The 144,179-nt window shown below is 39.5% G+C and overlaps 1 protein-coding gene across 7 annotated transcripts; it reads right to left on the reverse strand.

Annotated features, from left to right (window-relative positions):
* Positions 1 to 12,733: 12,733 nt before the first annotated feature.
* IGF1 (insulin like growth factor 1) lies at positions 12,734 to 89,984 on the reverse strand. 7 transcript variants are annotated; one of them, XM_053226668.1, is made up of 5 exons: positions 88,568 to 89,515; positions 84,855 to 85,011; positions 34,742 to 34,923; positions 33,185 to 33,236; positions 12,734 to 19,344 (listed from the first exon to the last, which is right to left on the reverse strand). In XM_053226668.1, the coding sequence occupies exons 1-5, from the start codon at positions 88,667 to 88,669 to the stop codon at positions 19,319 to 19,321; spliced, it is 519 nt and encodes a 172-aa protein (XP_053082643.1). In that variant the 5' UTR covers positions 88,670 to 89,515; the 3' UTR covers positions 12,734 to 19,318. The 7 variants fall into 7 exon arrangements, with proteins under 7 accessions (XP_053082643.1, XP_026926785.1, XP_053082644.1 ...); XM_027070984.2 differs by lacking the exons at positions 33,185 to 33,236; positions 88,568 to 89,515 and adding an exon at positions 89,632 to 89,974; XM_053226669.1 differs by lacking the exon at positions 33,185 to 33,236 and having other exon boundaries at positions 88,568 to 89,146.
* Between the last annotated feature and the right edge of the window lie 54,195 nt (positions 89,985 to 144,179).

The raw sequence follows: 144,179 nt of genomic DNA on the forward strand, positions 1-144,179 counted from the left end.
GAAAACTGACGTTGATAAAAGAAATCGAAGAAGACACAAATATATGAAAAGATATTCCATGCTCATGGATTGGAAAAATTAATAGTTAAAATGTCCATATTATCCAAAGCAACCTACAGATTCAATGCAATCCTTATCAAAATTCCAATGACTTTTTTCACAGAAATATAACAAACATAAAATTTGTATGGAACCACAAAAGATCCCAAAAGACAAAGCAATCTTTATAAACAACAAAGCTGGAGGCATCACACTTTCTAATTTCAGACTATATTACAAAACTATAGTAATCAAAACAGTGTGGTGTTGGCATAAAAACAGACATATTTATCAATAGAACAGAACAGAAAGCCCAGAAATAAACGGATACATATATGGTCAATTAATTTATGACAAAGGAAGCAAAAATATTCAATGGGGAAAGGAAAATCCCTTCAATGAACAGTGTTGGAAAAACTAAACAGCCACATGCAAAGCATGAAACTATATCACTATCTTAAATCACACATAAAAATTAATTCAAAATGGATTAACAATTTCAGTGTAAGACATGAAACCATAAAACTACAAGAAAACATAGGAGATAAATTCCTTGACATCAGTCTTAGAGATAATTTTTTGTATTTGACTCCCAAGGCATGGGCAACAAAAGCAAAAAATAAACAAATGGGAGCACACCAAACTATAAAGCTTCTGCACAGTGAAGGAAATCATCAACAAAATCAAAAGGCAGCTACTGAATGGAAGAAGGTATTTGCAAATCATATGTCCAATAAGGGGCTAATATCCAAAATATATAAAGAGCTTATACAATTCAATAACAAAACAAACCAACAATATGATTAAGAAATAGGCAGAGGATTGATTAGACAGACACATGAAAAGATGCTCAACATCACTAATCATCAGAGAATTCCAATCAAAACCACAATGAGATATCACCTCAGACCTGTTAGAATGGCTATTATCAAAAAGAAAAAAATAACAAGTGTTGGCAATGGTGTGGAGAAAAGGAAACCCTTGTGCACTGTTGGTGGCAATGTAAATTGGTACAGCCACTATGGAAAATAGTATGAAATTCCCTCAAAAAAATTAAAAATTGAAATATTGTATGATTCAGCAATTCCATTCTGGGGTATTTATCTTAAAAAAAGGAAAACACTAATTTGAAAATATATATTCACTCCTACATTCATTGCAGCGTTATTTAGAATAGACAAGATATGGAGCCAACCTAAGTGCCCCTGGATGAATGAATGGATAAAGAAGATGTAATGTATATATAATGGAATACTGTTCAGTCACACAAAAGAATGAAATCCTGCCATTTGTGACAGCATGGATGGACCTTGAGGGTATTATGTTAAGTGAAATATGCAAGACAGAGGAAGAGAAATACTGTATGATTTCACTTATATGTGGAATCTAAAAAAGAAAACACATGAACAAACAAAACTCATAGATACAGTGAACTCATTGGTGATTACCAGAGACGAGGGGGTTAGGGAGTATGCAAAATGGATAAAGGGGATCTATAACCAAGTATACAAAAGGTACACACTTCAGTTATAAAATAAATAAGTCATGGGGATTTCATGTACAGCAGGGTTACTATAGTCAATAGTATTATATATTGCAAAGGTGCTGAAAGTGTATATTTTAAAAATCCTCATCACAAGAAAAACATTTTTGGTAACTTTACATAATGACAGATGGTAACTAGACTTATTGTGGTGATGATTTTGCAATGTATATAAATATTGAATTAATATGTTGCACACCTCAAGCTAATATGTTATATGTCAATTACACTTCAATTTTAAAAATGGACACTTTAGAGTTCCAGTGTCTGAGAATGCTGAACCAATTCCGGTAGAGCTTGAGGATTCTTATATGCAGCTGGCTTTTGCCCCACTGATGTGCAGGCCTAGAGTAATATCAGTAGTTATAGAACAGGAGGACATACTGGAGAAGCACCAGGAAGGCAGAATGCGAGGGCTTGATGGCTAAGGTGGCTACAGGAATGAAGGAAAGAAGGATCAAAGATAACTCACTTATACCTATTGTTTCTCAGTTCATTCACAAAAACAAAAAGAATACTGCTCATTTAATTAACGGAGAAGCTTTCAGAACAGTTTTTTTTTTTCTTTCAGAACAGCATTAACGAAGGAGCACCGAACAGTATTCTTCAAATGATTCTTTGATTTCAGAAAATAAATCCCTGATAGATTGCACACTTTTTGCTTAACTGTATGTTTACTGAAAGTTGAATGAAAGGAAAGCTTAATGCTATACATTTTCTCTGGTATATTTAACCTACAGTCACAAATGATTATATTGGCATATATTCTCAACTTCAAATAGACATTCTCTGCTAATACATTTCTTTACTAAGGTTGTCCTCCTACCTGCCACAAAAAATGTATTTTATACCTTTTGCTCCCACCTCAAACTTTGACCTCCTCCACTCTCCACATTGCCCTCACTTTTTTTTCATTATATGTGTTTCAGTTGTACAGCATTATAATTCAACCTCTGTTTACACTACAAAGTGATAACCCCAAGTCTAGTTATCACCCATCACCCTGCAGTTGGCCCCCTTTGCCCCTTTGCCCACCCCCAACCCCTTTCCCTCTGACAAGCACTGGTCTGTTCTGTGTATGTATGAGTTTTGTTTGCTTACATGTTTGGTTTTGGTTTTGGTTTTAGATTCCATACCATATGAGTGAAGTCATATGGTATTTTTCTTCTTGTGACTTAACTCATTTAGCATAATACTCTTAAGTTCCATCCATGTTGTTGTAAATGGAAAGATTTCATTCTTTTTATGGTTACCTTGAATCCTCCTACTTCACAGGGAATGTAGACATCATCAGACATGCACAACCCATTTCTTTTGCTACCGGATTTATAAACCTACCTGCAGTCACACTGCTTTCTTCCCTTTTGCTACCCTTCAGGAAGTATCCCTTCTCTTATCAAATAACTTTTTTTTTCCTGCAGGGGTCTGGATCTTATCCCTTCTAATCTTTTCAAGGAGTTTGTTCTTCAAGTTGTTCCTTTTCTCTATTTTACTCTTTGATCTTCACCTTTTTTACTGGGTCATTTCTCTTAACATACATACCTTCTCTAGTATCTTCCATTAAAAATAACTCTGGGGCCCACATTCCCATTGTGTCTCTGACACCTTCTTGATCAAAAGTTCTCTATATCTTTTTCTTCATTTCCTGACCTCTCATTAATTCTTTATTTTTGCCTTAATGTGTTGCTCTCTCTTGTCCAAAAATTAGTCAAGAAAAGCCACCAATATCTGCTATGATGCAAAAGTAGCCTGCTAAACATTTTATCACCTTTCAATGTAGTGGAACACTGATAGTCTCCTTGTAACATTTTGTTGACCTCACTCAGTGCACCTCAGTGTTCTGGCTCTCTTTCTATATTTGTGACTGAAGCTTCTCAGAACCCCCTTCCTTTACCCAAACTGAGTAATGTAGTTCTTTGGGGTTTAGTCCTGGGCCCTCCACTCTTCTCCATACTCTCTCCTTAGGTGTTCTTATCCATTTTCTTTTTCTAAATTGTCTTCCTTTTTTCCTCCCTCCTTCCCCCACCTCTCTTCCTATCTCCTTTTTTCCTATCTATCTATCTATCTATCTATCTAACATCTGTCTCCATAGAAAATGCACTATTTTGTTTTCTATTGCATATATTATAGGCTACTTTAGATATAATTATAAATCTTAAAAATTTTTTAATGTTTATTTTTGGGAGAGAGAGAGAGAGAGAGAGAGAGCGCAAGGGAGGGGCTGAGAGAGAGGGAGACACAGAATCCTAAGCAGGCTCCAGGCTTCGGGGTGTCAGCACAGAGCCTGAAGTGGGGCTTGAACTCATGAACCACGAGATCATGACCTGAGCTGAAGTCAGATGCTTAACTGACTCAGCCATCCAGGTGCCCCTTGATATCATTCTAAATCTTTCTTTGGACACCTAATCATATAGTTTATAGAGATATACCCCATTTTTCAAAACAACATGGTAGTGTTCATTACTATGAATATATTCACAATTATTTAATCATTGCCCCCCACCCCGGTCAACATTGATATTATTTACAGGTTTTTACTTTAATAAATAGTGGTGCATCAGATATCCTTGTGCTTTTCCCCATGCATACACTTGTGAGGACTTCTCTAGGGTAGTAAGTAGAATTGATAGAGGATATGGGCATTTTAAATTTTACTAATTACTGCCCACTCACCCTCCAATGAACTAGAATATACATCCACAAGTAGAATATGAGAATATGTTTTTCCACACTCTTGTCAATACTTGATATCACTAAACCTTAGAACTTTTACCAATATTATGAGTAAAAAAATTCCATTTCACTGTGGCTTAGATTTTAATTTTTCTCACTATAAATGGGAGTGAGCACTCTTTTTCATATGACCATCAGCCATTTGTATGTTCACTTCCACAAGTTCTCTGTTCATATCTTTGCCCAATTTTATACTGGGTTATTTTTATTTTTATGTTGATTTATAGGAATTATGTGTAGATTCTGGGCAGTTTCTTCTGTTATGTATGTTCACGCTACTTAATATTCCTAAGCTCACTTTAGTCAATAGGTAATCATGAATACCTAATAGAGTTATTTTAAGGATTAATTGAGATAAGATATTTAAAGCCCTTCATCCAATACCTGGCACATAGAATTCCTCAAGAAATGGTTGCTGCTGCTATTGTTTATATTTTAATTGTTTTTATTTTATGTTTATAATAAATAATATAATATTATTGTTTATATATCTTATTATTATATTTTATTATTGTTTATTATATTTTTTCATCACAAAATCCTACCACATTTTCCTCAGGCCCCAGCTCAAGTTTTCATTCATTTATTCATACATCTCATGAATCTTTATTGAGGACCTTATATGTATCAGAAACTGTTGTAGGTGCTGGAGATACATCACTGAGGTCAACCAACAGTAAGCAAGCCAATACATAAGCATATGTATAATATAGAGCCAGTGGGAAATGCTATGGGGCAGGGTAAGGGGATCAAAAGGCCAAGACAGGGTATGCTATTTTAGATCGAGGCCAGGGATGGCATCTTTTCTTTTTCAGTGAAAACTGTGTGAAGTAGGAAGATCCATGGGAATACCTGGGAGAAAGAGAAAGTACTTTGTTCATGTATTTGTTTATTTCCCATCTCACTCTTACTGTAATATATGACTATACTATAACTATTACTATCATATAATGTTTTTTTCATGACTATATTCCCAGAATGGTACCTCTCACACATTAGAACTCAATGAATTCCTATGAGATGAAAGCCAAATCCCTGCCTTCAGAGAATCTACAATATGGTTGATGGACAAGTGTTACATAGAGGAAAAACAAACTAATGATGGATTAGTAGAGAATTAGATTCCTAATGAATGTATTGCTAATGAGGGGTTCAGGAGTTTAAAAGAGTGAAAAATCCAGGAAAATCCTGGCTTGAAATAGGCTAGAGAGACAGAATTTTAACATGGGCCACATGTTAAATGATGGCTAGCCTTTGGATATTTGGAAAAGAAGGGGGACACTTTCCAGGTAGGGTGAATGGTTTATGCAAAGGTGGGATACATGTCAAAAGTTTAGGTGTAGTAGATATTGGGAAAATTTAAGATCTCAGATTGGACATTTGAGACATCAGTATGTAGTCACTGAGGTTTTTGAGAAGATATGCTAACTAGGATTTTTTTTTTTCAACGTTTATTTTTGGGACAGAGAGAGACAGAGCATGAACGGGCGAGGGGCAGAGAGAGGGAGACACAGAATCCGAAACAGGCTCCAGGCTCTGAGCCATCAGCCCAGAGCCGACGCGGGGCTCGAGCTCACGGACCGCGAGATTGTGACCTGGCTGAAGTCGGACGCTTAACCGACTGCGCCACCCAGGCGCCCCTATGCTAACTAGGATTTTTAGAATTTTATATAAAATAGATTGGAGATGGGAGAGCTTATAGGCAGTCATTGCAACTGTTCAGAAGGCAGTAGGTGTTGCACTATGGTGATGTCTTTGGTGATAGACAGAAAGAGAGATATGAAAGATGTTTGAATAAAGATCTCAGGGGGATTTTGTTTTGGACTAAATATGCATTGGATGGTCAAATGTGTTGCTAAGGACAACTCCAAGGTTCTTAACGTGGTTGACTGAGTGATGGTGCCATAGAAAAAAGTTCCAAATGGTAAATTCCTTTCAGGGGTAGGGGCTGAGAGAGGAAAGTGGGTAGAAGTCAAAGTGATCGAAGATATCCAAGTGGAAATTTCCAGTAAGACTTCAGATGACTAAGGGATTTAGAGAATGTAGTCTCTTTCCAAATATTTTTTTTCTTTTTGCCTATATAGAAAGTGTTTACTTTATGTGTTTCCCTGTGGCTCTGTTGATTACATTCTTATGTGTGGTTTGAAGCTCCTCTGCTTCAAACCTGTATTTGTTTTGGGTATGGTTGGAGTAGGGTGCTAATGAGCCCAAGGTCATGGGTTTGATCCCCAGAAGGGCCAGTTAGTTTCATGGAGAGGAAAACTGTGTTCTGTGGTTCACAGACTTCACCCCTAATCCTGTCTACTTGTCTCTAAACTATGTAGCATTGGTCCCAAGGCAGGGGACATGAGAAAGTATGAGTGATTATGTGCAATCCATTAAAACTACTGGAAGAGTGGCTTCACGTGGGTTTATCTGGGTTGCTTCTTCAGGAAATTTTGTTTGCCTTTCTTCAGAGATCATATTTTCAGAGACAACGTCATGACCAAATGCACATGGAACAGTATTGTTTATGGCCACCCACATCTGTTTTACCACATTTATTTACTTCTCAGGTAAAAGGCAGTATGATGATCCAAGAATGTGTTGTTCAGTGCAAGTGTCTTCTTGGAAGTATTTGAATATTATCAGTCTGACTTTGGGAATTGGCTTACTAATATTGTACAAATAAACCCTGGAGAACATGAATGTGCCCAAAAGACTCTCTAAGCAAACCTTTTACTGACATATTTTCCTTATCTTATCAGGCTGCTCTAGCTTGCTGCATACTCTTACTGGGAAATACAAGTCTACACTCAGAATTCTTGCGAAATGATCATACGTGGATGCAGCATAGAATGTGCTGTGTTTAAAAGAGTGACGGTGTTCATAGAACAACCTTTGGACAAACCCACAGAAGGCATCTTCTACATAAGTACAGAGTTGCCAAGATTTGCTGGGATAGCATCTGAAGTCTGTTTTTGTGGATACTGCATTTTCAAAAATCAATCCTAGAGGTTCTCAAATTGCTTTTCCAGTTGACTGATATACCCCTGGGTCCTGCAAGAGCAACCCAAAGAAGATTTGGAATAATGTTACACACATATTGAAAGATTCAAACTAAATCCTCAGTTTAAGAAGCACTTGAAAATAGGTTCACTTTTCTTTCAGGGACTCTTGTGTTTGCCACATCAGGGATATTTCTATTTGACATTATGGAAAATTTGAAAGGCTGAGTGGTAAGAGACTAGACCATCAAATATTATTTAACAGGTTGCCAAAAATTACAGTGATGACTTAGAAGAATACGGCATGGAACAAATATGACTAAAAGTAAAAGGTAGAATAACTGAAGTTATATGCTGATGAATTCAGGAAAACTGATTAAAAAGTTATTGGTATTTAGGTTGTGCATAATGAAACACAAGGGACTTATTTGCATTGTTTTCTTGAACTTATAGTAAAACAGTAGTTATTTTGATATTATATAGGGACAGCCTGAAAATACCATATAAGCTCTTAAAAATCATTATATGGAAAGTTTGTACCTCTGATGGCTGGGCTGGGCCAGGATAGATAAAAAGAAAGGATCAGTGACACAGCAAGAAAATGCTGGGCTCACATTTGTGATGCAAGGATTTTTAGATTCAAACAGTTCTTTTCACTTGATTTTGCTGTCAGAATCAAATTAAGGAAAAAAGTGGTCACTTGGTCAGTGTCAGAAAAGTTGAGGCCTTGAACCAGAGCATACAGAGGAAAGGGTGTGACAAGCCAATGGAGAGAGTTCTACCTTGGGTATCTTAGGTCTTTAATTACCTGTCTCATGACTAATAAGACAATGGAAGTAGAGATAATGAAGGAAATCGTACAAAAGTTAGGAATCACACTAAACAAGAGCTGATGAGCAGACCAATGCAGAACTGTGCCAGTGTTTTAATCTAGCCATAGAGAAATTGAAAAGATGAAAAGAAAAAATTAATACAAAGTGATGAGTTTCCATAAAGGTTAATTTATTAAATTTAAGAAACTTCTCTTTATTCTGATATTATATCCATGATATTTAAATGCATTCCCTTGTAATTACAGAAAGATTCTTTTTAAATGTCCTTACTGCAGTCAAATATATTTTTCTACCTTATGTCAATTTATACGTTTATTTTTGGAAATTGCACTATTTTGAGAAATTTAGAAGTTTAGGGACTTGCATGATAATGTTCAATCCTCAAATACTAATATTAGGTAGACTATTATTATTATTATTATTATTAATTTTTACAAAAGAGGAAACCGAGACTCACAGAAGTTGTTTTAATTTGTCCAAAGCAGCCAACTAGAAATGTCAGAACCACAACACAAACCCACATCTGCCTGATTTCGGTGCTCATGCTTCTTACCACCATGTTATCCCTGTGGGTATGAGTTAGGGTCCAGTGAGGGGAGCAGAAACCATTCTAGGTATTGTAAACAGAGGGTATTTAATACAGGTGATGGAAGAAATGAGTATCCAAATAAGAAAGGGGAGTCAACCCAGAGATCAACATCAGGAAGTCACTACCATCGTTGCAGACAGGAGGTGGTGTTCCCATCTAAGAAAAACCATCTGGGTGGGTCTAGGTCCCCTCTGGGCACAGGGTGCTACTCAGGGTGGGAGCTGGAACCATGGAGTACTTGCCATCAGTGCCAAAGATGCTACTTGAAACAGAGAGAGAAAATGGGGAAAACACCCCGGCTTCTTCCTTCCTCCTGCCTTGCTTCTTTTGTCACAGTGCCTCTTATTAGGCAAACCTAGTCAGCAACCAGGGAACACAGGGACAGGGAAATGTTCCTTGTGAAATAGCGAATGAAGGGAATGTTGGGAAATGGGTATGAGTGCAAACAGATAAACATTCTAGTGTAAAATATGTACCTTTTACTGTGGCTGTGAGGTCTAGAGATACCAGGAGAAACTTTTCAATATTCACAGTGTAAGAGAATTTATTTGGCACAGGAAGGGGATGGGAATGTTTCCATTCCCAAATGACATTTAAAGCAGAGAGAGGCAAAAGAAATAAGAAGAGTATTTTGGTCTTGGGGTAACCCTGCCTTTGGGTATTTTAGGTTCTACGAGGGTGACTGAAGTAGAAGTTCTGGGCCAAATAAAGTGGCAGAGCACAACCCTGGGTATGGTTTCTGCTTCTGATACTGTTGTCTCCTTCCTTCTTTACAGGAACAATTACTTTCTCCTCACTCTCTCTCAGAGATTTGAGGTTGGGAAGGACAGTCCCATAGTTGTGGGGTGGAATGATAGATTCAACCATAGTACTTATATAGAGACTTGCCATGAATAGAGATGATGACCACCCCACACCCCACTCCCCATTTCCATTTGGAGAGAGACTGTTACTACTGTTCCCTGAAAAAGAGGTTGAGAGCTAAGTAGGAGCCACCGAGTTAAATAAACAAAGTAGAGCTAGGAAATTATAGGACAGTTACTCCATTTTTAACTTTCCTGGTAGTAGTCATTAAAAAGAGAAACCTCCTTTCTAGGCCACATTTCCTACCTTGCTTGAAATCCAAGGTCGAATTTTACTTCGGATGTGCTGCTGCAATTGTCTCAAATCCAATTTACATCTGTTTCTGTTTTTACTGATTGCTTTATTCTTTTCAAAATCATCTCATCCCATCACAGGGTGAAGGAAAGAACATTCAGAAACCAGATGTTATATTAACCATAACCATTATCCTTTATTGGATCCCAGAGAGATTTAATCTCTATCCATAAACAGGTGAGGAAGACACCAGCTTTCAGCTCAGCATTTATACTTTAAAGATGCCTCACTGAGAAGAGGGCAAACCCAGGGAGGATCCTAATTGGTATGTTTAGCCCAGTGGTTTAGTTCTGTCAAACCCAAAGCTCCCCTTTATGGAACAAATATTTTATGATATATCTTTTAATGCCCCAAAGAGAAATTCATAGATAATGCTGACATATACAACTTCAACAAAAAACAAAATGTTGCCTGAACCATAATATAAAGGAGAACTAAAATGAAAATAGTTTATAATAGAATAACATGCATTACAAGATAGAAATGCTCAGGAACAAGTCTATTAGAACACATAATGAAGTGGTCAGATGTTTACACTTATGTGGAGAATCATGAATGTGACAGCTGCAAGCAGACTGATCCGCTCAGAGAATGGAGAGATTCAAATAGCACAATTAGCATTGTCATCAATGATGTTTTTTTTTTTTTTCTAAAATAGTGGCAACACTGGGTAAAGTTCCAAATGAAATAAAGTACCACCTTCCTCTTAATTTACATGGTAATTACATTCCTGGAAAAAATCAGCTTATATTAAAGTTATGCAAAAATACTTTGAGCTTATGAATAAATTGGAGTTACAGTCTAGGCTTACGTGATTACAAATAGGTTTGTCATCTATGTGAAATGTCTGGAGTCCTAACCCCTGTCCAGCTAAATGCCAATAATGCCTTCCTCAATCATCATGACTGACAACCCCAAATGTCCTTACATGTTTCCAAAATGCCATTTGGGGCTAGCATTATACCCACTGGGAGTGGTATAATTAAGGCCCTTTTGAAGGGCAGGGATATAAGAACATGTGTCTCATGAAACTCACCCCTTGAATCCACATTTGTCTACGAAGCCCCAATTCAACCATGTCCCTGGAGACCACACTGGCTGTGATAAGCTGTCAAGAGAACAATAGGCATATTGTTGCCAAAGTTCTTGGCGAGATTCTTCATCATCAGCTTCTAGTTTTACTTATGTGGGAATGGTTCATTTCTGGACTGTATAAGGACCCAAGTCATACCTCCTCATTGAGGAATCCCGAGATTGGCTTACCATGGGATGTTACAATCACTATATGAAGGACTATCAGGAAGTGACACTGCAGTGTGAATGAGCAGAGAAATGGCGACAGGTAGGGTTGAAGGCCCAGTTAGATACGTTGGTTATTGAGCAAAAATGCTTACTTATGTTCAGAATATAATATTGATAAATTATCACTCAAAGGTGCAATTAACTATATTTTTTCCTATAGCATGTAAAACCAAACTTTAACAAGAATGTATCTGTCAGTATATGGAACTGACCTTGGGTCTGGATTGAGGCATGAATGGCAAAATAGTAAAAACTCAGGTTTTGATGTCCTCAGTTCCAGATTTAAGCCCACCCTGTGACCTTCAGTAAGTTAAATAATGTCTTCAAGTTTCCATTTCTTCATCTGTAAAATAGGGTTCATAACAGTGCCTGACTCAGAATTTTTATAAGGACTAATGAGATAATAGAGGTAAACCACTTGGCATAGTGACTGACCCATAGTAAGTGCTCAGCAAATATTAATATTATTAATCAACAATATTACCACTGTTACAGATCTTACAGGAAAGCAAAAATGTCATTTTAAAAAAGCAGCTGCAATTTTGCTCAGACGACCTTGAAGGAAGACAAAATTCCTCTTAGGGACAGAATTGCTCTTTTGTTTAGGAAAAATCACCTTTGGGGCATATTCAGTAATAAAAAGTGAGCAGGCCCTCCTCCCACTCCCACCAGGGGTGAAGCTGTGATGGGGAAGATTGCTCTGCATGAGAATGAAATAGAACGTCCTTGAAAGTTCTTTCTAAGGGAGAGTTTGAAGGATTGGATAGGAAGTAATTCCAGGCAGAGTTTGCTGAGGAGAGGAAGGGGTCTTACTAAAATGACAAGAGACACTTGAGCAGCCAGAGATTCCTTAATGGATTTTAGTGACAGTGATGTTTGACATTGGCAGCAGATTTCTGCCCCATGCTTAATTGCCTCCCACTTCATCATCCCCAGAGCCTTCAGTGAAAGGCGGTACCCACATTAGCCTAGTGTGAAGGAAGGGAGAAAAGTATTGTCTGGGGGGAAGGTGGAGAGAAACAATGCGGTTAGAAGCTCATGGCCACTGGAAGCAAGATGCTGAGCACAAATAGGACAAGGAGGCCTGGAAAATGTCAGTGTCAAAGGAGAGCCGCAGAAACTCTGAGGGAGTCACAGAGTAACGGTGAGCTGCACGTGGGAAAATAATAAACTGGTATTGCTAGGAGTTTCTTAAAATAAGTACGAGACTCCTGAGCCTTTTAGACATTTATGTAACTTTCCAAATAGTTCATGGGAGGTTTAAGAAAAGGCAAATAGAATGAAATGCTTTCATATAACAAGAGGGAAATTACTGATCTTTCCACTTTGTGCTTCCACAAATACTGCTATGAGTTTGATATTCAGTAAAGAGTTAGAAAAATTTATTGAAATAAAAACCCAATGCTGAGAGACCACATTCTCATGGAACCACACAATATTGGGAGTGTATTGAATGCTACTTGTAGGTGTGTCCTACATGATAGAAAATCTTTTCCCAGACCATTTGTGTCATGGATTATAACTCACTGTTGGGTTACAGTGAGTGGGGTCAGTTACTTAAACCTGCTTTATTGTTAATGCATATATTGTACAATTCATACATCTTTTACATAGTTTGTACAAGTTCTTTGAAACATTTATTGTTAAATATAATCTGTAAATTCTATAAGATATCTCCATCCTGGTATATGATTAGTTTTATTTTTCTGGGTAAATTTTTTTGTTTATTTGTTGCAGTGATTTAATTAATAAAAATGCTACATAACAATAGAATTCTTAAGGAATGACACATTACACCAACATTGTCCAAAAGAACTAATTAATCAAACATGATTCATTTTAATGTAATTACTAAAGAAAGATATATCATTTTATTATGACGCTCTAGCCATACATTTTTCCAAATATGGTTACTTAACAGTAAATGTAAGGTAACGATTCAGTTAGTTACAGTTTTAGAAGTCATTAGGATTGATATCCTCTGCCATAAGTGAATAATGATTTCAAATGCAATCAGAATTAATTTAATAAAAAATGCCTTTGAACTAAGACAGATATAATGAATGACCAATCATTATTTTCTTGTTCCAAAGTAGCAGGGAAAAATTCAGTGTCTGTAAGTGTCTTTATCACACCTGGTTTGTAGGTGTGAAAAAACAAACAAACATATGAATCAAAACACATGATATAATCCCAGTTCTCATAGTTCATTAACTCTCTTAGTAACAAGAGATCTGACATGGTACTTGGGGCCTTTATGTAAACTGCATACAAGCTGCATGGTGTTTGAAAGTTTTTAATATTTTGAATAGACATTTTAATGATACACAGACACAGATAAGAGATGTGAGTAGACAGTTTGAGGTTGCAGACTCCCTCCTGCAGTGTGTTTAGCAGCAGGTACAAGATAAATATCCAAACAAAATCAGATTAAGAGATTCACAGAAGTGACTTTGCACTGGGTAGGTAAAGGGGGCCAGTGGGTGGCTTGGAAGGGATTTTGAGTTTTGTTTTTATTTTTCCTACTTTTACATCAGTGTAGTTTGGGTAAAAGAAAATTAATATAATGTTTACTTTTAGGCTACAGTAGGCCTGGGCAATTAAAAAAAAGGGCAGATTCTAAGTCTTATGAAAGATCATTTTGAAGGTGACAGGTGATTCAGCAAGGACTAAGTAGGAGAAACTATCTCCATCTTAAATCACATTTCAATTGGGCAGTAACATTTGGACTTTTGTGTTCTCCATTTTCAAATGAAAAAAAATTTTTTTTCCCTTCAAAGACCTTATTAATGACAGCTGAAGAATGGGGAGAAAGAAGGACCATGTTTAAGATCAATGTGTAACCATAAATTAAGAGGGAACATGAGGAGTATTTATTTTTAAAGAGGTCCCTTTAATTCCAGGGTTTCAGCCTGGTCACCCCTTTATAAAATTTTGAGGGAGATAGTAAATGAATGACTGGGAGGAATAGAAACAGTTTCAAAAACTCCCTGGGCCTCTGTCTTATCTATGAGAGGTTTCCCCAAAAAAGTATTGTTCCAGATAGGACTTGGTTATTTCAGTTGGTATCTTTATCCTGTACCATATGCACTTAAAGCTTCAGACAGTCTTCTCATATCCTTTTTTTTTAAATAGAAATCACACACACACAAAATACCTATGTATCAGTTTCTAATACCTAATAGGAAAGTCTTTTAGAATATTAAAATAGCAATAAGCAAATATGTACTATAAGATTAAACACTAGCATTGAAAACAAACAAACCAAAAACAAAGAATCAACTAAATTTTCTTCTTGTTTTTGCCCCCTCATATTCTGAACTTCATGATCATTGCAGGCAAGGGGCATAAAGAATTCTTGTATTAAAAAATCAGATTTATCTTTTGAAAATATTGTTGGGAAAGCACAGGTGATTTGAGTGGGAATGCTCCTTCTTATGAAAAGAGCCAAACAGGATCTGTCTCTAATAAATTAGTATACTCTTTTAAGATTAAAAATAGCAAAAACATTTTAAATAGTCTGATTATAGTTTCAACAAGTCAAACATACACTTCTATCTAGCCTATAGTTTTAAAGAGTCTATGTGGGTTTAACTTATCATCCCTCATTCCAATATAAAAAAAGAAAAGAAGAACCAAGTCATTTTTGAACATTAAGATATTCATAAAGACTGTATAAAGTAAAAAACAAAACAAAACAAAAAACCCCAAAACAAAAAAATCTTCACAGATTGTTAGCCATCTCTTTCAACGATTTCTCATAAATTCTTCTCTTTCCTTATCAGTAGATAACCCCCATCTCATGAGGAAATACTTTCCAACACTTCCCAATGAGATCAGTGATTGCTTTTTATGAGAGCTACTGCTCTTTGAGATGTTTAGATGAAGGGAGAGTATCTTCTATAAACCAGTAAATGCCAAAGAATGACTTAAGGGGGATATGGCAGAAGCTATTTTTAGCAGATTTAATCTATGCATTTTTTTCCTCTTTGTTTTTATTTTCTCCACTTGCTGAATATCCGTTTTTAGAGCAGAGAGCACAAAAATCAATAAGTAACTTTATCATCTTTTGTTCTGCCAGTTGCCTGTAAGGTCCTCCCCGCCCTCTATTTATACTCTATGCTCTTGATTAAGGTATTTAGATTGGATAATATATTGCTAATTTTTCTGAGTTTGAGAGCCAGCAGAATAATGGAGGTTTCTAACTAAGAAAAATGCCATCTTCTGCCTCCACACCCCCAAACTCACAATTTGGTGAACAGTACGCTACTTGTGAGTGATAAAAAGTTGAAAGGAGGTGGTGACTAGATCTAATGCTATTTTATTAAGCCATCTATCTATAGAATTGTTGTTTTCATACTTTAAAAAAATATGTCTATGCTTTCTTTTTTTCTTTTTTTTCTCTTTTTTTTTTTTTTTTTTTTTAGTCAAGTACTTTCTTAAAGAAACAATAGCACCACATTGGCATAGCTGGCCAAACAATAAATGGGAAAGCAAAATGTGCTACATCTTCCATTCAAGCAGTCTCCCAAGTGCATAAACTAGTAACAGAAACCCTGGAGCCACAGTGCATGAGATGGTTTCATCTACATAAACATTGACATTCCAAGGAGGGGATGGATTCTCAAGGGAGGCCAGGCTTTTTTTTTTTTTTTTTTCAATAAGATTTTCCAAGGAAGTGATTTCTTCTGAGTATTCCATTGGACTCTTAGGATGAGCGTGTGTGTGTGTGTGTGTGTGTGTATACATACATGCACATGCATGTGTGTATGGAGGAGTGGGTATTGCAAATTTTTCTCTTATCTCTAGAAGAGTAGATTCTGATGTAAAGATACATTAACTTTTTCAGTGGAGCCTCCTCATCTTAAAGTCTTCAAAAGATACTGTTCTATTATTTGGGGAATTGGGAACAGAGATTTGATGTAGGTAATTCAGTATTGTCAGTTAAACTAGAACTAAGTCTGTTATTACCAGTATTGACAGCTTTTTCATAAACATTTTGAAATTGCCTCATTTGAGAAATCAAAAGTAAAGCTTATAAAAGTTTTGACTTGTGAAATTTCAGGTGCTCCTTTCTATCAATCCTGTATCATTCTGCTGTAGAGTATGGCATCAACTGACTTTTGAAGTTTTACATTGATTTGTCGTCTAGTTTTATTTCATTTTAAAATAAGATAGTTGAGTTAGTATAGTTAGTTAATTTTTAATTCATTGATTTATGATATAAAGGAGAGGATTATATGTTGGAAAAATTAAGAAAGACAATATGACTTTGCACATTTAAGCTTTCCTCACTGGGATATTTTTGGCTGTGAATAGAATTATTAAGTGAATCAAATAAGTCATAGACACTCTTAGAATTACCATATTCAACTGTGTCTGGAAACTCATAGGTCTGCAGAGGATTACAGGTAAAGTTTTGCTGGGAAACAGTAATTTTAGAAGGTATACATAAAGAACATGAAATAAAAACCAGAAGTGCCATTTTGGGAAGAGGGGTCAAGCACCTAATTCCATAGAACACATCTGTCTGGAAAATAGATGAAGGGCAAAAATGAGTTACAGTTTCTTTTACATTTGTCTGTAGTGATCAGAACATTGCTCAGCATGACAGAGGTGCTCAATTCAAATAATGCTGAGGGTCTGAGGGTTTAAACACTTTTTGGCTGAGCAGGGGTACCTGCTCTATAGGCCTTCTTTTGGGTATGTTTGAAGATCCAGGAAGTCAGACTTTTTCTGGTCTCTCAACCCTGAGGTGAACCAGTGGGATGAAAACTAAAGATGTTATTTTTGTTTTCTATGTACACTTTCTAAGAATAAAAGGGATACAATTTGCATGAAGTAATCAAGCCTGGTTGCTTTTCACCAAAAAGTTTGAAGGCAGATAAAAAGATCTAAATGATGGATGATTCATTGTTCTAATAAGAAAATCTTGATAAGTAGATGGGAAACATTTTCTAGGCCACCATGGGCCTGTCCTCTCTGTTGGATTTTCTTGATATCAATTTTCAGTTGAATGGATAAGATGCACCCACAGCGGGTCAGGGGTCACTTCTGTAAGCAGACATGAAGGAAAATTTCTAGTTTTGAAGGAAAATTTTGCCTCTCAACTAGCAACTCTAGTCAAGTATATTTTAACATAAATTAAAAAAATATATATGTATAAGTAAATACAGCTAAGGAGAAGCACAAATTTATTAAAGTAATTTTGTGATTTTTAAAAATTAGATATTATTTAAATATTTGAAATCTTAAATATTTGAAACCATTTTTTTTAGATTGCCCAAAGAGAAAGAATAACTATATTGTTCAAAATGAATAAAGTATCATTTATAATATCGCAAAAAGTATTACCACATTACTAGTAACTGCCCGGAAGAGTCAGATGGAGTAGTTGCTGTTTCACTGGTGGAAATCTTTTTTTTTCCCTTTTCCTTTCTCTCTTTTCACTTTGTATTCATAAATCCAAATGCAGAATTCAGATCAAATGTAAATCAGACATTTCTAAGTTATTTTGAAAAGTGTTTTAAAGGAGATGGAGCTGTTAGCTTTTAACAACCAGATAGTTGGATAGTTCATTGGATAGCTTCATTGACAAGAATGAGCATGTCAGGAGCATTTGGCTAATCAATTGTCTAGCTATATTGCGGATGGGCTGTTTATAGAATTCCTGGCATCCCAGCAACTCAAGGGCTCTGACCGTGTGCCCTCATAGCAACCCAGGAGAAAATCTGGAGCTTTATCTTTTTAATCCTCATACCACCCCTGTGAGGTAGGTAGATGGCATATTGCCCCCATTTTGTAGATGAGGAAACTGAGGCACAGAGAGGTGAAGTGACTTGCCCAAAGTCACACAGCGGTGAGTCCAAGACAGAGTCGGCAGATGTTTGTTTCTTCAGTGAGAAATAGAAACCAGGACATTGAATTCCTAGCCTTCTGCGTTTTCCACTCCTCTCTAGACTCACCAATCAAATTTGCATCAGCGGACTTTGTGTCTTAAGTTTCTCTTGGAAGGCATAATTGCAGGAATTTTGCCTTCTTTCCCAAATGGATGGATTTTTAGTACCCTTCCCCTTTGTGTCATTTTTGGCTCCAGGCTTCTTTTGTTTTGCTTTCACCTTTTACCGTTTTGGCCAGACTCTTTCATATAACAAACTACAAAATAGCACCATTGTACTAAAAAACAGAGTTTTACATACTGTTTGTGATATATCTTGTATTCTTGATATGCTAAATTTACATAGTGCTCTATATGGAAAAAATAAAAAGAGAGAAATTACTAATCAGGTTGCACACTAACTCATCATTTGAAAGAAGTGTTGAGAGTTTGAGACTTTCTATGCTTAAAACATATGCCTAAAAATGATTGGCCTCAAAACTGCAACTACTTGCATTTTTTTAGCAAGATGTGGAAAAATAAAGCTTTGTGTCTAAAATAAATGCATCCAACTTATATTTGGTACAAATGCCACAGATGGAATCTTTTGGGTTAAAATCTTTTGGGTGTGCTACTTGACTGCTTGTTACTGCTCTTGAGAAGGCCAAATTTGGCAAATATAAAGATGATGAGGTGGGAGAGGGGGTGAAGATAGACAAACAAGATTATCAGACACTGTAAAACAAACGGCCTGTGTTGTGTAGAAAGAAGTGCAAATAAAAAAAAATTAATAAACCACTTAGACAAGGCTGCTGAATGAATGGCTCCAGCAGCCAAGACTCAGAGACAAATTTAGTGCAACTGGATCTATACAACGCCCATGCATTTGTGGCTCTTGAGAGGCAGGGACTAAGAAATATATATATATATATATATATATATATATATATTTCTTTTTTTCTCTATAGAACATTATTGTTAAAGGATCAACAGCAATCTACCAACTCCAGGACCATTTTTGCAAGGTGCAAAGCTTTTAACAATCACTCTTAAAGACAATGTTGGAATGTTTACTTGCGTATTTCATTGGGGGGAAATGCCCATCTTTTGAAATGTCATCAAACTTATTTTTTGGTAGGTCTTCTGGTGTTTATCAGGTAACTCATACAGAGCAAAGGATCCTGCCGGTGGCATGTCATTCTTCACAATTCAGGATGGTCTTCCTACATTCTGTAGTTCTTGTTTCCCGCACTCCCTCTACTTGCGTTCTTCAAATGTACTTCCTAAAAATAAAGGAGAAAAAGTGACATTAACCTGAAGTTTTATGTACCCTACCCATCTATTTGTAACATGGGGTCTCAACCTTTCCTATTTTATGCCTCATCAGTCAATCTCATAGAGAGCTTGGGTCTGTTTTTTTTTTTCCTAAGACAGAAGTGGATAAGCCTTTAGTTTTTAGTTTAGTCGAAACTCACTCAGGCTACTTTTATGTCCCTTGGTGTCATGAGGACCACAAATTGCTTTATGAACACACAGAAATATGTTTCTATTCAACTGCTGCCATCACAGATTCGTTGACAGGTAGGAGATTCTGAAAAATTGAGAATTCTGGCCTGTGGCATCTTTCCCCGGTGAAAGAAAAATAAAAAAAAAAAATTAAAAAGGAACACATTCTGGGGTCATCCTCTATTGTTTTATTGCATTTTGTTCTATTTTAATTATTGTAAAAAGGAGACATTTCTTTTTCATTTTTATTTTTTTCTTCTTTGGACAGAGGGAAAGTTTTAGAAGTAGAAGATTGGGAGGTTTTATAATTGATTTAGAATCTATCAAATCACAGACATACTGAGCTGGGTTCAAATCTTGGCTCTTCCATGTTTAGTTATGTGTGAACTTGTGCAAATGGCAGTCTTTTGTGTCTCAGTTTCATCTATAAACTGGCATAATAATAGTTCCTACCTGTAGGATTAAGAATTAAAGAATTAGGGGGGTGGGAGGGAGGGGAGGGTGGGTGATGGGCATTGAGGAGGGCACCTGTTGGGATGAGCACTGGGTATTGTATGGAAACCAATTTGACAATAAATTTCATATTAAAAAAAGAATTAAAGAATTAGTATTAGTGTATAAGTAGACTTCTAATAGTTCTGGCACATGGTAAGCACCATGTAAGTATCAGCTATTATTATTATTATTATTATTATTATTATTATTATTTACTCATTATTATTATTTTTTCATCTTTATTGGAAAGTCACCTTCCTGGACTAAAAACCCTGGTTCCTTGCTTTGGTGCTACCATTCACTTATTAGCAAACAATGCTGTTATCCAAGGAATATTGAGTTTTGCTTAAAATAGAAGCCCTAGAGAGACGTGTTTGTCTGTTCACTGTTATATCCGTATGTCCAAAACATGCTTGGAATATTGCAGTTGCTCAATAAATAGCTAGAGAATTAATTAAATGGATGACCATAATGGACCCTGTAATAATGTGAAGAACGAAGTCATTATGCTTTTCTTATGGTTATTATTTTATCCATGAATATATTTAAATAGCAAAGTTTATTTAGACAAATCAGATGTGAATTAAATCCAGGAAGAAATGGCATTTGCATGCATAAACATAAGGTGCTTCTCCTCTTGGTTTCACCTCTAGCCAGGAGGACCTTAGAGGAGAACATAATGAATAGTTATTGGTACAAAGTGAGGTCAAGAATCCGCAGTATCCCTTTTCCCCAGAACATGCTTTCATCATGACCCAAAACAAGAGTGCTTATTATGATGTCTGGAATCTCCAAATTCTTCCTCCTGGCTAAGGTAACGACCTCTCAATCCAATCATTCTTAGGAACTTAGAGGTCATTGTAAGGACCTTGGAGATTGCTCAGACTTGAGACCTGCAGAGTGTGAGAAGCTGGAACAAAATTAACTACAGTCTCTGGAAATAATATCTATTGGCTAAGGCCCATAGAGATTGGTAATTTTTCTTACACATATTTTCCAGCTCTACCTGGAACATTAGAGTTATCACCAAGTCCTTCAAAAAAACTAGTTAGCACTTTGTAAGTTGGTGGTCAATATCCTGTACTGACTGAATAGAAGGAAGATAGCGTCATTGTATAAATATGTTTATTAAAATAACTAGCTCAGTGGCCATCGAAAAAAGCTTGTGGGAGGAAGTTTGGCATTTGTACAGGATAGCTTGAAATGCCATCTGTTTAAAATCCTGGCACTTTCCCCCAAATATCATACAACTTTACCAAGTCCATTTAATGTTCATATGTTGCTGTACAAAACATCTACTGTTAAGCTACCAGTAAGTTTGTATTTCTAATCTTACATGTTATTCTGCTTGCTTAGGAATTCTCCCGACAAATGGAAGAAAGACAAATGGGGCTACAGAGTAGGAGCACTACTGTCCCAAACTCCTTGAAACATTTCTGTTCAATACTCAGTGGACCCTGCTGATGGTACGTGGCTCCCAAAATGGCGATTATTAAGGATACCACTTCTCTACCAAACTGCTAGCCAAATAACAGGTCTAGAAATATACTAATTTGAGTTTGCCTTTTTTTCTGTTTAACAGGCATACCAGCTTGGAAAAGAAGGTTTTTAAGAATCTGGATAATGCCCACATAGGAAAATGCTCAAGAATGAAATAGTAACACATTAAAAGAAAGCCAAAGGAGGTGCTTAATCTCCAATCTTTCTCTCAAACCAAATTAATCCCAGATTTACAGAATAAAAAAATTCAGGTATCTTCTATATTTCCCTCTTCAGATTCATGAAGGCCACAGCAAAAAGGATTGAGTTTAGATTGGTCAATCATATAGATCTTATCCTTTTCCCCAACAGAGAGATTCTTTCTCTTTTCTCTCAAAGTGGAGGTGTAAAGTGTCAGTCTGAAAACAGGGATACTCTGGCCCATTTCTTCTGGGTCTGTTTCGGCATTGCAGCAAAACCATGAGCAGAAACTCACTTGAGTAGAGCAGACATTGCTCCAAGTAGCATGGTTCCCATGCACAAACGCGTAAGGTGGAGGCCATTCAAAACCAGCTGGGATGTTGTCTGGTTTGCATTTGGCTCTCTTCCCAGGTTCTCACATGTGACTTCTTTGTTGCAGACAATGATGGTGACAAAACAAAAGCACTCAGGGATTTGGTCTCAGTCGCATCTGTTGCTTTGCTCATTGTCATAATTTAATTATGCTGGCCACCCTTGACAATGGGCAGCAAGTGGAGGCATGTTAGAAGCAGCCGGAGCTGGCACCCACTTTCAATGCACTTCTTGAGGGTTATGAAACTGTCCCACATTCAGCCAAGCAAAAACTTTTCACTTCAACAGCTTGTCCAAGACAAACAAACCAGCTGAAACTGTTTCTAGTATGCAACTAGACAGATTTTTGAAAGGAAAACAGTAGTGAGTAAATACTGTTTCCTATTGACACCAGGGAAGGTAAGATTATTTAAAAAAAAAAAAAGTTGGTCCTCTAGCTCACTCAGGTTGGTTGAGGAAATTTATCACTCTGAAGGAAACCAACTCATCAGGGAATATGTTTCAAGGTCCTAATATGTGACATTCTAACACATTATGTACCATGCACAGATATTTAGGAAGCAGAAAAATGCCCTGAAATGTTGCATGACATTCACATTCTCCCATTGTCTCTTGGCTCTTATCCTAGCTCCTAACTTTATAAAGGAAAACAATCCACAAACTTTTTGATTAAAAAGATCACTGAGAGCTAATAACAATGGCAGTAACAGTAACCTTGATTAACATTTGCAGACACATTATACTTTACACAGTGATCTCTAGTAAGGTGATATTATTTGCTTCAATCCATTTATAATCTGAGGCTTGCTAACATTTGGTGACTTGCTTGAGGTCACATAAGAACAAATTGATAGACCTAGGACTAATAAGAAAACAATTTATTATTTAAATAAGATAATTTTATCACTTAGGGGCTGGGCACTATATTATGTATGTTAATTGCATATATTTTTCTTAATTCTTCTAGTTCTCTTGGGGATGGACACTATGTCTTGCCCATTTTACCTTGAAGGAATCTGTGTCTTAGAAAACTTGCCTAATTTTTTATAAGGAAGATGTGACCATGGTTGGGATTTGTACCAGTTCCCTCTGATTCTGGAGCTCATCAGTTAGCCACTCTACCATATTGCTTCCCCAAAAGATAAAACAATATTGGGTGTTTCAAAATCCAAATCTCTTTCCAATGACAATAAATGACAATGTTATGAGCTTCCCATGATCCCAGATGGTGGTAGATTCTTGTTTAAAGGGTAAGGCAAGACTCTAAACTCAGGGGTAGGGTGCCCTCCCTGACCACAAGTGTGAGTTGGGCCCCATGTCTATTATTATTGATAGAAATCTAGTAGCATAATATTCAATTAGTAAGAGTGAACCCTGTGGATATTATAAGCCCTTTTTTTGCTGCCTATCTTTATGAGATTTTGCCTGAGAAACAGTATCTAAAAGAAGGATGATAATAGTCTCTTTAAATTTCAGAAAGGAAGTTGTGATGTTTTCAATAGACTGTTTCCATCTCAACTACTCCAAACAAGTATTGTATGACATAAAGTCTAAGAAAAGCCTGGCGCCCTATAAAAAAATGCTGGGAAGTTATTGTCCAGCATGGAATATCAGCAGCTATTGTATAGCATAAAGTCATAATTCATCATTGACCTTCTGTTAAAAAGGGCAAAATGAGGAAAAAAGATCATATAATTGGAAAGATCACCCACATATCAGCTCTTTACCTGTTGAAAAAAACATGTTATAGCTATTTTGCTGGTTTGGCCTGGAGACACATGAAATTGTGGAGAGTGGTTTAAATATTTCAGTATCAACTTTGATTTCTCTTTACTTCAGGGAATCACAAGTTCAAATTCCATGAGAGTTGGGTCAGCCTTTCATCTCTGGGAGCCAAGAGAGTAAGTGTCATGCAATCTACTCAGCGCTTTGGGGTGTGACTTTTAAAACCAAAGGACACAGGTGCACATTCTGAGAGGCTGGTAGGATGGTTGCCTCTCTAGCAAAGTGAAAGGTATATAGACTGGACACAATGTCAGTCTGTTCAGACTCTTATTTTTTTTGGAAGTTACCTCCTCCTACTTTTTCTGTGGTTATGATGGTAATGGCCATTTTTCCAATATTACCCTCTTCCTCTAGCCATGGGGAATGGCCCAGAGCTGGCACCTCACCCAATGCCAAGACTGAGTTTGGTGGGGATAGAAGGTCACCCATTCCTGAGAAACACGAGATTCCTTTGTTGGCAAACTTTCGGTTCAAGGACTCCCTAGTGACTTTTCTGAACTTTTCCTTAGCCTGTATGGCAGTATAGGACACTTTCACCCAATGTTCTCTCTCCCTCCCCTTCTCCTTCACTTGGGGTCAGACTTGTATTGTGTTCTGAGGGCTTGCCCAGGCTTCCTCATTCCTCCCCTATTTCCTTTCACACTGGTATTTTTCCTAATGAAATCCTACTCTTTTAGCCTAGTCTCATCTTGGTTTCCCCAAAGACCTAGGCTTACATACCTGGTATAGATCCCATCTCCCCACGTAGGAATTAAGGGACCTTTGACAATCACTATATTGCTCTCTCCTTCTCAGTTTCCTCTTCTGTAAAACGAAAGAGTGGGGTAAGGGCACCCACCTCATAATGTTGTTATGAGTGCATGTGTTTACCCTTACACATTTACCTGGCATAGTTGTGTGCGCGAAAGCCTACTATTTCAAGGGCCCTTGATTTTGATCTATTCTGTGAACTCATTTATTAGCAACATCAGTCTGCTCAGGCTTCTTTGCTATCGGAGTTTACTCTGCCTCTATCTTTGTTGGAGTATTGATGTGCTACAGAGTAATGTATGTGTTTGTTTCCCCACTGAAAAGTAAGCTCCTTGAGCACAAGTAGCATGTCTCCTTCATCTCTCTCCCCTCCCCATAGACATGGTGCTTTGAGCAAACATAGCAAACCAGGAAATTCTTGCTAAATTGTTTAAATTTTTCTGAAGAAGTAGCACAATAGAGTTCAGGCCAATAGCAACCCTTGCATGGCGTCCTACTTTTACTGTCCTCTTCACAAGGACAAACAGCACAGAGCACCTCCTGTCTTGCAACTCACAATTAGTAGGTTGTGGTACAAGAAATATCAATGGAAAAATGCAGAAAAGAGAGGGTGGTACATGGTTAACACAATGGAGTCCATTTTGAGTATAGATTCTGGTCTGGCCACTTGTTAGAGCAAGACTTTGGCAAGACTTTTAGCCTTACTCAGCCCAGGTTTTTACATCTATACAATGGGGATAATTTTAGTATTTACCCTACAGGCTAATGGTGAAGATTTACTGAAATAATTCACTATAAACCTTACCACAGGGCTTGTGCTTAATAAATACTAGGTGTTCTCACTGCCCACCCCCCATTTTTATAGTTATTGTTGTCAAAGAGCATCCCATGGCAGGGTGCTGTCCTTTCCCTGGCTGGAGAAAGGGAATCTACTTATTGGGTGCTCAGAGCTCTCTTGAGTGCTGGGATAGCAGATGTATACCTCTTTTTTTTTTAGTGACTGGTGCATCCCTAGGAATCCCCGGGATTTAGGGAATTTATATTTGTCCCATAATTATTCACAGATTATCCTGATTTAGCAACTTTCTTACTCTTCAAAAGATACCACCTGACTCCATTTAAATATTTCTGTCTGTGATGTAAGAAATCACTACCAAAATTGTTTAAAAGCCTGGGAAAGAAATAAAAGGAAAAAAAGGCACTGAAGGGTATTTTCCCTCATTGGCAAGAGGTATTTACGTTGCCTTTAATAGTCTTGAAGGATGTTGTAAAACACTTCAGGGTTCAGTCTGCTTAGACTGTTTATTTTATGGGCAGCTTGTTTAGTTAGCTGTTTGTGTTTGTGTTACATTTTTAAATTAAAAAAAAAAAAGATTAAGCACACTATCTTTCCCAGAAGGAGTTGATTTTGGAATTGCTGAAAGGTTCAAATGTTGTGGTATTTTAAAAAGTGAAACACCAGGTTCTAGCAATTTCACTGATATGTGCTAAAGATTCAGCACATTTTTACCTAAAAACTGGATTTGATTATTTTTTTCTCTCAAGCCTCTAAAATGCCATTGTTTCATCTGACATACAACTTATGCAGGGGTACTTACAGTGGTGTATGCAGTGATTTATGTTACAATGTTCTGAGGCCCAGGGTTGTACCTTTCAGTGTCATTTCAACACCATAGTGAAGAGTTCACAGAATCGGTAGGAAAGGGTGTTGTCCTCCTCCACTCATTCTTTGTGTGTGTGACACATCTGGGCAGAACACTCAAATGTTGTGTTCTAAATTTTCCTCCTCACTGAGTTGAGAGAAATTTTGGAAGTTTGGAAGGCTTGTCTGAACTTTTAGGATGAACAAAATAACACTATGACAAGTTAAAGTGATTTGCATCTGTTTGAGGTTGATGGGAGCCTTTCAGCATATAAAAGTAAACACACATGGTGCCAGACGGAGCTTTTCCAGGACAAAAACATGGCACAAGAACAATTCATGAGTGTATAGTTTTTAGAAATCAGAATTGCTTCATTGTGCCATCATCACTTTTACCTCCATCCTAATATTCGTTTGAAGAAGGAAGCATGTCATTATTTACAGAAGGACAAGCCAGAGCATCCACTAGTGGCCTAAGTCAACCAATACTGACAAAGTAACAGTATGATGCTATATATTTATTGATTCATTTATACTTTTCTTATTTTCTAGTCCTGCAATGCCTCATGAAACTACTCAAGCATGCCACACTCACACCATGACATGAATATTGCATACCCTCCAAGTCTACAACAGTCCAACTGATTGGAAATTCTTGTCCAACCCTCAACCTGCCATGGTCTTGAACCTAATCATTCGAAATTTTTGTTTTGCCATAACTGTGATCTGTGGCTAAGAAAAGAGCACATCATGTTTTCACAGATGGCAGAGATGGTTGGTCTTTGATTGCTTGACCTCCTGGAGCTGGCCAGACAGAAAGCCCCATGCAAGCATTTATATATTTTACACAGAATTATATTAAAACTTTTGACATATGAATCCCATCTTGGAAGCCTGGGCCACTTGGTCAGTTTGGGTTTGATGTAAAATCTCTTGGTCCCTCATTGGGAACTTAGGTATTATTTTACCAGACAGAGGAGTTGCCATCATGTGCAGCCTTTCATAGGTCTTACTCTTAACATCCTACCTTCTTATAGGAATTCTGATCCTACCAGTTAGAGGAGCCAAGGAGGATGGTAGAAACGATTGCCACCTTCTTTCCAGACTGACAGTGACACATGCCTACTCAAATAAATGTATGTTGCTTTATTTGATCCAATGGGAACAAATGTGTATGCCCAAGTGAATTGAGGAGGTTAGACGTTTATGGTTACAGAAGGGGAACATGGTAGAAAAAGGCAGTTAATAGTTTTTGCCAATACCCCCAATCTCTAATAGAAATAGGGGAAGAGAATGCTGGAACGAAGACAGGCTGGATGCAATGACTTTTGTGCTAAGTCAAGAATTAGACCTGAAAATTTCTATAGTTGCAAATTGGTTCTGTATGAAAGTTTCTGTTTTCTGATTTATAGAGTCACTCTCTTTCTCTATAGATCAGACTGGAAGTAGTTGAAATCCTTCGACCCTTAGGTACAACAGAAAGAAAACCAACTTCTTTCTGCCCCCTCAGTAATGTTTCCTTTATTTCCTGAATAATATTTAACTTAGTACTAAACCTGGGCCTTTGAGAAGACAAAGGGATAATGTGATTTCTCCTGAACGATGATTAGTTTTCCATAAGAATGTCACTTCAGTGAAAGAAAAGCAAAGAAACTGCATTTATCTATACTTTTGGAAAGTGATTCACCCCAAATTCCTAGTGATTGAAACAATACTAGAACACAAAACTATACAAACACACACACACACACACACACACACGCACGCACGCACGCACATGGAGAAGCTAGAGAAAAGAATCCCTTTCTTCTCAAAGCTATTTTCTGTAGTTAATTACAGATTGTAAATTACCAGCAAGGGCATTTAAAATTGAAATTAGTTGGTTGTACCAATAAGCATTCTTATTTCTATCAAACTTCTATCAAACTTCCACTTTTTCAAAAGAGTTAGTTTCCTGACCAAAGGTCTTAAAACTGTAACCACATTAGTTAATAAAATAAAGCTAGGAATTTTCCAAAATGTTTTCTAGCTTTTGTTACTTATCTAGCAGTAGCCCATCAGATCTGTAATTGAGCTTCTAGTATATGGTGAGAACTTTCCTGGCTGCTCTCAAGAAGTATCAGATATGGACTCACAGTCCCATTGTCTCACATCGCACATAATTTCCCTGCTGTTCTCAATTTCTATTTCTCTCTTTTTGAGTTTAAATATAAGTCTGTCTTTCTAAGCAATCTCTTTTGGTTGGTGGATAAAAGTGAGGTAGCACTAAAGGCATAACAGAGCCCCATTAAAGATGAACCCCAATGTCAGGGAAAGGTGCTCAAATTTCAGTTAACACCCTGAGGATGGAGAAGCTGATTTTGACCTGGAAGTTTGGTAGCCATTGAGGAACATTTGCTAACCTCACCCGCTCCTTTAAAAATGGATTTGTCTTGCTTATTAGGTCAGTAAATACTGTCACTGATTTTCAAAGAAATCTGGTAGCTGGGCTTTCATTCATTTTGATGAGCATACAACCTGAGGAATTCTTCACTGAAAGAAAAGCCAAGAAACTCTATTTACCTATAATTTTGGAAAATGATTTACCCCAAATTCCTAACCTCATAAAAGGGCATTCTGCTGCTGCTTCACCTAAAACAGTTTATCTTCTTATTGCTACCAAAGGCTTCCACTTTAACTTCAAACTATCAACTTTGCCCTTGGATTAAAAGTCAACTCCATGTTACCTAGTAAATAGTGCAAAAGCCCTATTCCTTTCACATAGACAAGTAAAAAGAATAGACTTCATCTTTCCCCATGGATGTTAATATACTTAAGAAACTGCAAAATGTATTACTTAAGAAAACATTATTTCTTGGTGGTGGTTGGTGGGAGGGAGGTGGTCAAGGGGTGACGGGAGGGAGAAGGGTCTCTTTGAGGACTCTTTTTTTTTTTTTGCTTCTTTTTCCACCCTTACATCCTAACAGCACGCACATTCGAAGCTGTATGAGCTTTTGTTTGTTTTCAAGAGATGTTTGAAAGAAGATCAAATGCCTGTGAAAGGCACTGGATCGGCAGCCCTAGAAACTGAAATGTCCCGGAAGCTGTGTGAGCCCGGAAATATCCCACATTTCTATTTACTTTGGCAATTTTACTTAAAACTAGTAAGAGCTGGAGTTCATGCTACAATTAAATTTTCCTCAGGCACCATGAAATGAAAACACATATTACATTTGATTTTAACTGGTTGAGAAAAATGGTGGTTTTTTGAAAGTTCATTCTGTGACCTTGAAGTAAAAGTTAGCAGTTCCTCACATGGGAGAGCTGAGCTTCCATTTAAGTTGGAATTATTCATAGCACTGGTGTTCTCTGGGTTGGAAGGGCTCTTAGATCACTGAGTTCCCTTCTATCATCTGCTTGAAACCCTACAATTCAGAAGTGCTGAAAATTCACCAGAAAGTGCTGGCAAAGTTGGCCTCGAAGGTTTTGGTGATACAAGACTCACTTCCACATGAAGAGATCTGTTTCTTTTTCAGATGGCTCGAATTCTCAGAACTAGGTAAAATAATATTAACTAAAACTCTAATAGTGATTACTATGTGCCAGGTACCATTTTAAGCAATATAAAAGTTTGTGCACACACATTCACATACATAATCTCAATAAATTCTCATAACTGTAGGAGACAGATTCAATCAGCACCATCATTTGACAGATGAGTAAAATAAGGCACAGGTAAATGTCATGATTTGCCCAAAGCCACACCACCAGTAAGTGAGAATCAGGATTTGAACCCAGGCAGTGTTCTTAGCCAGGTATTCTTAACTACTATGTTTTATTGCCTCTTCAGTCCTTATAACTCTCCTTCATGCCTAGTACAGAGGATGGCACATTGTAGGTGCTCAATAAAAATATTTTTCAACAAATTTATTTCAGGATCATGATTTCTTATATCTTCCCATTTGTTTTACACACAGTCAATTTGCCCTAAGAGAAACAGTAGAATTTTAAATGATGATCAATACTCTGCCTACTTCAAGAAAGCAGCAAGGAGAGAGATAGGTACATAACATTCACTATAAAGTACTACTTAGACAGTTGCCACCTTTAGCAGTAGGTCCATGAATGATTTCAATTTAAGCTATAGAGGGAAGTTCTAAACAGGCAAGACTTGGGTCAGTGCAACTCTTTGCTCTCCTTTTTTTACTGTGTCCTTGCCCTGCTATCCTATGCCAGGACAAGAGGAGTCATTTCATCTCAGCAATGCTACTCATTTTTATGGTCTTTCTCTTCCACTATTAAGCTGCATATAACAATTATTTGTCCGTCTATTTCATCCATCCATCCATCTAGCATTATATGCCATGTATCACTAGGTGCTTAGTATTGATACTAGAAAGGAGGAGATGGAAAGACTATAATAGATGCTTCCTGTTTACCTCGTTCATATTATTCAGAAATCATATGTTAGGAATTCAAGATGACTGCTTTAGAGTTGATAAAAACCATTCTAAGAAGAAGTGTATTATAAGCCATAGTGTGAGAGTTAAGCATTCTTTAACTAGAAAGTTCTATTCCTTTTTTTTTCTTTTAAAGTCTTTGCCTTACTTCTTTTGAATGAAGTTTATCATAGAGGATAATTAATAGCTTATCCAAAGCCTTGAGTCATAATTGACATTTACTCAGTCAACAGTGAAATAGGGAAGAGAAAATCCCTAAGGAACATTTCCATAGGACACAAATCATTAATTCTTCTGAGGAACTTGAAGAGCCATCTGTGTTTGCAGGCTACTCTCAGGTGGTAGTCACAGTAAATATTGGCTTATGCCTGAGGCTGGTTCCAAAGCATGGATGTCTTAGCAGAAGAACTCAGCATCTCCTGAATAAGGTGGGTGGCTAGATGGGCCTAGGCACCAGCCTAGCTTTTGTCATTTCAGATCAGCCAGCTTTTTGTAACCACAGCAGAAGTGGCTTGGCTCCCATTTGGGGCTTTGACATGCTTCTGACTGGACATTTTCCTCCTGGGCTAAGTCTTGGGCATGGCCTTATATGTTATGTTATGTTATGTTATGTTATGTTATGTTATGTTTATTATATAATCCTGGGTTTTCACTGGACCATAGAGGAAGAATGATCCTGAAGTAGAAATACAGCAGGGACATGAAGGACCAGGCAGAAAGTTTCCTTTATACCATGACATCTTCAAAGTAGGTTACTTGGATGAAATGCTTCACTTCTTGGTTTAGTCATCTTCTTACCCAAAGTCTCATTATTTGCTTGACTGACCACTTTTCTCTTATACCCTCTCTCAGCATTTATAATTCACAATTTGGATGATCTGGAGACTTTTTGCTTTATATCTATTAAGACTCTAACCCTACTAATTAAATCAGAGACGCTGAAGGAGAAGATTTACAAGACCTAAATTCTGTGATTCTACTTAGCTCTTTTTACCCTCAGGGAAATCCAACCCCTTGCTCTCATTCATGTTCTTCCTTCTGGTGGAAAAATATTGAATTAATGGAAGATTTCATCTGCCTATTTCTGCCCCATATTTTCCTTTTGGAATTCTTTCTTAGTCCATGTTGATTATGTGCTCTTCTCTGCTGGCCAGAAGGAGGGCAGCTTAGAACTCAAGTACGTCTTTACCCTTTTGTGGATCTCTGTATCCTTGTCTTTAAAATGAAAGGATTGAACCAACGAACTTCAGCTCTAAAGTAACACGGTCCTAGGGTTTCCATGGAACAGAAACTCATAGGATTTCATATATGAAAATCTAGATTTGTGCGTGTGTTTGTGTGTGTATGTGCGTGTGTGTGACAGAGACAGATAGACATACACACAGGTTTATAGGAGATAGAATCAGAAGGCAGTAATCAGATGTTAGGCATCTGTTCTGGGCTGAATTGTGTCTCTCCTCAGCCATTCATATGTTAAAGTCCTGACTCCCAGTACCTAGAGTCCTGACTCCCAATACCTAAACTGTTTCTTTCCTATTTGGAGATACGGTATTTGCAGAGGTAATTTAGTTAAAATGAGGTCAACATCTTCACCTGGACTTTCAGCTTCCAGAAATGTGTGAAAATATCTGTTGCTTAAGCCACCCAGTCTGTGGCGATTGTGATGGCAGCCCAAGCAGACCAATACATCTTTTATATCTGATTCCAAAGTGCAAAAAAAGAAAAGGTTCAATGACTCCTCTTGCAGGTTACCCCACAGGCCTCATAGGCCTTTAAGCAAATACTGGATGCCCTTTGTCCTCAACCTGGACTTGACTAAGAAATGCAGCCTCCAATGACACTGCAGGAAAGAAAATCTGGGAACTTCTATGACACAATTCAGTCTTGCTGAGAATTTTGGGCTAATATTTAACTCTGGACATATATTGACATGGGCAATTCTTCTATAATAGCTTCACACAAGATTTTAAAATACATGTAAAAGCCTTGAATTTTGTCTTAATTCTTTAACTCTCATTTGTTTTTGGGGGGAGGGGAATGTAGTGTCTTATTTGCCTTTTTTATAATTTTTGTTCTTTTTTCATTCTTGCCACTGTCTTTCTTTGGACTTCCTTGAGCATTACGTTTTTCTTTTCCATTGTCTCCATGTTTGTTATCCACATTCTACAACAGGTTACTTCTCCTCCTTCCATCACATTCATTATCTAGCTCCACCAGGCCTACTGTTCTTCATTCCTCCATAGCACTTCCCACTTTTCTTTATCGCTGTCTGCTTCTCTCTCATCGTCCTTGTCTCTGTCTGCTTAGTCCTTCTCTCCTCCATTTTCCTTTTTTGCCTCTGTGTTCAGTTTCTAGCTCCAGTCTCCCTTCTCTGCTCTTTCTTCTTTCCTTTCATCTGCTGACTTGCTTCTGTCCCCACCTTCTGCTCCCCTCCTGGGTGTTTCTTTGGCCCACCTTTCCTTCTCCTCTGAGACTTCGTTTTCTTGGTGGTAGATGGGGGATGATACTGTGAACATCACAAAAATAATTGCATTGAGAACAGGTGGTTCCCTTGGTGTCCCAGAAGACAGAGCCTTTGAGTCAGCCCAGAATGCCCGGGATCCATGTGGCACAGGAGACAGCACTGGTGCTGGAGGGATGTCTAGGCCTCAGTCACAAGAACCAAGCTTCTAGAACTTTGGGACTGATCTCTAATCCCCGCCCCCTCCCCAACTAGAAATTGAGAGGCACTGAGCCACCTAGGAAGAGAAAGAATTAACCTGTCTTTGTCCCTGCAAGCACACTTCTCAGCCACATTCTCCTGAGTTACTTCTGTGGTGCTTCCTCCCTGACTCACCCATTGGCTACTGTGTTCTCTCTGCACCAGACTGTGCCCAGTCCCTTTCCATCATTCAAGCTGGCTCCCTGGGGTCACATCTCTGCTAAGCTCCCTGGTCCTCCTCCAGGCTCAGCTGCAGTTTAGGACCAGGAAGCAGTAAATGTGTCATTGTGAACTTCTTGGTTTCTCTTCTTATGCTTTCTGCACAATGCTAGTTTGACCTCCAAAGAGTAAAACCGCAGTTTTTTTTGTTTGGGTTTTTGGTTTTTGGTTTTTTAAATAGTGCCCCCAAGGAGACCCTAATGAGAGCTTTTCTTTCCTTACTCACCCATCCTCACTTTATTTTTTTCTCCTTCACCTACCACCTGCTCTTTAGTTCTCATTCTTTCTACTTAGTTACTAGAATTTAATCACTTCTACTCATTTCTTCACCCATTCAACAAAATTTATCAAGTGGCTAATGTGTATTAGATGATTTATGTTGCTTTGGATGGCATAAATAGTACCTCTGAGGTTTGTTTGAAGTCTAGTTCATAGAAAAAGACATCTACAGATTTTGATCATTAGAAATTTCTAGGTGTTCTGAGAACTAACAGAAATTTCTGTTTTTAATATATTTTTCTTTAATCAGGTTTGCCATTGAATGTGAGTTTCAAATACTTCCCATTTTAGCACATTTTTTTTCTTTGCACCTTTGCAGAATACCAGGACTTGAAAAGTTATGTGCTTTGTTATTAATTTTAATTATGACAGACGCTAACACTTGTCCAACAGTTGCTTTGTGCAGAACGTGAAAAGAATTGCATGTGTATTTATTAATTCTTAAAACGACCTGATGCAGTAGGTATTGTATCAGTTTTACCGATGAAACTAACGCTTGGATAGGTTATGTTATTTGGCCACGGGCTCTCAGCTGGTGACTGGTGAAGCTAGAACTTCAGTTTTATATGATACCAAAGCTCACATTTAGTGACTGTTCTCCATTGTCTTCCAGTATCAGACTGTCCAGAGCAGTGAAAAGGAGACTTTGCAATGTGGAGTGACCAAAGGGATGGGCATCTGAGGTGAGAATGGTGGTTTTTTGACATGGAAGCCAGGAGACTATGGGACATAGTTTCTGTTTGGTCTACCCACAGGCATAAGATACCTCAGTCTCTTGAGGATGTTGGATCCCTCCCCACCAGCTGGCTTACCTTCTGAGCCTTGGGCATGTCAGTGTGGCGCTGAGCACGGACTGAGCGGGCAGACTTGGCAGGCTTGAGGGGTGCACAGTACATCTCTAGCCGCCTCAGATCACAGCTCCGGAAGCAGCACTCATCCACGATGCCTGTCTGAGGTGCCCTCCGACTGCTGGAGCCATACCCCGTGGGCTTGTCTGTACAAATCAAACAGAGGGGCCTGGCTTTAGAGGGGAATCAGCTATCTTCACAGTTCCACCCAGCCCCTGGAGCCTCTCCTCTCCCCACACCTGGTCAACCTACACACCTCAACCTCTTCCTGAAGCTTCCCCAACAATTCCTGATCCCACAGATTCTTCTGGATCACAGTGTGCCTCTAGACTCTGCATTACACTCCTTAGCATTAACTCATGCACCATGCAGTTTATTTTTGTTAATTCTCAAGTTCTCAGAAGCCTGTAGTCAAGGATCCTATCTATGCCCAAACCCAGTCTTTCCTTATATATTCCCTTAGTTTGGAGGCTGCTAGGAATATTAATTAAAGGAAGATCATGTTTCAAGTTTTCTTCATCTTTTTAGCAAATTTGCATAGTTTTTATGCACAGGATGGCTCAAGTGTTTACTCTTTTGCTTAACTGCTTCCATTCTAACATCAAATTGAGTTTCAAAGGGCTCCTCATTTTACTGATGTTGCTTAAGGTCATTCATGCAGTAAGGGATGGAGCCAGGGCTCAAACTCAGATCTATTCCCTGCAAAGTTCAAGTTCCTCAGACAGCCCAGGAGATCTGTTGAGTAGCTATGGACAAGACACTTAAGCCTCCTGAGGCCTAGTTTACCCATTTGTAAAGTAGGTTTAATATATTCCTTATAAGGTTCTTTAAGGATTATGTGAAAAAATGCACTAAAGGTGCTTAGAACACCCCCTGACATATAGCAGGTCCTAAATAAATATTGGTTCACCTTCTCTGAGTATCCTTTTCCAGGATCTTATATGGTCTCTGAAGAAACAGCTTTTGTATTAACTGCATCCAGAAGCCTTGGAACTTGGAATTGGTAGCAATATTAGTGTTACAGGGCTTCCTCTCCTTTCACCCCAGAGAGACCAGAGCAATCAATTCTGTTTTCTTATAGAATAACTACTACACTGAGACAGAATGAACTAAGTGGCCATCTTTCATGTGATTCTAATTGCCCAGAGGGCATATGATGAATCAAATTTCTTTTGATATTTACAAATCAATTAGACCTCTTTACTTGGCAAGTAGGTTTTGGTTTAGTTTTATTTTGTTTTGTTTTGATTTGGACACACTTTTCCTGGCTCTACAACTAAAAGAGAGGGCAAAACAAGCTTACAGGAACTTAAAATGTACCTGAATTCTTTGTAAACTGTTTGTCACAGTAGAACTTCTGTTAAATCAAATATTGCTTATATACCAATAGATAAAACAGACAAAAGTGAAACTGCTCTGGCTTGGGCAAAGGCAGGGGGACAGGATCTTGGCTTTCTCTCCTCCCAAGGGAGGTAGGGGGCCTGGGTCTTCTGCACTGATATCCAGGCTTCATGGAAGAAAATTTGTGAACCACTGATCCAGAAGAATCCAACTCATCAATCTGGCATTTATTTGATCTTTATTCCTGACAGAGAAGATAATGTTATATTTTAAATAAAAAGTCTTAGGTTTGTATCATAATGACACCATTCTTCAGAATGGAGTTTTGAAAGTCAAAATCCTCATGTATATTTTGAACTCCCTCGTTAGGGAAGATCAGACCCATGGTAATGGCCTGCTACCAAACTAGTCTGGCTGCCTTGCTGCTTGAAGGGCCAACCATTCATGGCATCCTCTACAAACCCAAATGTTTTCCTGATGTTTGGCACAGGAGCCTGGGGATGCTTCCTCCCTGTAAGACAGGTTTATTGTCATACTTAGGGCAGCTAGGGGGTAGTAACTCAGTGAGGGTTCATTTGTGGTCTCTTTGGGTGGGGTCTGCTTTCTTGCTTAGGGGCAAACCCTGTGGGTGCCTCATGGTTGAGAGGTTTGGGAGGGACCAGTCAGCTGGCCCCACATGAGGCCTCAGCAGTGCTTTCACTTGCCATTGGAGGATCTACCAGTGCAGAAGACTTGTTCTTCTTGCCAGCCGGGCCCTGGCAAGCTGAGACTCGACCAGTCCCTTGGGCAATGTAAACAATATTTTTTGTTTTTTGTTTTTTGTTTTTATAATCTTTTCCTGGGACTATAAATTAGAGGAAAGACACAAATGAGCTTACATGGTTCTTTGTAATCCACAAAGGACTTCTACATACTTCTTGCTAAGTGGTTATTTCAAGAGATTGAAGGGGTCAGCCAGTTGAGAGTAGCTGATACACTTTGGTTTTTCTCTTAGGGTGAAGGAGAAAGTGACTCAGCCTACCTTGAGGTATCCCTGTTGTCCATCACGGGTAATGATTGCTCTTTGTCAAAAGTATACATTTCTTAATGAGACATAATTGGGATTTGTTTGTTGTGTAGTATAGAATAGTAATCTGATGCTTGGAGGTAGGGTGGTAAAGGTGATTCCAAAAACCTTCAATCTTGGCTAATTCAGAAACAACTGATTTCAAAATTCATCCTTGTGGGTTGAATATGGAGAGGGATAGGCTTTGCAATGCCTGGACCTCTTTAGCATTTCCATTTCATGCATTTCTAATATAATGTTCCTTCTAGAGGAAGACACCAACCTTAATCTTGGGAAGGCAGAAAACACTGTATGTATTGCATACTCCCTTCTTGGAGATTCTCAATAGCCATGAAACTCACCACAGGTCTATTTCCCCTTATGAAATAGAAAGTAATCATCAACATAGCAAAAATAATAACACATACTGGGCATGTGCTTTGTCACCTCTCTTAGCTGATCTCAGAGTTTGACATGGCTCAGTTCTATAAAATAGCTGTGCTTCTAGGTCAATGAATTTAGGAACAGAAATTTAGGACTTTTCTGTAATGCTCCATAAAGAAAATTGACCTTATGTCCATATTTGTTTGGCTTTTTTTTTAATGTTGTTGAAATGGTGGTATAAAAACTTGGATTTTTACCATAAATGTAACTACTGGTTGTCTTTAGCTACCATAATTCTAGAGAGATGATTTTCTTTGACTATTCATAATATTACAATGGACTAATTGTACTTCGTTTGGAATATATGAATATAATAAGTGTTTAGTTATGACCTTTTGAAGTTTAATTCATCCTTTGAAGTATGCTATAGGCTTGATTTCTGGTTCTATATCAAGATATGTAACAAAAAAACACATTTCTCACTAATTGAGAGGCCATAGTTGAGGGTCAAAGTTTTGTCCTTTATCTTTCAAATACCTCATATTACTTCTTTTTCTTTTTTAATTGAAGTATCATTGACATACACTATTATATTAGTTCCAGGTGTACAACATAGTGATTCAACATTATACATTATGAAATGATCATCATGATAAATCTAGCTATCATCTGTCACCATACAAAGTTTTACAATATTATTAACTATTACCTCTGTTGCACATTGCATCCCCGTTTCTCATTTATTTTATAACTGGAAGTTTGTACCTTTTAGTCCCCTTCCCTATGTTGCCCATCCCTCACCCTCTCCCCTCTGGCAACTACCAGATTGTTTTCTGTATCTGTGAGTCAGTTTCTGTTTTGATTTGTTTGTTCATTTGTTTTTTTAGATTCCACATATAAGTGAAATCGTATGTTATCTGTCTTTCTCAATCTAACTTATTTCACTTAGTGTGATACTTCTAGGTCCATTCGTGTTGTTACAAAGGGAAAAATTCCACTGTTTTTTTATGGTTGAGTCATATTCCATTGTATATACTATATACTACATCTTGTGTATTCATTCCTCTATTGATGGACACTTAGGTTGCTTCCATAGCTTGCCCATTGTAAATAATGTTGCAGTGAACATAGAGGGGCATAAATCTTTTCAAATTAGCGTTTCATTCTTTTCAGATAAATACCCAGAAGTGGAATTGCTGGATTATATGAAAATTAAATTTTTAATTTTTTAAGAAACCTCCATACAGTTTTCCATAGTGGCTGTGCCATTTTGCATTCCCACTACAAGTATACTCATATTGCTTTTTTTCTAACACCAAAGTAAAAGGGTGCCTGGGTGGCTCAGTCGGTTGGGTGTCCAACTCTTGACTTTGGCTCATGTCATGATCCCAGGGTCTTGGGCTTGGATCCCAAGCCCCGTGTTGGGTTCCACGCTGAGCATGCAGCCTGCTTAAGATTCTCTCTCTCTCTCTCTCTCTCTCTCTCTCTCTCTCTCTCCCTCTGCCCCTTGCCCCCATTTGTGCTCTTTCTCTAAAAAACAAACAAAACAAAAAATAATGATATTTGTTGGTATGGTCAAAACTAGAAGTCTGAAACTATGTGGTTTACTAGAAAGGCAGTAAAATAATTTGCTCCAGTATAAATTTTGAGAAAAAATAGGGATTTTTAAATGACATCTAAATTACAGCTATTGTTATTATGATTAATTTTTAAATGAGATGGAATGAATTGTTCTACCTTTACCTTTAAAAACTCATTAGTAGGGTGCTTGGGTGGCTCAGTTGGTTAAGCATCCCACTCTTGATTTTGGCTGAGGCCATGATCTCATGGTTTCATGAGTTTGTGCTCTAGCTCAGGCTCTGTGCTGACCCTGCAGAGCCTGTTTGGGATTCTCTCTCTTTCTCTCTGCCCCTTCAAGCTCATGCTGTGTCTCTCTCAAAATAAATAAACTTTAAAAAAATAAAAGCTCCTCATTAGTAACTATGTAATTCTACTCCAGTGGGCAGAGTCAGAATTGGTAGGTGAACAGGAAACAATATTGCCTTAGTATAAGAAAAAACCCAGCAATTTGTGTTCAAAAGTATTAAAAATGGGACAAACTTCTTTTAAAAGTAATGACCTTCCCATTTCTAGAAACAGTTAAGTAAAGGCTGTCTGAACACCTGCCAGAGATCCTAGGAGCATACTCCTGTATTGTACACAACATATGACTGCCATGGTCCTATTTCAAAGATTCTCTAACAACTAAAGAAATGTAGGAGAAAACCCTTCTAGGCCAAATATTCAATATGGTTGGAAGCTACTTACATTATCTTCAAAAAAGAGGTTCAAATATTTTTTAACTTAGAAAGCAAAAATATTTTTTCTATTTATCACTTGAGTTCCCCAAGAGTCTTAAAATATTTTTCTCCCTTGAAACTGCCACAAAACAAATAGAATAGAAAAGGGATAGACCTTTCTACAACTAGTATAGTCCCAGAGTTCTGTGGTACTGGTCACTTCATTAAGAAATGACCATCTACTCACTCAACCATTAGCATGAAGAGACAACGCATGTATAAAATTTCACAGAAGTTTTCTTGCTGACAGAATCTTGACATTGAAATTTTATATATTTATTTTATCAGTAGTTTTTCTCCAAAGCATGCACATCAAATATTGCTTAGCAGACAAGCTGGCCACCACCTAACCTAGGCTTTGACTGCTCTATGTGTAGACATAATGCATAGTCACAGTGCACTGCTGTATCTTGAAAGTTGGCCAACAGACAGAATTCCAATGGTTAAGCAGCTGGCTTCTATAATAATAGCACTTCCCTTTAAATAATGCATGGTCAGTGGAGTAATTCAATAATCTTCAGGGCAAACTTGCTAGTTACAAGGGTTTTGGGCAGAATTGTGGCATCATCAAAACCACACCAATTAGCTGAGTCTCACATTTTGTCATGGATGCAAGCAACTTGCTTCCCTCCATCTCTGAAGGAGAAGGTGTAATTCTGAGATTTAACTGGGGTCATCACTTCTAGAACAAAGAGTTCTAATTGTTCATTACTAGTAAAAATGGTACTACCTTTACTGTTGCTATATATGCTTGTGTTTCTTATAGGCTTCTCAGAATACAGTTGGGATGCTGTACCCAATTTTAATTTCCTTTGAAACTTCCCCTCTTCTTGAGAAAGCTTTACTTTAATTATTTCAACCCTATCAGTGGCAAGAGGAGACACTAATTTGAAGAATATGTATTTATTTTTTCTTAATTATTTTTAAATGTTTATTTACTTATTTTGAAAGAGACAGAGAGAGAGTGAAGGAGAGAGAGAGAATCCCAAGCAGGTTCCATACTCGGTGCAGAGCCTAACACAGGGCTCAATCCCACAAACCATGAGATTATGACCTGAGCTGAAATCAAGAGTCAGACACTTAACTGACTGAGCCACCCAAGAGCCCCAAGAATCAGTATTTAAATAATGAAAAATGCAAACATTTTGCAAATAAAGAAATATCCAGTTCTGAAAAAACACCTTGCTACTTTTTGGGTTCTGAGGAATAAAATTATTCTTTAGAAATTGCTAATAGGAGTAGGTTCTAAAGTCAATCATATTTTGAAAGCAGAAAAAAATAAGTAAGACAATTCAAGCTGGCTATTCCTAGAAAATTCATGATTATGTGTTTGATAGAAAACACAGATGGGGTTATTAAGTAATAATAAACTACTTTCCATTTAACTTTGATTAACTGAAGATTGATCACAAAATTAAATACTATACTGAGAATCTACAGAAGCCAAAAAATTGGGTTTCTTACACCAGCTATTTATCCAAAACCTCCAGGCACGTTGACAATTTAGAGTAACTCAGAATGGTTAGTTTCTTAAGGCAACATTTCCCCATGGGCCATCTTGTCTCATAAAAAAAAATCATTCAGTTGACATAATTTTGCATGGTATACTGTAGGAAAGTTGAGTAAAATATAAGTAATCTTAAAGTTGTCTCTATTTTAGCATTTTAATTGCTATTTTCATTTGTGGAAAAGTGAGAATCACTTCTCAATCCTTCCTACACATTTTATGGGTTTATATGGAAAACTGGACTCCTTTTGTGAATTCCTAATGTAAGGAAAATTGTAATAAGACTGTTTATTCAAACCCAACATGTAATACACTGATGGGTGAATTCATAGGATTTGCATTTAACTCAAGGCCTTTTGATGAGTCATTATTTTACCTTTTAAACAAATTCTGTAGAATCACACTTGAATGAAAACAGTTATTGAGATATATGTCCCATTGTGCTTAGTAAAGATATGGAAAGAAGCTTTCACGACTGTAGGCCAGGCACATCATTATGCACTTAGAATAACATGGTATATACATACACGTGTATCAGGGAGTCAAGTGACTTACCATCATATCAAAGCTACTATAAAACACTTTAAAATTAAGATTGTTTTTGAAGAATTTTTTCTAAAATATATACCTATTGCTTGCCTTATATGTTGCTAGTGGACTCTATACATTTCTGCTTCCCTGCAGAAGGATCTTTCCAGGTAGGATTGACCTTTGGCATCTGTAAAAGTGAACGCTGAGAAAATGTCCTCTTGTCTATGAACTACATGTCATGAACTTTTCTGGAAAACCTATCACATTTTGGTATTGATTTCACTCTGGTTTATGTTAATTTTTAATTGCCAGTGTTTGCTGGTCCCAATACTTCTCAGTTGGACGAGGTCATCTTTTCTAGGAATCTTGGCCCTATTTGACCCACCTCTACCCCCACCACTCAGCACCTCTTTCTCAGGTACTAAATCCCCACAACCCCAAAAGATCAAAGTATTCTCATTACCAAATCAAGTGAATGTGTGTCTGTGGGTCTGAAAGAATGAAACAGAGATCTATGGGGCTTCCCCTTTCTTTAAACCCTCCTTTCTTTTGGAAGCCTCAACTCAAGGACAGGTGTAAAAATAATGCGATTTAATTCGCCTCCATCTCTAAGATCAGGATGCTAAAGCACAAGGCCCAGGGACAAGAAAACTAGAGACTCAGAGAAGAAACATTACCGTTTTAGGACTCTGGATAAATGGTCCAACAGAGTGGGAAGCAACATGATGTATTGCTTTAGTCTGATACAATGCCCTGGAGGATGAGCGTCTTGCCAGGACAGCACAATTTACTAGCTTAGGTCTGATTCCAGGGCTTGGAGGAGATAGATGTAGCCAACAAAATTATACTTTGGCAAGAGAAATGCTTTGCTGGACAGAAATGTTGTCCTAAGGGAATGGTTTGGTTTATCAACGTCTAAGGTAAAAGATAATCAAATGCCAAGAGGTCATTTTTATGTTTGAATTACTTCAGTTGGGCCTGCTATATACGTTAGCTACTATTTTCTAGTTATGTAGTTTCAATTATTTAGAACATATTATGGGATTAGAGTATTATCTGCCAGTGACATCAGTCATACCAATGAAGGAGACAATATGTGCACTGGCTAAAAGCACAGGTTTTGGAGTCAGACAGACCTGGATTCTGCCACTTATTCTACTGTTTACCTTGGGCAAGGCACCAAAATCTTCTAAGACTCAAAGGTTGTATGAAATGGACATATGTAAAAGAGTACACATCAGTCCCAGGACTGATGGGAAGATCAAGCAATAATGTACGTAAAGTATTTTACACAATGTCTGGTACACAGTAAAGCCTAAAATAAATGTTAACTATAATAGTAATTATTATTATGGAGTGGAGTTGAGTTGGATAACATAGCTAGCTGGGCAGGTATCCTCTTCCTCTCTTCCTCTTAAAAATGCATCTTTTCCAAAGTTTGGTTGAAAAAGATCCTTTCTAGATAAAGGAGGACTGTTCTCCATTAAAATAAATGAATCACTGTTCTTTTTAAAGGATATTCAAACTACATGCTGTATAGCCTGTTCTAAATAATTTTAATCTGGAATAGACACCCTCAGAATGGATCCTCATATCAAGTCAAACAAAGCAAAGTCATATGGGCTTTATCTTGACCTTTTGTTACCTTATATTTCTCCCCAACAGTTTTTCACTGTTAACATCCACGTCCATCTGCTTATTTCAAAAACAGTGTTGCAAGGCATGAGATGGGTATGGGCAAAATAGATGATCAGAAGTGGTTTCCCAATCACTTTCAACCAGCCTATGTATCTTTCTCTTTTTACTTTGCTTCATGCCTCATCTCTTTCTTTTCTCTTCTTCCTCTATTTCTTCTCCCCTGCTACTGACAGCCACTGACGTTTTTACCACTGATGAATTTTAGCACAAAAGTTGATGCTATGCAGACTTCACGGGAATTAGTGTTTAGTTCTCTCCCTGGAATGACTGAAAGTGGGGCTCCCTGTCCTGCCAACCACACTTTGGGAATAAGCAGTCAGCAAGTATACAGTGTCACCAGGCCCACTTAATCACTACTCCATCTTGGACCCATGCCTGAATGAGATGAAAACAGACAAGAGAAAGAATACGGAGGGACATGGAGGAATTGCATATATGGACTTCAGTTATCTCATTTTTTTTTTTTTTGAGAAAGGCTATGACGGAAATTGTAAGATGAGTCTGGCTCCAACCTGGAGATTGCAGCCATGCTACCAACATTATCTCCTACACTTGCATTGTTATTGTTCGTTTACTCTTTCAGATGTGAGAAGAGAGGCCTTGTAGGCAAAACATAAGGCACTGGTGAATAGAGGGTAACGCCTCTCTCTCGGGTGCCACAGAAAGATGAATCAGCCAAAAGGGTATTAAAACACATTCTCTTTATTTTTAGTTTCACTCTAAAGTCTATCATTTCTCTTTTCTTTGCAACTTGGCACCTGCCTTGCGTTCTCAGGGGCCCTGTTCCCTGTCAGTCTCCTCACTCAGGCCTCTGTGTTTTGCTCAGGGTGCATCTGGAGATTTTCCCAGGGGTGGGTGTGACACGGTCAGGATGGCAGGTGAAGGGGGTGACAGCTGCCAGGGCAGTCTGGCGTGTCTGAAGGAGAGTGTTGGGAGGTGGAGGCCCCGTAAGGAGAGGCACTGGGCCTGCATCAGGGAGTGAGCTGTTGGAAGGCAGCCTCCACAGCAGCAGAGACAGCCCTTGGCATCACTGCAGAGAAGAAACAGCCAGAGTCAGCGACAGACTGAACACAGAGAAGAGGAGGGAGAGAAAAGGTGGTTAGGGCGTTACATGATATAAATAACTACACGAAGCTCACTTCAGTGCCAGTTGGGTTGTGTGTGATGTCCCTTTCATGCCGGTGTTGTGAACAGTGTTGTTCCTGAACTGAAAGGTCCTGGGAAGTGTTTCTGTAGCACCTAGAACCATGCCATATGCAGAGAGGGAATAAAAAGAAGGCAATGTGGTATACTGAAAACAACATTGGATTTTTGCCTCAGATCCTTTGTGCAAACTCACAAGTCACCCGAACTCTCTGAGATTTAGTTTTCTCACATCGACAAAACAAAGTACTTATAGTATCAAGCGCTCCTTCTAACAGTATGACTCAGGATTATCTGGATGGTTATGCTATCCACTTTTTAATCAATAATGTGTATATGGCATATCAGTGCTTCTCCCTAATAATAGGAAAATATATAGTGAAGAGAAGTTTGATGAGAGAACAAGGAGTTTCCTCTTTGTCAGGTTTAATTTTAGATGAAAATAAGATTTATAGGCCGAATTTAAGGAAAGCAGGGATCAGTGTTGAATTTGATGGAGGCAAATAGGGAATGTCCAACGTGGAGGTGGGTTTGAGTAAGAGGAGGGGACAAGACCATCTATGGGGATTGCAGAAGCCGGTTCAAGGAAGATACAGGTGTGAATTAGAAACAGGATAAGAAAGAGAGTCATTTATTGGAGCTATTGAAACAGTAGAAAGAACCAAACTATATTCTGAAAATCAGGGTCCTGAAGGCTTTCAGGAATAAGTGAGCCATGGCCTTCACTTATGTGGGCACTTGGAAATGAGGATTAGCGTGAAATCCTGGGTACCACCTTTGTTCATTACCCTTCACGAAGCTGCATCTTCAAAAGATGAGTAAGTGACAAGCCTTAGGAAGGTTGCTAATGTTGTTGACTAAAGTGCTAAACATTGTAACCCTTGCTGTGGCTGATTTTTATTTCACTGGTTTCCTTGGTGTCTATGAATAGTACATGAATCCTATATGATATTCAGTTCCTTCCAGGGGGACAGATACATAGTTTCCCTGAAAAATCCTAGATACAACTACATGTTATCTCACTCTGATAAAGTGAACAGACTTCCAGACAGGTCATCATCTCTACTTTTGGTACCCAAGATCTGCCCAGAGCAAAATTACAAGATGACCATTGTTGTAACATGTCTTTTCAAACATCACTCCCTTTTGTAGTAAAATAAACTAATGTTAAGGTTATTAAAGTTTAAAAATCTGTACAAGGACTTCTCAAGAAAGTCATAGTATTTATCAAAATACCAAGCAGGTATGCAGACTGAGGCTGAATGATTTATTTAGAGTGATTATATTATTTCAGGAACTTTCGGCTAGAATCTGGACTCATGAGACCGTCCTTTGTTTCTTTTTTTTTTCTATTAAATGTCTATTAAACTGCTATATTTTCTCTCTCTTTTCTCTTAATTGATTGCTTAAACATGACCAAGAGACTTTAAGTGCTTTCCTCAAATTATTGTATTTTATAATTTCATATATCTTTGGACATGATAGCAAACTTGAGGTCAACTAAAGAGGCTTCTTAGTAATCTGGCAATCACTAAACTGTTAGCTTTCAGCCACCCACTCATCCCAACCTCCTTCCCCCAAGTATTTTTTTTTTTCTGAGTTGAAGAAGTAAATTATGAATAAGAAGAGAGAGAGAGGTGTGGTTAAGTTGTAGCTTATCTCCAAGATAAAAACTTTCCTTAATTGTATTTTATCTAAGACTGTTACCATGCCTACCTCTTCAAAACTTATTAATGCTATTTAACAAATATTATCAATGAAGAAAATTCTCTGTTTCTCTTATTTATTTTACTAAATTCAGCAGAGAAAAGTACTTTCATCTTGTGATATTGAGAAATCACCAAAGAGAAACCAAACTCTTTTATTTTTATTTTTTTCTCACATAGTCAAACATGCTGTGAATAACTACATCGCTCTGCTCTGGGACCCCACTCTGAAGCAATGGCCTCTTGGCCTTCTGGCCAGTCACTCACTTCCATGAATTTACTTTCTGAGAACTAAAGACAGTTGCCCCGGAAGTCATTTTTCAGTTTATCACAAAACCTTTGTCCATGGTTGGGGAATTAGTTAGCCTCATTAGGAACAAGGGACATGAGGGCTAATATAGCTGGGGAGGCTCCTTTGTGCAGGAACTCTGGGCCAGGAAAACTGCTTGTGGGCCATTTTATTTCCCACAACACTTGCTTTCTGTCTGCTCTCTTTGGCTCAGATCTGGGTCTGGGAAGGTTGCATGGAGGCATTGCTTATGCTAATAATTTGGCATAATTAGCTCTGTCCTAACTCAAGCAGGAAGTGAGGGCCCAAGTTCAGAGGCTAAAAGATCTCTTCTGATGCATAGTCTTTTAGCAGGGTAGCCTCCATTCTCCCTTCCCAGCATTCCAGCAAGTACCTTCTTCCTTGCAACACTACACCAAGCCCCCCACATCTGTGGGAAAGGAGAATATCAAATCCTTTGACCACTTGATAGGCATGGTCTCTATAATCCCCACCATGTCGATTAGATGCATATTTGTATAAAAACTGCATGTATAAACCTTTAGGATGATGAGAAGAAATGATCCTCAAGGTTTTATAACAACTTTTGTATACTTGGGATGAGAGGAGAGAAGCAAAGCTTTTTGACTGAGTAGTAGGGTTTGTGATAAGAGAACTGTGAGTGCAAGTCACTGTTGATGACTTTTAAAGAAAAGAGTGATAGGTAAAGGTGGGCTGTTGGTTTAGAAACATTTTAATTACTTCTAAAGACTTGCTAACATTTATTTTTATTCTCAAACAACTTCTTGTCTTCTACCTCTTCTCCTCCTTTGCTTTTGGTTCAAGATGATACTCTGGTAAAGGTCACTTGTGAAGTCCTGATCTTCACATATCTTCTCCCTGAACCAGTGCTCCCACGGTCCACTGAGACCTGCCCTTGGCAGGCATTTCCTGCAGTCAGACTATGAATCGTCATAAATTCCTTGCATTCTTCACAACATCTGTGCCTTCTTTTGCCACATCTTTTTTCCTGGTACTCAACAAGCCACAAATTACCCTGGACTTCTCTTTCCAGGCTGTTGATGTCTTAACACTCTCCTTTCAAACCAAATTCCTCTCTTGTCCTTGGCTGTGGCTCTTGGCTTCCCAGACTTCTCACCTCCTTCATCTGGGTTAGTCATCTGTGGTATCACCAGCAGTGTCTCTTTCTTCTAGCCTTCTATCTGGCCTAAAATTATGCATTTCTTCAAATGTCAGAGTTACTATGCAGACCATGCTACTTTGTTTGATGCTTGGGTAAACTCCCTGCACAATGATTTAAACACTGTAGTGCAGACAACCTCCTCACACAGCAAGAACACTTGACAAGGCTCAAACCTAGAAATAATCATGAGCTAGTAAGAGAGAAGGAGCTATAATAAGACCCAAAGATATAACCAAATGAGGTTGGAAACTTTTCCATTAAACCCAAGTTTCTCTTGAGATTGAAAGGCAGCATTTAATTCTTTTGTTCATTTTATATTTAAACTTATTTCTTTGACATTTAGAACAATGGGGGACTTTTGCAATAAAACATTACCCATAGCTTCCCTTTGTTGAGTACTTTCTATTAAACTACTATAGTAAATATTACTTTTTATGTCTTTTTCCCATTTATGTCCTAGAGCAACTACTACATGGAATAGACATTATTACTATACCCACTTTACATCTGAGGAAATGGAGGTTTAACAAGGTTAAGTAACTTGACCCAAATCATATGGCTAGATTCTTAAAGGCATGTAATGCTAACATCTATGAAGGATATGGGTAAGGCTGTCTATGTCAGCCAACCCCAAGGCTTGAGCACATGCAGTAGACAGTTTTATACTTGGTATTCCAGGAGTATCAGAAGGAATGCTATCCATGGCTTTTGCCCTTGAGAGAGAAGTCTGTGTAATCCTGTAGTTTGGGGCACAGCTGGGTATGGGATACTCACATCTCACCCAGTACACTGTGATTTTTTCCAGTTGAGGAAGGGGCAGCAGCCAGACTATCCTGTTTCCAATTCTCTTGAATTGCCAAAGTTATAACAACTTTAGCAGAAATTGAAATACAGAAATTTTACCCATAATCTTGGTATCTCAACAAATAATATTATCTTCATTTAAAAATTTTTTTCTAGCTTTCAAAAAAATTTTTTTCTAGGTCTCACCCAGATGCACACATCATTTTGACATAGCTACAGTCACAGCCTAAATTTAATGCAGTATCGTGTTTTCTTCACTTAACATTATATTGCAAGCATTTTCCATATTGTTACATGATCTTCAGAATTATAATGTTAAAGCAGAAGAATGTTTTATTGAGTAGATTTTTCATCATTTATTTCTTTAACCATTTTCCTGTTACTAGACATTTAGGCTATATCCAGTTTTATCATTATTTCAACTAATGTAGCAGTGTTTTCATGCACATAACTTCCTACTCCTTGAGATAATTTATAAGAATAAATCTTCAGGAATGGAATTACTGAGTCAGAAGATATTGTCAGACAATCCAATTTTCATGAAAGCCCACAACTTTGCATAAAGACCAGAAGGGAAGACCAAAGGATCAAAACAGAGAATTATATCCAGCTATTGTCTGAGGATTAGTAAAGACACCAGCCAAGGTGGAGCACAAACAGGAATCTTACCTGCATCCCATGAATTAGAATAAAAGAACCATTTCTGTTTTCAGTTACTAGTAAGGAAACATGGGGTGTAACCAAGACTTGGGCTTGGCATCCAAAGGTTTGTTAAGTAGAAGTAAAACCAGGGAAAATGAAATTGATGACAAGACACACTGGTTCTCAATCTTCAAAACCACCAAGTATCTATGAGGTTTCTTCTCTCGGGTGGGGAGACAGCACCACACCCCACTGTATGGAGTGGAGAGATTTGTATTGTAAAGACAAAAGTCTCTCCTCCTGTTCTCCTTCTGAGTGCAAGGTCTCTGTGGAATGCCAGACTCTTGCCCAATCTACTTTTAGGGAGTAATATCCCTGACCATTGGCCTCCCCATCCAACCCAAAAGAGGAGTTTCTTTCAGGCCCTTGTTAAATTTCTTGTCTGAAGACTTCATTCCCTCTAACCTCTCCGAAGGTATAAAATGATTATTTATGCATCATAACTGGCACTTAACTATCTATTGGCCTTTATTTTCTGTTTTATGAGGACTGGCCCATTTTTGAAACTTGATTTGAAGCATCTTAAGAGCAGAAACTGTGTTTCATATCTCTGTGTCTAGAAGCACAGCACTGGGCACTAATCAGGGACTTCATAAATGTTTATTCATTAGTGAACTGGCAAGTCAGATGGACAAACAGTACACGCAGAGATGTAATATGAAGATATTTTTACCTTGGTAAGAAGAAATCCAACATCAGGGCTAGTCTCTGTGTCTCTGTTTATTTTAACAAATATAGCAGTAAGTGTCTTTATTCACGTAACTTTCTACTCCTTGAAATCATGTATAAGAATAAGTTATATTAATAAGGGGGATGATAATGGTATGTACCTCTATCAGATTGTGATGACTGAAGGCACCAGGAAAGCTTGGAACAGTGAGTGGCACAGAGTACCCTTAGCATTACTACTCATGGATTAATTGTGAGGCTGTGCAGTGAAGTCAGAGCACCAGAGCCAGTTTGCCTAAATTCAGATGCTGGCTCCACCATTTCTAACTGCGGGCATGGGTAAGTTACTTAACATCCCAGTTCTCATCCAAAAAGGGGGATGCAGAATGTACCCACCTCAAAGGGTATTTGATGAGTGCGTGAGGAAACATTTACCAAATGTTAGTTATAATTATTCAGCAAAAAGTCAATTAATGGCCATTATGTGCTTGAGCTCAGGGTTTAGAGTACTGATAAGGACAGAAGAGACACAGTCCCTGCCTGTGCCCTTCTCCCCACCCCTGCTTCCCATGAGCCTGCAGTTCATAATATTGGTTCAGCATTATTGATTTGTATAGCTAACTCTAGGGGTAACTGCATAGAGTGCTTGGCAGTTCACAAATCACATTCACACACATTCTGTCCTTCAGCCACTTCAACAACCCTGTGTGGCAGATGGAATTGTCCCCATTTTCTGGATGAGAAAACTGAAAGTTTAAGTGATTTATGAATCTGAAATTTCCTTTGATTTCCAATGGTAAAACTTCTCCAGCAACAATTTGTCTCCACTAACCTCCATGCAAAGATGAATTTCAGATTTGTAAATCTGTGGGGGTTCCTGAAGCAGTCAGTGTGCAAAACATGACCAACATAACAGTATCTCCTAGAGGGTTGGTTAAAACAACATCACTAAGCCCCATCCTCAGAGTTTCTTTCAGTAGGTCTGAGGCAGTGCCTGAGAATGTGTATTTCCAATAAGTTCTCAGGTGATGCCCATGCCAATGCCTATATATGATGCAGACTTCCAATGGGTATATATAATATATGATTTAGTAGAACACTAGCAAGCAGGAAAGGGCCAATGAGGACAGGAGTTCTGGGAAAGACCTCTTACGCTTTAAAAACTCCTGAAATGCTTGATATCTCTTTTGATAATTGCCTAATAAAGGTATCCATATGTTAGTCTGGTAGCAGGACCAGTTTTATTGCAAAAAGGAAAAAAAAATCATAACCCTCAAAAGTAAGAAACTAAACTGAAACAAAAAACACATGTTGACCTTTTCCCCTTCCCTGCATTTTTTATTTGCACAGTCTGTGTCATTCTGACTTCCAGCTAGCACCTGAAGACAAGCCAGGTCGCAGGGAAGGAAATTAGAGCCTTAACAAATTCCCCGACCACATGGAAAGCTAGAAACACAGGGACGTCCTCTGATATTGAAAGCCACCTTTTCTAAGTACCAGGTTCAATTTATTTTTAGGCTTTCAAAATTGTCAGGTGGGTATTCAAGCCAATCTGCTCAATTGTAAAACTTACTTCAGAAGACAGACTTCCCAAGGACCCAAATCTACTTTTTCTATGCCTTCACCCTTTATAACCTCCCAGGGTAATGCAGAGAAGCCAAAAAGATGGGGTGGGTTTTTGGCACACCTTCAGGACCACAGCATCAAAACATCCTTTCATGGTTCATTCAAAACTCATGGCAAAGGAGAGTGAAAGGGAAATACGCCACTGATGATTGCCTATAGAACCAAGGTGGTTATATAAACCAGAGGACATTCAGTTTTGCAAAAAAAGAAAAATCTTAATTTGTTATTTGTCAGTCAGGCTACACATAATCATCAGATTTCTCAAGCAAGTGTCAGGATCAATCCTGCTGAGGAAACAGGGTTAATTAATCTAACTACCTTCATACAGAAGTGGCAGGAAGAGGGCAAATGCTGCTCTATTTCTTTTCCAAGCCCTTCTCATGAGAGTGTGTGTGAGGCTCTCATAGCTCTAAATCAAACGGTACCCTGCAGGCAGGAAATCCATATTGGGAGCATGGAGAGGAAAGCAGGAGCCACTGCTGGCTTGGCAGTTATAACCCTCCTCCAGGTCCCTGTTTCCATTTCCCTTTTAAAGAAGAAGTTGGGTTTTTAATAATTCCCTTTCTAGTCACTTCCTTCTCATTGCCTCGCTAGGTCATTTCAGTGCACACTTTCTTCACAGATCTATTTCTGGAAACGATCAGAGGGAAAATGATCTCATTCACTAATTGGGAAGCCAATCAGGTATCCCCAGGGTTGGCTGGTACTTCTTTGTTGGGGGGTCTCCTCACCCTCCCTGGATGTTTCTCAGGCAGCAGCCACCATAGGACCCTCTGAGGTGGTGACTAAAGGCATAGGGAAACTTATTAGCATCCTTGTGTACTGAGCACTCCGCCAAAGCTGAAGGAGTTTGGGAGGTGGTAGAACACCCAGTCTCAAAAAACTCACAGGCTAACCAAAAATATGAACCAAGAGGTCAGTGTGATTTGAGAGCGGAAACTTAGAATTTTAACACTGAACACGTCCTTAGAAATCTAGTCCGTGCACACATTTTTGTAGGAGGCCTGTGACCCCTCTGCATCATGTGTAATAATGTATATTTGTGGATTTTCCTGGAAAAAGGCTATTCAAGACACTCAAAAGACTCTCAAAAGGCTTCATGATCTAAGGAAACAAGAGAAGCACAGTCCCAGGCTCATGGAGAAGCTCATCTTGTTACCAAATCTTTCAGAAACATCCAAGGTTGACCTGCACACTGGGTGCTTATGATTTGGAATCATATCCCAAATGCCAAACCCTACATCAAAAGACAGCAAAGGATCCAGGACATCTCCTCAGCCTGGCATTTATCAAAGACTATTCTTTCACAGAGTCCATGGAAAGAGCTTAGGGAACAGCTGTAAACATCCATTTGGGAGAGTCCTAACGTTCATCAACCTATTCAAGATTGTGAGAAACTCTACAGTGAAGAAATCTATGTGATGCTATTGAAGTCCATTCTCTCCACACTTAAGGGACCACTGGACCCTTGTTTTCCAGGTATGTCTACTAACTTCTTGTGGAACTAAGACACCTATATCCTGAAATTCCTTTCTTTTATCTATTCTTTTGATTAAAGAACATGAAAGAGTCCTTTGGAACTATAAATAATTAACTAGGGAAAGTACATTATCAGCCATTAACATCCCAGCAAAAGTTAGTTCTGGGTCTGGGAGAAGAGACCATGAACAAGGTTGGATTGCTAGAGGGAATGGGTTCAGAAGAGCAGAACCCTGTGAGACTGTAAGGTCTTCAGAGTCCCCCTCCCTGCCTGGGGAGGTCTCTCCTAAAATAGCCACCACTCTGATGTCTATTGTCCCATTGTTTTCTTTCAGAACATTTATCAAGATTTGACAAAGTAGTGTTTATTTATTGGTTGACGAGTGTTTTGTCTCCCTCCTCCATTTTTCTTAGAATGTGAGATCATAAAGGGAAGAGCCTTTTATGTCCTGTTCACTTCTCTATGCCCTATACCCACCACAGGCCTGCAAAGAGTAGGTACTTTATAAATCCATTTTGTGTGCATTGTATGTACATGTTGCTGAATGGATGAAGAAATTATGATTTATCCATCAATGTATGCACAGTGCTTACCATGAGTGCTTGAAAAGATGTTTGTTGAATAGATGACTGGAAAGGGGTTACTACATTGTTTTTCATGCTCAAACCATGCTTATGGGTATTGGAAGAAAATTGAGATTCCTTCCTCAATGAAATAATAGACTAGAATGTTTTTTTCAGATTGCACTAAATCAGGAAAAGGTCTTCAAATATTAGAAGGTAAGGTTAGAATTTAAAGTGACCTGGGGCACCTGGGTGGCTCAGTTGGATAAGTGTCTGACTCTTCATTTCGGCTCAGGTCATGATCTCACAGTTCATGAGACCTAGCCCCACATTGGGCTCTGTGCTGACAGCATGCAGCTTGGTTGACATTCTCTTTTTTCCCCCTCTTTCTGTCCCTCCCTTGCTCCCTCTTTCTCTCAAAATAAATAAAATAAACTAGAAAAAAATAATTTAAAGTGACCTTTAACAATGTAGAATGGGGGAGGTCACTAAAAGCAGGAAGATGTTTAAATGGACAAAAATGGGCTCCAACTGGCAGAGACAAGTACTATAGCAAAATAGCTGTGGGCCCCAAGTCAGCAGGAAAGTACTACAACAAAATTGTAATATGAGGCAGGCGTATGTTGAGAATTATGAAATGAAAGCCTAGAGAGTAATCCTTCTACAAAACTTGGCATTGCTGAGGTTTTAATTAGAGTGGGAACTCAGATTTCATCCTCCTATTTTAAGACTCATTTGGAGAAGCTGGAAAGAATCCAGCTAGGAGTAAAAACAAAAAAAGATTAACTGGGTGGAAAATGGAGTTAATATTTACCCCCCCCCCCAAAAGGGCTAATAGATGACTTAATTACCACTCCCAGGTGTAAGAAGGGTTATTATTACACACAATATTCTTCCTCATCTCCACTGAGGACTAGACAAGGGTAAACAAACTAGTGCTATACTGAAAATGTTTCCACTTAAATATCAGGAAGAATTTCTTGATTGTGAGGGGGAAACATGTTGATCCGGGGCGCTGTGGGAAGCTGCCCTCGAGATCTTTAAATGTAGGATGACAACCATCTGCCTTGGAAGGCTTAGATAGAGACAGGGGACTGGACCCAAGGACCTCTTGGATTTCCTTCCATCTTTGATTTTGTGTTCAGAATCACAGCCGCTAAGCACCCTCATTTGACAGTAGTCCTCCATTCCCGTCATAAGACAGACCCTGCACTGTCAAAATCCAAATGGCTTCCCCTGGGAGGAGCTCAACTGTTCTCTTCTGAATGGGAAGGAAACTGATAGTGTTGCTTCAGCTGCTTCCCCTCTCCAGCCCCCACAGAGAAAGGCCAGTTCTTGTCCTGATGGGCCTCCCCAAATACTGGAATGGGCCTGCTCTCCATCTTGTGTGGGATTAGAAAATGTGGATCCAGTTGGAGACAGCTGATACCTCCAAGAACCCAGGAACATCAGAGTTGCAAGGCATTTCAGAGCTAATTCAGACCAATCTCTTTGCTGCTCAAGTGAGGACACTGAGATATTTTCCTTTTTTAATTGTTTAAAAATGTTTATTTATTTTTGAGAGAGACAGAGACAGAATGCGAGTGGGTTGGGGCAGAGAGAGAGGGAGGCAAAGAATCTGAAGCAGGCTTCAGGCTCTGAGCTGTCAGCACAGAGCCTGACACGGGGCTCGAACTCACGAGCTGTGAGATCATGACCTGAGCCAAAGTAGGACACTCAACCAACCAACTGAACCACCCAGGTGCTCCAGAACACTGAGATCTTGAAAGATTAAATGACTCCCTTCAGGTCACATAGCCAATTCTTTCTGCATGGGACTAACATCCACACCCTCTGGCTCCTTATTTTACCCTATCTCCTCACTGCCTGTGTATGTACTTTAATTGGAAAGAACACTTTTAATCAGGTAAAATGTTTAAAAGCAAAGCTTTGGTAACTGAACTGTAGCTGAAAAAATGAGCAAAGAAGAACAGAAATTCTACTAGTGGGTTATGGATACCTGGCATCACTATTCAGCATGAGTGGACAAGGATAACTCTCCTGGACTCTCTAGAAGGTCAATTTCCCCATATGTAAGTGAGGAATTTGGACCAGGAACATTTTAAGGCCTATTCCAACTGCAATGTTATGATGCTGTAATTTTAAATTTTACTTAAAAAATAACAATGAATAAAAACTCAGTTTCTGGTCTGAAGAAATGGTTTTCTGGGGAGATGATGCTCAGTTCTTGTGAGACTCCAAAATGGCAATTCTATTTCTTCCTTTTTATTTTAATTTTTTTTAATGTTTATTTATTCTTGAGACAGAGACAGAGCATGAACAGGGGAGGGGCAGAGAGAGGGAGACACAGAATCTGAAACAGGCTTCAGGCTCTGAGCTGTCAGCACAGAGCCCAACGCAGGGCTCAAACCCATGAACTGTGACATAATGACCAGAGCCAAAGTCAGACGCCCAACCGACTGAGCCACCCAGGTGCCCCTCTTCCTTTTTATTTAAAAAAATAACTTAATATTTAAATATTGGAGTGACAGTGATCACACTTTGGCTACCATGTTTAAAAGGAAACTTCCAAACCAGTTTCTTTGGGCTGCCATCTCTCTGAGCTTTGAACCAGCACCAATAATGAGCCATGGGAATTGTCTTGACTATGGCTATGAATCAGTATCTCTAAAACCAAAGTCAGCATCTATGTCATTGACCAAGTTCAAATATTCCTCTGGACTTGTCCAGGTCTGCACCATCATCCTCTTGCTTATCTAGACTCAAAATTTTACAGTCACCTTTGTTTACTTGTTATTCCTTTCCCCCTTTATCCAGGCAAGCAATGTATTGCATCAAGTTTCTTTCTTCTTCTTCTTCCCCCTCCACCTCCTCATCCTTCTCTTCTTCCTCCTTCATTCTTTCCTCTTCTTCTTCTTCTTCTTCTTCTTCTTCTTCTTCTTCTTCTTCTTCTTCAAGTTTATTTATTTGTTGAGAGAGAGGGGGGCTGTGGAAGGGCAGGGAGAGAGGGAGATAGAGAATGCCAAGCAGGCTCCACACCCACAGCATGGAGCCTGATGAAGGGCTCAAACTCAAACAGTGGGATCATAACCTGAGCTGAAACCAAGAGTTGGATGCTTAACTAACTGAGCCACCCAGATACCCCTCAAGTCTTTTTGATCATAGCTCTCAGGGCTCCCACAAAATTTCAGGCGCTCACGACTTTCCTGTCTCCATGTTTTCCTATCCTTGATTCATCTTTTAGATGAACTATGGAAGAAGCAGCAGGTGACACAGTGTGACAGTTTCAAGAGTGACAATAGGAGTGGAAAATAGTGGAGAAGAAAACTGTGGAATGAACTAAGGAGAAGCATGGTGCCCCAAATATTCAGAGCTTTGGAGAAGTGCATGGACTTCCCGTGAAATGTGGAAAGGGGTTCTAAGCCATTTTATGTAGATAGTGGATAAAAGTGTGACCCTAGCATACCAGAAAACCTGGGGGCATCTGATTTATACATACACTATCTCATTTAATTCTTACAACAATCCTATGAGATGGACACCATTATTATCCTTATCTTACAGTTGAAAATACTAATCCTTAGAAAAGTCTATTAATATCTCAAGATCACCCACCTATTAAGTGGCCAAGCCATGATTGAAACTCCTGTCTGCCCAAGCACCAAATAGTTCTATTACAATACTTTTCAATTTGAAGGGCAAGTTCCTGCCTTGATAGAAAACAATAGGAGGAGCTTAGTGCATCTTGGAGCATCTTCTAAGAGGAAAATAAAGCTCCGTATGCCTCTTAACCCATTTACTTGATATAGCAGAGTGGACAGTGCCAAAGAGGTATGTATTCCTTACTCTTTTCCAGACTGACTTTCCACAATAGTTTGCTTGACCTGATAAACAGTGAAGTCAAAATGAATACTCTTTTTATTCTAAAAATCCCACTACTCCCTTCATCATTTTAAGCTCCTTTCTGATCTCTGCTGATTCTAATTGTCATCTCTTCCAGTGCGAGAACTTTATTAATTGCTTTTGTCTTGTTTGACACCATGCAACAAAGACAGAAAGGAAAGGACAACTAAGGATAAAAGCATTCTCTTGAGCAGCCATTCATTGCTCTAACACATCTGGCTAATGGATAGGGTGTGAAATTGTTCAAGAAATACCACCACTGGGAGCTTTGTTAATGTTTTCACACCCAACTTGGTCTAAAGCCTGGAACAGAGAATGCAGAGTCTTATATGTTCTTATATGTGGAGAGAATGATGATAATAATAATAAATGTGAGCAATAATAAATGTCTACTGTGTACCAGGCACTGTGCTATGCACACCAGTTATCTCACATCATCCTATAGGAACCTAAGTGGGAGGTATTATTCCCATGTTTAATAGCATGGGAAAAGGTTCAGAGGTCACACAGCTGATTAAGTGATGCTGTCAGAATTGGCATCTGGATCTGGCCGGCACAAGATCAAACTTTGATTTTGTAGTGCATAGGTGAGCACCTAAGTGATATGACTTAAGGAGCTCTGTGGGTGGTCCTTTCGGCAGGAATTCCTTCTCATTGCCCAATACCCACTCTCCCTCTTTCCATGGTACTGGAAACATTCATTTTCAACTGAGTATATTCCCCAGCCTCCCTTGAAACTAAGTGTGACCATTTACTTAAATTCTAGACAATGGGATATAAGTTACAGTGTCACAAGACAGCTTCTGGATACTTCCTAAAAAGACAACCAGTATGTATCCTTTGCTTTTAAAAATATTCCTGCTGGCAAGAATGTTGTTCTAAGATGCTCCATCAGCTATCTTGGGCCACGTAGAGGAGGGCCACAGTGTAAACATAGTGACACAGAAAATTAGAAGTAGCCTGGATACCTGAGCTACTCTGTTCAGCTGATAGTTCAGCAGTCCTGAACTATGTATCTTGGGACTTCTATGTGGGAGAGAAACAAACTTCCATGTTGGTTAAGCCAGTGTAACCCTGGAACTCTGTTACTTGCACAGAATCTTAATGATAACCACTTCTTGAAAGAGCGAAGTTTGCTGAAGTTCACACTGGCTTGTTATTGGTGCCTCTAATGACCCTATTATGGCTTTGTCTCATTGGATTAGGAGATATTTATACAGAGCTTCTGGGAAGGAAGGTAACAGATCACTTAGGGTTTATGAATGGAGTAGGAGGAGGCATAAAATAGGCAAGCTTGAGATTCTTATAATTCTGTTACAGGCCTTGCTAGGTGGGGGGGGGGGGGTTCGGAATGAAAGGGGCAGAGCAGAGTTAGGGCCTCCCTTGCTCTTGACTATATGGAAGAGGCCCAATTTATATTTTATGTACTTAACAGTTTAGTTCAGGACTGTTCTTTTCTAGGAAATTCACCCAAATCTGTGATTACACAGAGCAAAAGTTCAGGTTACATCAGCATTGGGTTAACGGTGATGATGACACCTTTGTATCAGCAATACTAGACTGAAACAGGAGAGTGAGGCTCAGATAAGTAAAGCATTCTCCTAATACTGCCTTAACTTCACAGGGAAAGTGGGGAACACCCTCTATGAGCAGTTGTACATTGATTTATTCATTCATAAATTCATTCAACAAACTTATACACTGTCTACTATGTGTTAAGCATACTTTCTATGGATTAAATATTAAGAGAACATTAAGGAAATTTAAACCTATGGTGACAAAATAATTTCTAATGTAGATACTCTTCCTGTAGAACTAAGATAGAATTCCATTTAAAAACAAGTCATTTTAAAAAGCAAACAAAACTTTTTGTTACCTGCCATTTTTAAGATGCACTATCTTAAGTGTTATAGAGTATGACAGATAGTTGGGCAAGGCAAAGCCCTAGCTTTCAAGGAGTTTATGACCCAGCAGGGGATGAGATAACCCATAAATAACCATAATACAAAGCAGAATTAGGCTAAGTGCCTTAGCAGGTACAAGGTACAAGGAAGGTTCAGAGAAAGCCCTGCTGAGTCACTGAGGGGTGACTTCCATCCATGAGAGATGACCATCTCGTGGATTGGTATAACACCCCATTGCTAGGATTTTCTGTTTGCAGAAGAGGGGCACAATAAGGTTGAGGAGGATTTCAGCAGAGTCCTTTTGTCAGGATGTTGAAGAAGAGATTGCTTTCTGAGCAGAGGGATTTTGAGTTTGAAGGTTTTTTGCAGCCCTATAATTCTACAGTCCCTCTGTCTCCATTCTTGACAGAAACTCTTACCCTCTGGACTACCAAGGGTTTCTAAGTCTTGACATATTTCTGAGTCTTGTCACTATGGTAGAAGTGAATTACAAACATGGATAGGCACGGAGACCTACGAGGGATTACCCCTCATGGGTTCTCCTTTACCTCTCCAGTAGATGTAGGGTAGACAGAGGGGTAAAGGAGAGAGAGAGGAAAAGGAAGTGCTCAACCACATTAAATGTGAAGTCACAAGACGAAGTCTTAAAAAAGCATTCAGTAAAGTGATAAGTTGTTCTGAACTGAGAAAATCCATCCAGAGTGTATCTGTTTTACAAGTGTGGATTTTCACATAGTATTTTCTCTGAAGAGGAAGCACTCTTTTCCAGGGCTCTTATATTATTTCCCTATCACTCTTTCCCTCACTAAATTTCATGCTTTTCTTGCCCAGTTCACTCATTTGCTGCTTAAAGCTAAAAATCTCCTTATTTTTATACAACTCTCATAGAAATTGCTCCATTACAGAGTAAGAGAGCAACACAAAGAGCTAAGTGAACTATTTTGGCTGCGACAGGAACCGTGTTTGCCTTTTGGCACTGCTTTCTGACTTTCTTTGTGAAGTCTCTCTTGCTCTGATGGCCCCAGAAGCTTTCTGCATGAACAGAAACACAGACACCAGGCAATGCTCCACTTGGAGACAAATGGACTCCCGATAGCTCTGGAACTAAATTAGACCTGATAAAACACTGCTTTTCTGGAATTCTCAATCTCTTTTCACTGCCCCCCCCCACCCCATTTAAAAGCCAGAGTTTTCAACCATCTCATTTAGAGATTATGATTTTTCCTTTGTGTTGGCAAATACAGATAAAGGACACACTGGCTCTTCTTTCGAATTCTTTTGGTGCGCTTAAACAAGTTCTCTGCTACTTTTGATTTTATTTTCTCAAGATCTACATGCTGTTTATCAGTATTTTATCCTTATATCTAGGCATCTAATTTTGATTCATTCCTGTCATTCTAATAAGACTCCAGTAACACCTTGAGTAGGTTTTCAGAAGAGTCTTGGATCATTTCTCCTAAACTTCTATTAATTATGGGATTTGGGATATAGGGATACAGAATCTCAGAGGTTCAACCTTGAATGAAGTTTCAGATGATCTTGTTATTGCAGGTTAGTCTGTGATAGTGTCAGAGGAGAACAAGGAAGAGGATTTTGGAAAACCAGAAAGGCTACTGGTGAGAAAAATAGCAATGTCAAAATATGCATTCTAATGTCATATCAAGTGAGTCAGTTTCATATCTAATTTGATATGATTTTATTAATGATTCTCCGCATTAGGTCTGTCTTGTATATTCCTAGAATTCTTCTAGGTAAACAAATTGGCTCCTTGATTGGCATTAAACTCATCAATGAAGTTGTATCAAAACCTGTGACTTCCATAGATTTTATCAAGGACCAGAGACCATTGCTCTCCCTTGCACAGAGCACGTGAATATTTCCTAAACAAATAATTTGAGACCTATCCAGTGTTTCTTATCATTTTCTACTTTGTTTGCTTACACAGAGTGGGTAAAAAATTTCCAGGAAGCTGGCACTTCTAGAAGTTTGAGACCAAGGTACCAATACATAGGCCCATGGACATTTTATGGTTTCCTTTTCTTAATGCCTCAGGAACTGTGGGCCTTCCCAGGACGAGAGACTCCAGACTCCAGTGTACCTGGAATATCCCAATATTTGCAGGAAAACAGAGGGGGAACAATGAGTCTGACTCCTGATGGAAGCAAACTAGTCACACAATTTAAGCTGGCTCCTTTGATTGTCTGGGATAAGAAGATGAAAGATCCAGAGCCCAAACTGAAGCTAACAGTGAGGCTTCCTTGACACAAGGAATCTAAACCAGTGCCTGTAACAGTGGGTGTGCAACAATGCCTGCTATAGAAGGCAACAATAAGAAGAAAAGCTAAGAAGAAAATGGGAGATTTAAAAATATTCCAACAGTTGGGAAGAAAAGAAAGGTTGGGGAATGTACTGTATAGTTCTCCTCCTAGACAACTGCAGGGCATAATGGCCTCACCACTCCTTGTTTACCTTTAGCACTGGCCATCCGTACTTTTCTAGCTAAATTCTAAGTGCTTAAGGCAAGAACCCTGTCAGTTTGGTTCAGCACTAAATCCCCAACACCTGCCACAGAGCCTGGCGTATAATAGATGCTCAGCAAATAACTGTGCACTTATCCATCACCTTTCAGCACTCAACTTTGCTGATCTATAACGCTCAATCTGTGTAGCGTTGGTCTTGACAATTAGATAATTGTAGGCAATTCCACATGCTCGTCTGACATCCTTTCAAAGGCATCACACTGTGCTTACGTGTTGTTATTGACTCCCTGAGCTTGGAGGTAACGAATGACAAACATTAAAAGGATATTTTTTAAAAAAGGTAAGACATTCTCTTCCTATCGGATAGCCTCACCTATGGGAGAAAGAAATCTTCCATGCTGTTAAAAAGTTGGGTGAAAGAGAGAGAGCTTGGACTGGAATCTGCCCGAGCAACCTGGCCCTCAGTGATATCTAAGCAGCAAAGCAATTTGAGGATATGGGCCGTAAAAAGAAAACAGCACCTGCCTTGCTGAGCAGTCTAGCCTGGAAATTGCTGGGTTAGCAACACGTCGCACCCTGTGAAAACTTGTGACTTCAATGTGAAAAAGAGAGGTTTTAATTAAATTGGGTGTTTTTGAGTCTCCCGCAGGGAGTTGGGATTTGGGGGTTGAGAAGCTGAGAACTTTATTAGGATAAAGGGAACCTTCTCAGAAATTCTGGAACCCCACAGCCTTTTGTGAGATACTTCATCCACGTGTGGCCATGCTTTAGCCTTTAAAAGCACTGTTGGAATTAGCATTCTTTTGCAGCCAAGCAGGGCCAACCCTGGAATGGTAATTTTGGTCTGTGGCCTGGGATTGTCCACATTGTGCTTTTCCAAATGGTTTTTGATGGGCTGTAGGATTTCAGGAGTGGAAGAGTTCTCTGTAGGGCTCAGGATTTCTTAGTGTTGTTGTTGTTGTTGTTGTTGTTGTTGTTGTTGTTTTGAATTTGGAAAGATGATCTTAACGAGGTATGTGGGATTAGGGGACATATCTCCACGCTTCATCCAGTGGATTGTGATATTCAATTCAATTCAGGCTATGTTAATTGAGAACTTTCCACATGTAAAGTACTATCTCAGGGTCTAAGGATATAAAGGGGCATATGATGACAATTCTGGCCTGAAGGAGTTTGTAAATGAGCACGTACTTAACTGTAATATAAGTAAGATGATAAAAATTACTGTAGATACAAATAAAGGGGAACCTCAAGTAGGGAAAGACAAATTCTTACTGATAGAGTGGAAGAGGTCTCATTAAAGAAGGAATATATGAACTTGCCCTTAGAGGCTAGCCAGTATTTTCATAGCTACGGAAGAGGGGATGGAAGAAAAAGCAAAGAATAAAGTCATGCTATGAGCAGTATGCTGAAAGTCTACCAGGTACAATGGGTGCTGTGGTCAGCTGCCTGAATTAAAACCATGGTTTTGTCCCACTTAGAAGCTATGTGCCTTCATACACATTATATCTTTCTCTGTGCCTCATGTTAAAGTGAGGATACTGATAGTACATACTTTATAGCTTTTTGTATCAGTGCTTTGAACAGTACCATGCATATAATAAGTGCTGGGAAAGTGCTAGTTATTATTATTCCTCAATACAAATGTTTCTCCAGCCTATCTCTTTTGGGCTTATTTTGCACTACTCTCCACGAGCATACTACCCCAACAACTGGCTGGATAGCTTATGCACCGGCAAAGATGCCCTATATTTTGGCATTTATATGCTTTTCCATTAAGTTGTTTTCTCTGCTCAGAATTTCTCCATCTTTCAAAATCCTATCTATTCAAAGCCTATCTTAAGCACCAGACGTGACTTCTAAACAAATGTGAATATACTTATTTCACTTCACAGGCATTGTGGAAAATTTTTGGAAGCTCCCTTTCTGAAACTTCCCATTAACCAAGGCTACTACTGACATTCTGGAGTGATTCATGAGGTCTTCGGAATGTCAGGGTTTTCCCTAGAGGGGAGTGCATGTACCAGGGGGAAGAACAGATTCAACTCTGCTGTTCCTAGATTTCCCTGAAAGAAGACAGCAACACGGAAGGAACAAGATAAAGCTAGTCATTTGAACGTAGTAATGTTTCACTTAACTCAGTCTGAAGGCCATTGCCACTTTTGTGAATACGACAAGACTCAGAACTCTTCATGAAGCTCCCAAGAATATTCTGGACCAACCAGCCTATTTAAGAATGGAGAAGGGTCTCATCTCCTCATTTTTGAAAATTATTTCATAGATTGAGCTATAGAAGTGATCCAAGGGGATGAGGATAGAAGATTTCCCCATCAAAGAGTCAACAGAGTCAGTGGCCAGCACTGGAGGTAGAGTCAGGCTGTTGGACTGAGAGGTCCCTTTCAGAAAGGGAGCTGCCAAAAATTTGGGAGGTGGAATCCCAAATACTTGATTGGTAATGCAAGGCCAAGTGGAAAGAAGCCTTTCCTATTTTCTGTTGACCTATCAGTCTGGGAACAAATGGATAAACCCAGTCTCATGTTTCCACATCCTACTGTGTCAGAGCCCACCATAATGCAGTGCTCGGCAGAGAAGTTCAGGGCTGAACATGCAAGACCTACAGCTTCTTTCCATTCATCTCTCTCATGCCTGAAGATTCTTGGCTGAGAGTGTGGGGGAAGGGAATGAAAAAAAGGGAGGACATGGCCCGAGCCACCCACTGTGCCATTCCCGAGTTTTGATTAAAGAAGAAAATATTGGCTCTGACATTCTCCATTTGCAAGATCCAAATGTATTTTGACTTGTTAAAAGAACCACGGGCTCAGGTTTCACGGCAATGATCCTGCTCAGAACTTCTGACTCAAAACCTAAAGCAGCTCGACTTCTCAGTAGTTGAATGCACAGCAAATGCAGTTAGTAAAGTGACATTGCAATGGCTGTGAGTTGCACAACAGCATGATGTCAGCCTTCTGATGAGAGCTGGGCTGTTGAGCAATGCCACTTGGAAGAGAGAGGTCACACGCAGAAACCTGTCCAACAGTTCTAAGAATTTTATATCTTTAAAAATATTCAATATATTTCTTTATGTGTTGGGGCCCAGCCCTTCCAAAAACCTGATTAGTGTTTTTCCAGAAATCTCCCTTGAATCTTGGGTCAGGCAGTGAATTTCCAGTTGACAAGCTAAGTTCATTTTAAAATATCCTACAGTGAAACCAGAATAGGGCATTTAAAGTGGGGACAAATTTCCCAGAAAGGCCCCTGCTCACTGCATCTGCCCTCTCCTCCCAATTACCCCACCTATAGCCTCTTTCTTAATGCTGAGTCTGGGGCAGCTGAGATCAAGAGTCTCCATGAAGCAAGGTAGGTTAGACTCAGGTAAGATTTTTCATTCCCTCATCCCAGTGGGCAGGAGACATACATTCCATTGTATTCCATCATGCCTGGTACAGCAGCACCCTGCTGCTCCCTCCGCAAATCCTCGTCCCAGGATGAACCTAGCAGACGGCTTGGATGGGAAGCTGCCACTTTTCTCCCTGGCCCTGGGAAGAGATGAGTCATGAACATGAGCAAAGGAGAAAGAGTTGGCTGACCAGATCTAAAGAGTTGGGATCCCTCTGGATATTGCTCCCTCTAGAATGAAAGAAAAATGGCTGCATGTCTGACAAGTTCTCAGTAGCAAGAGCCTATGGGATATGGCCCTTCCTCTACAGCTCTTTTACTCTGGTCCCTTAGGTCATTGTGCTAATATTTGTTTGCTAAGGACCCACAATTTGGTATAGAATTTGCTTCATGAAAAGGCAAACATTTGTAATAGGGCATGAAGACCATCTTAGGAGCCTCTGAGGAGAGTTTTACCTCTTTTGAGTTTCTAACACAGATATTCAATTTATTCCATTTTTTTCAATTTAAAAAGCGGTGTGCATGTGTGTGTGTGTGTGTGTGTGTGTGTGTGTGTGTGTATTCTAATCTAGAAGGTAAGGAGAGATACTGAGGAGGTGATGAAATATGAATAAATGTACTTCAAAGACTAAAATCTGGATTCTAAACACAAATGTCTTCATTTAGGGAAAATCAGAGAAAATACCTCAGGGAGGAAAAGGTATCAAATCTAATTGTTAGCATGTAATAATATTTTGTCAGTTTTTCCCTCATTTCTGTTCAACTACAGACTTTCAGCTAGAACTAATCTTCTAATCAAAAGGGAACAAATCTATTTATAATTGACATAAATGATAGTCCTATTTATAGTTCTCTTTGGTGTTCCATGTTTCTCTGTGGGAGATTTTCCCTGAAACAAAAGCCTACTTTTTCAAGCAACTGTGTTCCAGGGACAGCCTTGATCATTTCTGTTGCCCGAGAGATATATTTAATTAACCTCTTATCCCTACTCATGGGATAGTGGAATATGGGAAGCACTGACCAATAATACAGCTACTCCTACTTTGCCCTTGTAATGCCAACAAAAAAACGCATGCGACCCAAAAAGAGATGGCTGTCCTCAACCTCTGGAGGAAGATGACTGAATGTCATCTTGGCTAACCCAATTGTAACTTAGAATGTACTCTGACCTAGCAGTCCATCACTTCAAACAACACCTCATTCAGTTTATCTCTAGAAACCTGTAGCTGGCCTTGATTCCCTGAAAACTTTGTGATGCCTCCATGGGTATTATCTCACCTGAAACTCACAAAAACCCCTTTCTGGAGTCAGAACAGGGCTGACTATACCCCTTTTATAAACAAGACAATTACCTAAAGGCACCCAACTTATAACTAGCAAAGCCAAGTCTCCTCAGGTGTTCAAGTCTCCTTATTTTATAATCAGAGCCTCTTTTGACACCTAACGTTGACCCTTTGGTATACATACATACATACATACATACATACATACATACATATTATTCAAATATACCTGGACACTCACAGTTGAATTTCTGTTTAATTTGGAAAAATATCTGTTGGGAATCCTTGTGCTGAAAGAAAAGGAGCCAATGATGCCCATGTTCTCTGTGTCAGATCCTGTTTGGACTGGGAGATACAGAAAATCAGATGGGAGGAGAGCCTCATGACTCCAGGTAAGATTTGGATACATCACTGAACTTGAGTTGGAAAGATTGGTCTGGTAACTTCACAAAGGGAGGGAGTTTTTTGTGAACTTTCCATCAGCTCAAAGTCAAAGCAGCTTGTTCACCCAGTATTTCTTGCCTCTTTCAAGCAACAGAGCACATCCATACCTCTACCTAGTTAAGGATCCAGGCAGACAGAAGGTACATGAAAGTGACAAAGTCCACCTTCCTTTTAAACAACCATGGAAAACTTTACAAAACTGTATGTAGAGAGAGGAGAATGAAAATTCTCAGTGTTCATTTGGAAATTTAGTAAACATGTTTGACATCTGCCATGTCTAGCAGGAATAAAAAAAAAGAATGCCATTTTTATATTTTATTATTTATTTTAGTGCTGTCAGTTTACTTTGATGATAATTCCTACACATGGGTAAGGGTTACATTCTCAACCAGATTGAAGGTAACTTGAGGCAGGCTTTTATGTCATACCTTGAGAATATGGTTAGTTGTCCCTACTTGCTTTCTTGTTTTAGCTTTCTCTTGATTTCTAGCACTATCCTGGGTGCATATTAGTCCATAAAACATTGCTGAATTGAATTACATTCTAGAAGAGTAACTTTCTTCTTTTTAGTTCATATTTTACAACTGATCATTCTGATTCAAAATCCATGAAGTTGGATCCATTTCTGGAACCATTGAATTCTGACTCCATAAGCTTGCAACTTATTGATGGCCCTTCTCCCAGGGCAAACAGGAATGAGAGTGCATTTCTGGGCACTCAGTAACGCTGGAAATGGACACTTGTGAATGCAGTGTGCAGAGTTATTTCTGTTTCATTTTTTTCTGGGGTATTTGTGCTCTACCTGGCGCTGGCTCAGCTCACTGTTTCAGCTGGGCCCCCAGGAATAGACTGACTCCTGTATTTCTGACAAAGTTGAGCATACTAAAGGGTTTGCTGACACTCCTTGTGAGACATGCAATAAGGATTTAATCTGAAGATCACAGCCAGCTTCCAACAAAAAGGATCATGTTCTGTTTACCTAAATTCCCTCAGTAGTTTCCTTTAGATACAGCATTTCTCACTCCCTACTTGAAAATGTTTAAAAGTCCATGGAGGCCTTCCGACTCAGCCATGTCTGCATTTCAAATGAGTTACTACCTTCTTATGGGCACACACAACTAATATAGGCCTGGAAGGCCAAAGAAAAATGGATAGCTTAATTCCATGCAGACATTGACTATGTTGTATACAAGGGAGTATGTGGGATTTTACAGCAGATTAATAAAACAGCTCTCACCTTCAAGGAACTTACAGCCAAGCACAAACACTCACCAAAAAACACAATATAGAATAGATGATAAGAGTTGTAAGAGTAATATTATTGCTGTTCAAAGGAAAGAGAGTTGACATCTAGTAGAAGATTTTTCAGAGGAGGTGACATGTGAAAAAACAGGAGGAAAATCCAGGAAAATAATATATGTAGTAGGAAATCATCTAGGTTAGATGTTGGAATATGTAGGGAGCATTTGTAAACTCAAATGCCTACAAAAGCCAAGAAAATCATGTAAAGGAGTGAGTGGGCCACAGTAATGCAATAGAGAATGGTGAAGACTTTGGTGCCAATGTAGAAGTCAGACTTATTTATATTGACAGATAATTCAAAGTTTTGTAAAAACACTGCATTTGCCAAACAAAATACTCCTGAAGGTTTGATACAATTTACAGACTGCCAGTTTGTGAGCTATGCTGTAGGTAAATGTTAGGAAATACAGTTGAAAAGTTAGGTAGAGGTCTTATATAAAATGCCTTACTGTCAAGTTGGGGAGTTTGGATTCAATTTACTTAGCCATGGATGGCCACTGAAGTTGTTTAGAAAAGGGATAAAGTGATTAGAACTGTGCTTTAGAAAGATTAATTTCATGGGTGGGATGGCTGGTGTCAAGCAATATTGGACACAGAATGATCATTGAGGAGGCTGTTGCAATAGTTTTGGTGAGTGATGAGGAGGACCTAAATAGTGATGGGAATGGAAGGAAGGACACATGTGTAATCTTCCAGTGAATTGGTAACAGCTGTTCTGGATCTTGGTGCAAAACAAACTACAATGCTACAACTCACTTTGTCTGAAGAGTTGGGTCTGATGGTCTCCATTGTCCTAAACACTCTAAGTGATTGCATAACTCATCCATTGCATTGGCTGGGAACCTGGTCTTTCCTGCTTTACAAGGTCACTGGCCAAAAACTCCACTTACTCTTGAAGAAATATCCCTTTGATGATCTCTAAATTATTGAATGTTGAATTTTTCATATTGGGTTCTTCCTTCACCAGGAGGACTTGATTGTCTTTTAAATTTTACCTGAACTATACCTTTTCTATGTTTGAGAAGAACTATGAAGTGCCTTAAATAAAAATTTTATGCCTTATTCATATGAATCAGCAGTGGCTGGCCTAATGCATGGGTGATGGTACAAAGGCAATAAGTGAATGCTGTGTTGAATAAAAAAGAAAGTTGTGTTAAGAGATCTTGCATATCTGGGGTAGGAAAGGCATTTGTCCATGTATGCTAAGGCCAGGTTGGTATATAGATGAATAAAGCAAGCTTGTAAGGCCCTGTGGTGAGCTGGAGGGATACATATCCCACCTAAAAAGCTCTAGCCAATAGCTGCTACTCAGGAATGCTGGCCAGCAATGCTAGATCACCTAACTTTTCAAGAGGAGCTTTTAATCTTTGTTTTTATTTTAAATCTCTTGGTGTTTATAATTCCAAAACTTAGAAAGTATATTGGCTGGAGAAAACAAAACAGTTTTGAGCTAGATTCAGGTGGGATTGGAATAGGGCACCATTTTGTGACATCTGCTCTAAAGTAACTCCATGAGGGTAGTAGGTATGCTTTACATTCCTTTCAATCATTAGTGTTTTGCTAACCAGAAGGCACTCAATGGATGGTGTAGACTGGAATAAGACAGGGGAGAGATATTTCTATCTGACCCAAGCTTGGGGTTTAAGATTGATATTTAATGGGTCCTCAATGCACCAGTGTGAAACCTCTTTCAAGGCATAGTTTCATCCTCCCTTGGGTATTGCTTAACACAGAGCAGATACTTAGTCAATGCTATAATTAAATTGGCTAGTACATAATTTTACTTCTATACATTTTACTGAAGCTCTGAATAAAAGTAATGAAAGAAGAATGCTAATAAAGAAACAATAATAGCTTTATATCCAGTTGGATTTCTTAAAGGATTTTAGAGATTTCCATGAAACAATAGTAAATATTAGTTTTGGAAAAGGTCTTAGTATCTTATCAACATTCTTTCAATGGGTATAGTGCTAAGGAGTAAGGGTTATTGCATTAAAATGCTGTGGATTAAGTCTGAACAAATAAAATATATAATTGTTAGCTAAGTCCAATACCACCAATCCTAGAATTGAACGCAATCAAGAGGTGACAGTTATTTAAAGTTTAAGGAAAATGAATATGAAAAAAAATGTGAAAACTATGTCTATGACTTATTCCCACCTCCCCCCCCCCCACCGGGTCCCCCCCAGAAAACTGTGAAAAGAGATCACAGTAATCCCATTTCAGTAGTGGAATGTCATGGTTCATCTTAATAGTGTTGTTCCAATAGAAACAGGTTTTGAGACTCATGGGACTATTCACCAAATTTACCAAGTTATTTAGTGATAAACCTATGAGTAAATCCAAGATTCCCTAACTTCCTAATTCAAAGCTCTCCCCCATTTTTCTAGTGTCATTCAAGGAAAATAAGTTATAAACTGGTCTTCTATCACTTTTACCTGCCCTGCTGTGGGATAAGATCTTTCTGAAGAAACATGTCCTTTAGATATCTAGACCTTCATTAAAGTTCGGGCTGGGGAGCTTGCCGAGTTCCAGAATGGATCTAGTGAAGGCTTTCAACTGGGGAGCCAACTGCCTCTTTGAAAAGCAGTTTTAAAGTTTACCCTTCATCTTCCAATAGGAGATAGAAACCCACTTTTCTTAGCTCAAAACCATTTCTTTTAAATCTTGATAACAAATCTAATGGATCTGATCAACCCAGAGTCATAAGAAATAATATTAGAACCTGGCTGAGCATGACAAAGGAAGCAATTTGATATGAGTAAAACACACATTTGTCCACTCAATGCAATTAGAAATATTTTTTTTAAGGACTCTTGCTTGGCTGTTCTTATAAAATGTAACTATTGAAAAAGAAGCTGGCAAGATCTTAAGGACTGGATCTCAGTTCCTGGCCCCAGTGATGGGTTTGGAAATTGCAGCCACAGCAATTAGGAGTTCCAATTTCCAGTTCACAGAAGGTCAGGCCTTGGGGTTATCCTTGGAGCAGTTCTATACTTCCCCTGAGGAAAGGCTCCATTGACCTAAGGAATCAGGGACTTAATACTGTTAAATCAGTATATATATTGTTAATGATCACAAGCATGGTTGGCCCCAACAACATTTTTCAAAACTTCAGTGGAAGTTCAGCCCTGACTAGTTGGTGTTCTCTTTCTTCAGAGATGAGTCACTAATCAACATGTACCTGTTATTTCCTGTGATTCCCTGGACCAGGGCCCTTTGAATCCTAACGTGCATGCAAATCTCCTGGTTATCTGGTTACAAGTGCAGATTTTGTTTTAATTAGTCTGGAGTAGGGCCCCTGATTCTGCATTTCAAACAAGCTATCAGGTTGCTTTGAGTAAGTAGCAAGGTTCTGTATCTGTCTTCATATGCTAAGCTATATTTTTACTATGTGACATGTGTGCCCCTTAGAACATTTGTTAGTCAAACCAAATTTTCCTATCGTAAACAAGAGACTACTTGCCACAAATCACTTTCCATGGTCTTCAATAACATCTGGTTTCTTCTAAGAGATAGACTTCTCTGTTTTTTATTATTGCTTTTGTGTTTTTTTGTGGGGTGGGATTTGAAATCATATATATTGAAAGAAATCAGTTACCTGCTGAATGACTTTAAGACAGTAAGTGATCAATGCCTACTTCAGAATCAGCCAGAAGTCCTTCCATGTCTTTAGCTTATGCAGGCCAGTGTTTCCATGCAATGTTACTGAACCCTTGTCTGGCTTCTCTGGTAAGGGAGATTTCCACAATTGCATGCAAAGCACTAGTAATCTACAGAATGCCAGCCGGATTTGTGGCACTAATACCTTTTATAAGTCTTAAGATTCAAATGACTCAAGGCTCATAGACTATCTTAAGGTAAGTCTGAAATGATGCTTATTGTGTGAGTATGTCATTGATCTCCTCAGAATCTGTCCCCAAATATCTATTCCATAGTGGGAGGCAAGAATCAGCAGAAAAGAAGGAATCTTTGGAAAGCCAAAAACTATCTCTATACCAAATTGAGAGAGTGGAATTATAAGGTGAATGCAATTAACTGGCAGTCACGTCTATGCCGAAAACATAATCATCCCTTTAATAAGGAACATTTGCCGTGCTTGACAAACTCACAGTGAAACGGTTGGATCCATAGGAAGGAACATGCTGAAAATGGTTTCAATATGATCCTGTTTTTTCACTCAATAACCATTGATTGAGGGTGTCCAGCCAAAAACAATGAGAAAATGAGCCAACAATAGTCTTGCCCTTTGACCATATTAGATATAGTTGCAGCTGAAATTTGTTATATGTTTCAGTAATAACAAAGCATCCATATGGAACAAATATTTGGCAGTATGGCAGCTGATGAAACCAGGAAAAATTAGACAAATTATCAATCGCTCGCTCCCAAATTACCCCAGAAAGAAATTAGATCCATTTTCAGTAGCTTTGCTTTCAAATTTCTTCATTCCATGAGTCACCACGACCTTCTGCCAAACTAAATATGTCTATGAACGGCTGGAAACTTTAATGGAAAGAAACATAAAACTCAAAATACGTAGGAAAATTTAAGCTTCTTCATGGAAGACCTTCATGGAAGACTAGCAAGTCAGGAATGTGGAGACAGAAATAATGTATTGACAGTGCCTTTTGTTTTGGGTAGCTTCTGAGTTAACATGCAATACAAATGCATAAACTAGGCAACCAACTGACATGACTTTAAATTAAAAGTATCTCTAAAAAGAAATGAGCTCGTCACTTTTTTCTTTTAGGCCTCCAATTCATCAAACTACTAGGGTCTATGAAGATCCATAGTCCTGTAGTCAGGTTGATCAGATTTGAGATAAAGAGACTTGATGATGTTATCCAAAGGGTGGTAGTAGTTGGAAAAAATGTTTTCTTGTTGGTTAAGGGCTCAGATTTTCAAATACTATTCTAATGCATTACAACAGAAGAATGACATAGCAGTTCTGAGTTGTTAATGCTACCTTCATGTGGGTTTTTCAAGGTTAAGTTCAAAGCATCTTCCTGTGTAAAAAAACCCCTAGACTGAGCAAGGTGACTGAATTGCAGTCCCAGCCTTCCCACCAGTGTACTTTGTGACCTGATGCACATTGTTTTCTTCTGGATCTCATTTCATCTGGGAAGTGAGTGCACTGGACCAGATTGCTCTCTGCAGTTCTTTCTAGCTCTCCAATTCTTCAATTATACTTTGACAAATAAAAACTACTTGTAGAGTTCTCTGAGGGCTGGTACTCCAGCTGTTTTACCCACCTTGGGGGCTTATTTGCCAGGGATTTACCTTTTGTTACCTGCCTGCCCGTGGCTACCATCGCTCCTTTTAGTATGGATACCTCAGATGAAATAGAGAGGAACTAAATAGAGGTCTGTTTTCAAAGCCATTTCCACAGGTAGAATCTTTTTGTGAAGGCTCCTATTGTAGACCTCGAAAACTCTCTGTTGACTAGAATTAGCCTACTGTTGAGCAAGGAGAAATTTTTACTGGGGCAATAGTGAATGTGTCCTAAGAGATGATACCTCAAATAGATTTTTAATTCTATATCTTAAATCTCAGATCCTTAATGGTGGCGGCAGCAGATGGGGGTATATTCTGGGGACTGGTAGAAGGAAATAGTTGTTGGAATGACTTTGTTAACATCAAGTCAAGGAGTTTTAAGTGCCCAATATTGGATGGTGTGGAGGACAGGAAAAAAAGTAAAACTTTGTTTTTCTAAAAGAGCTCAAAATAGAATGAAAATTCACAGCAGTGGTAACCAGTACTTGATTGTGAGGTTCAAAAGTGTCTTTGCTAAGTCAAATATTATGTATCTGAGAGCTGTTGGATTTGAAGCCTCTGGGATAGAAGAAACACGTGCCAGTTGGTCACTGGACTGCATGGTGATAAAACGCACAATTCTGATTTCATCAAAGCCATGCTCAAACAAAAAAATTCAATTCCCCTAAGTCAGGCTATGATAAGGAAGCTGTTACAATGGGCAACCTGAGAGTGCAAAGATACTTTTCTGATTAGCGAGTACATTCCCTCTGCTGAACACCGCATTTTGAGGCTAAGCAGAAATAACCAATAGCTGACTTGGGAGAATGGAAATCTCTTGTCTACATGTGATACCTCAGTGCCTACAAAAAAGTGATAGGCTCTGTCTCTTTCCTGTTCCCTGCAATGAGGACATAACAGTAATACTGGGTGAGCATTCTGAAAATACATTAATTAACTCTTGGGTGGTCTAAATGTAAAGTGATATAGAAGTGAACAGAAGATACCAACATACTTTTCTTTCTAATTAATAAGGTTGAGGTGATACACTGCCAAATTAACTTGTCTAGATTATAATTATTGCAGAACAATTGAACTAATGGGTCAATGTCATTAATAATTGAAGTTGAACCACTAAACTAATTTGTGGTGGTGATTAAAGGGACAAGGCAAAGCATTTAATTCAATCAATTATAGCAACATGTTTGGATGACCCCTTAGGTTTTCCAAACCGTTCTATAGTTGAGCCTCAAAAGAACTCTGAGGTATAATATTTTAATTCCCACTTTACTAATGAGGAATGTAAGACGCAAGGATATTAACTAACTGCTCCAAAGGGGAGAAATGCTGTTAAGTAGGGGAGCTGGGTGAGGCCCAAATGTGGAACTTCTGATTTCCAGTGTCTTCTCTTTCTGTTTTCTGCTGGCGCTATTTCTTGGCAATAAAATGCCTCTGATGATATTCAGATAGGAAAGACACAAGAAGGGAAGAGAAAAATCATGGCCACCATATCTGAACCAGGCCTTTTCAACTGTGGGACATTGACAGCTTATTTGTTATATGACTAAGAAGGGAATGGCCATAAATATTGAGGTCAAAGATAACTAGCTTATCTAGTTATCTTTTGCTCCAGGTGGTCATAATCATACTTCGAAGCACAAAGTTTTGCTTTACACCATTTCTGCCTTCCTTTGCTGCGTTACTAAAATAAATGAATTCCACAGATATAAGACAAGAAGAGCACCTACAAATACCTTCTAGATAGCCTATAGGAAGAGCTTTTTATTTTCAGGGAAAGACTTTTGAAACCACAATGAGTCTTCTCATTGTTACTCTGGGTAATGGAACATAGACTTCTGATTAATCAGTGACTGACAATTACTTTCTGTGTTAGTTTCACTAATGGCTTTCTCATCTCTCTAACTGCTTCTCTTCTGGAGACCTCTAGTCCAGTAGTGCTCAACTAGGGGTGATTCCACACTACCCCTCACCCCCCGGCCCACCGCCGGAGACATCTGGCAATGTCTGGAGATATTTTGATTGTCACGACTGGGAGGAAGGACACTGGCATCCAGAAGGTAGGAGCCATGTGTGGTGCTAAACATTCACAATGCACAGAGCAGCCCTCCTTCCCCAACAAAAAAAATATCTGGCTCAAAATGTCAATAGTGCTTAGGTTGAGAAATTCTCTTGCCAATGGCACTGCTCACGGAAGCAAGTGGGGAGTATGAGAATGAAGTAGGATTTAAAAACAGGCCACTTGGTCTCACAAAGGAGCTGGGGCAGGGGGCAGCAAGAAAGGAGGCCAAAATTTACAGTGTCCTCAAATCAGTTTAATCCAGAATTCTAACTCTTGGTGCTCCTTTCCCCAGTTTCATAGATTATCAGGAGTTGGCTGCTTGTGGGTTGGCTCAGTGTGGACTTTCTTAATCACTTGCTTCTGATGAAAGACCATTTCATCAGGGTAAATGGCACAGAGGTAGTACCATCTTCCCAGCAATATTCACAGAATTGAGTCTATGACTAACAAAATTTCAAAGTTTAAAAAGACCCCTTCAACAGCCTTTTTAGTACCTCATAAAGACCACGGATGAAAGAAGAAAGTCTGAAGAGATTCATAGAGTATTTGCTTGGAAGTCTGCAAAAAAATCAGGTGTAAATTTCTTTTGGCCTAGGGCCGTCAGAGAAATCTCCAGAAAAAAAAGCTGATCCAACAACTCGTCAGACTGTTTCAGATTTTCCAGGAGCACAGCTTTGCTAAGTCATTCCAAAGCAGTTCTACCCAAGTTGACATTGGAGAGAGTGACCAAAGAGTCAGAATAATATAATATACAATAATAGTCTAAATTATGACCTTAAGTGGAGTGGAATGCCCAAAGCATCTGCAGGTTTTGTGTAATGTATAAGAAACAGGCAGGGAATTATTTTAGTTTGTGAAAATTTCTACAGCAAGGGAACAAAAGTGTTAACTTTCAGGTGAGTTTGTTGGAATGAGAGCCACCAAGATCTACGTTCATTTGGGTGAGCTTGATTGGAGGCCCCTCCTGGCCATTTTAATTTACCAGGTAATTTTGATATAGGCATGGTTCATTGCTTCTAAAGGCCAAACACTGCATTAGAATCAGAAAACAGAATCAACAGTATCTTTTTCTATTTCTGTCACTAATTAGCAGTGTGACCTTGGACACATCACTTCTCTCTGAGTTTAAATCTCTTTTTTAAATATTTATTCATTTTTGAGAGAGAGAGAGAGAGAGAGAGAGAGAGAGAGAGAGAGATAAAATCCAAGGCAGGCTCCAGGCTCTGAGCTGTCAGCACAGAGACTGATGTGGGGCTGGAACCCATGAACTACAAGATCATGACCTGAGCCGAAGTCGGACACTCAACTGACTAAGCCACCCAGGCGCCCCTCTCTGAATTTCATTCTTGATGGTTGACTATTTTTCAAGGCTTTCCAAGCTTGTAGCAGTCTTTAATTTTACTTCCTTTGAACAATCAGGTAGTTTTAAGAGGGAGATATTAGAGAGATGTGTGCTTAATCAATAATCAGTTTTTTGCAAGTCTTCCCAGGGGCGTCCCCATGCCCCCCCCTTTTTTTTGGCATGGAAACCATTATCCTGTAGTATGCCTGAGCATTAAATGCAAAAGGTTTTAATTTAAAAGACTGTGTGGTCTCTACTGGTTGCACAATTTCTCTTTGTATCCGTACTGCTGCTGATCAAATATTGCAAAGCCATAGGACAATGCAGAGGGCCACATGCAAAAGTTCTGGCCAACTGCATAAAGCAATATGCCAGATATAAAGTAAGTGAAGGGTTTTTCTTGGTATTTAAGGTTCAGTGAAAAAGTAAGAGGGGCAGCTATGCCAAGAATGAAAAGCCAGAGCTTGCCAAGTGCTTCTTTAAGTGGCTTTAGCCAATGTGAGACTAAACAATGCATTAAATAGGCATACAACTTACTACGGTTCAGGAATTGCACGTCAAATAACAGCTCTTTGCTGTTTTAAACATGATCTCACATGTAGATAAAGACAAACAAAATGCTGTGTTGTCATCTTCTTAGTCTAACAGCTAATAAGGCCTGAGGATTTGAACTTTCCAGGCAACCAAAAGTAATTCTTTGTGATGTAAGAGCTTGCTGATGTTTCACAGAGAGGTGTAGGATGGAACTTTGCCAGAGCAGCAGCTCAGTGCAAAAACGATTTTTTGCCACCATGGTTGTCAAAGACGTCTGGCTGCATAAAAGAGCAAAGGCTTTGTAGTCCATTATTGAGAACAATGAAAAATGTACTTGAGAGAGATCTTGTGCCTGTTTTCAGTGTGTCGGATTCTTTGTTGCAGGCTGTGAAATGGGAAGGAAGGTTGCTAGAGGGATAGTCATCTCTTAACAGAGGCCCTGAGGAATGCTGGCATGGAACATGATGTCTGGACAAGGTATATGGAGGCCCAGGGAATTTGAAGAATGCCAAAACTCTCTTCTGGATCTAAAATGCCTAACCTACCAGCCACTTAAGATACGAGACATCCAAAACCAATGGTCTTCAAAAAGCTGGTCGAGTGATACCTGCACAGGTGGAAGCCTTTCATCCAAACCCAAGCCTGCTCTCATAACTCCTTCCATGGCCAAATTGGAGAAGCCTCTTCCTGCCTGGCACACTATCTGGATTATGGAACCTTGTGACCACCTCTCCTTTACCACATCTCTCTCATAATTCCCAGAGAAAGATTTCTGGTCCAAATAAACAGCCCTTCTTCAACCAGTCTTTGAGAAAAAGCAACAGAACTAACAGCTGCAAGAAATGAGGCACCTGAAGTTTGCTGGAAGAGAATGAAAAGAACTTGAAGTTGGCCAGAGGAGATGTTCCCCCCCCCCCCCAGATCATACTACATATCCTGGTGCTCACAGGTGAGCTTCAGTGTTCTGTCTGAATGGGGTCCAGTCTCTGAAGGCTCTTGAACAGCAGTAGCCTCCAATCAAAGATTTTGTTGTGCACCCTGAGGAAATTCTACTAGTATTTCCTAATTTTTCCTACAAGAGAAACTGTAGGGTTATCACATGAATATCTCCCTCATGCTTCCTTCCAAAGAAGTTTTCAGAATCAATTCGGTTACCCAGGGGTTTCTGCTCCTTATCTCTCAGAAGAGGACTGGGATTTTTGGAAGCATCTCCCTATGCTATCACACGTTGGGCCTCTAAACAATGTAAATGGCCAAATGAATATGCTTCTTGGAGACAAGAGACCTTAGCTTTGGTTCTGGATCCAGCCAGTGAGGTAAGTCACAAAGTCTCAGTGTCTTATGTTTCTCATTTATTCAGTGAAGCCATAATTCTTGCATTCCAGGGGTAAAACCAAACAAAGTGAGAAAACTCATGCAACTGGATTTTGAAAAAGTAAATGTACTATTCAAACACAAGACATTCTTCTTGTTACTGATACTGCTATATACCAATTATTACTAATAACAGGTGTTACCAGTTGTCCCTAAGGAGAGAAAATGAGTGTATAACTTATTGGGCTGTGCAGATTCCTCAACCTTTGCAATAGACTCTGCAACAGATCCTAGAAAAGAATAAATAAATATAATTGCTAACATATGGATGTGCTTACTATGTGCCAGGCAGTATTCTAAGTCAATATGTTCTAATACATTAACTCATTTAATCCTAACACCACTTCTATGAGGTAGGCCCCCATTTTACAGATGAGGAAATTGAGGAACAGATGTTAAGTAGCTTGCTCAGGGCCACACACCAAGTAAATTAGAATTCAAACTCTAAATTTTTGTCAATAGAGACCAGGATCTTAGTCTCGAACCCTTCAATTTTCTGCTTCCCATAATTCTCCATCAGGAAGATAAACCCAAAGAACATTAAAAATGTCAGAAAAATGCAAATTAGTTTCTTATTTTGCATAGATACTATCACTTTTTAAGTGGTCCTTTGGTTGCATAGACTGGTCCTCTTGGGCATATTTAGAGTAGTAGCAAGCACTTCAGGTCAATGTAAAAACTCTTTGCTTTTCTTTAAGAATACCTGTGACTTATTAGCTTAGTGGTGCTAATGAGGCCAGGGCCATAGGTCAAACCCCACATGTGCCAATTAATTTCAAAGCTTTTCTCTTTGAAAAGCTTTTCCACAGCCAGTGACTCTACCCTTAACTTTGACCAGCTGTCATACAAATGCATGACTGGCAGTCCAAGGGGTACCAAAACAAGGAATACAAATGGTGTAGCCCAAACCCAGCCCCATTCAAAGCAATGCTAATAGTATGTATCTTTGAATGCCCCAAACTATACTCTTCCTTCTTTAGTTGGAAAGACAGTATCAATAGGCTGGCAAAAGGTGGCTGGTCAAGGTTTAGAAGCCTATAGATTCTTCTTGTGCCCTCAAATGTAATCAAGTGCAACTTAAAACTGACCTACTCACTTGTTCTCACATTCAAGAGGGTAAGAATATGTAAAGATGAGACCTGTGAGCTAGTCCTTCCTTGCAAAGAAAGATGGCTATCTGCTTTCATGAGGTGTGTGCTCCTTTGGCCAGATGACCCTCATGTATTTGGTCATGTCTGAACTTTTATTCCATCCCTGAGGGGTTGAAGCTCACCTTAAAACAAAACAAAACAAAACAAAGAAGCTGGCTACTCTTTCGTTAAGTAGGTGGAATCGCCTATCTTTAGGGGCAAACAGAAACTCTGTAGAGAAGATAAAGGACACTAAATGTACTTTGGCCACTACTTAAATCCAAGGTTCTTCTTTCTTGAATAGCACCCAATCCTTGATAATTACAATCTGGACTATGAGTCCATTAAAGTTAGAAGAAGTCATTTGCTTTAACAAAATCCCCTTGTTTTATAGACAAGGACATTTTGACCCAGGAAGTTTAAATGCCTGCCAAAGTCATACAGCTAATGAATGACAGGTCTGGGAGCAGTTTTCCGAGCACTATATTTCAAATGAAAGAAGCCTGAGTTAATAATAATACCTAGATCTAGGAAGGTTGTTGCAATCAATAACAATGAAATTCAATGCAAAGTTTCACTTAAAGCAGTATGTTTTAATACATGAAGAATGCCTTTAGTTTATTCAGACCCGTTCTTAATAACTATGCATTGGAAGTATGTTTTACAAAAGCCATAAATCTGGAATAGCTGAAAGGGTATCCAACTTTTTTTTTTAATTGATTTACTTCTCCTTTTTCCCAGACCGCCGAAGTAAAGCATATACAGTTTATTTAAGGGACTGTTTATAGACTCTTAAAACTAAAAAGGACCCCCGAAACTTGCTTTCTTTTGGTTGCTCTTAATTGAAACCATCCAAGATGGTTGGTTGTCTGTCAATTTTTTAAGTATCTCCAAAGAGAGAAATTCCACGAGCCCCTAAAGTACACGTTAAAATGGTTAATCACCATGACTGTCAAAAAATTATATCTATGGCAAGCTTAACTTCTATTTCAGTTGAAGCTCTTTTCCTCTTGCTATGTTTCATGCAAAATGAGGTTATAACAAGCCCTCTTCTATGAGGACTCCATCAATCTGGCAAGATAATAGCTAGCTCTTTCCCAATGTGCCACTTCATTATGCTACCATTTTCCTCATAGGACGGTGAGAGCACAAGACTGGCTGATACCTTCTCTTACTATGATACATAGGGAAGAATTAGTAATTAGCTGTTCATTGGAACTTTCATTTCATAAAATGTCTGGGGAAGCTGCATTAATTATAGAGGAACTGTTCCACTTATGCTGGGAAAATATTCACAAAACAGATAATCTAGAAGGATGCTTCCACTGTGCTGTAGTGGAACTTGTGCTTGTAGACAAAGATGAGCTCATTCACACACTGGGTCAGTCAATACAAAGTCAACATGAAAAACTTTTTTTATATTCAGAACTGTTCTTTTCTAATAGGTTGAGAAAATTCCCCTTGTTAAACATTCGGGCCAAGCAAAAAGATAAATATGGAGGCAATTTTCTTTTAGATGTTTGAATTTCAAACTAAGATCAGAAACTGCCTTCCACTATTAAAAAATAACAAGAACAACAAAACTATACTTTCAAAATGGATTTGACACAGCTTAAAATAAAAAGCACAGCCACAGTAAAACTTTGAAAATAAGGATAAAAACAATGATAAGAGTCAATTGATAGGGGATAGAGGTGGGGAAGACTGATTTCCTCTAAAAAGTATCTCAAAGACTGTAAATGCTTAAAGCTGACTTCTACACACACTAAATCTCAGCGGACAAAAAGGAAACTCAATAAAATTTGTTGACAACAGTTAATGCCTGTTAGAATAATTGGCTTAGACACAAACCAGACCATCAGTGTAGCTTGGGGATGACCAAAATGCAGTCTCTAAGACATTGTTAGTATACACTGTATTCAGTTGAATAAAAGAAAAATAGTTTTATCCAATAGCTAGATATATAGGAGGTATAAATTGTCCAAAGTACTTGACAAACTTAATTCTTTAAGGTTCTGAAGACTGAGATCCCAAATAAGTAATTCCATTCCATTCAATTGGATTCAATTAAATTCAATTCAAGCTTGTCAGTTCAATAATCAAATACGAGCCTTTACTATATCAGCCAGGCATAGGGCTAGCTACTAGGATTCAATGGTAAATAAATATAGTCTTTGGCATCAAGAAGCCCATTGAGAGGGTAGATCATGGCTAGGTGATTTCAAATGAAACAAAATCTTCAGGAAAAGCATAAAGGACTATAATCTATTCTTCTATGATTGTGTTTCTCATATGACATTTGATAATAGTTACATGCAGTTTTGAAACATCCTGATCAGACTATGAGTTTCTTGAAAGCAAAGTCAATCTCTCATTCATTTCTAGGCATCTTATTCATGCCTAGTACAGTATCTCACATATAGCACATGCTCCATCAATGTTTTGAATTAAAGCTAACTTCTCTTTGGCAAAAGAGATTGTCCAGTTGACTAGAAAGTTAACAAGAATACTTTTGTTCATGAGGTTCTGCGTCAGACAAAAAATTTATATAAGTCATAGAATTCTATTAGGCAGAATTTATGAAACATAGAGTCTCAATGGCAATGCTGACAATAATCACAATTTATGAAACCACTTTCTATCCAAAGTTATACTTCAAACATTAAGAATGCCTATATATAAACTTTCCCTTTCAAGTTATTAAAATGGAGTTTAAAAACATCTGCTAAAATTTGATCATTGTAGTAACAATAAAAGAACCTTTTCAGTGGCTTGAAATTGGTTTCCATCTTAGTTGTCCCATACTCTTAACTATCTGTGTGCACATGTATCGGTATTATATGATTATGTGGGACCAAATCATTATTTCTGTTCCCATTTTTCATCATCTAATTCAAATATCACAGGCACAGAATGATCCAGTTTCCATGCACTGTGCATGGAAATCCTGGAGCACATCATGTCAAACAAGACAATTCAGCTTGGCACATAACAGAAGACAATTGTGGGCTTGGCAATCACCTTGATCTTTGGATCAGAGGAAATTTTGCAAATGGATTATCAAGGGGGAAAATCTCTTGAGCATAATAAGTGGAATTACTTATTCATTTTTTATATGTGGATCAGTAACAGCAAAATAAAGAGTAATGACAACCCACCATTGGGTGATGTTGATGTAACACATTTGCCTTTCACTGGATATTTCAAAGGTAAAACAGGTCTGCTATTTTAAAAGTACCCACCCAATGAACTCATTCATCTGCACTACAACAGAGAACCAGATAGAATTGCTTTGTTGGGAGAAAAATACCTGAATTCACTCTATTGAAGCATTAGCTGGAAACAGAGAGGGGGAATTTACTCATTCAAGTATAGAAAGCACTTCTCATTCTCTGTTTGTAGTTGTTTAAAGACTATTTGTTGCCAAATCTGTGATGAGTACCCATCAGTCCTCCACCAGCCTCTCCTTTCCCATCTCCCCGACTCATCACAGACTGCTATATTCAGGAGCCTTCCCCTAGTCTCTCTCTCTCTCTCTCTCTCTCTCTCTCTCTCTCTCTCACACACACACACACACACACACACACACACACACAAGCACACACCACCTTCCCCAGGAAGAAGATGAGAGAGACTTGAAGTCTGTGAGTCATCAGAGGAGCTATTCAAAGCTTAGTGGGCAACTGAGGTAAGCTGTCTACACTCGAGTGATAATGAACCTCTAAGAATGATTCATGCTCACTGAGGACCTGAATATCAGTTTCCTGGAACTCTCTAAAATTCCAAACAATTATATAGAATGAGCAATTGGCTTTAAATCTTTCACTGTCCTATAATGTACAATTTGATAGGTACCTCTGAGGTAGATTCTTTAAGTGATCAGTTCCCCCAGGCAACATTGAGTTATATTTGTGTTTATTATTTGGAAACATTGAGTTGGCTGTCTATTTTTTATTGACTGTCAACATTTTAATCACCTGAGATCTACTTATGGGATAAGTAACCCCACACTTGTCAGAAACCCTTTTCCAGATGGAGAGTCCCAGAGAAAAGCTAAGTCAAAGGAAGGCAATAACCAAAAAAATCAAGGTCAATTTGCATAAAGGACAAATTAATATGGCATTTGAGTTTGCATTTAGAGACTGTCTGTGTATTTGCAAATGTGCCTTTGAGTGAAGTTCACCTTCTGTTCCTGGTGATTTCATATTGCGTGGAGACATCTGGGATGTGCCCCCTTAATTCTTTCTCCAAGTCCCCCTTACTATTTTACTCCAAATTACCTAGCACTTGTTTCCATATGTTTATATGTGCACCCACAGATCTTGAGACAAAAAAAACGCAATCCTCTAGGCTCCATCTTGTCCCATCCTTTCACTGAAAGGAAAGGAATAGTGAGGGTAGAGCACAATAGATTTGGGAAAGCTCTCAGCAGGAAGTAGTTAAAAGACAAACTGCTAAGGAGGAAAATTCCATCCTAAATCTGCAAAACCTGCCACAGCCCCGTTGAAACACTAGGCTTACTTTAAGGTGAAGAATCTCAGAGGCTGAGGACGGCTGCCAGCCACGGGCAGTCATTCAGTTATTCACACACTCCCTGCGGTTGTAAATCCACAGAGCAGTGAGAGGGAGGGCTACTTACTGAAATAAAAACCCCTGTCTCCACACACGAACTGAAGAGCGTCCACCAACTCAGCCCCACAGAGAGTCTCTGGTCCAGCTGTGGCGGAGCTGGTGAAGGTGAGCAAGCACAGGCCCAGATAGAAGAGATGAGAGGGGGACATGATGTGCATCTTTACCTGCCAAAAACACAGAAGAATGGTCATGTTTCCTCCCTGGTCCTTGCAAGGGCAGTGTGGGTGAGGCAAAGGTACATTGCCCCCCTGCCCCTCCCCTCACACACATATTCTGTTACTGCCATTAGTCAGAACTACCCTGCACAAAAGTGCATCAGAGTGCATGGCAGACCATAGGGTGGTGTGGACGGATCATGTCTTGGCATCAAACAACCTGTGTTTAATCCCCTTGCCACCGTGGACTTTTTCCGAACCCCTTCTTTACAGATTCCTATTACAATTCAATGAGATAAAACATCTAGAAACATTTACTATGTAAATGAAAAATGCTATTATTGCAGTAGAATCCCACACCACTCAGAGATCCTGGTAAACCTTCTGAATTTTCAAAGGTTAAACTATGCTCAGTCCAGATTTGGGGCCAAATACGTTTTATTAATTTAAATTCTCTAAAGATTGGCCATTCAAAGATGACATATGCATGCGTTATGGACCAGAATATTAAGTTAACTAGAACAGCATTCCCCAGCTACTTATTAAAAAGAATTTACTGTGGATAAAAAAGGACTTGTGAAAATACTGTATGTCGTTATAGGGTGGGTTTTTTTTTTAATTTTTCACTTAATGAGAGAGAGAAAGAGAGAAACAGAGACAGAGAGAAGCACAAAGAGAGAAACTTTTTACCTAGGGAATATCAGTAGTTAACACAACCACAAGTGGAAGTGAAAATATGAACAGAAACTGGAGAAATATAAGGATTTAGGAATGAAATTGGCTCATGCTAAGTAGACCCTTCACCTTCTGTACTCTAATGCCCTCTGTGTCAAGTGCACTATCAAATCAACGTATGTGTAGATATTGCCTTCCAAGAACAGGGCATTAAGCTCAAAACCTGCAAAAGACTTCTTTTTTTTTTTTTGTCACAGGAATTGTGACTTCATGTCTCAGAGGGACTTATGTGTCACTGTATCCATTTTACAGCAAAATATACCAAGGGACCCCTGGTTGACTTATTTAGCCAATAATAGAAGCCAAATGGCAGCCTTGCCTAAAGCAAGATTTCTGTGGCTCAAGGCTCCATCCACTCTTAGAGTAGTAGTGATCACTAACTTTCCCACATTGCTACTTGTGGCACAAAGATGTGGTTTCTTCCAGGAAGACTCCCAAGGCAAGTAGCTTCACCTCTTTCAGATGCATTTACTTTCAGTGGCCTTGGATGAGTCACTGACAGGATGTAAGCGAGGGACCCTGTCAAAAGGGTCATGGAGTTACGCTGGAAGTGATCATTATAAAAAGAGGCTTTTCTGAACCTCACAGTAGAGGCCGGTCCATTCAACCCCATCCCTTTTGGAGGAACAGACTCCATCATTTGTCCTCCTTGCCCTCCATGAACTCTCAACTTAATGGCTCTCTACATCAGTGGCAGACTTTACTCCATCATTCTAATTAAGATTTCCATTTTTGTGGCCAGACCTTCAGCTCAGAAATTGGGAAAAAACCTTAAACCCCTGACTCTTGTTAACACAACGTAAATATTTAGTTAATGCTTGTAAAACAGTTTAAGATGAAAAGTGCCCTCTGTTTGCAGATCATCATAAATAATGACCGTAAAATAGAAGAGAAGGTAAACACCCAACCGAACATCTCTTCCATTTTCTCAGGAGGATCTCTGCCTGGAAGCCCTCTGCCACCACATAGCCAAAGCCACCAGGACTGCTGGGCACAGGTCATCAGCCAATCTGCATTGGTCTTAGTTATAAAATAATTGGTGGGGGCTTTCCCCTTCAATACTTCCAGTGGAAATCTCAACAATTCCAACCCAACTAGACTTCACTGCCTTTTTCAAAAGAGCAAACTCCAAACTGATCTTACAGAACATACCCCACACTCTGGCAATGGGCCAGTTTTAGGTGTATGCTAGTCTACCTGTCTCACTTCTCCATCTCTCCCTTCTTTGTTGAGTTTATAGTAATGCCGAGGGCCAAGCACCTGCAACTGTAGATGCCTTGAAGTTCTTTAGTTTTCGTGAAATCCAGGGAAAGAGGTAGCCTTAGTGAATTGAGAACTTCGGGAGATGTCAAAACTGTATTTTCCATAGTTATTTCTGGTATCACACATATAAGCCCAACAATACCTATAGATCACTAACATTTAAGAATTTGAGATTGATTTTATATAGATTTTTCTTTTTCCTTTTCTTTTTTGCTGAGTTATATTGTTAGATAAATATCAGCACTTTTATCTCTAGGACAGGATAGAACCTCTACTGCATTTTCCTTTAGTTCAGAGAACAGTCCAGTACACCCACAGAGAACCAGAGAATTTTATCACATCATGTTCCCCTAAAAGAAAACAATAACAAACTCGCTTAGGAGTTAAAAGTTTGAAACAAGTGGCCCCATATGTTCATCCTTTTCTTGGTCTTTTATTTTGCCAAACACAAAAGAAACAGAAAGGAAAGATACAGAGAGAAAGGAAAGAAGAACCAGAAAGAGAAGGAGAGAAAAAAAAGGGGGAAAAACATCAGAACACTGTTTCTCAAAAATCATTCACATTTTCAAAATTTAAAAGACCTTTCTTTTTATCTTAAATAAATGGAATATCAATTGATTCCAGATGTCTGGGCTACAACGAAAATGCCCAGCAAAATTTCAGGGCAATAGTCATAAGAAAATACTCACTGTAGGTGTAACCATTTTTGTTTGTTCCAGATCTTTTACAGCAGGTCAGGGTGGGTATTATGAGGCTGATGTGAATAGAAAACAGGACTTAAAAACATGTGCTGCTTTGTGGGTGGGGCTTGTGAAAGCATCTAGTTACATTTGGACACCCAGGCAGGTATGCTATTAGCCTGGGTAAACTGCCTTTTGTCCATTCAAACAATGAACAAATTGCACAGCTGGGATTTGAGTCAATCTTTTCCTCCCAATCAAGGCACCAATTTCCATTGTGTGCCTATTGTAGCCACCCTGAACAGTGACCCAAGCTCCAGTCTTCTGCCTTACCCTCTTCCCTCTGACTCAAACACTTGCAAATATCTTGAGACTCAGTACAATCCAGTTGTGAATGCTGCCTCTAGGCAGGACACCTTTACTTACTGAATTATGTTTGAAGGATCACACGGCTTCCTCAAACCACTTACTGCTCCAGGAATGGGGGGAAAGCAATAACTTATTGCTAGCTTTACTTCTGAAAAGTTCATCTGGAGACAGTTTTCTAAACTTGTAATTAATGCAGAATAACACTCAACAACCTCTTTTATGAATATCTAAGTAGGGAGACAAAAACCCTAGCTGCAAGATCGCGTGATCTATCTATCTATCTATTTATCTATCTATCTATCTACACACATATATATACACACATATATATATATGGATACACACACACACACACACACACACACATATATATATGCACACACACACATACATGCATATACATATAAAGAGACTTCATTTCTTTTAAAAGCAAAGTACCCATCATGTGGCTTTGTATCTTGAGGGTAGCAGAATCAGGTGCCTGACAAAGCCGTATCCCTAACTCCTAAGCCACTTACTTGACTAAGAAAAGTCCTAGTGGTGGAGTATTTGAAAGCAGCGAATGAATGCTGTACTAAGTGCAGGGACGTTTTATGAATTGAGCTCTTAGGCAATTGCATCGAGAAGCCAGTGACAGCGGCTTAAAAGTGCTTGCAAATTGGAAAAACACAAGTCTTGAAGGATATAATTTTGCTGAGAATGGAAACTTGAACTAGGGCCAGTGATTAGAAAAGAGAAGTTGGCATTAACAACAGCAGCCAAATTTACCTAAAGAGACTTTACAACACCGAGTATAAAATCAGAGTGTTACAACACGAAACCCTAAGTCCAAACTTCGCCCATGATAGTCCTCTTCAAAAGAGAAAACTTAGACATGCAGTTGCTAGAAAGTTTTCCCTCTCCGTATATACAGTATGCATTTGTTTAAATTATATGAATATGCGAGGTCAGCAAGAATTGTCAAGGAGTTCTTTTTCGGAAGAGCAAATTAAACTTCACTCTAACTTTGACTCTCTGGGCATAAGTGCAGAGAGTTCTGGGACCTTAGCTCCAAAGATCATATTTTAAAGCTTTAATATCATCTAACAGATAACTCTTCGTATGTGCCTTGTAATAAAAAGTCCAGTCCTGACAAGTTATACACACACACACACACACACACACACACACATACATACACACACACATACACACACATAGACACACGAACATGGTCTTAAAAATAAAACATCTGCACCTGCAAAAAAAATCCAAAAGTTCATATCCATGCTCTACAGTCTTTAACCATAGACAGGATTTAAAGGAATCTTCTATAAGGACACCACTGAAGCCCTGCAGAAGTGGAGGATTTAGCACAAGTACCTTGCAATAGTTTCTACTCATACAGATATCTGTGCAAAGGCATCCATCTCCCGGAGCTATTTTTTCAGATCCCACAGAAATGCATATTCAGCAATTTATAAATAACTCCCAGTTCCGAAACAATGAAAATTCTAAAGTGAATAACATTTCTAGGCAGAAGCAAACAGTACACAATTTAAAGAAAATTCCCCAATGACTTTAAAGAGTAAGAAATATTTACCTTCAAGAAATCACAAAAGCAGCACTTAAATAATTGGGTTGGAAGACTGCTGATTTTTCCCATTGCTTCTGAAGTGCAAAGTCTGGAAATGAATTGCTTAGCAGGAATAATGAGGCAAAAAGAAATCCAGAGAGATGGGAGATGTTGAGAGCAATGTCACATTTCAATTTTGAGGACTTTATTCCATTGCGCAGGCTCTATCTGCTCTGAATTTAGCAGTGACAGTGAGATTTAGCAAACAGAAGAGGGATTTAGAGAAAATCCTCACATTTATCTACAAAACACAGACACTGTAGACAGGAAACAGCTGGGGGAACATTTGCCTTCTCTCTCTCTCCCTCTTCTGGCAAAGTTATCGAGTAAGGACTTTTTTGGGCATGGTGACAAATAACATCATACCTTTGCATTTTAAAACTAGAGCACAGAAGCATTTTTTTCCCTTAAAAGAATGTGTGTTAGTGACAGGGTTAGCAGACATTAAAATACTGATGCTGCCATAGAAAATAAGGATCTGTTCTCTGATTAACTTTCTGCTGGGCAGGGAGACACATCTGCTAATACACCTTACCAGTATTAAAGGAACATACGATGGAGGATGGGCAAACGTTTTTATATTCTAGAGCAAATGCAAAATTAAAAGACAGAAATGAAGAAAAAAACCAGCTCGAGCAAACCCTATAATTTTAACCCTGAAATGACCAGGGTTAACTAGGTTGGAAGATAGCACTGGGGTGACCCCTTGTCCTAGTTGCCAAGCAAGGGGAATGATCTCATTTCCTAGAACCTAGAAAAGGGGCAGGCAGCATTGCAATTGGCTCCCTTTAGGACACTGTCTCATGCTTTTTGCCCACAACAGGGCAAAGACTTTGCTGAGCTGTAAAGCCAATTGAAAAAATAAAATCTTTTTCTTCCTTTCTCCGCTAGGCTTCCTATCAACCCCCCAGGGGAAGGGCACCTGAGGGGCAAACTATTTTTCCATTGTTCGTGTTTTTCTGCATAACTTGAACCTGTGTGTGTGTGTGTGTGTGTGTGTGTGTGAATGTGTGTGTGTGTGTGTGTGTGTGTGTGTGTTTTCTTTCTCCAATGTTTGTGTATTCTAAATAACACCAGCTGGCTAGCAATACCCTCTCAAGGGTTATGATGTCATTTAAATCCCTCAACTGGATGAGTGGCCGGCAACATGGTCCAAGCCAGCTGTTTTGCTATTTATAATGTATACTTGCCTTTGCCATTGAGAATCAAGTTCTGATCTTTTGTCAATACAGTTTGTACCAATTGCTCTTTGGTTTTGTGAGATAGTAGATAAGAAAGTAGATTATGAAATAAGGTTGCAAAAGCCCAGATCAGACATAACACTTTCCCTAGATGTCTATCCAGGCATGGTTTCCCGGGGTTGGTGGAAATAACCTGGACCTTGCGTTTCTCTCTCGTGATTCTCAGGGGCCTCGATGGGTCTGACGCAACAACTAAAACAGAGGTCTGCTCCAAACTCTAGTCTGGACCTTTATGGTGTCCTGTGGCCAGAAATTTGTTTGCAGAGGTGAGTGTCCTCAAAGGAAAACCTGGTTGGTTTTGCAAGGGGGTTGGGTTTGGTCAAGTCTTCTGTGTAGTTAATAACTCGTGGCAATGTTTACCTTCCAGAAAGAAAAACTGGAAATCTGGAGTCATGCTGTTTGGATGGTGCATTATATTCAGCATCATTTAGTGAGTGTCTACTGTGTGCCCAGCTGCATGAATTGCAGTCAAGGCCCCCACGGGGCTTTCAGCTGAGTGGCAGAGCCAGAGAGGAAAATGTCACTGTCATGTGGCGGGTATGTGCTCTTGTAAAAATACAAACAGTACACACCAAGAGGGAGTAAAAAATTCTCTAGAAAGATGGGGAAGTGAAACTCTTTAGAAATCCAGAATGAGGGATGTGTCACGAGAGGGTTTGGGGTACAACGTTGGGAAGTTTCAGTGGATTTGATGTGACCTGAAGAGTGTATACAAATACACATCAGCGGAAGGTGGCCTGGTAGGCAGCTGCAGATGTGTGGGCAATTCCTGTCCTAAAGAATAACTCAGATCTTCCTTTAATGAGTTCCCCTCTGTGCACTTAATTTATGACATGATTTACCAAAAATCCTTTCTGCAGCCTTTGTGGATCATGCCCTTTGTAAAAAACAAAGCCCACCCTTTCATGGACATTGATGATATAGATTGTATTGAGCCAAACAGCTGTACCTATTTCCCAGGTAGAAAGAACTGCATTTTCCAAGCGTGCAGTCAGGTCTTGGCTGGAGTCTCGGTGCTGAGTGCCTTGCTCCACCACTGGACACCTTCACAGGTGAAGGCCAGGACGTTCCAACTGCAGTGTTAGCACATTTTAATCTTTCCAAGATGTCCTAGAGGCTCACTGCATTTCTCCAAGGCCGTAACCCAGTCTGACGTACTCTCTCGGCATATGCATTGTGCACAGATCACCTTATCCCCAACCATTTCGTGTGAAAGGCTGTTTGGGACACAGGACACATATTGTTCCGTCAGACGCTGTGCTCCTGCGATATCGACACACTGACTCACAGTCTCTTGGTTTTATAACCCCAATTACCCTTAAAGGATAATTGGGTTTTAATTTATGTCCCAGTTTTTATGTCACAATCAAAGAAAACTGAAATTTCAGTGAGTCGTAATTATCATCAGCTGTGCTGTGGAAACATTCCGATGTGAGCTCTCAGTTTCCAATAGGGAAAGCAATTTCCTGAAGTGATTATTGTATACTTCGATGTGGAGAATGGTCTGTATTTCTGGGTAGGGTGAGCCAGCAATGGAGCGGGGCAATAATTCCTAGAGAAATGGAATTTCTTTGCTAATTCCACGAGTCAATATGAAAGTGAAAGGGCAATAAATGTGCCACATGATTACCTTTTAATAACTGAGGGCTGTACCTGTTTAGGAAAAAAAGAAGTGAAATGTATCTATTACCAGACAGTCCAAGGTGGTAGTAAATCTGATCCTAGGAAAAGTTCAGATCATGAAGTCCCATGGGGAGAGAAACATACGGGGTCATTCTAAAATTACTGAATGATTATGTAGTCTCCTGTCTGGAACAATCTGACAGTTAGGTATGGGAACTGTGTGCCACCAAAATAGCTAACTGCAAGGATGTGCTCATCATGAGAACATCCACTCCTGGAAATTCAGAGATTCACAGTTTCACCTTTTGCATGTGTAATGCCTATGGGATATAAATAACTCTCCCCTAGAGCCGGCTTCTTGAGTAGCGTATTTGCATAAAGCTGCAGCCTCAGAAGACTTCTGACACCTCTCTTTAAACAAACAAACAAAAAAGTTGTTCATCTCCTTAAAGAGCAGGCTGATGGAAATTCACACAACGCAGTGGGCAAGGCCCAGTCTTCACTCTTTTTTCTCAAAACATGTTCCCAGCGTTCCCCGGGTCAACTGCAGAGGAGCTCACCCAAAAGGCAATTTCGTATCCATGTACAATAGGGCATATTTACAATTTATTTCATTAATGGCTTTGCTGACTCCCAAGAAATGCTCAGGATGGATATTTAGAGGGAAGGGGACTTTGGGATCAGAGAAACAGTGAGGTGTAAGGTTCTAGGGCCACCTACCAGGCAAAGAACGTAGGGAACTCTTGGATGTATGTCTTAGGCCATGATTTATTGGGATGGTTAGTCTGGAAGCATATTCTGCAATGTTTGAAATCAAACGTTTGTCAGTTCAGAATGTAAAACTCAGAGAAGAAGGCTGGACCTCAAAAATACAGCATGCTGCTGAACGAGGGCTCCAATGTCAGCTCCGAAAGATCTGCTCAGAAGGAGTTCTGTTATTCTTTAGGACGATCTTTAGCTCAAATGAACTGCTTTAAATCCTTAGAGGAGCATTTTCCCCACAGCTAGGGAAAACGGTAATAGCGAGAAGAGATCTTCTCACTAAATAAATCAGTGCTTTCTTTTCAACATCAAACTTGGATCCCATTTCTTCTAAAATGTCAAAAGGGCAAATGCTGAAAACAGTCAGAAGCAAAACTGTTGTGGTTTGGGGAGCAAAAGAATTCTTCGTAATGGCAGACAAGGAGTCACTGCATGGGGCGGGGATGTCTTGGTGCAGTGAGAGAACCCGAGGGCTCCACGATTGCCCCAAGTTAAATAGAAAGTGGGGAAAGGAGACACCAATTCCAAACTTCAGCGGAAGTACCCACATACGCACTTTCTTTTGGAATCGAAAAATGTGCGCGCCGCCTAGTGGCCTGCAGGGAAAGTGCCAGGGCAATCTTCGTGGTTAATGTGTGGAGTTTGGGAGGAGTGGGGCGTTTTTGAAAATCTCCGGATTCAAATAGACTTTAAGCTGCACTAATCTTTAATCTTTTCATCTTTTTGAAATAAATAAGCTGGGTCTTTGATTCGCTGTAGTTTTAAAAAGGGGAAGAGAGCTAAGGGGAGAGAAAGATGATAAACTTAGCGAGGGCACACATGTCTTTCCCGTGACTGCAGTCCCAATGCTGAGCTCCTGGTATGGGTTCAAAACATTTTGTTGATTTAATGAAAGTCCGGAAAATAAGTGATGATAAAGGTAAACTATTTCACGTGAAAACTATAATAAATTCTCTTGCGGGTGAATAAGAAAAATGAAGGGGGGGGCATCGATGGATAGAAAAGTGACTTACTTGTTTAATGAAACAAATTTAGGTGCTTGTAAGTGGATCTCAAATCCACTCTTCCTGTCTGCTCTATGCTCATCACCGTTCAAAATAAGGGCTTTTACACTGATGGTCAAAGACAGGGCATTAAAGAGTCACACAAGTGTGGGTGTAGTTTTATTGTCAATTCTTTCTACCCTAAGCTTACCAAGGAGAAAATCTCAGTTTGGTACCAGCCTGCCTTCACTGCCTCTCTAACATTTCCTAATCTTCCTGTCTGATTACAACAAACAAACAAACAAACAAACAAAAATGGACCTTAAGCCCAAAGGCTTTGCGTGCAGCGGTTTTATCCAGAATTTAAAAGTATTATTTTGTTTTCATGGAGTTTATTTTTAAGGATCTTTTTAGGGCAATTGATGCTGTTTTTGAAATAGATATTTTAAATCTCAGATTCTGTCAGAATCTAACTTAGCATCTAACTTTTAAAAAATCAATTTAAGAAAAAAAATTAAGTAAGTAGATAATATAGGTGGCCAACAGTTATGACCAAAAAACAAATGTGTAATTGATATTTGAATTCTGATGTTTGAAAATCACTGCGGTAGACTCTGCCATGTGTTGGGGAAAAAAAGTTCATAGCCACAATGAAAAAGTATGGAACAAAGACCCTGCATGTAAAAAATGCTACCATATAAATGTATTGATTACGTTTCTTAATAATTTAAATACCCTTTAAACTCACATTCATTTTTATTCCAGTCTTTCATAGAGCTTAGAGATGTTGAAAAAGGAGTGAATAGCATTTGAGTTAGGTCTTGAGGCATGAGTTCACTTCCAAGATGAAAAAAAAAAAAACCAGTAAAGGCTATTCTGGGCAGAAGGAACAGCTTGGACAAAGTTATATACGAATGAAGAGGTTCCCATTGTTGAGGGGATGTGAGGGGATGAGGCTGTAGCTATGCTCTCAGACTTCTGCACTGTGGAAACCCTTTTGTCTTCTTTCACCATCAGTAGTCCTTGCTTGGCTACAAGACTGGAAAATAGTCTTAATTCTCTCATGATACAAAGATTTGTACGTAGCTGAACCTGTGATTACCTCTGGGAATAGCATTGTGCCTCAAGGTAAATATGCAAGAACAAACCTGGGTTACATTATAACATAGGTCAATTTGAGCAGTGCTAGGTGAGAAAGACTGAGGTATCTATTGGTCACCCAATGGTCTTGCCAGAGCTTCCATTTGGAAAGATTAAATTGTGTGTATACTTTGGTAAGTAGGTTTTAATGGAAAAATGAAATAATTATACTTGATAAAGATTTTGCACAATAAGTCAGAAAGGTCTTATTTCTGGTGAGACCTGAATTTGCTATAAAAACCGGTTCATGAGAGCATCCCACTCTTTATGTGGGTCAATCAGGGAAGTTTTGTTGTTCTCTTTGAGAGCATGGGGTGAAAGGAGGCTATGGACACCTTCCAGGCAGGGATTCAGATATGCCTATAACACACTTTGCTATTTTTCACAACACCTGCTAAAGGCCTCAGCTTCTTCCAGAACTCAACATAAATATTTAAACCCAGTTGTATTGATCAGAGTTCTCCAGAGAAACAGAACCAATAGGATCTCTCTCTCTCTCTCTCTCAATGTATTTTAAGGAATTGGTACATATGAATGTGAAGGCTTAGCAAGTCCAAAATCTGCAGGATAGGCCAGCAGGTTGGAGACTCAGGGAAGAGTTGCAGTTTGAATCCAAAGGTGGTCTGCTGGTAGAATTCCCTCTTCTTCTGTGGAGGCCTTCACCTAATTGGATGAGGCCTACCCACTTTATGGAGGGTAATCTGCTTTTACTCAAAGTATACTGATTTAAATATTAATATCATCTAAAAATTACCTTCACAGGGGCGCCTGGGTGACTCAGTCAGTTGAGTGTCCAACTCTCAGTTTCGGCTCAGGTCATGATCTCACGGCTGGTGGGTTCAAGCCCTGCATTTGGCTCTGCACTGACAGTGTGGAGCCTGCTTGGGATTCTCTCTTCTTCTCTCTCTGCCCTTCCTGCACATTCTCTGTCTCTCTCAAAATACATAAATAAACTTAAAAATAATAAAAGTTCAAAAATAAAAAATTAACTTCACAAAACATCTAGAATGTGACCAAATATATGGCTACTGTGGCTTAGCCAAGCTGACATATATATTAATATCACACCACTGGTTCTCCAAAGGTACATTCACTAGTCCTCCCTCACTAAAATTGAACAATAATAATTGTCTTTTCCCGGTAGAAAAGAAAACTCAAGTTAATGGATTATATTTCCCAATTCTAAGTTTTCTTCCTATACATTTTTCTTAAACCTTTGGCTCCTGCACTCACTGTTCCCTGATTATTGATAAAAGGAAGTCACAGGGCACTTGCCTTGTCCATGTCATTATATTTTATGAAGATACTTCTCACTGGTGACAAAAAACAATAACAGTTTTTTTTCCCTACCACTAATGGGAACAAATATACATAACACACATACACACACACTCACACAACTCTTACGTATGCACACAATAACACTCAAACATCAGTGCTTAGTTTCTCTAGATAATAAGTGTATTCATTCTCTTATTTTAAAACTAGCTGTTTCGATCACTGGAGAGAAGTTTCAGGCCTATGGTGGTGTTTGGGTAGGATGATGTCTTGCCTTTTTGCAAAATGGGAGAGAAATTTCCCACATGCTTCTGCCTCCAGAGACTGACTCCATGCCTGGCTTTTTGGGGCTGATGCTCTTTTCAGATTCAGGAAGACAAGTGGTATTTTAACTTTCTTCTTAATACTTTCCTGCATTTTCCAATTATTATTATTATTGTTATTTTATATTCAGCAGGTATTACTTTTATAGTCAATAAAAGTCTCAAAAATTTTATTGAAAATGTCATCTGTCCTTAGTATTGACTGAATAGGAGCATATATGCATTTGTGTTTGAGAAGATGTGTATCTAGTAACTCGGTTTACCTCTGCAAATCTTTTGGACTTCTGTGATTACTATCTTGGTCTTGGCTTACTTATGTGATGTGGATACACACTCACTCATCAAACCTCACCCTCATTCTTCCACCTTCCTTTATAATGTCTGAAAAGCTCAGCCTCTTCCTCTCAATTTGCCCAGCATTGTTTTAGATTGGATTAATGAATTCCTGGATTATTGCATGGGCTCCTAACAAGTCTTCCCTCATGTCATTCTAGCCAATTCTGGTTTCTAGAATCATCCTCCTCAAATGCCATGTTCATGTGTTTCACATTGCCTCAGAGTCCCTTGGCCACATCTAAGTCTCTCTCCTCCCATTCAAAACACCCCCTTTCCCAGTAGCCTCCTCTCTTGATAATGCTCATCATGGCTTCTTCATAACCTGTTGTTGTCCACTAGCATATCCCTAGTCCCAGCATAGTGCTTGCTTTTTAATAGGCTCTCAGTATATAGTTGTTAATTAACAATGACAATAACTACTGGTATTATTAAGTATATATTATATTCAGTTCTTTGTTTCATATTACTTTAATTGTATCACTTAATTCTCACATATCCCAATGAAATACTCTATTACCATTTTCATGTCAAAGTGCCTGGCACACTTCTTAGAACATAATCAGATTCTCAAAAGTATTTGTTGGATGAATGAAGAGAAAATTGAGCTAGGAGAACATAATGATTTGCCTAATGTCCCATGGTTGGTAAATTACAGAGCCAGGACTCAAATTCAGGCTAGTCTACTATATAACATGACATGGTTTATACATCTTTAGTAGATGGATGATCCTTTCAGTATTTTGTTGTATAATCCCTCCATCCTCCATTGTACAATATTCTACTTTCTTTGCTGCTCAGTAAAGGGATAATTAATTCTAAACATGAATTTAGAATAATTGTAATAGTAATTTCTAAAATAGCCAGCCTGAAGAGCTCAGAGATGAGCTCTTAGGGTGGAGTCTGGTTACAGCCAGGTTTGGAGCATATTAAGAGAAACTAACAAAGAAAGATTATGCTTACTTCCAGCCTGAGCTGCTGCCTCAGAAGCATAGAGAAGAAAACAAGTCCCCACAGAATTTTCACTACAGTATGTTGTGTCTAATAAAACAAAACAAGTAACCAAATAAATAGACAATTACTCTCAAGAAGCAAGAGGTACAAGAGCCCAAGCCAAAAGCTCAGGCAGAGCTTGCCTCAGACAGGAGGCTTATACTCTCCTGATTACAGTAAGAACAGAGTGTAGATTTTCTGGGATGTACATGTGGGCAGCTGCAGTAAAGCAATTCACACTGCCAAACGTCTATCTACTGAATTCTACTCTGATTTATATGAACTTGTTCCAATGAGACATTAAGATCTTAACATTTCCTATTTGATGGTAATTTATGCTCAACTTCTTAGACTCTTAGACATTAGGGCAAACTCAATTTTTGGTGTCTGTACTTCTTAAGGTTGGGAAACAGCTACAGGTTGTCCTGGGATGGATAACATAGCAAATCCCTCTCAACCTGCCTTAGAACCAGTACAGGTTGAGGGTTCTCAGAAAGCTATTTCTTTTCCTGTCTGGCAATTCCCAAATGGACCTCAGGATAGATTAGGAACAGTTCCTAATTTTTTGCTGACTTTTCTTCGATTCAAGGTAGGTTGCTTTGACCAGACTGTATGTTCACTAATTAGTATTTTGGCCTTTCATTCCCAGTTACTCTTTGTGTTCGTTTCCATACCCCTTTCTTTCCATTCTTTTACTGGCTAATGAATACTAGCTGAACTAGTTCTCTTTAATCAACTGCTCTCTGGCTTTCCTTTTCTGATTCTTCACAAGGAAGATGGTGACTTCAGATTTGGATCTTGCTGGGGCTAGATCACTGCCAATCCAACTGGCAGCCTCCTTCCCTGCTTGGGTTCCCATCAAGGTAGCAATCCCATATCCTGGAGTAGCTAGCTTCTCTGCAAGGTGCCAAGGTTGTTAAACTCACTCCACTACTTTGGAAAGCAAGAGACATCCAGAGGCATTTGTAGCATTTGCAGTGTTTGAAGAGAGGCTGGGGCTGCTAAGTGAGGGCATCTGTTTTTCCCAAGTGGCTATCTAGGTCAAGTTTTCCAACATCTGAACTTTTCCTACCCACTCGTGGATTTTTCAGATAAAGCATGTGTTGTCAAACAGTCAATATGCCAGTGTTGCATCCATGGATAGCCTCAGTGGGGCAAGGGACTCTTGTGATCCAAACCTAACCAACTCTTAAGACCCAAACACAAAATAGACAAGGCATAAAACCCAAAGTTCCTGGGGAATGAAGGGAATTTTTTTCAGTGGGAGAGAAGAACCAAGAACAAATGCTAAGTGTAGTCAGGAATAACCAGACAATAGCAATTGTCAGCATTTAGCACCAGTGATGATAAATTTGCATTTTTGCAGGTTATAAATAACAATTCCACAGGATCTTCATTGAGCCCTTTTGAAAAATTTTACCGGCAATCATGTCCCGAACATGCCAAACCCAAGGCTGTGTTATCCTACACAAGAGGGATTTTCTTTGTGAAAGGTAAGTCATTTCTGAAACATATGACTAGAAGATCCAATTCATCATTTAGGGCATACCAGCTACTCACACTGAAGCTGGGGTCATCCCAAACTGGAGAAAACTTCATTCTCCTGAAACTACTAAATTATGCTGCCTGGAGAATACATTTACATAGCTCAGTGCTAAGTAATTTGGTTAAGTCCAGAAAATGGGCAGGAAATGCCAGGGCTGGGCTGACATGGGTGCCCTGAATTACAGCATCACTTTGAATGAGACTATTATTTACTTTTTAAAGTAAATATCATGTGACAAAATCAGCCTTATACAAACCAGCTGAAGTGTGTGATGTAACCATGTTAACACGTTTTTATAGTCCTGGAAGAACGCAATAGGATTGGGTCTATCAGTAATCATGTAAAGAAGCTGAGTATACATTCCAGATGTTCATTATGTCCCAATCATCTGCTGGGAGCAGAGTGGAGGCTTTCTCCTTGCCCAGGAAGTCTGATTTTAGTAACTGAGACAGAGAAACACTTGAAATATGATACATGTGGAATTATAATGCTAAATCCCATAGTTCCAGTTAAGTAAGTGTACGTGTGCAAAACAAAACAAACACGTAAAAAGCAGTGGGAAGAAAGAGAAAAAGAAAAGAAAGAGCAAGCAAAGGCAATACTGAAGGGCCTTTCCATCTGAGATCTTTCTTTTTCACTTTAGTCTCATGGTGCCATGCTCATTTCTACTGTCAAACGGACATTTGCCAGAAATTTCTAGGGACAAGGAATGCAAATGCAGATAGAGATCACCTTGACTGTATCACTGAGTATCCAGACTTTGTAAAATCAGACCTTTCAGTGTCCTGCACTGTCAGAACAAGAGGCTTCTATTTGTTGTGTTGCTTACATTTCAGAATGTCCTCCAAAAGGAGACATTCTAAGCAACCCCTAAAGAGTCATCTTAAGAAGAATTTAGATTTGGGACACATGGGCGGCTCAGTCTGTTAAGCATCCAGCTCTTGATTTTGGCTCAGGTCATGATCTCGTGGTTTGTGAGTTCAAGCCCCGCGTTGGGCTTTGTGGTGACAGCAAGGAACCAGCATGGGATTCTCTCTCTCCCTCTCTCTCTGCCCCTCCTCAGCTTCTGCACTTTCTCTCAAAATGAATAAATAAACACTAAAAAATAAAAGAAGTATTTAGATTCTTTGTAGATATCTGCTTTACAATGTTCTCTATCCTGGAGGGTAATGTATTGAATCACACCAGCTTTTTATTTTGAAGTTATTATAAATCAGTACAACTTCCAAGCCCTTTACAAATAAGCCTAAACGTACCTTTGCAAACAAAAGTACCTCTTGTTCCATAACTCATCTGTCCATCGGACCAAATTAGACTGCTTACTATACTCTAGACATGTGTTACCCCATTTGTACCTTCTGCTCCTACTAAAGTCATTTTCATCCTTACCTCAACCTCAGCACATTTGGCTTGGAAATTCTGGCATGTTTTCCACCTATCCTTCCTTAATCCTCCTGCCATTTCTTCCACGCCCTCCTCACCCCTGCACTGGCTAGAAGTGATGATTCATCCCTGTAAACTCCCATATCACTTGTTCATGCCCTTCTCCTCTTGTATGCATTTGTATAGGCATACAGACACTTATTTGTATATTTATTCCTTCATTCATAAGATAGTCATTGAGCATAATAGGCAACATGGTAAGAAGTAGAAATACAATCTATATTCTTCTAGCTGCATTCTTCTATCCAGTACCTGGGTTAATTGATTGTGTCACTGACCCACTTTGAAAAAAGGCCTCCTAGAAACACAAAGGGAAAGTGTGCTGTGGGCACTAACTGTGGGCTTTAACTAAACAACATGAACCCAAAGTAACTTTTTTTTTAAATGCAGGTAGAAAATAGGTTAGACTTAAGAGATGGTAAATAATTTAAATTTGAAATAAGATTAAAAATGTAAGAATCTAGAAGTAGTTCTTTAAAAGAAATTACCTGTTATGATCATCATGGTTAAAGGACCAATAATAAAAACTAAAATCTCAAGTTGCTTAAACTTTTTAGCTGGCAGAATAAGCTTAGTACTAAGAGTTGAATCAAAGTTTCCTCATTTAAAGTTGTAGTTTGTATAAATTGAAACAAATATTCAAATGTTCTTGAAAAATGAGCAAGCAAATGGATTAACAGTTAACTTATCTAACTGGCACAGATAAAGATTTGACTGTGTTTTACTATATTTGCCATGGGCTGGATAAGGTTTTGTCATGCATTCCTGGTGACGTTACTTGAACACAGTAAGTCTTCCAAAGCCACCTCTGTAGTCTGAAGTCTCCACAGAGCATACAACTCTCCAGTGTAGATATTTGTATCCCAGTTGGTACCCTCCTAACCATTACCCCCAGTCCAAATCCCCAAGCTCTAAGACCAGGGAGCTCAAAATCAACCATTCTGAACCACATTCTCTTTTTGTGCTGGCATCATGCTTGTGAGTGCTGCCACATGAGGTCAGTTTCTGATTCTAGAGAGGGAGCAGCTATGGTTCTAGTTGAAAGCAGTGAGCATTCATGGAACTTCTACTATGTGTCCCACTCCATTAGTTGGCACCAGGAGGACACAGAGAAATGCATGACATGATCTATGACTTGGAGGAGCTAGCTCTTTTGATTTAAGAGACACTAAACACACAAAAAAATTAGAGATGATATAGCCATGAAGTATTAAATTGAACATGTGATGATGAATTCCTAGATTATGTGGTTATTTGTATGTATTTATTGCTATGGTCAGCAGAGAGGGGAGAATGGGCCCTTGACCTTGGCTAGCAATCATACTTCATTTCCTTTATCTGTTCACTCACCTCCTCTTATAGATGGTGGTTTTCATTTTCTCTCATCTCTCAAATTCTCTACCACCTCTACCACCATCCTCACTCTTAGTTGAAGACCTTACTTCCTGTTTCATCAAAAAGATAGAAGCATCAAAAGAGACTTCCTACAACCTCCTCCCATAGTATTCTTTTGTCCACCCATTTTTTTGTAGCCACATACTGTGGCTTTCCCACCAGCAGATGTACATTCCCATGCTCCTAGTTGAGACTAATCACCTTTGCCTTCCCTCTTGCCTGTTCAAGGACCTCACTCTAGAAATTCTTCCCTTCTCTCCTGTATTCTCAATTAGTCCTCCCTCCTGCATCATTCTCACTAGCACATAAATATGCTTGCCTTTCTCTCATCTTGATTCTACCTTCCCATCCAGCTGCCAGCTCATCTCTCTCTCCTTTTACCTTTCTGTTGTTGGACTTTTCCCTACTGAATTAAAAATGTGTATATTGTTATAGGGAGTAGGGGAAATCACAGTGTTATCAGTGGTAAGAATTCCTAAAGGTCTGATTCCAACTGAATAGAAATAATCTTTTCTTTAGGAAAAAAAAGCACTTCTTAAAAGTAGGTAGAGTAAAAAGAAAATTGGAATAAAAGGAAGGGCTTTGTATTGCAGTGTGACTTCATAGCCAATATCCTAGCAAGTGGGCTAATGTCCACAGGCCTCAGTTCCTTCATGCAGCTACGATTTCTTGGAATACATAAACATTTAGAACACAAATCATTGGTGAATTTGATACTGCTTCTTATGTTACTGAATTATAATTATGATAATTTTAGTTTATTGGCAGAAAATAATTTAATCTGGGGCACCTGGGTGGCTCAGTTGGTTGAGCGTCCAACTTCGGCTCAGGTCATGATCTCACGGTCTGTGAGTTCGAGCCCTGCATCAGGCTCTGTGCTGACAGCTCAGAGCCTGAAGCCTGCTTCCGATTCTGTGTCTCCCTCTCTCTCTGCCACTTCCCCACTCAAGCTCTGTCTCTCTCTCTCTGTGAAAAATAAATAAACATTAAAAAAAAAGAAAATAATTTTATCTAGTTCACAGAACTGAACCAAAATTGTGTTAGATGTAGGTGGAAAGCTATTTGAGAAAACTCATAGAAAATCAGAAGCTGCAATAGACAAAGCTTAATTGGTAAATTGCCAAGAAAGTTTCTAAAACAGACTATCTGTAGACATCTAGAAGAAGCACATGAACCACTCATTAGTACATATGGACTCTCAGCCTCAAAGACAGGAAAGCCAACGTCATCTTTTCATCTTACTACTGAGTATGTGGAAACTTAGATGGCAAATACAGAAAACCATAACAACCTTCCCTCTTCGTGACTAAACCTTATTACTTGACATCATAGAAGAAACTATAGAAATGCAAAGCCAACACTTAAAATAAATACTATGCATATCCTTGTGGAGGGGTGGAGGAGGAGTGATAGCAAGGAAAAGCACATATTTGCTATCAGTGCTTAATGTACCATGTTTCAAGACAAGAATCAGAAGTACAGTATTGAGAGACTCATGGTATTTTAGTATTGGAAGGGACCTTAGAAACCACAAGTCCACCTGACTATTCATTTGATATCTTACTGAAATGGAGAATGGGAGATCTGATGAGGGATAATGTACAGAATAATGAAGTACAGTGATCTCAACTGGGCAACAGAACAAGAAAGAAGAAATGTATCTTTGCTATATATGTTCACTAATATGGCACTTTGTGGAAGAGGTAGGTGAATAAATAGAATGGCCTCTTGGACACATTGATGGGCACTTGCCTGGGAAAAAGATTTCTTCTAGATTTGTGTGCCTCAGAAAAGAGAGGCAACACTAAAAGAAAGGAAGTTTAGACATAGATTTTTGGGTGGATAGGCCAAGCTTCAAGATGGTCTAGGTTGGGACATAGAAGCATTGTGTTGGAAAGAGTAAATAACCCCAAATTAAGTGTCACAGAACTTGATACAAGACCTGGATTTAAATCCCAGAAGTATTTCCAAATAGTTCTATGACCTTGGATATTTACTCATTCTCTCTGAGCTTTTCTATCTATAATCTCAGGTTGAAGCAGACTGAGACTTAAATCCCAGCAGCATCATTAACTGCTGGTATGATTTTGGGCTAGTTATTTATTCTCTGGAAAACTACTTACCTATAAAATTAGGATATGGATACATACTTCATGGATTGAGCACACAAAAAGTGCTAGTAAAGTAGATGTTGTTAGTGTGAGAATGTTTATATACATTGAGTACAAACCACTAACATAAAGTTTTCCAATTTGGAACCTATTTTGTGCTATCTGTATACAGAGTTTCCCGATGGCCTCTCTTTAGTAGAAAAATTGGGTCAAGGTCAAGGTGACCTGTTTCAAACCAATTTGGATGTTCTCAAATTTATTTAAGCCTTGATAGATAAGCTAGCTAATATGAATGATTGCAATGTCCATAGGAAATATCACCTACTATAAAATTTACTATCCCTGTCATTAATCCACAGTGGACACCTAATAGCTATCCAAAAGAATTTCAGATTCTGAAATTTCATTCAAACTGAAAATAGTCACATTGATCTCTCTGTCATATTTGTTAGCTTTAATTTAGAAAGACATTACATTAAATATTAGTGTTTATCTTATTTTGATGATTTGTTTATTTTTGATGATTTGATGATTAGCATTTATCTTATTTTGATGATTTGAGTAGCAACTGTAATTTTTGTTCTGCCATGTTAACTCTCTAGACAATTAGCTGAGGTGAAGTGGAGGAACATACATAAATATGGATCAGAGGAGGCAAGATGTAAAGGCCCAAATCCCTTCCCTCCATATACTTAAGGAAAACAGCCTCACTTAGAAGTACAAACAGTCGCTGTAAAGGTTCCAGTTTATGCAGAGGTTAATAGGAATTGCTTTGGGGTTCCTTAAAAGGCTAACAGAGCTTCTCGTGCTTTTTAGCAAGACCATGTTGCTTTCCAACACTTCCCACCTCATTACTGAAAACTGCTTCAGAGACCAGTCACAGAAAGGAGACTACAACCAGAGCTGGTTACTAACTTCCCTCTAAAAGACTACATAGACTAACCCCATCATGTTTTTGATCCTTGTTTACATTTCAGGTCACATCTCATAATGAATATTCTTTATCCTGCTCTACACGTTCCTTAATCTGACTTAGTCTTCTGTATTCCTTCCCCAAACTCTTCAACTATGCTCTTTGGAACTCATGACATGTCATCAGCAAAACCCCCCATTTCTTCATCTTTTGCTTCCCCTTTTTACTCTAACTGAAACCCATCTGTCTCTTGAGGACAGCAATTTTTTCTAGTCTTCTCTTGAAACTTTTATTTTTTCATGTTATATTTCATAAACAGCAGGGTCTGGAAATGATGGATAGATGTCCTTTTTATTCCCCATGACAATTTTCTGATTTTGCTCTTTCTTTCCCAAGCTACTCTACTTCCAGCTCCTGGGGAGCACAAGCTATCAGAATATGCCACCTTCTATCCCACCTTATTGCTATTACCCATTGTCTTCCTAGTCATTCCCTTTCATTCATTGAAGATTTGTTTTCTGGATCATTGTCTTTCCTTCCAGCATTGTTCTTGTAACCATTCTTGAGGACTATAGCATCCATATGAACAATCCATCTGATAATGTGGTCTTTGAACTCCTTGGCTTCCTTGCATCCAATCATCTGTTCCTCCACTGTCTCAGCTATCACCCACCTTCCACATGCACACACTATACCCTAGAGATTTCTATTTCAATTACTACTCTCTTGGGTATCTCAGTTGGTAGAGCATCAGATGTTTAATCCGAGGGTTCAGGGTTCAAGTTTATGTTTGGGGGTTTGTGGCTTTTGCCACTTACTTAGGTGACCAAGTATTATTCCTCAAAATTCCAATGCAAAAGCATGCTTTCACTTTAAATTGAATTCAATTTAAATTGAATTCAATCCATTTTCCATTGTTTTCAGAATATGTTAGATAAACATGTTCTTAGGGAAGAAAAAAAAGAATCATCTCCAAAATCCCTATTCCAAGTATACCTACCACTGCCTGCATACCATCTTCCATCTTTCCAGTTTACTTCTTTCAGTACTCTTCCTCTAACCATTCTTAAACCCACTGGGATATCCAATCCTTTGATTCTACCATATTTCCCTGTCTTATTCCCTCATGCCCTTGCTTCCCTCTCTACCAATTTAGGTTCCATGACCTGGCACTTTAATCCATCCCTATGTGTATATATACCTTGTCCATCCCTCCTCCCACCATATTTGTCAGGCAAAAACCCCAACTCTAAATCTCTGTTGATTCCCTCGCTGCACCTTATCAGTTGAATGTGGCTAACAAAAACACATAATCAGGCTGAGCAGCCTCACATTAGATTTTTTTCTCCTAAAACATCAAATCAACCTACAGTACAGTAGGTTGTACTGCTTGGAAATCTAAGACCTTTCCAGAAATAATGTGAAGAATATTGAGGAAGGGGATAATACTACAAACAAGAAGACTGGGTAGGATTCAGATGAAAGAATCAGAAAAGAGATGGTGGGCCATGAACTAGAGAAATAGTCACAGGAATGTTGGTTAGAGAATATTTTCCAAAAACATTTAGGAAGCAGAATTTGCAAGATTTGGTGAGTGAAACTTGACTTGGGAAATTAGATAATCAGTTTGGCTCATATCATGAACCATCAAGTAGAAGCTAGAGATAATGGACAAATGAAGTCATTCTAGATTTAAGATTTTACCCAGAGTATTTCATTGGATGATTGGAGGGGACTTCATAGGAAGGTTATTGTTCATAGGAAGTTGTTCATTTCTGTTGTTCATAGGTTGTTGTTCATTTCTTTACACTTCATCTTTCAACAAACTTCCTACCTAAGACTTCTCAAAAATAGTCTTTGTAGTTTCTCTCCATTCCTGTTTGTGAGGTTTCCATTCTACTATCCTTTGTTATTTATAACTTCCAGTTTGAAGGGATGAAGACAAGATATTGATCCCTAATAATTAAAAAAAATCATGCATTTAAAAAGGAAAAACAATTCAAAGAAAACTGAGTAAGAACTTCAAAGTAGGGCATATGCTAATTTCAGTTTGGGAATTTTAATTTTCCTATTAAGTGATAGGGTCAATAGGCAATTGATTATAATTGTTAAAGATGTAGACCTGGGAATTGTATCTATTGTTTTTACCCACTTAGAATTCATTATTCCTTCTGTTAACAACATCCTGATATTTTCTGGGAAGTTACCCAGTTACCCCTGTCCCTCTCAGCAGCTTACCACTCTTCACTCCCTTATCTTCCTATGCTTATCTTCCTTTGTTTGTTTCTTTTATTTGTTTATTGACTATATCTCCCTCTGTAATATAAGCTCCATGAGCCTAGGGACTTTGACTCTGTTGGTCACTATTGCATTCCTAGAACAAAGAACTGGGCACATAGTAAGTGCTCAATGTATGTTAAATAAACACCAGTTTTTTTGAGGTTGACCTCACTCCTGCCTCCAGAAATGGTGATATGACTCAGGATTAACAAGTAATCATATTACTTTGTTGGAGACAATGATTGGTTTAGGATGGGCACATAAACCAATATGGCCCTGGAACTGAAAGCATGTATTTTTGGAGCTTTAAGGGACCACATAGAGGGACGTGGACTAGAAGCAAAACCAAGTTGGATGGAAGCAGACTTAAGAGAGAAAGAGAATGAGGCCAAATCCTCATAACATTATTTAAGATCCTGGGGCAAGACAAACATTTTACATGAACCAATAAATTCTATCTTTTGTTTAACATTGTTCAACATCACTTAAGTTGAATTGCATTTTCTGCCATTTATAACCTAGAGTCCTGACTAATGCTGGTTGTAACTGAAGTATTGTAAATAGATTACATCACATGGGCAGGACAGATAGTGAGATAATAGAGCACCAGGAAAAACCGTATTTATGGATGAATGGAAGAAGGAGACTAAAAAGAATAGCTTAAAATGTAAAAGAAGAATCAGTACTATCTAGCTCACAGAAATTAAGTGAAGAAGGAATCTTGGAAAGGAAGAGGAAAGGTTAGAAGTATTAAACTCAGAGTCACCTAGAAGGCTTGCTGAAACACAGATTGCTGGGCCCCACCCCAGCATTTCTAATTCAGTAAGTCTTGAGTGGAGCCCAAGAGTTTAAATCTCTCAAGAGTTCCCAGGTGATGTATGTATGTATGTATGTATGTATGTATGTATCTATTGATTGCTTGCTGGTCTGGGGACCACCTTTGAGAACCACTGCTATGGAGATTTTGAAGAAGGTTGAAATGTGAAAAGAGTTTATTCGACTTGAAAATATGGAAAAGGAGAACAGTACATGTGTTTGTGGTGGGTGGATGAAGATGCAGGGAGTTTGGAGTGATGGGGAGGTGGAGTAAAGGCAGTGAGGATAGGCAATTATTTCAAGGCATAAAATTATCAAAGAAATTAGAGAGGGAGCGAGTTTGAGGGAATGACCCAAAAAGCACCTCTTAATTAAAGTTGGGAAAGATCTGGGTATGTTTATTTGCTAAAAACAAAGGTCTGTAGTGAAGCCTTGGGAAAATGAAGATACAAGAGGTATAGGAGGTGAGCCCTAGAGTAATGAGTTGGAGGAGACCAGAGAAATAGGTGAGGTCCTTGAGTCCTCTCAGTAATCGAGAGCAGAAGATGGAGCAGATATGGAGAGATTTGTGGATGGAGGAGCCCATGTTTGGATTGCCCAGTTTTTCCCCTTAAAATAGGAAAAAGTTTCATGTGTTTAGATTAAGGCAAAAGGTAGAAGCTCAGGGGGGTTAAAGAGAAAGGAGAAAATTTAAAATAGCTGCTGAGAAAAATGGGGGAAAGTTGACTGTGGGCAAGCATCAGGTCATATTCAGAGCAACCAGGGCTCAGCTGTGGTTGGAGTCCATGATTTTAGAATGGAGCTACTTCTTCCCAGCAAAGCTTGGCAGCCTGGTTTAGGAGCAGAGAAGGCAGACTGTGGCATTTGTCCAGAATAGGGGTGACTTTCCTTCTTGTTCTTTTAAGAACAATAATACCTCCATTAATTAGTGCTCTGGGAATAAAGTTCTTTACTATTAAAACAGGCAGTCTGAAAAACAAAAACATGTCCATAAATCACGAAAGCAGAACACTTGTAGCTGTATGACAGAATTGCTTGCTTACTACACAGTTTCTTTTTGTACTGGACAAGACCCTAGTCTCGATCACCATGTGAAATCTCTGAAGGATATCTTCTGTCCTAGGTCCCTTTGACCTACTTCAAAGGTCTGACATCTCCTGTTCTCTTCAATCCCATCCATCTACAAACCTGGGGAGGATTTGATAATTAGTCTTGTTGCTGCTGATAACAGATTTTTGGAATCCCTCACTTGTGTGTTTCTTTAGTCAAGATTATGCATTTTCAATGCTTTTCCTCTGGCCGTGGAGTAATATAGGACTTCCTTTTCTTAGAAGCAATTTAAGTGTCAACTTAAAGGAGGAGGAATACAGGCAATGGAGGTACGTCTGATCTGTAGTGCTTCATATTGTATCCAGGGGCCAGCTAAGTGCCTGAAACATAGATAATACTCAAGAAGTATCTATTGAACAAATGAACAAATGAATAAAAAACCCAATAAAACAGATAGTGAGTTGGAGTGGGGATGGAATTGAAATGGGGATGGGATCAGACATTGTTTGTGGAGGTGCAAATTATCACAAATTTTGTGGAGGGTACTTTTAAATTGTGTTTCCTCAGAAGTAAGCTCTGAGACAAAGATTTGAGAGCAAGTAGTTTACTTAGTAGGCGATCCCATGTAGTACTGGTAAAGGCGAGGGAAGGGAAGGAAGCCAATAAAAGGGTACGTTAATGAGAGGGCTATCATTGTGGATAGCTGAGGCTCAGTTCCACTACAGACCTCAGTATAGAAATGTTCCCTGCCAATGGGTGAAGAAAGTGGGGGCATTTATTTGTCATTGACTGAGGACTTCTCTTTGGTATGTTCAGTTCCCAGCTTTTCTGGCCTACGCGAGAGCACTCAAAACACACTTTGACAGCCAGGGAAATCCCTCAGACAATGCCGTGCAGGTGCTTGTAGTAGGAAGCCATTAGTGACTAAGGAAAGGGTATGGTGGGGCATCAGAAACAAAGGGCCTGTATGGCACTATATTTCAAAAATTTAAATGCTCATACTCTTCCATGCAATATTTCCAATTCTATAAATTTATGCACTTGATAAATGCATACAACCGCACAAATACATACACATATACACACAATATTCACTGCCTAATTATTTGTAGTAGCAAAATTTTGGACACAGTTTCAATGTCTATCAATGTAAGAGACTGATTAAACAAATTATTGCCAACCATATATTGGAATCCTATGTGGCTGCTAAATAAATAAGAAGGTTCTATCTGTACAGATACAGAAAGATCATCAATGTGTATTATTAATATAGAAAAGCAATATTAATAATGGCTTGAATAATATGCTACCATATGTGTAAAAATGTGTGTATGTATGTGTGTGTGTGTATATATATATATATATATAATATCACTGGAAGGATGTAGAAGAAACTGCACACAGTAATTCCCCTAACATGGAAATTGAGAAGAATGAGAGACAAGATAGACAAGGTGAAAGAGAAAAACATTATTTTTACTATAGTATGTTGTATTGTGTAATTTTTTTAATATGCTCAAGTAGGACCTATTTTAAGAAATTAAAATGTTAAGTGAATTGGGGTAGTTGTGTATGTATGTGTGTATGTGTAGATTGTAGTTAACGAAACAAAATAGAAACTTTTCTTCCTATTTCCATTCCCACCTTCTAATCTTAAGGGAATTGAATATGAAAGGATTCCAGCAATTTTCTTGAACTCTTAGATGTCCTAATGCTGAGATTATTCTGCTCCCAGCCAATCATGAGAATGACCTCCTTCATACTTCTTCTGCTGTTGCACTGTTCTCAGGTCTCTGCTTTCCTGTGAACCAAAGAAATGACGGCTGATAACTTTTTAAGGTAAACACAAACAACAAATAAGTTCTGGCACAAGCTGGACTAGATATTCTTGATAAGACATTGCCAGCAGAAATGTTCTCATTCTTGAGGAAAGTCCCTCGAGTGGTCCTGACACTCCGGGGTAGGGAAATCACTCCTTAGCGGTGCCCAGAATGTCTCAACACTTGGCTGGGCAGTGGCATGTCACAGAAGTGGCTAATACAGATCTTCATTTTGAGGAACTGGTGCTTTCTCTGAAGCGCTGGGGCTGGAGGAACTAATTTTCCCTAACAAAACTGGTGACCTATTGCTGTTTCTTCTGCTTTCTCAGCCTCTCCATGGAAGAGAGGATTAATCAGCTAATTGCTCAGTTTAATCAGTCCAGGCAGTCACATTTAACATTGACTTCCCAGATTAGATGGTTTAATCTTTGGCAGGGAGATGGGGAAGAGGTACAGAATTCCCATTTTTCTTAGTCGGCACCACTGAAGAATAATAAAGATCTTAATTTCACATCTGGATCATTGCTACAGCAAACCTTAAATGCTCTTTCTGTCTCCAGTGTTGCCATTTTAAAAATTATCTTCCAAGATGTGACCATTGTAATCTTTCTAGAATGTGGGTGTAACTCTGATGATCCATTTCTTGAAACCCTTCAGTGGAAGCCTATTTTCCTATAAAGTAAAATACATTCCACTAAGCAGGGTACTCACAGTCTCTCATGGTCCAGCCCATGCCAACTTCTATAGCTATATCACTTACCAGTTCCCATCCTTTTGTATTTTCAGCAGTGACAATGGATCCCTATATGCTGCTCATGTTCTGCCATATTTCAAAGCACAGAGACACTGTCCCTGGTCCTTTAGGTTCTCATGGACCCATTAGAATCCTTCTGTCTCATAGTACTTATAACACTGTATTGTAATTCCATGTTTGTCCATATCCTTTATTAGATGGCAAGCTTTTCTAGATAAAGGCAGTCTCTTATTTTTATATTCCCATGTAGTAGGTAATCACTAAAAGTTACTTACATAGACTAATTTCCCTCTACCCTATTTCCATCAAGTGCCTGTGCTTTAATGCCTTAAGCTTGTGTCCTTTGTAGACATCTCATTCTATTTTCATGATGGATAAGAATAGTGTTACAGGTTGGGTTCCTCAAGAAAAATATTCTGAAATGGAGATTTACATGCAGGAAGTTTTGGTGGAGGTTTCTCAGGATCTGCACCTGTGGAGGAAGTGAAAGAAGCAGATTGGGAAGAGAGAGAAGCTGTGCTGTGGCACAGCAGCAGGAAGGCCTTAGTTGACCTCAGAGAGTTCTGAAGCTGGGGCAGCCCTTCAGAGTTGGCCCAGGTCAGGGGAAGGAGGCCGAGCTTTCATGTCTCTACATCAACCAGATGTTGGATGCAGGCTGCTCCTGGAGAGAGCCATGACCTTAGGCAAGGTGTCTCTTTTCAGCCAAGGGCAATTACAGTAGGGACCTGAAAATTGAGAGCCATTGGTGAGCAACATACGCAGCACTTGAGTGAATACGCCTTTCTTTCCTGCAGGGAAATCTGGGCAGTGCAGATCCTGCATCAACTCTGTATCAACTGCAAATGTGGACTCTGGAGTTAGAATACCTGTGTTCACATAATAATGTGTTGGCTTAAAACATAATGGCTTAAAAACAATCATCATTTATTTATGGCATAAATCTGCAATTTGGGTAAGGTTCAGTGGCTCATCTCTCTTTTGCACGGTATCAGCTGGGAGTGGCACATTTAAGGTTGGAAGACCTACTTCCAAGATGGCTCATTTACATGGCTGACAATTTCAACAGAGACCTCTCCATCTGAGAGCTTGGGCTGTCTTGTAGCTTGGTGGTTGAATTCCAAGGATGAGTACTTCAAGATAATTGGGCAAAAGCTGTATTATCTTTTACGACCTAGCCTCAGAAGGCACAGAGTATCACATTTTGATAGAGGAGTGCCATCCCCTTCTCCCAGAACCCCAAATCTCATCTCGTTATGGCATCAAGTACAGTCATTTGAGTATTTATTCTGATGACTTGTGACTAGAGAAGCAAATTATCTGCTCTTCTCATAGCCAACATATAATTTGGGATAGGCATTAAATAACCTGACAGACGTTGTCTTTCAGAGAGAGGGAAAATAAGAAACACACAACTGTTTGGGGCTATAATAATTTTGGAATCCAGCCAGACACATATGTTAGGCCTTGATTAGGGCTCATCCTACTTTCTGGAATGGTTCTCCACAGCTCTTGGTTCTCTACCTTCTAACTCTTGGTTCCATCTTCTGAATTATCCTTTATTATGCATAAACAGTAGACTATGTTTGCAGCTAAGTAATTTTCTTAGTCCATATCCCAGTCCAAAAGTCTTTTAATTTTATATAGTCTTTGTCCCTTTCAACCTAAATTGGTAATGCTTCCACCAGAAAAATTATTTTAAAAACACTGTGGGTTTTCTATGCATTATATTGATCTTTACCCATTAGACAAAAGTTATACCCACAAACCTATTTCAGACCTTTAAATATTTGGCCCCCTGTGAGTCAACTGGATGACATTGCCTTTAAGATTCTTGGAAACCCTATTATTTAATGGAGATCATTGGTGATCTACGCCCCTCATATTCTTAGAAGTCCTTTTATCAAGGTCTCTGAGGCACCAGGTTAAATTTTTCTGAAGCCCTAACAAAAGGATTTATAGTTACACCCTGTATTTAATCATCTTTCCCTTGAAGCCATTTATAGATTTGAAAATCTTGGAAAGGCTAGGAATGAGACAGTTTTATTTTCAAACCCTGCAAATCCTGGCTTATTTGTACACAATAGTTTGTTCTTTAGCTAATTTGTCTCCTCTCACTTTTATCATAGATAGTGAGAAGAAGCAAGGTGGCTTTTTCCAATATTTTTGGAAATCCCTTTAGCTAAGTCATCAAATTCACTAGGTACATTTCCTATTGGCCATGTTACCCTAGGTGACTGACTTGTCAAATTTTCTGCCACTACACAATATGGATACCCTTTCCTCTAGCTTCAAATTAACATTGAATTCACTTTTTTTTTTATACCTTCTTAAGGCCTTTTGGCTTTCACTCTCTTCAATACCTTTTAGATTTCTGCCCACTGTTCAATCCCAAAGCTGGTATGGTGTATTTTACTTTTTCCTCCCGTTCCCAGTACCAAATGTTATCAATTGCTCCATGATATACCATTCCAAACTTACAGATTAGAGTAAAAGCAATAATTTATTTAGTTCATGAATCTTCAACCTGCACAGCACTCAGCAGGAACATTTCATCTCTGATCCTCGCAGCTGGGGTGGTCCATCTATTGTTGGATGATGCACTTCCAAGATGGCTTATTCCCATGACTGATAATTTGGTGCTAACTGCCAATTTCTCTCCATGTGGGTTTTATCACAAGGAGACCTTGGGCTTCTCACAGCATAGTGTCTAGGTTACAAAGGCAAGTGTCCCAAGAGAACCAGATGGAAGCTGTATCACTGTTTATGAACTTGTCTCAAAAGACACATTGTGCCATCATGCCGTAGTCATAATTTTGCCCAGAGTTAAAGGTAAGAAATATGGACCCCACCTCGTGATGAAAGGATGTCAAAGTCTCATTGTATGAACAGCATGTGCAATGGGAGATGTTGTTATGACCATATTTGAAAAATATGCATACCATAGGCATATTATGTAACCTCTCTGTGCCTTAGTATATTCTAAAATTGTAGTACCTGCAGTTGTTTTGACTAGCACAGAGTGGAGAGAACTTGCCTTCTCCTTTTATCCTTCATATCAGGGTTCTACAAACTATAGCCCAGGGTCAAATCTGGCCCACTGCCTGTTTTTGTTGATAAACTTTTATTGGAACACAGTCACACTCACTCATTTATGTATTAACTATGGCTTCTTTCACATTATAATGGCAGAGTCTAGCAGTTGCAACAGACACTGTATGGTCTGCAAAGACTAAAATATTTACCATTTTAGAGAAAAAGTTTTCCAATGCCTCCTTTACATCCTACTTAGTCATAGAAATTGGGAACTGAGAGTCACCAGAGAGATAATCTTGAGCACACTCTGTTCTGTGGATGAGGTTGTTGAGACTAATAGAGGATTAAGTGACTAGTTAGAAGTAGAGGAACGCCTATATTTTGCTATTTACTGTATACCTTGTTAATGTGCTTATAAATATTTTGCAAACATTCTCTCATCTAACAGGAAGGTCTTATTTTCATTCTCAATTTATACCTAAGGAAAGTGAGACTCAGGTTAAGTAATTTGTCTGATTATACATGGGCAGAGCTGGAATTCCAACCCAGGTCCTCCTGACTTCAGAACCTGTGCTCTTAACTACTGAAGCACCCTTTCTGAGAGTGCAGCTTGCATTCTACTTGCCTCAGAACCCCCAGTCTGAGACCCACTGCACCCAGTATAGCACACATATGCTATACTCAAGATTCTCAATCTTGACTTTACTTTGGAATTATCTGAGGAAGTAGTTAAATATACATATGCCTGCTAAAAATATAAACCTGATCTTACTCCATTTGGGTTGGCATAACGAAATACCACAGACTAGGTAGCCTAAAAACAACAGGAATTTATTCTTCACAGTCCTGGAGGCTGGAAGTCCAACCACAAGGTCCTGGCATAGTTGGGTGAGGGACCTCTTACCAGGCTGCAGACTTCTCATTGTGTCCTCACATTGTGGAAGAGGCAGGAGATCTCTCTCAGATGTCTTTCATAAGGGCACTAATCCCATTTACAAGGGTGCCACCCTCATGACCTAATTACTTCCTAAAGGCCTCTCTTCCTAATACTATCACCTGAGGTGTTAGGATCTCAATGTATAAATTCTGAGGGGAAACAAACATTCAGGTCATAGCTGACCTACAGATTGAGTAAATCTATAGTAGCATTTCTATTTTTAACAAATTTCTTTGGTGATTCTAATGCTCAGTTAGGGTTGAGAACCATTATTCTATACCCACTAGAACAAGATACTCCTAACTCTTATTTAGGAGTTAAATGGACAGGTGTTTTCGTTGTTGTTGTTGTTGTTCTTGTTGTTGTTGTTGTTCAATTCACATCTTTCCATCATCACCTCCCCCTTATGCTATCCTTACCATTGTGGCCACAAAGAGACCACAAGAAAGGCAGTTTATGAGAGCTGTACCAAACTCTGGAGGGCTTTAATGCAATGACAAGAAGGAAGGCACATCTTTTTCCAACTGACCTGACTCTTCCTCCCAAGGCAAGTTCTCCTCTGAGGCATGGGTGATGGCCACCCAAATCCTCACTCTGGAGCTGCAGAGAATTAGACTAAGGAAGGAAAAGTGAGAAAACTTAGAAGAGGAAAAAGTGGCAGTTTCTATGAGCTGGGGAGCAGCTTCTGGCCCAGCACTATGATGTGGGGCTTTTTGCATTCAGTTTTTTTCTGCCTTCAATCTTAAGCATATTTTCAGAGGACCTAAAAATGAAATAGAAATGCAAACAGCACCTCTAACCAGTAAAAGTCAAAGAAACTAGCAACTTTTTAAGTCACGATTACACTCATGAGCTCATTTGAACCTTGGAACTTTGAAATAGTACAACAATTATATTTCCATTTTACATATGGAAGTTTGATTTTATTTATAGGAGATGTGATTTCTACATGTATCACAGAAGTTTGGTAAACTGCACCATTGGGAGGGTAGGAATTTAATCCCTGCTCGTCAGGCACAAGACTGGCAAGAGAGAAGCTTTCTAATTAAGATTCTCACATTCATAAATAATTTAAAGCATTACTATTATCCTAGGAAGTGGCTTCTGAAAAATTATACATTCTTTTGATGTGGGAAGAGATGTTTTCTTTCCCTTTTTGCTCACTTAACCTGTTACAAAACTTCATAGTGTTTTGCAAAATTTGACAGTCCTTTGGATTTTTAAAAAAGTTATTTTGTAAACTAAATGTTAAATGAGGCCTCCAACTCCCATAACTATGCATGTTGCCATGGAGTGATAAACTATCCTGGTTTGTCCAGGACTGAGGGTCTCCTGGGGCATGGGACTATGACTGCTAAACTAGGAAAGTCCTAGGCAAACTTGGATGAGTTGGGACAAGTCAGCCTACTGACTGCCTCAACTTGGGTACAGAACATAGCTATTTCATGGACCTCCCCAAAAAACACATCTATTCACCAATGTTTCATGACTAACATTTCTCATCTCTTTCCTCTTTCCTCATCCTTACCTTTTTAAGGAAAAGATACATTTCTCTCCTCTTGTGGAGAGAGGTTCTGCCCCCTTCCTAAAGCCTTGGCACCAAGCATTTCATGACCCCATGGCCTCAACTTCCAGTCCAAGTAAGCTTATCATAACATTCCTTGAAGCAAACACTGTGCTCTCTCCTTCAGTGGAATGCTGGCGGACACAGTTTTCATCTTGTTTCATTACTGATTTTTATACTCCACCTTGTTCCAGATGGATAGTTTTGTGATGGGTCTTTCCAATCTGTGGTAATCTTTCCCCATTCATCATATGAACCCCAATATACTTTCTACATAGTGTCATATGTAAGGACATGACTAGCTCTGTAGCCTAAGACAAGTCACTTGACTCCTCTGAGTAGATGCCTCATCTAAGAAAGGGAACAAAACAAATTGATTTTGAAGATTCCTTTATGCCCTGAAATTCCATTGTATTATTATTCACTGAGTCTAATGCAACTGGTCAAGGAAATCTTTTATATGTCTCCTGGAAAACTTACAACAACATCTTCTAAACATGTAACGATATAGAACAGGGAAATGTCAACAGGGTTGATCCTCAAATCTTTCATAGACATAAATGGCTATTTATATCCCCATCATTCTCAGAAGTCCGTGCTCTCTGCTCTACAACCCTATGGGGCAGTGCTATTTGAAGAGTTGTTTTTAAATCAACTACTTAGAAACAAAAAGATGCATCCTTTCACCCACCTCCTAATTTTGAAAGCATTGTAAGTATTTTATGTGGGTTGCAGAAAATTTAGAAAATATACAAAATCACAGAGGGTGACAAAAACCACCAATAATCCCTTCATGTAGATGTAACCGCTGTTAAACCTTTGGTGTATTTATTAAAAATAAGTAAATGAAATAAACATTGTTCTATGTTGTTTTATAGTCAGCTTTATTCCCTTAGCAACAGATGACACTTTCTCATTTCATCGTGAAATGTCTAGTGGCTCATTGTATTCCATTTTATGGGAAGCTATACTTGATTTAATTAAGTTTCTGGGTAGATATTGAGGGGTTCCCCTCCAATGTGTTATAAACAAACATCTAATGTATTATTTTCCCACCAGGTATTCTTAATGGTGAATTTCTAGATCACAAGTTATACACATTTCTGGGGTTTTAATATGGACTGTCAAATTGTCTTCCAAAAAGTATTCTGAATTTATACTTTCCCTAGCAGGACATAAGAGTGGTGGCTCTTCTTTGCAGCTTTGTTAACAATTAGTCGTGACCAATGATCACGTTGGCCAAGGACTTTGGGCAAAGTCCAGTGTGACAGCCAAACTCTGATATTGCTCTTTGATATTAGTGTGTTTATAAAACATCCAAAAATAGAACAGGAAAGCAAACAGCAACATTGATCATTTGGGGTCAGAGTCATCCACTGAGTATTGGAGCATGTAAACATACATCAGGGACTCTTCACCTGGTGTCTATGAACCTTACCCCAGACTTTTTTAAGTGTGTGCTCCAACTGTACAAACCTATCAAAAATAGAGGCTGTGGCTGCTACGAGGAAATCTGAGAATATATAAAGTGTTTATGGAAAAAAGGAGAAATGAAGGGTATGTTCCCGTAGTGAGTACACTTGTTGTATGGATCAACTGATTTCATTTTCAAAGTATAGTGTGGGTATTTCTTATACCCATTTCATCAATGAGAAAAATCAGAACTCAGAGTCTGAAACTTCTTCCATGGTCATGCAGCTAATTAAGAACAGATATGGGACCCTAAAGCAGTGCTGTTTCTGTTGTAACACAAAGATCTTCCTAGAAAGGAAGAATAAGGCTAGGATTAAACATGAAGTATGAAGATAATGTTAGGTTAAAGGCATAGTGACTAGTGCACATAGGACTTGAATGCATTTGTGCTGAGGAATCGAATGAATGACCAATATTTCCTTCTTGTCCTTGGCTTCAAGTGTTCCTAAGCAATGACAAAGGGGTTGGGAGGCTTTCTCTTCCACAGAATTTTTTGGTCTCAGACTTCACCCTTTAATTATGGTCCATATTTTCTTCACTCCAAGTTAGTCTAAAACAGCTGACAATAACTTTGTGTGCCATGACTGGGTGGAAGAGGCATGTGGGAAATGTTTTAGGCTGACTGATAAGAACCTTTTTTTTTGTTTTTTGGTAGGTAGCATACTGGCAATTTCATGCAGTTCAACTTAATAGTTCAAATCTGCAATGTTGATGTTTCTTTTTATTCTAAGTGTTTATGAGAGAAACAGGCCCACTTCATCTTCCTTTTCAAGACCTTGGGGACACCCTTTCCATCTTCCATAGAGGAGAAGCAAGAGAAGTTTGCTTGCTCTTGGTGTAATAGTACTTAAGATGGCCCACCATTCTGGTGTTGGCTGCTTTGGTCAAGAGTTGGTGAGAGGCTTTGATGGGGGAGTGGAGATAGTTGAGACCCACCAGGTCAGCAGCAGCATGGCCCAAGCACAGGGATAGGATAAGGACCAGGCTCTAACTCCTGTGATCGGGGGAGAGTGGATAAAGAATAAGGCAGAGGGAGAAGCAGGGAGAAAAAGGCAGAGTCTATGTATGACCTGAGGAATAATGTGGATATTTAGGTGAAGGAATAAGCCACAACCTTAGGAGTTAGACCTCAGGCCCAAAGTGGGAGCAGGCTTCACATGAGGGAAATTAGATGTGAGATCCAAGCAAATCAGGGCTCTTTCAGCATTTCCTACAGTCTGGTTCTGAGGGGAGCCATAGTGCATCAAAAGGCTTAGCTGTATACTGCGTTGAGGCCCAGGATAGGGGAGCAGCCAGGCTGATGTAAGGATTTAGGCATTCTGCATTCACAAGTTATAAAGGTTTGCCTTAATTCATTCACCTAGTAAACAGTTATTCAATTTATTTTCTGTTTTCAGCACTGTTCTAGTTGTTGAGAATAGAATGGTAAAAATACAAATTCTCTGTCTTCATGGATCTTCTGTTTTAATGGAGAAGAGGTATAGTCAACAAGGGAAAATATAAATAAAATAAAATGATGATGGTGTTATGAAGTAAATACCCACAGTGATGGAACAGAAGTAAATACCCCCAGTGATGGAACACCAGGAGGAGGGAGGCCTATTTTAAGTAGGGTTTTCCCAGGGCGATTGATTAGAGGCCACCCTTAGGAAGATCTGTGGGGGAACAGGCCAGGCAGAAGGGAAAGCAGGTACAAAAGTCCTTGGGTGGGAACAGGCTTCAGGTTCTAGGGTCAGGGAAATGAAGAGGCCAGTGAAGGAGAAGAGAAGCTAAGAGAAGAGGCTGGAGAGATGGATATGAGGTAGGCTAGATAGGAATTTGGGGGTCCCAGCTAGGAGTTTGGGCTTTATTCTAAAGCACAATGGAAGGACATTGGAGGGTTTTCAGTGGTGGAATGACATGACCAGAATTGCATTTGAAAAATTTCACCCTGGCTGCTCTCTGCAAATTGTAGAGGGGCATCAGAGTATCCAGGTAAGAAACTTCAGAGCCCTGTGGGGGAATCAAAGCCAGTCCTTGACCCCTTGTGAGAGCTCCCAGAAAAGGCATTTTGCAAAGGATTACACTGCTTTTTTACAAGTATCTAAAATTTATATTGAGATGGAATCATGGACAGAATCTATTAAAAGCTACTTGGCTTTCTTTTATGAAGATGTATGTAGAAACTAATGTTTGGAAAAGTGCCCAAATAGTTCATGCATCTTTTAATTAAATTAAGTGATTATTCATTCATTCATTTTTGTCTTTCTTTGATATAACAAATATTTAGTAGTCTTTGCTCTGTGCCATCTGCCCAAGGAGTTCAATGGAGAATAAATAGATAAGCTCTCTTCCCTCCTGTGGCTTGTGGTCTACTCTAGGAAGTTTTCATGGCCTACTAAGTTCTTTACGAACTGAGCCACATGGAAGGATGGAGAAGAAAGAGTTCTCTCAGGAGTGGGAACTTGATATATATTGGTTGACAAACCAATGATGTTGAACAAATCCTTAAGCTTCTTTGGTACTATTTCTTCCTTCAAACAGAGGAGAAAAGTTGGGTAGGGGGGGTCATAAATTCAAAGTGGCTTCTTTAAGTATTGAAATTCTATCATGGAGAAGTTGGATAGAAGATCAGGGTGGCATTACCTGAGTAACCTTAACATCACTAAAAGGACAATCAGACATTACTAGCCTCCTGAAAGGCACCATACAACATATGTCACACCCCCCGTGAATTCTTCTTGCCAAAAAATTGGACAATCGTCCAAGTCTGGTCAAGCTTCTGATTCTACCCACCAGCTTTCAGGAAATAATGGGATTGAGGGGCATACCAAATCCTTCCCAGGGAGTGAGAATATAACCAGCCAAATTTAACATGGACAATTCTATGGACAAATGACCTGGTTTCTTTAACAAATAAATGGCACAAAATGGCGCCGGGTTTGGGGTAAGAGGGCACTATTAGATTAAAGGAAATTTATCTTAATAATATCATATTAATTTCATTAAGGATGAAAATGGTACTGGATTTTGCTACAGAAAAAAAAGTCCTTAGTGTTTTTCACGCGGCAACATGAATGAACTTTGAAGAAATTATGTTAAGTAAAATAAGCCAGACACAAAAGGACAAATATCATATGATTCCACTGAAACTAGGATCTAGAGGAGTCAAACTCATAAGGACAGAAAGTAGAGTGGTGGTTGTCACGGGTTGAGTGAAGGGAGAACGGAGAGTTACTGTTTAATGGGAACGGAGTTTCAGTTTGGGAATATGAGAAAAGTTCTAGGAATGGGTGGTGGTGATGGCTGCACAAGAATGTGAATGTTCCTAATACCACTGAACTGTACGCTTAAAGATGGTTAAAATAGTAAATCTTGTGTCATGTTTATTTTACCATCGCAACAAAAAAAGTCCTCAGGTGTTAGAGATAAATTCTGGATTAGTCACAGGTGAGTAATACGACAGCTGGGATTTGCTTTAAAATAACCGGATAGAGCGGGATGCCTGGGTGGCTCAGTTGGTTAAGAGTCTGACTTCAGGGGCGCCTGGGTGGCTCAGTCGGCTAAGCGTCCGACTCCGGCTCAAGTCATGATCTCGCGGTCCGTGAGTTCAAGCCCCGCGTCGGGCTCTGTGCTGACAGCTCAGAGCCTGGAGCCTGTTTCAGATTCTGTGTCTCCCTCTCTCTCTGACCCTCCCCCATTCATGCTCTGTCTCTCTCTGTCTCAAAAGTAAAAAATAAACGTTAAAAAAAATTGAAAAAAAAAAAAAGAGTCTGAATTCAGCTCAGGTCATGATCTCACCATTCCTGAGTACAAGCCCCACATCGAGCTCTCTGCTGTCAGTGTGGAGCCTGCTTGGGAGTCTCTGTCCCCCTCTTTCTCTGCCTCTCTCTCTCTCTTTCAAAAATAAGTAAAACATTAAAAATAAATAAATAATCTCAGAAAACAAAACAAACGAAACCCTGGAGGACAGAGAGGAAGCAGAACTAGGAAACTGTATGTAATTGCTGAAGTTGAGAGATGGGTAATGGGGGGTCAGTCACACTGCACCTTTGCTTATATGTGTGTTAATCACTTGATAATATAAAGTTTAAGGTGCATCTATCATGTTTTGGTATGTTGAGTTTAATTTTCTGAGATGCTCTGAGCATTTAAACTCTTTTTAGAGGCCTCAAAAAAAAATTCCCTTCAGTCTCTTGGTGCCCGGAGCTGTCATAGTATGAAATTGTGCATGAAATAAGCCCAAGCTTGAGGAGGTCACAGAGGCTGCTTTATAATGAGAAATCCCCTCCTGTGTTATACTTGATACCCCTGCCGACCTTGTCAGATTGTAGGGGAGAATAAACGAAATTGTATATATCAGCGTGGCTTATTGCTGCCTCCAACTTAGAATCATTAGGGAGCTTTTTAAAATACTAATGCTCAGCCCCCACCCCAAACCAATTGAGCTAGAGTCTCTGAGGGTGGGCACCAGGGAGCAGTAGTTTTAAAAAGCTCCCTCTGTGATTCTCATGTGCATTCAAGGTTAGGAACCACCATGAACCACCCTGTACCTAGCTGGTGCTCACAAAATGCTGATTGAAAATGAATCTGGAACTACTTACCTAGTATGCTCTGTTTCAGTCATTTGATAAAGCCTTTTATGGAAAAGAATTTATGTGCAACCTTTTTCCCCTCCCACCCAGGAGATCCAACTTCCAGAGGCTATGAACTTATTTCTTGAGCCTTTACTAGAGCAGGCACACTTATGCCCAAGAGAGTATCGTGGTGGCTGTTAGCAAGAGCCTGGAAAGATAAGAACAGTTTCAAAAAATGTTTTTGGGGCATCACAAAAACCCCATTGTAACACAACACTCTTTGGAATAACATTAAAGAAAAGTGAATTATGCCCGTTTATCAAAGGGAAAATGAAAGCCCCTTGGACACGAATTTTATTTTGAAGCTGAAGCCTTTAATCAAATTGACAATAAAAGATATGGTCCTTCTATGAACTGAGGAATGATAAGCAGCCATTTGCAATCTCAATATGTGGCTGCTGGAATTTAACTCTATGTTTCACCTCTGATGTGTTGAGAATGGACAGATTTTCCCAACAGAGAGAGAAATGAGTCCTTACTCAGTTAACTGCACGAGCACAGAGTGTAAACAACTCCACATATCTTCCCTCCCTCACCTCTGCACCTTGGAATTTGGAGAGAATATTCACAGGGCAGTCACTTCAAACAAACTGACCCAAAAAATGCTCTAAACTTTCATTGCAAATAACTCTTCCGTGAAGTGACAGAGTAAGTGATCCTAAACCTGAAATGTGTGTGTGCTGTGGGGGAGGGGCATCTTTTTCTTTTTTCAGAGCCAACCAGAGTTAAGCAGTAGAGGAGCAGTGTTGTTAGATTTAATAAATATAAAGTGCAGAAAGCCTGGTTAAATTTGAATTTGAAACTTTGTAAGTTTATTTATTTATTTTGAAGCAGGCGGGCGTGAGTAGGGAAGGGCAGAGAGAGAGGGGGAGAGAGATTCCCAAGCAGGTCCCGCACTGTCAGCATGGAGCCAGACACAGGGCTCGAACCCACAAACTGTGAGCTGAACCCATGACCTGAGCTGAGACCAAGAGTTGGACGCTTAACCAAGTGAGCAACACAGGTGCCCCAAATTTGAATTTCAGATAAATATTTGCAAATATTGCTCAGAATATACTAACACTAAACAACATTCAGGTTTTATTTGAAATGCAACTTAAACTGGGCATCCTATATTTTATCCGGCAACCCTACAGGGAAGAAAAGAGAAGTCTTTTCAGATGTGAAGTCTAAACATCTTGCTCCAAGATGCCCAGGATATCTAGTCAGTAAATGTCCAAGAATATGGGCCAGGAAGGTGATATTGACAGCCAGTATAAGGAAGTCAGTGTATCAGTTATCAAATGCTACATAACCTATCACTCCAAAATCATGTGGTTCAAAATAATAATCATACATTGTTAGTGCTTTTGCAAGTTGGCTATGGTTTTTTCATCTGGAATGGACTTGGGTGAGCAAATCTGCCTGTAAATGTAATCTTTGGTTAGATAGGGATAACTCCATTCAGGCTATTGCAGATTGGAAGGCTCTCACATATCTCTTATCCTCTTCTAGGAACCAGTGATAACAAAGTGTAAACAGAAATATGTGAGCCCTTTTTAAAAAATTTTTCTTAAAATGTTTATCTTTTTGAGAGAGAGACAGAGTGTGAGCAGGGGAGGGGCAGAGAGAGAGGAAGACACAGAATCTGAAGCAGGTTCCAGGCTCTGTGCTGTCAGCACAGAGCCCCGTGCAGGGCTTGAACTCGTGAATCAAGAGATCATGACCTTAGCTGAAGTCAGACACTTAACCGACTGAGTCACCTTGGCGAGAAATATGTGAGCCCTTTTAAGGCCTAAGCTTCGAACTGGCTCATTGTTATTTCTGCCCACATGCCACGGGCCAAAGCAAATCATGTGGCCAGACTCAAAAATCAAAAGGTAGGGAAGCCCACTGCCCCCATGAAGAGGCCGTGAAAGGCTGTGAATGTAGGAGTGAAGACCTGGGACTGGTGATTCAATCGACTACAGGCAGGCGTGGGGAAAGGGAGACTCAGGAGAAGGAAGTGAAGTCCCTGGTAGCTTCGGAGCTAAAGAGGACTCAGGCACAGGAGGAGGCGGAAGCAGGAGGTCAGTTACTGTGAAACGGGGCTTCAAGGGTCAGAGGGACCCAGATATAAGGCCTATTTATTCCAATATATCCATGTTTGCCTAGAAAAGTCCTCATGAACTGAGGTGAGACTGAGTGTGAAGGTGGGGTTTTAATGGTCTCAGTTGTGGAAATTTGAGGCTGAGCATAAGGTTTGATGTTCTCTTAAATATTATCCACAACTCACATGTACTCCTTGCTGTCTTGCATTAATTACTCCTTTGGCTGAAGGGACAACACATTAAGACCATTAGAAAAACAACAACTAATTTGCATCAATCAGTGTTGTAATCATTACTTTTCCCATTCCCGTAAGAGAAATCCAACTTAAACTAGCTGAAGCTGTAAAGGGAAATTATTAACATAACTAAAAAGATGGGACACTAGCTTCAGGCAGGGCTGGATCCAGGTGCTCAGGTGATGTGAATAGGATTCTGTGTCTTTCCATCCCTAGGTTCTGTGTTGGCATCATGCTGAGGCAAGCTGTTGCTTCATGATGCCACAATGGTTGCTGAAAACTCCAGATTTACTTTATCAACTTGGCAACCCAGGCAGAAAGAGCATTCCTCTTTTCCTTTATTTCAGTGAAAATCCTGGAATTGAATTTTAGGCTTAATGTGGGTCAAATGTCCACCTCTGAACCAATCCCAGTGACCAGGATTCTGATTTACTAGACCTGGGTGTCCAAACCCGGATCATGAGGTTTGGTCAGCCCCACCTAAACCACATGGACTGAATGGGAGAGGGAAAATGGAAGTATGATAAAAGGTGAGAAATGGGTGCTGGGTAGGCAACAAAGCTACAGACGTCTCCATCCAATGGCTCCCTGTTTTCCTTAGAGTAAAAGACCGTACAGCATCTGCTTTTCCTAACTCATTCCCTCATCTCCTACCACTCTCTCCATTCCATTCTACGTTAGCTTTACTGGGTATCCTGCTCACACATAAGCATTCAAGGAGCACGCGGTCTTAAGGACTCTAGGCCACCTGTTTGGTCACTTTCTTACTGAGACCTATGCTAAACCCTTAATGTTAATAGCAGTCTGACCTTCTATCACTTCCAATGTCTCTTACCCTGACTTACTCTTTTTTCCCTTTTTCATAGCACTTCTGATACTATATAACTTAAGTTTTTTATCATGGTTATCGTTTACTCACTATCTCCACTTTCACTCTTGCCTCTCTTCATACCTCCATAGAGTATCAGCTGCATGAGGACAAAAGTTCTTTGTATCATAGACTAAAATATCGCAAGTACCAACGGTAATAATTGATGCTCAATAAATATGTGTGGAATGAATGAATGGACCTAATATAGTTTCCAAGAGATGCTAAGTATCAGGTTAATTTGATAGGAGAGGAGGAATTTGTCAGGGTTGCAAATCTGTGGCAATCCAACTGTATAACTCCCCAGTTATGTACCCATGACAGAAACATGGTTTTTTCATAAGGTCTTCGTCTTGAATCTGGACAAGGCCCACCAGGAAGGCTCTATCAATCAGTGGAGGGTGTCCAGATATTAATATTTTAGTCTTTCACACAAGTTGGAACTTGGGGTATCAGCGCAGGGGTGATACAAACTGAGACTGCCAGATGCTTGTCTGGTGGTGGTGGTGGCTGGGGGGGTGGAGTTTGATGAAAGTGCTAGATGCCATCAAGGTGGAGGTGATGGGCATTGAAAGGGAGATAGAGCTATGTCTAAAGCAAGACTAGATCCTTATATATCATACCTCATCTTGGAGGGCACAATCTGAGTTACCTAGCTCAAAATCAAAGGGTGGATTATGTGCTCATGGCATGTATATACTCATGAGGCATCTAAATATATTTTTGTTTTTACCAGCTGGTCAATTCTCTTCCCTATTGACTAGGGCATCTCTCAAAGTCCCTGCCCTGTTTCCAATATCATGAAATCCTCCAGGTGTGGGCTTGGAGCTTTCACCCCATTTTCTTGAGCCATTACCTGCTCAGGAAATTATCTTTCTCAGACAGGAGCAGCGTTGGCTGGGCTCTAGGGAGATCCAGTGCCTGCTGCCCAATTTCCATTTGGTTTTCTTCCTTTTTTCCTCCCTCTCTCCCTCCCTCTCTCTATCTCTCTTTCTTTATTTCTTGAGAGAGAGAGAGAGAGAGAGACTCTCTCATGACTGTGAGATAATGACCTGAGCCAAAGTCAGATGCTTAACTGACTGAGCTACCCAGGTGCCCCTCCATTTGATTTTCTAAGGAGGAAATGTTTGTTACTTGCTAATACTTAGGTCAATGCTATTGAGGAATATAATACAGAGATGGAGAGTGAACTAGGATTTACAGTGAGTGGGAATGTGTGCCTCTTCTGGACAGAGCAAGCATTTGGAATAGAACACATTTGGAAGGCCCTATTTGAAAGGTTATTTCTTGGGGCTTTTCTGAGAGAGCTGCACTTTTTAACTTAGAAAACAATAAAAAAATATAGGCAGTTTGTGGTGAAAGCAGAACAATGGGTGGAACCCCAAATTAACACTTGGGGCTGTCTTAACTTGGGGATCTCCAGGACAGCACAGATCCTTAGGAATGTCTTTCTTTGCCAGTGACCTCCTGTGTTTATTTAACTGTCCAGCTGAGGGCTCACCCTGACAGTTCAGCAACTAAGCAGAGTCTGCCCATTTAGGGTGACAATTCAGACCTAAGAAAGGGAGAGCTGTCCCACAGGGCTGCAGGAAGACTATGCAGGGACCTTCTGCTTTTCAGGATTTTTCTTTTTTTGTCCTTTTCTTCTTTCTCTCATCGCAAGCTGCTGGTGATTGAGCTCTCGTCCTTGCATTCCGTGATTGTGCTCAGAAGGACTTGCAACTGTGCAAAAGTTGGCAACAGGCAGTTGCTGCCCTCCAGGGAAGGGCCAAGAGGCCTTGGGGTGGAGGTGAGGCGGGGAGGTGGGAAAGACACTGGAAAGAAGCGAAGGATGGCTTGTGTCAAGAGAGTGCCGCCCCGAGCGGTTGGGGGAGGTAGGAAGATGCGACTGACGAGGAAGAACTGCTTCTTTACTCAAAGGGCATTTCAGCAAAACATCTTCCAGAAGCTGCACTTGTTTCCCTCACAGCGGTGAACAGGAAAGGTGGAAAGGGACAGCCAGGTGAGGGCGATTTCTGCTTTTCATTTGATCACTCTCCACACTGTTCGGATAGGTTACCTCATACAGGTGTTGCTTTTTAATGGGAATTTTAAGAAAAGACAAATTTAATGAGAACAAACTAAATCATACGGACTTCACCTACTCTGTTTTCTAGGATGCAAGAAAAAGGGCTTCATTTTCTAGCTGTGTGGACTTTGGCAAATTGTTTAAGTTTTCTGTGGCCCATTACCTCATCTGGAAAATAGGATTAATGGCATCAGTGAATGGCATCATGGAGTGAGTGTGGGGATTTGATGACAAAAGGTATGTAAAGTGCTAACAGCGGTCATCACAAGCGCTCCATCATGCTGGCTATCACTGGTATTGTCCAAATTCCGTTCTAACACAGAACTCAGCAATTTGGGCTTGTTTGTCCTAAAATCAGTGCCTCATGGTCACGGCAAGTGACCACAGCATCTGGAGCTGTGATGGATGATGATGGTGGTGGCGGCCGTGGTGGTGGATAGATAGTTCCTGAACATCCAGCCCATCAGAAGTGGGGAAAGGAGCAGATGTTTGAGACTGAAGCCATAGGAACGGGCAGAAGGCAAGGTTGATGGGGTCACAAACACACCTGTCATCATCTTAGTAGAATAAATTGTCTGCCTTTCAACATGTCCTGAATATGTCTGAGATAGATCTGAGAGGAATAGGTAATGTGAAATGGCCCAAGTGGTAAACAAGTATTCTTTCATTTGGTGAAAATGTAGTCGTCCCTGCCGTCTTCTACCTGTACCCCTTTGAATTATTTACCTTTCTATTGAATACATACAGGACTAGAAGCTACATGTAGATCTTAGCCACATCTAGGATCATAAAAGACTGAAAGGAACCATACAAATCAATTGGAGAGTATCTCAAGTAACAGAAAACAAACTAATTTACACAACTAGGATATTTACTTATCACATGTAATAAGTTTAGCAGTAAGGTGGACTTCAGGTTTGGTTGATCCAGGAGCTCAACGATGCCATAAAGTCTGGGTTCTATTTCTCTCTCTGCTGTGCCATCCCTGGTGTACAAGTTGTGTTCTTGGGCTACTTCCTATGGTCATAAGGTGTTTGTCAGTGGCAGGTGGGACAACATGCTTTCTTGTTTCTAACCAATGGAGGGAGAGGGGTGAAGGAAAGAGAATGAGACAGAGGGAGAGAGAGAGCTTCTCCTTAACCATGGAAAAACAAGTCCTTTTCTGCGGTCATATTGAGTTAATTTAGGATAGTGCTCACTCCTGGACCTGTGCTAGTGGCCTGGGGATGCTGTGTGGTACAGGAATTTTAAACCAATCATTAGCAAGGAGTATAAAATGATTAGCTTAGACCAAGATTTTCAACCTTGGGTCTATTGACATTTAGGGGTAAGTCTTTATTTGGGGGGCTGTCCTGTTCATCGTTGACTATTTACCAGCATTCCTCATGTCTACCCACATGGTCCCAAAAGCAAGGGACAGTGTGGCTTCAGGTGAGGCTGGGAGGACGACAAGGGCAAGATGAGGCATATTAAGGATTTCAGTTTTTATCTGGAAAGCACCAGTAAGCTACCAAATGGTTTTAGTTGGGATCTGTAGAAAGAATAGGAGAAGATTTAGAGAGAAGACAGTGGGACCAGTTATTGCTGGAGAGCAGGTAATGAATGATGGCAATTTTAGTTAGGGTGGTGGATATAGAAACAGAGATAGATGGACATAATTTCAGTGTATTCATGAGTTAAACTAGGGAGGACCTCGTGCTGAATAGACAAGAGGGGTGAGGAAAGGAAAGTAGTAAGGATGTCTCATAGGTTTCTTGTTTTCTCACTCCAGTGGACATAAGATTTCTCATGAGATGGGGAGCACTTGGGTAGGAGCAGACTGTGGAGAGAAGATTGTGTTCTGGTTGTGCTGAGTTTGAGGCCTGTGTGAGTTACTCAAGTAGAAATGTCAAGTGGGCAGAAAGAGATACAAGCATGGTGCTCAGGGGAGAATACACAACTGGAGATAATAACTGGAGCCATGTGTGTGATAAGAACTCAACTTAGGGACTTGTAGGATAGAGATCTATGAGTCTTGGGGGAAACATCTAGAGGAATAGAAGGGATTCTAGGAGAGGGTTTTATTCCTTAACCCATAGGAGGAGAGCACTTTGAGAGGGAGGGCTGGATCAGCAGTGGTATATGCTATTGGGGGGAGATGGGAGATAAGGACCAAAATATTGTCCTTTGGATTTAGTGACATGCAGGCCATTGGTGAACCCCGCAAGAGCCATTTTGGGAATGGTGGGTGTTGGGGCCAGAAGACAGGCTGGAGAGGCCCAAGCAATGCCTAGGAGAAGATATGGAGTAGATTCCTCATAGAGAAGTTTGGCTATGGAAGAATGGAGGATAGGCTAGTAAAGGGGAAAGTGAGGATGACTTTCTCCCAGAAAAGGGGAGAGCTTTTCTGTAGGATGAGAGACACTTTACCATGTTCAACTGGTTTATTGGTTCCAATAAACAGAGGTTGGAAAATATAGGAGAGACAGAGGTAGAGGTAGGGGGAGAGAGAGAGAGAGAGAGAGAGAGAGAGAGAGAGAGAGAGATTGGAAATGGATACTGTAAGTTTCCTGAAAATACAGGAGGGGATAGAATCCAGACCTATGAGCCTTAGAATTATAACTAGAGAGGAAGGACAAAACTGTAGGTGGGCTTGAAGTGTTTGTGGCAGGAAGTTGATAGCATTCCTATTTGAACTCTTCTATGGTTTCTGTAAAGCAGGAGGCTCTGTGTCTGTATGGAGAATGGATGGGAAGTTTCTGTGCTCAGATACATTTGGGAAACACTGTGTTAAGGTCAAGCAATTATCTTCACCAATGGACTTTTCAGAGTCTTTAGCACACAAGAATTCCTTGTGGGTGTCCAAGGAGGGATAGAGCACATATCATTCCTTATTGCACCACAGAGCTCTTTAGGTGCATAGCACCTCATGGAACCAGTGTTTCACAGCAGACTTTCTGGAAAAGGCTGAACAGGATCAACAACTTCACTTTATGGTGGAGGAAACTGCAATCCAAAGATGGAAAGGGACTTGGAGAAAATCACTTGGTTAGATTAGCAGGTGTGGAGGGCCCTTCTGTAGAGAGAACAGGGACTTCCCCAACCCTTACTTTCTGCTAGCATTGCCCTCTCATTCTTGATTGTTCTGTGTGACCCTAGACTCCAGCCATACTGGGACAATCTGGTTTTACTTGGAAATATAAAATGAGACAGAGGTAGCCATTACATCTTTCTATGTGACATGAAAGAGTATGAGGCAGGATACAAATCTATTGCCTCTGAGTTCAGCCTACCTGGAGTCCATAATAGAACCAGCTGTGTGCCCTTGAGCAAATTACTTAATTTCTCTGTGTCTCAGTTTCTTCATCTGTACAAAAGTGGTATTCATGGCATCCTTACCACAAAGAACGTTGTGATGCTTAAACATGATAATACTTATAAACAGCTTAGAATAGTGTCTGACCCACATTAATAGTAACTATTAGCTATTATGGGGAGCAGAGGGGCAGCTGTGTTCCATCCCATAAACAGGGCAGCAGGAAAATCTACTCTGGCAGAGAAAAGAAAAATAAACAGATGTGTTGAGCAAAGTAGAAAAGAATAATAGAGAAGGCATATTCTTTCCAGAGGCTTGGATCTGTCTTTTGGACCAATGAAACACCCCATGTCTGTATGATAAATATGTTAGTTTAAGCTATCCTGGTGACTTGCAAACAAAGACATAATGAGCACAGTGGCTGAGACAGGATCTGAACCCAAGTCCCCTGGCTTCCAACCCAGTACTTTGGTGATTATGGCATGAAGTTTGTTTAGAACCTGGATGTGACTTAATGAGAAAACTCTTCTCCCAGAGGAACAAAACAGACTTTTGCAGCCAGGGACAGACTATGTCAGGGATTATATTAAGTGTCCCTGGTTTCAAGAGAGGCAGACTTTTGACCTTCCAGCTGTGGTAGCCCAGATCTGATTGAAAAGGCTGAAGGTGTTAGAGACTCAGGGACCAGGGCTCCAAAAGCATTTTAGCTTCTCCCTTTAAGATTTTCAACTCAGTGGTTAGTCTGTGACATCACCTAGAAATGGATGCAATGGATAATCCTTGTGGATTCTGAGTTTTCCATGAACGTCCATAACTCCAGACATCAGTTTGCACACTTCTCCCTGCCTGGAATGTTCTTCCCTTTCTTTTCTGCCTGAAGAGGGCCTCCTTTGGTGGATCTCCAACTGTAGCGGGCTGGAGAATCACCTGGGGAAACTTGTCCACTTTTTTGGACCTCTCATGAAATTCTGACTCAGGCAGTCTGGGATGAAACCCAGGCGTCTGCTTGTTAGACAGGCATCTCAGATGATTCCGATGTTGGAGATTCAAGGGCCACTCTTTGAAAAAACTCCATGTTCTTTTATCCAGACATTCTGAAAAGAATTCCAGAATTAAGGAACATATGGGTGAGATTTTTAAAGACAATTTTGATGTTGAAGTCAAGGTTGTGTGGGGGCTAGTTTTTTTTTATCTTGAGCCTTAGTTTTCTGGTCTGTTAAATAGGGTTGTTAGTGGAGACTCCTCTCTCTAGAGGTTGCTGCACAGCTCATATGAGCTCAGTGCAAACGAAGGCAGTTTGTTAGCTGTGAAGTCAATGGCAGTAATTATTTTGTATTAAAATGTGAATCTCTTCTGGAAAGGTCTCAGTGATATATAATCTAATGTTTAAGTTTTCAGCAGGAGAGGACTAGAGCAGGAACCACATCTTATTTTCTACTGTATCCCCTGTCCTACCTCAGTGCCTAGTGTATAGCAGAAGGCTTAATTTTTGTTGATAAGGACCTAATATTTTTAAGCTTTTGAATGCAAATGAGTCATCATTCAAGATGCTGATTGGCTGACGACAGTTCTCTTTGGTCGGATACAAAATAATGAGGATGAAGAAACTGGTTATTAATGCAAAGAGGCTAAGAAGAGGCAGTGAATAGCGGCACAAAAATAGCCTCAATAATTATAAGTCTTACAAAGCCTGTTGCGACACACTTTATGAGTCAAAAATGAAGTGTGTGTGACATGAAATGAATCATTATGTGAATAAGAGAAGGAATCTTATTTATCTAAATGTGTTTTGTCAGCAGTAATGCTCTTTCCTAAATGATGGGTGCCCTTAAACAAAAGTGATGGGTAGCATTGTTAGTATCTAACAAAATATGTGTTGAACACTTATGTCCCTAATATCTACTAATGTGTAAAGTAACATATGTGTCTAACATAAAATAGGTAAAATTCTTCTTGTAAAAACATCACGGTTGTTCAGTATTATGTTGGCTCTGGATTCACCTTAGCGAAAAGAGGAACAAGACACTTAAGTAAGTTTTCATGTATCAACTCCTTGCTCTTTGAGAATGTATGGCTAGCATCTTTCTTTGACTTTGGAATTGGACACTGTATAGAAATAAGAAGATAATATTTTCCCATTTATCTTCCTCCAGAACAATCTCTTAGCATTGCTATATGCTATTCTCATAAGCTGCTTGTCTTATATATCAAAATGTACATATATTCATACTTACATTATCTGTAATTATTTCTAGTGTTTTTATTGAGAGTGGGGATGGAAGGTATTTCTTTGGTATATTGTTACCTTGTTTCCAGAACAAAATTGACACAGTTTACCATCTATGCTGATTTGCTACGATACATTGAAGGTATTGGGTTTTAGTAAATAAATCCCTTCTTCCACTTCTGAGTTTGAAACAATTGAGAGAATCACGTAAGAGGCAGATCAATGGAGATCCACATTTTTCCTTCATGACTAATAAGTGAAAGGGTAGTCCTAAAACACAGCTAGATGGGTTTGCTAAGATCTCTCTTATGAATTAAGTAGCCAAGACTGCTAGCCCTAATATCCAATCCCTCTTTTTCCTTAGTAATAAAATTCCCAGGTGTTAGTGAGACACATAGTCATCCATAATAAAGACCATGTTTCCTAGCTTCCTTCACAGCTAAATATGGCCATATGATTAGGTCCTGTCCAATGCAATTTGATGGTGTGTGTAACTGCCAGATAGCCCTTAAAGGGAAATTTTTCCTTATCCCTTTCCTTCTTTCTGCTGAGTGGAATGTGGTGTGATGACTGGAACCCAATAAGCCATCTTGCCCCACTGAGTTTTAACTACATGTTGACAATGATGGAACAATAGGACAAAAAAAGCTGGTCTTCTGATGGCCATTGCGATTATTAATTTTATATTTCAATTTGACTAGACCACAGAGTACCCAAACACTTGGCTAAACATTATTTCTGGGGGTGTCTGTGAGGATGTTTCTGGAAGAGATTAGCATTTGAATTGGTGGACTCAATAAAGCATCTTGCCCTCCCAAATATAGGTGGACATCTTCCAATCTGTTGAGGGCCTAAAGAGAATAAAAAGGCAGAGGAAGGGAGAATCTGATCTCTCAGCCTGACTGCACAGCTGGAACATCAGTCTTCTCCTGTACTCAAACTCCAACCAGGACTGTATCATTGGCTTCTTTAGTTCTCAGACTATCCCACTGGCTTCCCTATGTCTCCAGCCTACAAGTGACAGACCATGAGACTTCTAAGCCAATTCTCTCCGTGTCTGTCTCTGTCACTATCTCTGTCTTTCTGTTTCTTTGGAGAGCCCTGACTACAACAGATTTTAGTTCTGAGAATTGTCCAGAAGGTGAGCCTATTGATAAAGACCTAATATTTTTAAGCTTTTGAATGCAAATGAGTCATCATCCAAGATGCTAATTGGCTGACGCCAGTTCTCTTTGATGACATAAGATAGCTAAAAGTGGATCTGAAAGGCAGAACATTCAGCTAAAGAGTTTTGTTCTTGAGTGTTAACATCTCATGGAGTTTGCCTTGCTAAATTTTAGATTACCCTGGGACCTGTCATCCCTTCTTTATTTTCCATTTCTCACTTTCGAAATGGGAATGTCTATCCTATGCCTCTAGGTATTCATGTATTTGAAGCACATAACTTGTTTGGCTTCACATGTTCACAGCTGGTGAGGCATTTTGCCTCAAGAAGAATCATATCTTAAGTCTTACTGATTTCTGATTTAGATGATATTTAGATAAGACTTTGGACTTCAGACTTTAGAGCTGATGCTAAAATGAGTTAAGACCTTGGAGCTTCGAGGGTGGAATTAATGTATTTGCATGTGAGAAGTACATGGATTTTGGAGGGCCAGGGGCAGAATGCTATGGACCAAATATGTCCTCCCAAAATTTACATGTTGAGGCCCTAGTCTCCAAAGAGATGGTATTGGAGATGGTAATCAGATCATGATGGTGGAGCCATCATGAATGGGATTAGTGCCCTTATTAAAAAAAAAAAAAGACAAGAGAGAGATGATCTTTTGTCTGTCATGTGAGACCACAATGAAAAGACAGCAGTCTGAAAACCAGGAAGAGGGCCTTCACTTGAAATTCAATTGGCTGGCACCTTGGTCTTTGACTCCTATCCTCCAGACCTGTGAGAAAGAAATTTCTGTTGTTTAAGCCACTAGCCTGTGGTATTTTGTTATAGCAGTTTGAGCTAAGATAGTAATAACGTGCCATTGTGGTCCTGAACTACCTACCTCTGGATTTCATTTACACAAGGTAAAAGATAAACTTCTGTGTGACTTAAACTCTAGTCATTTTGGGTTTTCTTTCATTTGCAGTCAAATGTGATATTAAATAATAGTTATTTAAGAAGCTAAAAAACACCTTTAAGATCACCAGCCCAATAATCTTCATTTTGTTGATGTGAACCAGAGTGGTTAAGAGATTTTTCAAAAGTTGGTAACAGGGTTCCTGTGGGTCCATTAAACTAACCAGGACCAGAGCTTCAATCCCTCAAAGGTCTGTGCCTGTGCCTTTCTCCTGGGACTTTGATAAATTGGGAGGAAAAGAGGAGCAATACATATGGAAGAGAAAGACACGAACAAAGGCTAAAAAATAGAATTGCCAACACATTCTGCAGACAGTAAGTAGACCATTGTGGTTACTACAGTGGGTGAGTTACGGTGTTAAGAAGTAGGATGAGCAGGGCCATTTATATGCATTTTTAAATGCCAGGGAAGTGTTGTGAATTCATCTTTTTTCAAAGAAGGAGCCATGAGGATTTTGAAGCTGGTTTATTGTTATGTGACCCTAGACCAGGCACCACGCAAATTATGTGTCATGAGACTGTGAGTTCCTCAAAGGCAGGAGGGCTTAGCTAAAGCATCTCCCCAGTGATTTGCAAGACAAAGCTCAAGTACCTTAGCATGCCCGCCAGACACATCTCCTAACATTCTCCTCCATGATTTCAGGCTCCAGAAATACTAAGGTGTTTTCAGGATGCAGCATCTGACAATTCCATGTTTTAGTGGATTAAAGCAAAACTTATTTCTCCAGCATGCTGCATGCCAGTTGCAAGTGAGCAAAACGATTCTGATCATCACCATGGTTCAGCCCTCCAGACTGATGGAGGCTCGATCCCAAAACAAGCTCCAGGTTGGCAGAGGCAGGGAAGACAGTACAGTGAACCAGGCACTGAGTCCTAAAGCTGCTGCCCAGAGGTAACACACCCTTCATTCACCTTTCATTGGCCAAAAATTCACATAGCCAAGACTGCCTCCGTGGAGTGCCAAGTACATCCTCCCTAGGGAAGAGAAACAGTTTACTGTAGCCCGCACGCCTCACCTTGCTATCTCTGCCCCTGCCAAGCTGGTGTCCTGTGCTCCCGTAGTACCCCAAGCACACCTGTGTTCCTCCTCCTCCTCACTGCTCACTGTGCCGGACACCAGGCTAGGCTTTTCCCACCCTTTCTCTTATTCAATCCTCACAAGTGACTCTGCCGAGTCAGTGCTATTATGAACCTCACTTTACAGAGGAAGAGGTTGAGGTGGAGATGTGGACAGCTAGCTGTTTGTTTCCTGCTTCTGTCTGTGTTTCTCTAACCCTGTGGTGACCCATTCTGATTTCTGCCTCTACCAGCCTTCCTTGTTTGTCTCCTCCACAGCTTCCAGAGATGGCAGTGGCTTTGGAAATCCCAGAGGTGGGACCACCTGCAATACCTCTGGCCAGGGATAGGAAACTGGGAACAAAGACAAGGTGCTCTGGGAACACAGAATTGAGTAACTCTGTTGATGAAGAGGAACAGGAAGGCAGTGGCCTGGCAAACCCGTCAGGTCCAGTTTGCTGGTAGAATGGCCTGTGTGACGTGTGGCAGGCCTAGGAAGGGACAGGTGTTGCTTATGCGCTCTTATTAGAGAGACACTTTTTATCTGCTCTCTCTGTAGTTCAGAATCTGGGCTCCACATGTAGTGATGATGATGATGACAGCAAACATTATATTGTATGCTCAGATGGTAGATGGCATGTAATGATACTGCTCAGCGTTATTTTAGGTTCTCTCTCTCTAAACATATTTAAGTGTCACAATACTCTTGGGAGGGGAGACTATGATTATCCTCAATTTGCAGATGATGAAAATGAATCAGGGAAGTTAAGTGATCTGCCCAAGGTCACATAGCTACTGAGTAGCAGAGACTGGGCTTAATCCCAGGCAGTCTGTCTTGAGGGTTTGTGTTCTTTCCTCTGTAATTTTCACGCGAGTGCTTTCTATGGGCTGAGTTCCAAGTGTCTTACATGTATTAACTCATTTGCCCTATGCAACAAGCAATTTTTGATGTGTGCACCCTTTTTATTCTCAGTTGACACATAGAAAGTTGAGGCGCAGACAGGTTAGGTAATTCGTCCAAGCTCGCACAGAGGTACTTAGCAGAGCTGGGGTTTAAATCCAGGGAATCAGACCCCAGACCTAGCGTTGTCAGCTACTGTGCCACACTATCCCAATGTTTGTTTAGCTATAGCCTACTGGACACAGAGTTCTCTATATTGAGACCAGATGGGTTTGAGTATAGATTTAACAAAGACAGCACTGACAGATCTATCCTGTGGAATAAGCTCTCTACAGTTCAGTGAGTAGTTAAGCATGTATGTATCCATAATTAATACATAAGACTCAAATTCCAGTGTTATGTCAGTTCCTCTTTGCTAAGAATTTGGTAAAACTTTAATTTGATAGGGCTATGAAAATCGCCTCTGTTCTGGTTCTGATTAGATGCTATTCTGTGTCCCATGATGACCCATATCCACACTTATCTATGTAGTTTTGTTTGTTCTTTTATTCATGCATTCATTGGTCCATTCAATAAATATCTATTGAACCCTACTAAGGGCCAAGCATTCTTGTAGGTACTCAGTCTATAGAATTGAGTAAAGCAGTTAGATGCCTGCCCTGTCTACACTTTAATGGAAAGAGTCAGATAATAAACAAATAAATAAGTGATAAGTCCTAGGGAGAAAAACAAAGCAGGGAAGGGAGAGATGAAATTCTAAGGGGAAGGGGAGTTGCTTATTTAGGCTGGGAAGCTATAGACAGTCTTTTATTTGTTTATTTATTTATTTTTGAGGTGGGGAGACAGCATGAGCAGGGGAGGGCAGAGAGGGCGAGAGGGAGAAAGAGAATCCCAAGCAGGTTCCACACTGTCAGCACGGAGCCTGATGCAGCGCTCGATCCCATGAACTGTGAGATCATGACCTGAGCTGAAATCAAGAGTCAGATGCTTAATGGCCTGAGTCACTCAGGTGCCCTGAGAGAGTCTTAATAGAGATTCCTGGAGAAGGTGAGGAAGTGAGCTGTGTAGATATAGGTTGAAAATGTAGATCCAGGATAACAGTAAGTACAAAAACCCAGAGGCAGGAGCGTGTGTGATAGGTTTGAAGAGCCACAAGGAGGTCAGTGTGGTTGGAGCAGTGAGGGAGGCAAAGAATGCCCAGGGAGGATGGAAGGGAAGTGAGGGTAGAAGAATCATTCATGACCTCACAGGCCATTATGAGGCCTCTGGATCTCATTTTGAGTGAGAAAGGGCGCCTCTGGGGGGCATTGATCAGCCAAGTCACAATCTATGAGTGGCATTTAGGCCACAGAGCACAGGAAAACCAAACGCTCACCAAGAGGTGGTGGTTAAATAAATTATAGCACAGTCAAACCACGGATTAAGCCATGATGAAGATTGACTTAGAGCTTGCCTCTTGATTTGGAGGGAATCCCATGAGGAAATGTTGAGCGAGAAAGCCAAAATGCAGAAAAGCATGTATGACACCCCATGTTTATAAGGGCTTTCACGAGTTTCCATATGCAATATGAACATGAATTTAATTGTCATGATTACATAGGCATGGAGAAAATCATGGAAAGACACACCAGATAGTGCACAGGGGCTACATAGTTATGAGAGGGTAAGTTTGCAAGGGTTGGGGAGAGAAGAAGAAGGGAGATGCTAAATTAAAAAAACAAACAAACAGTATGTCTGAATTGATCACATTCAAGCATTTATGGAAAAAAACTGTATGTGTGTATGTGTGTGTGTGTGTACACATACATTTGTGGATATACAGTGTGTTATGTATATGTTATATATATGAAGCAATTTTAATATAAATATGGTATCAATCCTATGACACAAGCATGACTACTCACTTTCACACAGGGAAACAGAGACTCGGTGAGTTCCATGGCTGCCCAGGGCCACACAGTCATGCAGCAACTGTATGGGAGTGTTTATGTTCCTAGAATTCTAACTCTACAGCCTACATTTCTTCTTCTTTCCCACATTATTCATTCCTATGCCTTATTTCCTCCTCCTAAAGGGGAGTAACTTTCCTTAGCAAAAATGGAAAGAGAAATCATCCACAGGATTTTCCATGAAGAGAAAACAGATTTCCTGAAACTTTTAAACTTTGGAAAAACACTTCAGTCCCAAAATCAGATCTGCAGGGACTCTTGCATTCATGAATGGGGTGTCTGCACCATGTAGAAGAGTATCATTGGTGACATAACTGCCCCCCACCCCACCGACTCCGTGGCAAACAAAAGAAGGTGAACTGGAATCTCTTTACACTGGAAAAGACAAGTTGCCCATTTGGAAGGGAAACCAAAGGAAAAGCAAAATAAAACAAAAGAGAAAAATATAGTTGTTGGTGAGATTGTGCAGAAATGAGGAACCCTTGTGCACGGCTGATGGGAATATAAAATGGCACAGCCTCTGTGGAAAAGAGTATGGTGGTTCCTCAAAAAACTTAACATAGAATTGTGATATGATCCAGCAACTCCACTTCTGGGTATATAACAAAAGAATTAAAAGCAGGGTCTTGAAGAGATATCTGTACACTCATTTTATAGTGGCATTATTCACAATAGCCAAGCATCTATCGTCAGATAAATGGATAAACACAATGTGGTCTATACATACAATGGAATACTATCCAGCCTTAAAAAAGGAAGGAAATTCTGATACATGTTACACCATGGATGAGCCATGAAGATATTATGCTAGACGAAATAAACCAAACATACAAAAGAACAAATATTTTATGATTCCACTTGTGTGAGATTCCCACAGGAATCAAATTCATAGGTAGAATAGTGGTTGCCAGGGGCTGGGGAGCAGAAGAAATGGAGAGATAGTCTTTAACGGGTACAGAATTTCAGTTTGGGATGACAAAAAAGTTCTGGAGATGGATCATAGTGATGGATATACCACCACAGTGTGAATGTACCGAATGCCACCGAACTGTGACGTTAAAATGGCTAAAATGATGGATTTAATGTTGTGAGTATTTTTTGACAATTAGAAGAATATAAAAAGAAGAAAGGAAGCCTCATGTGACTGAAAATCCACCATTCACAACATCCCATGATTATTGTATTAGGGAGAACTTGCCCGAGCCTATGGCTGCCCCTCTTGGAATCCTTTATAAAATGGGACCAGTGCTTTTGTGCTCCACCTTTCACAGTGTCAATTAGCTGGCAGTGACCCTGGTGTTCCTTGCCCTGTTCTGCTCTCACAAGCTGTGTACGCCCAGATGTGGAGGCTCCTAGGGGAAGACAGATGGCGGCGGCCATCCATCACAGAGACAAGACCATGAAGATGGCGTTCCTGTGAAGTATCACCTTCACAGGGAACCTGATGGAACTGGGAATATGCTAGAAGCAGGTTCTGGCAGCACAGAGGGGTGTGGAACTCAGATGGGAATAGAGGTAATAAACATACTGGAATTACCAAAGGCTGTCCAAGACTCTACTTCAGTGCCTGCTGTATTTAACCTTCTTTCTCACTTCCTGCCTTCCCCCATTAAGCCTGCTTTGATAAACATTTCTCCCCAAGGAGGCGAGAAATTCATTTCGCTTGGCTGAAGACAGCAGGATGTCACAAAAGCCTTAGCTGTGGTTATCTGCCAACAGGATTGAAGACTGCAGTCTTCCTTTAGGAGAAACCCCTCCTTGTTTCCATTTCAAGTACCTTGTTGTGTATGGAGCATCCTGTTTCTCATTCTCCTTTCTCCTCAACCAGCCCCTTGCATCGTGTTCCTCAAAAGGAAAGGATGTTCTGCATCAGACATGTGTGAGCGCCTAACAGACACCTGTCATCATAGACCATACTTTTCAAACCAGGTATCAGCTGCCAATGCATAAAAATGTCTCCATGGAGAACCGTCCTCAGTCAGAGCAGCCAGGGAAGGAGAGGAGTTGGTGCCTGAAGAGCCAGAACACTTTGGCTGATGGGAGGAGAGAGTAGTAGCAAATCCAGAACTCAGTTCTACCCCTGGGGAATGTGTGGCTGGAAAGAAGCTACTGCTTAACTTATAGGGACAAAGGCTTAACTGTGAGCAAGGGTGGCTGGAAAAAGAAGTGCTTCTGAGTGTAATGGAGTATTTATAGCTACAGCTGTTCAGTCCTTGACTGCACAGTCTCCCAGCCTCAACTTTGCCTGGACTCTAAAGATACATTGTAAGGCTTTTGACTCCTGCCCCCGCCCCCGGCCCGGGCCTGGCTCCCTAGTGTTTCTGATCTGTAAATGTGAAGCTGAGGCCTGAGCCTGCTCTGCCCGTGAGGTCCCAACCGTGTCTGTCTTGCTCACTCTCATCCCTCTCTCTTGCACCATCAATTCCTTGGTCATGAGCCAGCTTGCCTGTGTTCATATCCCACATGCCTAGACCTGAAGGTTGGCCAAGGGACAACACTTTGGGTACACCCCAAGGCCCTCATAGTGCTGGGCAGAGGGGTGCCCACTCTGCTCCATGGTCAGGGAGCCTACTGAAGTCCGTCTCCTGCTGCTTTCTCTGGCTGGTTTCGTTAATTCATCCCACATGTTTCCTTGCTGGCTGGTGAAAGAAAACTCCAGTGTCAGCTTGTGCCTGCGACCAAGTCAGAGCGCGGCTTCCCCTGACATCTCTGTGATCCTGGGCAGATGCATTTTCAGGGCAGGGCAGCATGACCACCGGTCCACAGAAAGTCTATGTCAGAGGGAAGCACACGCATGGGCTGAGGGGCTCAGCAGGCACCTCTCAAGGACACTCTGGTGTTAAACCTTCCAGCGTTAGAGGCAGGAATGGCCTAGCCTTGTCAGCTACCTGTGGCAGCCTGGGCCCTCACTTTTGCTTGCTGTTTTGCAATTGTGAATACAGATTTCCTTAATAAAACTTATCAAGTGTAAGTACAAACTTACACACACTGCTATCTGCTATTGCTTCTTAGACAATCTTACAAATGGGTGCAGGATATTCTCACTCTCATTTACCAATGAGGAAACGGACTCACAGATATCAGCTAGCTTGGTTAGAGTCACCCAGCAGGGAAGCAGTGAGGCCTTGAACGTTGAACTCGCTGGTGGTGGAGATTGTGCAGGATACTGCAGGATGTGGGTTGATTTTGCAGAGCCAGAGAAGAGGATGGTAGAGGAAGGGCAGGAAAAGAGCCCTGAATTTAATCAATCCCTTTTCTCATCTGGAAAACAAGGGGCTTGGTGAATCCCAAGTTCAC

Source organism: Acinonyx jubatus, chromosome B4 (assembly GCF_027475565.1).
Source record: "Acinonyx jubatus isolate Ajub_Pintada_27869175 chromosome B4, VMU_Ajub_asm_v1.0, whole genome shotgun sequence".
In the NCBI taxonomy this organism is placed as follows: domain Eukaryota; kingdom Metazoa; phylum Chordata; class Mammalia; order Carnivora; family Felidae; genus Acinonyx; species Acinonyx jubatus.

What these genes read in the sequence shown, in the direction of transcription:
- IGF1 (XM_053226667.1), bottom strand. Translation starts at nt 88,669, where the DNA reads ATGCAATTGCCTAAGAGCTCAATTCATAAAACGTCCCTGCACTTAGTA. An exon ending in AGACAGGGGTTTTTATTTCA is followed by an intron (nt 34,924 to 84,854) that starts GTAAGTAGCCCT and finishes TGATTTGTACAG; the next exon opens with ACAAGCCCACGGGGTATGGC. An exon ending in ACATGCCCAAGGCTCAGAAG is followed by an intron (nt 33,237 to 34,741) that starts GTAAGCCAGCTG and finishes TGATGTTCACAG; the next exon opens with TATCATCCCCCATCTACCAC.